Source organism: Ammospiza caudacuta, chromosome 25 (genome assembly GCF_027887145.1).
Source record: "Ammospiza caudacuta isolate bAmmCau1 chromosome 25, bAmmCau1.pri, whole genome shotgun sequence".
Taxonomy (NCBI): domain Eukaryota; kingdom Metazoa; phylum Chordata; class Aves; order Passeriformes; family Passerellidae; genus Ammospiza; species Ammospiza caudacuta.
In genome coordinates, this window is record NC_080617.1 from 3,307,285 (window position 1) to 3,445,343 (window position 138,059).

A 138,059-nucleotide genomic window follows, 5' to 3' on the forward strand; every position below is an offset into this window, starting at 1 on the left:
TAGTTTTAGGGCTCTGTTTCTTCATTTTTTTTTTAACCTTGTATTGCTGGGTTTGCATTTGCCTCAAAAGTTTGGAGTGAGGAGCCCCATCTGCTCCTCTTCCTCATGGTGCCATCTTGGGACCTCAGTTTCTGCACCACTGTCTCCTCAAGCCTCTAGAGAAAAGCATGAGTTTCCTTGATCAGGGGGAAGTTTTGCTCTGTTTCTCTGCAGCACACTTCTGGGGATGGTTTGTTCCTACTCGAAACAGCCAAAGAATACAGTTTGTTCTTGTGACATCTTGACTTTGCCCATGAATCCTCTGGACTTCCACAGGGGTGAGGAAGAAAGGGGATTTTACAATTTACCTCACCCTAAAACTCCAAAACACAGTTACTAAGAAATATTCAAATAGCTTTCACATTCTTGGCTACAGAACTGTCACAGATGTGGTTTTCTCCTCTAGAAAACGGGAGATGTTCCTCATCAAACACTGACAACTTATAAAAATAAAACTATGGCTGTGCCTGAGGTCATCCTGTGCAGTTCCCAAAACAAGTCACATCCTCAAATACAAGCTGGCTGCTGAGGATACCCATCCCACAAACACTGGCACCTGCAGCAGAGTCCAGGGAATGCTCTGCACATCAGCTCCAGTCCTTCTTACAGGTGAGTCCCTCCCTATGTCCCAGCACTGCTCCTGGGGTACATGGCAAGAGGGAGGTGGCAGCTCCCAAGGAAAGCATGATTCCACCACCTCCAACTCCATCCCACTCTGCTTTTGGACAGCACTGAGCCCCTTGATTCTTGCCTGTTAGCATGAGCTCCCTGACAACCACACTGCCAGGGAAAAGGAGCAATTTGGATTCAAGAAGCCAATGGCAAAGATGAGACAGAGTGCCACAATGAGGCAGAATACTTTCAGATGAGGGGACCAGGCATGGCATCCCATGTACCAGGTCCTTTGTTGATCACAGCAGAAACCAGAGGTAAGTCTGGCTGTGTCAATGCCAGAAACATCTGTGTTGTTCCCTCTTCCAGATCCTCAAGTCATGATTAGGATATCTCTGAGATCCTACATGTGATTTGTTACTGCTGGACTGCTTCTGCAACAATAACTGAGAATCCTACTCAGTGGAGTATTCCCACTTTGCTGAACCCAAGTCCCTAGTGCAGCAGGGATTCCCAGGAACCTCCACATGTCCCTGCATGAATAGGGATTAAGAAAAGCAGCTCTTTGCCAAATCCAAGTGATATTCCAGAGAAGAAGCACTAAGCCTGTAGTAAAAGCTGTGCAAGTGGCTGCTTTCGCAAGCATCTGATCCCAGCCCAATTCCCAGATCAGCTTTGCCCTGAAGAAGAGGGAAAACAGGGATCTGCACCTCAGATCTTTGATAACATGCTGCTGTTTAGAAAGCTGGTTACACTGTGGTCCAATTCAGCAGTGTTTGATGCTGAGGGGCTCTTCTGGGGCATGTCATTGCTCAGTACATTACAACACTCCCCATTTTCAGATGCTGGTTACAGGCTGCCGTTAGGTTGCTTCATAATTGCTACACCAAGGTATGGATCAAGTCCTGCTTTTCCTGTTTCAACTGCAAATACAAAATTCAGTTGGTTGCAAGGCACTGTAGTGAGCTGAGGAAAGTTTTGACAAGCCAGCCAAGTCCTGTGTCTGTTGTATGTGTGCAGCTCAGAGGCAGTGGGACCTTTCCATGTGCAGGGGCTGTGCTGCATCCTGCAGCCTCCGGATGGATTATTATTTCCTTTCCAGATTTGCCAAAAATATCCCTGAGTTCACATTTCCAGGGAATTTTGCAAGTTCAGCCTGCTACAAACATTCATGACCTGCTCATGACCACTGAAATACCAGGGGGGTGAAGAGACCTCAATGCACCAGTTTTCTGATCTCCCACGCTGCTGGCTCTGATCCATGGTCCATCCTTGCTGCTTCAGCTGCAAAAAGCAGATTTCCCCATTTCTCCCTGCATGGCTGAAGAATTGTGTCTGCCCCATACCTCTGCACAGGTCTGCCTTTCTTCAACAGCATAAAACAAACTCCAGAAGGGGACAGAGGGTTTTATTTAATTCTTTATTTCTCAGCCCCTGTGCCAGAGCCACAACCAAAAGCCATCACATCCCTACAGGTGGGACAACACAGGTAACACTGCAGAACTGTGAGCAGTGCCAAGAGCAAACCTGGTTTGTCAGGAGGGCACAGCTAGGTGAGGAAAGGAACAGTAATTTTAATAACTAAACAGAGGTGCAGCTTCCTCAGAATTTCTGGCAGGGTTCAAAAGAGAATCCCAGCGTCCCTGAAGGAAGAGGAGCACAGCACTGCCCACAGAGCCACTGGGGGAAAACACAAGGAGGGAGGGAGGGAGAGTGTTGCCCAGCATCCCAACACAAACTGGGTAAAATCCAAAGGAAGACAGCTCATGGAGATGAGATTTGAAGGTGCCTGTTTCTCTCCTTTCACAGGTGTTGGGGAGGAATGGGTTAAAAGAAGAAGGCTGGTGAGGAGGATTGTAAATGCTCACTTGACCTTGCAGCTGGGAATAACCCTTGATAAAGCAGTGTAAGCAGCAGACCCGTGTTCCTTCAGCATGGACCAAGTCTGTGCACCTCTGCCTGGGTGTTGCTTTGGGGATCCCTGGGACAGCCCAGTAATGGCAATAAATTTGCTCTTTGTGCTTGAGCCACGGGTTTGTGGCTGTCCTCACTGCCTGCCTTTGCTGACTCACACAACAGAGAAGCAAAGCTAGCCAAGGCTCCAAGGCTGTGTTTTAGAGCTCTTGAAGCAGCCAAATCCCACCTCTGGTGTGTGTGGATTCAGTGAACACTGCACTGTTCAGAATCTTGGAAAGATAGAGCTACAATTGCTCCTGATTTCTGTCCTTGCACCACAGGGATCTGCCCCTTTGGACAAGCCCAGCTGTGTCACACATTAAAGGTATGATGGCACAAATGACCAATTTCTCCTGCAAAGCCTCTGTAAGAATTCAGAGCTAAAAGGAATTTAGGGCTGAATTAGGTACTCACTGGAGTTTGACTTTTCCAAAGAGTTACTACAAGCTGTTGGTGCTGGAGCGTGCCTCCAGCAGATGGGCAGCAAGACCTGCTCTGTTCACTCCTGTCTGAAGGATCTCTGAGTGAGCTCAAGGCAGCAAAAGAAAAGCTGCAAGAGTCCCTGCCCCCCTGCAAGGGAAGGCTCTGCACCGCAGGCTGTTTATAAATAGCCGGTTTCAGGAAAAGGCCCTTTCCGCTCTGGTGTCAGTACGCTGTAAAGAATAAACAGCTCTCAGGGCTGAAAAAAGCCCTCCTTATCTTGCCATGCAAAACCTGCCTCCATGTGCTCAGCCAGCTCCAGCATTTAGGGCGCAGCTGGGGTCCCCTCAGCCATGGGGAGGCAGGCAGGAGACCCTGAGTCACATCCTCCACAGGAATGTTTGTGGCAGTTTTGACGTGCTCACCAGGCAGAAGGCAGGCTCGTTAGCACAGGATGTGCAATCAGGGCCCTGTTTCTGGACTGCTGACCTGGGTTGTGCTCCAGAGGGGTTGAGCACACTGGCATAGTGCCCAGGGTGTGAGTGCACAGCCTCTCATTAAAGATCATCACCACACTTCCACAAATCACCTGGGCTGGACTGCTGGGTAAATACATGGTATCCCAGAGGAAAAACAGGTGAAGGCTGTGGCAGTGTGAGACTGGCAACAAGAGAGCTGGGAGCCATGGGAGGGAGCCTGCAGCTTGTGCTCTGAGCACTGGGCAGATCAGCCCAGCAGAGCCCCATGGAACTTCCTTATGGACTTGTCTGACTCAAAGTAGCTCTCAGACCTCCCTAGGGAAGACACACTTTCAGGAATCTTGGCACTTTCTGGAAAGCACACCCTAACTTTTCCTTTTGTCTTCATCCCTGGGAACCCAGGACTACTCTGATGCCCAGTGCAAAGGAGTTGGAAGGGACAGGAGAAGATTGCCTTTGGTAGGGATGGAGGGAAAGAACAGCCCTTTATGTAGCTGGGTCCATTCCCACTGCAGCATCTTGAAGCAGCTCTTTGGAGTAGCCAGGATAAAGCAGAAATTAGTATGGACAGAGTGTGATCAGCCTGTCCTCCTCACGCCAGCGTGGCTGTCCCCAAATGAGGCAGAGTGATTGCTCGGGGGCCATGGGTGGTGACCTCGCGCTGGAACGGGCACCGCTGCTCAGCCGTGGTGCCGATAGAGCCAGCGTGGGCAGGAGGGGTGCCCGGCACCCGGGGCCACCAAGGGCCACCCAGGGCCACCAAGGGCCCCTCGGGGACACCCGGGAACTCCCGCGGGGCGCGGCTGCCCCCTCGCGGCACTGGGCGAGAACCGCCGACCTGCCCGGGCCCGGGCTGCGGGAGCGGAGTGCGGGGAACGGGGAACGGGGAGAGAAGTGCGGGGTGCCAGGTTCTAGGTACTGAACTGGGTACGGAGCGCTGGATGTGGGGTGCTGAATGCGGGGTGTCTAGTGCGGGATGCGGATTGTGGGGTTTGGGGTGCCAGGTGCTGAGTGCGAGGTGTCAAGTGTTGGATGTGGGTTGTGGGATGCAGGGTTTGGGGTGCTGGGTGTGAGTTGCTGAGTGCAGGGTGCGGAGTGCTAAGTGCGGGGTGTCAAGCGCAGGATGCAGATTGTGGGGTTTGGGGTGCCAGGTGCTGAGTATTGAGTGCTGGGTGTGGGGTGCTGAGTGTGGGGTGTCAAGTGCGGGATATGGGTTGTGGGGAGTGGGGTTTGGGGTGCTGCTGAGTGCGGGGTGTCAAGTGCAGGTTGTGGGGAGCAGGGATTGGGGTACCAGGCGCTGGGTACTGAGTTCTTGGTGTGGGGTGCTGAGTGTGGGGTGTCAAGTGTGGGATGCAGGTTGTGGCGAGCGGGTTTGGGGTGCTGGGTGCGGAGTCTGGGGATGGAGTGCCAAGACCTGGGTGATGAGTGCTGAGGGTCCTGGGGTTCACAACACTGGGGTTCCTTCTCAGAAGCAGGTGCTGGCCCCATCCTTCCCACAGCCACGCTCTTTGCTCCAGAGATGCAGGGATGTGTGGGCTATGTGTAATGGTGATGATATCTTCACACTGTGCACCCTCAGAATACAGAGTGAGGAGCCAGAGCCCTGGGAATCCTCCTTGCTGAAGCAGAACACACTGCAAGCACAGCAGCACCATGGGGATTCCCTCAACAGCTACTACAATCACTTTAACTCCTCCTGCAAAACTCCTTTCCTCCTCTATGAGCTCCCTGTCCCATCTTCCCACTTCCATTTATGTCACAGGTTGGTATGAGCGTGACTCCCAGAGTGGCATTGGGGTGGGCAGACAGAGAAGTTTCCTTTCCAGGACCTCACCACCCTCACAGGGAAGAATTTCTTCCTAATATCCCATCTATCCCTGCCCTCTGACAGTGGGAAACCATTCCCCTTTCTCTTGTCCCTCCATCCCAAAAATCCCGCTCTAAATTTCCTGGAGCCCCTTCAGGCCCTGGAAGGCCACAATAAGATCACCCTGGAGCCTTCTCTTACTGCATTACACAAATTTCATCCATGGCCCTGCTCCATATTTACCATCATTTTGACCTGGTCTGGATGCTTCTGAAATCAGAAAATTTTTTTTTGTACCAAGCATTTCTTAAAGAAATATTTACACTCTAACTTTATGCACATATACACTGACTTCTTAAGATCTTACAGGGCAGGAGGCTCAGGAGGGATCACATCACTCTCTACAAATCCCCAAGAACAGGTTGTAGTGAGGTGGGTACTGGTCTCTTCTCTTGTGCCTGCAGTGAGAGGACAGGAGGAAATGGCCTTGAGCAGAGACAGTGGAGATTCATGTGAGATATCGGTAAAACCCTTTTGGCATTGGGCTGCTCAGGGAAATGGTGGAGCCACCAATCCTGGAGGTGTTCAAGAGGCAGGATGTGGCACTGGGCGATGTTTTAGTGGTGGAGGGTGTGAAAAATGCCAATCACTTGTTTTTAAAATTTTACAAGTTTAATAGTAATAAAATGGTTATAAAAACAGTAATGCAATTAGAGTAATAATAATTTGGACAAATTGAATTAGGATAATATGAGACAATAGAGACAAAGAGTTATGGACGTCCGAGTACCTTTTTCTGGGCAGCAGGAGCCCGAAAAAGGACCCACATTAACAAAGGATTAACCCTTAAAAACAATAGTCCATTGCATATTCATACACTTCATACATGATGCATAAATTCCATTCAAATACAGGATTCTGTCTGGTCATCGACAGCTTCTTCCTTCTAATTCTAACAGTGCCTTCGAGGTGGGAAGAAGTTAGTTTCTTCTGATAAGAAGGCAATAAATTCTTTTTCTCTGAAAGATTTAAGGATTAGCAGTCCTGTGGCTGCTATCTGGTGCGAGTGCCTCATTCCTTTCTTAAAAAAAAACATCCCACTTACACAGCCCTTATTTTAACTACAAAAGTTACCTTTTAATTACAAGACTACAATTATCATATCATTAAAATGTTAATACAGCACTACTAATCAATACATCAAAATACATATGGTAAATATCTGCCTAGAGCCATATAATAGGCACTTTTCACAAGCTCCAGGTTGCTCGCCCCTCACGCCTCTCCCCTCTCCCCTCACGCCGCCCGCGCTCCCAGCACGCCCCCATTGCGCAGGCGCGGCGGCCGCGCAGGCGCGGGGCGGGCGGGCGCTGTCAGCCGGCGGGGCCCGCGCTCGCTCCGGCCCGGCCATGTCGTACGGGCCGCTGGACCCGCGCGGCCCCGGGGCGCCGCCGCCGCCGCCCCGGGACTTCGGCGGCATCATCCAAACATGCAGCGGCAACGTGCAGCGCATCGCGCAGTACAGTGAGTGCGCGGCCGGGGAGGGATAGGGCGGTCCGGCCCGGCCCGGCAGCGCCCCGGGGCCGGTAGCGTGAGGGCGCGGTGGGAGCCGGGGCGGGCAGGGCACACCCGGGCCGGGCACACACAGCGGGCACCGGGCGCGGTGGTGCCAGCCCGGCTGCAGGGAGGGGTGAGCACTGCGGGCGCTCTCTGTTGCTGTCACCGAGCCTCCCCTTCCCCAAGGCACCGGCTCCGGTGCTGGCATCGGGTGCGCTCCGTGAGGGGCTCCGGGGGCAGCAGGAGCCCCGGTGTCACCGGGTGTGGGAGCAGCTGCTGCCCCAGGGAGCTCGGAACGTGCGGTTCCCCCTCGCAGTGTCCTGCTGCCAGCAGGATGTCCCTAAGGACACGGTGTGGCACTTTGTTGCCATTAGAGAAAGTTACCGTATTGTATGATAATCATAGAAATCTCAGAACTGAGAGCTGAATTGCTGCTCCTTAAAGCCGTCACATCCAGGAGAGTCTTTGATGTAATCCTTCCTAAGGATACAGGCTTTGCTAAAAATGTCATTAATTGTCCAGGTGCCCATGCTAGATCAATTGAACGTGTTGGTTCCTCAGAAAGCTCGTGACTTCTCTGACGATACAAAGCTATTTATGTTACTGAAAATGCTTTGCTCAGTCATGTTCACTTCTCCTTGGTATAGACATTGCTGAATTGTTTCAAAGTTTGCCAAATAGCATGGCTTCTTGAGGTTTTTCCCTTTTTTCCCCCTTTTATTTTTTTCCTTTACACTCCTTCTCTCTTCCTTCCACGGGATTTCTTTGAGCCTCCTGTTCTGAGCAGCTCAGCTTCTCTCTCATGGGACAGGCTTCTGCTGTCTCATGACCTGCAGCCATCCTATCTGCATGCACTGCTATCTCAAGTTAAACAAATAGCCCTACAGTCTTACCGAGGTGGGTGGGAACACACAGAACATCTGACTTAGTGTTACAGTAGTTAACTTTATTACACACTATATAAAAGCTTTCCTTTCAAGCCAGGAGAAGAAGATATATTGAAGCCTTAAGGCTGTCCTCATTTCTTCTCCTATGAGGAAAAGAGCAGGCAAACAGTGTGTACAGCTATTATTCACTTCTTTTGGGAGTCTGTGGAGTGAGCATTTCACACAAAATATACAGAAAACTGGTGGCCTGAGCTGGCAATACTATTGTTTGCTCAGGTGATGTAGCAGACTTGCAGCTGGAGGAGAGATTGAAGTGTTTAAAGAAATCTTAGCTGATAGATAGTGAGTACGTTGAAGGCTCTACAGCCTGAAATAAGGCTTGGAGATGGAAAGCTGTTTTCTGAGGGGCTCTGTGTGTTGGTACATACACACTATCCAAAGAATAAAGATCTCCAGCCTCTTCCTTTCATTTCCTAGACACTTCATTCTCATTTTGTGTAGACTGTGTGTGTTGCTGTTGGCTGAGATAAACTCAGCCAAGCAAACTGCTGAAGCTGGCTCAGGGCAGGACAGGCATTGCCTGGCCTGGAAATGGGGCTGGGCAAGAATCTCCCCATGCAGAGAGAAAAAAGGCACAGAATGTCTGGGCATTATGGCACAAATGCTGTTTGCCAAGTCCTCACAGCCACACACAGAGTGCAGTCCTGGTGCTGTTTGTCACCAGCTTGGCTTTGAATTTTTCTGACCTTCCTGTGTCTGACAGAGCTGTGAAATATGTGCACATTTGCTTGCTGGAAGCCAAGCTCAGTATATGAGGAGTTGCCAACCAATTCCTCATTGTATAACCTAACAGAAATCTGAAATTCTAGGTGAGAATACACTTGGTGGATATAAAAGGTAATTATTGATTAACTCATATTGCAGTCTTGTTGTAATCCATTGGACATCCCTTTAAAATAAGTGGCCATTGCAGGGATCTGATGCTTCTCCAGCAAGACATTTAATGAACTGCAGAGATTCCAGGCTGAAAGCAGAATTTTCACAGGAGGGTGTCTCTGAATTGGAGGAAACTCTTGTTAAAATCATGGCATAATTCAGTTCAATTCAGTTGCCTGTGGAGCTGTTTTAAGGTGATCCTCCTTGGTCTTGCCTCTCACTGCATGATGAGCTAGCTGAGATTTCATGATTGATTTGGGACAATCAATCTTTGTGCTGCTGAGCCCAGCACTTCAGGAATGATAAAATCTGTGCTGCTGCACAATGTAGTGGATCAGCTTCTTGATCTGTCAGAAAAGAATTCCAAGGTAGAGGGATTAGGGAGAGAAAATGTGCTTGCTTTTCAGGCAGGTTAATGGTTTGATGTGAATCATTGTGTAGTTTCGTGATCATGAGTGCCTACACAAAGAAAATAGTGGGAAAACATCAGAGATAAGGGAGAAGGAGGTCTAAAATACCTCTCTGTGATTTCAAACTGTGAGGTGCACATTGCTGTCTGATCTTGAAAGATTGTTTGTGCCAGTATTGTGAAAGCTTTGGGCTGTCATGAGTAGAAAAATTCAGGTCTGGGGCAGGGAGTTTTGAAACTAATAGCAACACTTGGCATTTTCTTTGCATTTTTTTAACAGAGCAGTCATAATTGAAGTAACTTAAAAATAATGCAAAAATGGCTACACAGCATAATGAAATTTTTCTGCAGCAGTGGTAGCCTAAAATGCTGAAATAGCAAAGCTGGTAGAAAGAGCTCTGTTAGTTGGTTTAAAAAGATTGAGGAAAAGGAATGCACTCATCCTCTCAGCAAATGAATTTTTCATCATATTTAGATGGAATTACCTGTGTTTCAGTTGTGGCTGTTGTCCTGTGTCCTGTCTCTGGGCCCATCCTCTTGCCATCCACCCATAAGATACTTGTATATATTTAAAGCAAAGAATATAATTGTTGCCTTACTAGGTTAAGTCAGATACTGAAACAAATTTAGCTTTTAGCTTTCTTTTGGGGGAAGCTAAAAGAATACATTCAAGAAGGAATAAAATGTTTGAACTTGTCTTACTAACTCATCTTGTGATCTCTTTATCTTCAGCTGCTCAAATAAAGAATTTAATGAGCCAGCTGGGAACCAAGCAGGATTCCAGCAAGCTTCAGGAAAATTTGTGAGTATTAAATGAGCAAACATTGATATAGATGTTCTCTCATTTCTGTCTGTGTTCTTAGGCATAGTGGGTTACTTGCTTTGGGAAGATGCTTTATTAGATAAATTTAATACAGTCCTACAAACCCAGAATTACTAACTGCATTAAGTAGTTTACTGGACAAATTAAGGTGTTTTCTGCAGGACTCTGGAGAAGCCATTCAAAACTGCTGGGTAGGGACAGTTCTTCCTATATTGTTCTTCTATATAATTTTTCAATATTTTCTTTTAAAAATAGTAGTACCTCACCACGCATTAGCATTAGCTGCCCTCTGAGGAAGAGTCATAACAGTTTCACACATGATTCAGGAGAAATGAATGCCACACCAGTGTTTGGTGCTCACATGACACCAGTAAGGAAAAACAGGCAGGGAGCCCCATAACTGGAGACAAAGCAGCTGTAGTACAGATGGATTTAGTCAGTATATGGCAGACAAAATGTCACATTGTCATCTCAGAAGAATAATATGCCAGTGGGGGACAAAAAAGACATTTAAACAGCTGTAATTCAAACTGACCCCTGGAGAGACTGTACAGGCCTTCTCTGGGTCTGTGCATCTTTATAAACTCATGGAACATAAATAGCACTTTATGGAAATAATAATTTCTGAGGTCATAAATAAAACTTAAAAGTACATTCTTCCATGTGACAGCGCCTTGAATATCTGAATGCACAATTATCCTGGTTTTTATAATAGCAATTTTTCATAAGTTCATGATTGTAGTGAAAGATACACTGCATTTAAAGGGTGAGATCAGAGTCCAATTGGGAGAGAAAGGGATTTGTTTCCTTGAGCTGCTCAGTTGACTCAATCTCTGTTTAATCAGTAGATTAAAGAATTAATCACTGGTGACCAAACAAATGCCTTCCCACTGAACGTCACTGCATAATCTCTCCTCTTTGGGGTGACAGTGGCTGCACCCCACAAATTGCCAAACCAACTTGCCAAAATGCATGGATGGTGGTTTTAGTTTACATAGACAGCTTATACAATAATGTGGCCTGAATGCCCTGATTTGTGTGTCCTTTGGGCCAAGAAAGTGACTTTCACTTAAGCATCTTGTACCAGTTGAATGCAAAAGAAATTGCTTCTGGTTTTAGTGTTTTTTCTTCCTAGTTTACAGTATAGGATTTATATAATTATATTAGATTCTTCACAACAACAGCTTCATATTGCAATGTTGTTGGAAAACATAAAGGCTTAAGGGAAAGCCTTGCAATTCCTGAAGCTGAATTGTTCCTTCTGATTACTGTTTTTCACTAAAATGGAGAATTTAATATCAGAGTCCCTGTATTTTTATCAAATGTACAATTTAAACAATGGAATTGGTGGTTGTCAAGTGGAGAGTTAGTTACTAATTGGTACCATAAGGAATTCACCCTAAAAGTGGGATTATGTTCTCTGAATAAAGTTGCTTCTCTCTTATGCTATTGGAGAAAAAGATATTTTTTAAGTTACTGAATTAGCAGGGAGCAAAGAAATTATTTTAATCTTATTCTAAAAATGTAGTCCAGAGTCAAGTTGATGTTAAAAAAAAAAGTACATCTCTGATCCTTTAGGTTGAAAAAAACCTCCTGTAAAGCTGTGTGACCCCAGAACCCCTATTTAGTCATCATTCTGGATATTAAATGCTCAGTGGCTGCTTTTTAGGTAGATCTTGTAACTGCTTTTGAATTTCTCTTCCAGACAACAGCTGCAGCACTCTGCAAACCGCCTGGCCAAAGAGACCAATGAATACCTGAAGGAGTTGGGGTCTCTGCCCCTTCCCCTGTCTGCTTCTGAACAGGTGGGCAGGCAGAGCTTTGGACATATTTCTAGATCACTCATTTCATGAAACTGGGTAAATCACAAAGCCTGAACTGCACAGCTGAAGACACAGCAGCTTTTTGCAATGAAGGATGATGGTGAAGTAGAGAAGCTCATTAAGCTGGCTCCGTGTTTCCCAGGAGCAAATAGGTATAAAATTTCCCCACATGAGAATTAGAGGCCCTAAATGTTTGGGGAGAACACCATATGCAATTCTGGTTTTCTGAGTAAATTTCTGAAAAATAATCTTGTTTATAAAATGCCTGGTGTTGCAAGGTAGTGTTTTAGGATAAAAACTCAGAACAAAATGCCTTTCAGTATGAAATGTGAGCATGCCAGAAAGCTTTCCCTTTGCATGGGATTTATTAGTGATGGAGGGGGAGAAGCTGACTCACTGTGCTTATATTTGAGTAAAGCAAAACATGATGAGCAAAGATTATGATTTTCTCTTATCAAATAGTAGTTCCTGCTCTCTGTGGGAAAGGGAAGGGACAGTTCTCTGCTGCCAGTGTCAATTCACCACTGCCTGCTTTTGGGATGATCTGGACAACAACCAGCAGATGATGTCCTGGTCTAATTCTGTGTTGAAGGTTTATGTGCCAGTTGGAAGCATGGCTGTGCTTTGCTGGATTGTTCAGCAAATATTTTTCAGTTAATCTTCTGTGATGAACAAAATCCTGTCATGTGCATCTCACTGAATGCAGCCCAGGGAAAATTCAGTCAAAATCTGCAGAAGCTGGAATCAGCATGCTGAGGATCTGCTCTGCAAGAAGGGTTGTTGCTTCCAGAGGGTTCAGATGGAAGCCTCAGTATATTATGAGGCTGCTAAGCGGCTTGTTATAGAAAAAATATAATTGAAAATTGGGTTTTTTTTCCTTGAAATGATTGTTGAATTGGTACAAGCTCATTGCAGGATTGCAGTCCTGGAAATCCCACAATTTGAGCCAGCTGTTGCAAATCTCTCAATCAGAAAACATAAAAACTGACCTAATGTTGTCCTTGGGACAAGCTTTTCCACAACTTCTTATTTATCATTTGCTGGAATGTCACAGCACTCAAAGGAGAAGTCATGTGGAAGCTAAATAAATTGACATTGTAAAATGAGGATGAAAAGGATTATTGCAACTAATGTATTTGGAAAAAAGATAAAGTGAAATGGTTATCAGGACTAAGGATGTTATCTGATCTAAAAACAACTTAAAAATAATGTAAAATTGAAAATTTTGTACTGTGTGTGGCATGATTGGGAGAGACAGCTTAGGAGACTGGGACAGTGGGTGTTATAATTAGTTCTGGAAGTGTGGGGCTTCCTGTTTTTGTGATTTAGGTGGGAATTTGTGTGTATTCTGTTAAGTACTGTGAGGTTTGCTAAGTGAAGGAATGGAGGGAAAATGCATTGTAGGTAACTGAAAGATATGTAGTTAAATATGGTGAAGTATTGGAATGTAATTAGAATAAAAGTAATGATGTACTCAGATTTTAGAACTAGATTGAAATTGGAGAGCCTTGTTGCACAAAGCTGTCCTGCACTTGGCAAGGCATTGGTGTAAGGAATTAAAACATGGTTTTTGTTCTGACAACTGGCAAGGCAAGGCATGGAGCATTGGTGTAAGGAATTAAAACATGGTGGGTGTAAGGAATTAAAATATGGTGGGCTTTTTGTTCTGACCACAGGCACCAAAAAAATCACTGAATACCAGTTCATTGTTATTGTTGTTATGATGATTTTTTAAAGAGTCTGACAGTCACTTTATGATAACTGAAAGGTCTGTAGTGAAATGTGGTGAATTACTGGAATGTATTTAGAATAAAAGTAATGGTGTACTCAGACTTTGGAACTAGAGGGAAATTGGAGAGCCTTGTTGTGCAAAGCTGTCCTGCAGTTGGCAAAGCATTGGTGTAAGGAATTAAAACATGGTGGATGTAAGGAATTAAAACACGGGTTTTGTTCTGACCACTGACACCAAAAGGTCACTGAATGCAGTTCATTGTTGCTGTTGGTTTTTTAAGAGTCTGGCAGTCACTTTGTCTGAATGGGAATGTCTGAACTCTTGTTTGTGTTTTGACTCCTCAGCGCCAGCAGAGGCTTCAGAAGGAACGATTAATGAATGACTTCTCCACAGCCTTAAACAATTTCCAGGCAGTACAGAGGCGAGTGTCAGAGAAGGAAAAAGAGACTGTAGCAAGGGCAAGAGCTGGCTCCCGTATTTCTGTGAGTATTGATGGGAATTTTGCAGTGATAAACTGAACTGTGAGTCTTCTGAGAGATCTTGTACTTGCCTTCCAACCTCATACCTGTTTGCTGGCACCTTACTGAGTGAAGCTCAGGCCTTGGTGCAGTAGTTTTCCATTCCAGATGTTGGAAGTAATTTCTTGTTTCAGTGTGCTCCAGTGGCAATGTAGAGGAGGGAAGGAATCCTGGTAAGTTGCAAATGTTGCAGAAGATGAGATGAGGAGTCAAAGCAAAGTATTGCAGGCTGCTCTTCACTTCATATCAGCCCTATGCTATGAAATTTAAGACTTCAGAATGAAGCTTACCATACCTTAAATTATATCCCAAATCTCACACTGTGTTGCTTTATATTCTTATCATTTCTGTCCTGCTAATATCTCCAGTGTATGTTCACTGTTATGTTTTGACAAACCCCTGTGGCTCCTAAGAATTCATAATAAAATGGCCAATGAAAGCTTTTATCTCCTCTTGCCTCAGGGCTTTCTGCTAGGTATGCATTCTGAATTTCTGCAAGGGAACACATTTATCCATTGAATTAAATTATGCTCTTTAATTTTTGCTTCCTAATTTCTGCAAGGGAACACATTTATCCATTGAATTATGCTCTTAAATTTTGGTTCCTAACTTCTACAAGGGAACACATTTATCCATTGAATTATGCTCTTAAATTTTTGCTTCCTAATTTCTGCAAGGGAACACATTTATCCATTGAATTATGCTCTTTAATTTTTGCTTCCTAATTTCTGCAAGGGAACACATTTATCCATTGAATTATGCTCTTAAATTTTTGCTTCCTAATTTCTGCAAGGGAACACATTTATCCATTGAATTATGCTCTTAAATTTTTGCTTCATGTTGGGGAAGGAGGTTACAAACATTGACAGCTGATCCAAGAACATGGACTGGCTGCTTTTGATCATTCAGTTGCCTCTGATTTGCAATCTGAATCTAAAAATTAAATCTAAAGATGAAACTAAAATTAATCTTACATAACCTGAGTTAAATCTGAGGGCTGCAGTGACAGTGGCATTCTCCAAGAACTCTCTGGACAGGATGTGCCTTGGACTTGAAGATACTGCTGGTGATTTTGTGCATGGTCCTGGTGGTGTGACAGTGGTGACTCATTTGTCTCTTCCAGGCTGATGAGCGGTTCAGAGAAGAGCAGCTCGTTTCCTTTGATAGGTAATAACTTCTTGTACTCTCGAGGTTTTCACTGCACCTAACTAAAGTTTTTATGGTGTGATATATTATTGTAACTTGGGCCAGGCTCTGCTGGCTGAATGCAAAGCAAAAAGAATTGAAAAGCAACTCTTACAGCACATTTACCATGTAAAATCTGCATATGACAGTATTTTACCCTCCTGAAGTACAGATTGTGTGATTGCTACCCTGAGGGGAACAGTAGTGCCCTTGGGATGTGGCAGCTGGAGCTCCTGGAGTTCTGGCCTGTAAACACAAGATTACCAGACAGGATTTCACTCACTCTCTTTCCACAGAGAGCTGCATATTTATATCATGGGTTTGGATGTTCTCTAGCAGCCCAGTTGGAGCTACAGCAGAATAGCAGATGAGGCTGCCTAAAATTCAGAAGTCCTGGGCATTGTGCACTGGCAAACTAATCCTGGAATGTGCACAAGACAGCATTGCTGTCACCTGTCAGACAGCTGTACTGCTTCTGCAGTGACAGTGTGCCTGTGATGGCTTTGTAAATGTTACATCAGTTCTGCATGTGGTAAAGAGAGCCTGAGCCCCTCCAGAAGTATCTGTGATTAATCTCTCAACTGGGCTGAAATCTGTTGGCCCTGTCTGTGTAAATCCTTTCTTGCTTACCTGTCTCATCCTCCCTCTGCAAAGTGCCCTTCATCTGCTTGGTGTGTGTCCCTTCCTTAGCCCTGGGCTTTCCCTCTGAGCCAGGGCTGAAACCCCAGGTGTTCATTATGCAGGTGCTGGGGTGGCTTTGAAGGCCTTAAAAAGGCCCCCTAAGTGGGACCCAGAGATAAGAGATGATGGCACACAGCAGCTGTTCCACAGTAAAGCTGTTCTTGTGTGCCATGTGTCAGAAACTTCTGCTTTTGAGATCTGCAAACCCTATGGTCATCTCAGAGCTGAAGTACTGGAATGGCCAGCTGTGTCTGACCTATTCATGGAGTTTATTTTCATTTCTTTAGGCACTTTTAAGACTTTAAAACTTACTGTTTAGTGTTGTAGCAAACACTGGACTGATAGAATGTTTTCTGGCACACTTCTCTATTGAAAAGATGGAGATGTTGCCCTGGAAGAACATTCTAAGCTGAACATAGAGGTGGCTTTGTATTATAGATGCTGGCTCCACTCTAATTGATGTAACTTCTGCAGCAGTTGTGAAGAACCAGCTCATCAGGAGAGAGGTAGACTGGGATGCAGAGTTACTTGAGTTTTAATATCTCTTGTGGTGTGTAATTTAATTCAAAGTTCCTACTAGACTAATGAATTAAAATACTAAAACACTTTAGTCTTATCTCCAAATGCCAGATAGGCAAGAGTCCTTGAATCCAGATGCTTTTCAGGTGTTCTTCTGTTCTGTTAATGTGCTTGCAGGCTGCTCTCTATCAGAACTTTCACCCTGATTTCTCCCTTTTGGAGAGATGGTAAGAAGCAGGGAAGGTACAAGTATTTTTTTAAAAAAGCAGAACTTAAATAGGCAATTTCTTCTAAAATGCTGTAGGTAACTGTTATTTTCTAGAACAGAGTGTGCTATGCATGGAACTGCTTTCCAGTGCCTTCACACTGCCTGATCTGTCCCTTTTTTCAATTGCTCCAGTTTGTGACTGTTATCACAAATTAGTCCTGTCCTTGTACACAGTGACAGGGCCAAGAACCTGGGGCTGTTCTGTAGAAAACTCTTCAACTTGAACTCGTTTTGCCATAAAATGCAGCATGGAAGTACCTGTGCTCAGAGAGACACTGACTTTCCCTCTCTTTGCAGTGGTGAAGATTGGAATCAGATGCAGTCTCAGGAAGATGATGTGGCAATAACTGAACAGGACCTTGAACTCATTAAAGAACGAGAAACTGCAATCAGGCAATTAGAGGTGACCAGTCAGTCCTGCACAGTTAACAGCACTGGGAGATAAATTAAACGATAATTAATGGGATGGGCTGAGGAGAGCTGATGGTGGAGGAATAGAGTTCTTCCTAGAGAGGATTGATGCCAAGATAATCTGAAGGAGTTTTATTTTCCCTTAGTGTTGACTCCATCAGATATGGCAGGAGCAACTCATGTCACAGTGTTCATGCTGTGCTAATTGTTGGTGTGACAAAACAAATATTCAGTAGCTGGAGCATTGTAGGCTCCCATGTTAATCCCAACTTGCACAGGTGGTGACATCAAATCAGTGAATGCTGGTGCCTATTCTGACCCTTTGAGTGATGGTCAGAAGAGGTACTAAGAGTGAGGATTAGAAAATATTGTACCCAGTGTTCATTGTAACTTGTGAAACTGTTGTCTCCAGGCAGACATTTTGGATGTCAATCAGATATTTAAGGATTTAGCCATGATGATTCATGACCAAGGAGATATGATTGGTAAGTGCATTTGGATAATAAATTTTTTTCTTGATTCAGTTACATGGATTAAATTTTTCAGTATTTTGCAGTAAAAGTATTGTATTTCTGGCTGTAATTTTGAAACACTGAAGCTCTGAAATATTTTGCAATGAATTCCCCCTTTTTTTTCCATAGATAGCATAGAGGCAAATGTGGAAAGTGCAGAAGTCCATGTGGAAAGAGCCAGTGAGCAGTTACAGAGAGCTGCCTATTATCAGGTAAATTCTGTGTGCTTGCTTGATTGTCAGTGTATGGTTGAGCACTAATGAAACAGGCAGAGCAAGACACTGAGGACTGCAGCACACCAGACTAGTTATTAAAACCAGCTCATGCAAGCTGGCACTGATTCAAAATTGCCTGCAAGGAGTACATAAAGCACTTGAGCCAAAAACATGGTATTGAAATTGGTATTGAAATCCACATTCTACTTGAGAGTAAAAGAGTAGAAATAGAGTCTGGCCATTCCCACTCTGCAAGCCTAAGTGTTTACCTGTCTTTGTTGTTGTTAGGAGTTAGTAGAAAAACAAGAACAAATTCTGATATTGTATCTAACTTGTAAATATATTAGCCAGGACTCTGGCATACAAAAATCTATGCCCAGATTTGGGTAACTTCTGGTGACCAGAATTTGCAACACTCCTGTCCAGCTGCTGAGTTTCTGTCCCATAGTCTGTTCTCCCTGTCCCAATCCCAGATAAAATCTCTTGCAGTGGCTCTCATTGCTGAATGGTAGCCAGTGTTCTCTGTAGGTTCCTTTCTGTAGGTTCCAGTGTTTTCTGTAGGTTCCTTTCACCATCCTTATCCCTTTAGATCCACCTTCTGTGAAGAGGTAAGGGCTCTGCTTTAGTCAGTCCCATTACTGCTGAGACTTACAAGAAAATATTGGACTCTTCCAAGCTGTTAAGTGGGAGCTACTGGAGGGCAATAAAACTCCAATGCTGTTGAGTTCAAGGCTGGGAATGTTGGTTTTACCATCTGGCAGCATGTAGTAGAATTCTCTCTCTCCATGGCTCCCTTGCCAAAGTTCTGAGGTATTTATAAATCTAAGTTTGGGAGCTGTTGGACATGTTTTGCATGTGGGTTTTTTTCTGGATGGAGAAAGAAGTGGTTATATATAGCTACCCTCAAATCCTTAGATGCCAAGTTAAAAATATTTGGTGTAAATGGATGGACTATAGTTTCCTGTGATGAATAAAGTGAGGAAAGCTGTGAAATCCAAGTTTATTAACTACACATGAAATCATTTAAACTGTAGAAATGCAACAAGTGGCCAAGGGGAGATTGTATGTGAGAACTGCTTAGGAGTTTGATTAGGAAAAAATCTAAATAGTTAGAAAGATTTGGCCTTCTCTGAGGCTTGTATTTTCCTTAAGAGAAGCAAAACCTGTCACATTTTGACTTAACTGCATCTCTTAGACCACTGCACTCCTAAAATTAAAAACATTCACCTGTAGAATCGTGGAGTTTAAGGAACATGTAAAAGTATTCAGACTGCACTGGTTGCTGCTCTCAAATAACTGTGGGGGTACCAAGTGCTCCTGTTGACCCAAGTCAGTAACATGAATGGTAGCCTTGCTTTTTCCTCAAGTGTTCCTGGTGTCAGTGGCTTCTTTTCTCTTCTCTTATTAGAAGAAATCCCGTAAGAAGATCTGTATCCTGATTCTTGGCCTTGCTGTGGTCTGTATAATCATAGGACTCCTTATCTGGAAGACAACATGAAATCTTCCCATGGGACCCAGTGTCACAGCTGAGGTTTTTTCTGTCAGAGCAAACAGGCTGACTTAGTCTCGGAGATGAATTGACCACCCTGAGAGAGCACAAGTTGGAACTGCTTCTAATAATAGATATTAGCAACTAATGTGCAGATAACTAGTATATGGAATTAGTGAACCATGGAGACAGTATTTATCAGTTTATATACAGATTATATTGTTTTATGTAACTAAAATCTCGTGGTTTTGCTTTCTGTAATGTGTTCTTCCCTGTCCCAGCTGTATGCTGAAGTGTGATCAATAATTGGAGATGTCTTGTTTTTGACAAAGTCACACAAGTTCAACTTTTTGTGTGTGTAGGTAACTTTGTTGGACTGGAATGAGAATGGCATTCAAAGACAGCCCACCACCAAGTCACATTATGTAAATCCAGCAGTTTCTAAAGTCTCCAGTATCTGCCCCGTGGTTTTATTGTCTCCAAGTGGCTGTGGTTCTAGATTCTCTTGAAGAAAAGGATGTTGTCACAGATTTGAGAGGCAAGGAGGGTATGTGTGGATGATGATTTGAACCTCTACATGCTGGTCAGTTTAGCCTTGAGACTCTAACAGTGTAGTTTCATTTTTTGGGGTGTGGTTGGGGTTGTTTTTTTCACAAAATGCATCACTTGAGGACAGAATGTTCTTTGACTTAGAATCTAACAGTGCAATCTCCTTAGACAAACTAGCTGGTTGCTTGCTAGTGGACAAATAAATCTCTTCCAATGCTGACTCAAGCACTAAATATAAAAGGTTTAGCTGCTCACTCCCAACTTTTCAGAAGCTTCCAGGGGGAAAAACACTTAAAAATGAGGAAGTGGGCACCTAAGTTTACAAGCTAGTAAGATTAGTGAAGAGTTTTAGCAGAAATCTTGATTCTGAAGTGCTCTTGAAGCTCACTTGTGGTGTTCTAGTAAATATTATGTGTGGCTTGTGAACATTTGGTATTTTCAATTCTTTATGAAATAGAAAGTGCAGAAACTGGCTGAGTGAAGTGCTGGGATTTTCAGGCTGGGGATGTGTGTGCACATGACAAGGATTGCTGGTTCCAGCTCACAGGGTTGGGCAGAACAAGCAGGCACTCCCCACTCCAATGCAGCTCTGAACTGACATGCACTGAGGGAACAGTAATCTGTCCAAAGCCCAGTGGGGGTGGGAAATGCAGCATACTGACCCATTTTGTATTTAATCCTTCTTCCATGTCTCGTCTGTAATAAAGTAAACGTGAAAGCTGGGAAGGGAGTTCTCCCCATTGCACAGTGGTTTGCACTATTGCGCCGCCATTCCATCCAATAATCATCAATAAACACTTTTAAAAGCCTCTCTCTGAGCTCATTTCTCTTGCAAAGGTGTGTTTGCAGTTCCCTCTCTTGTAGCCATGATATTTTATGAAAAATGCTTTGCTAGGATTAGTCTCATGTGGTTGTTTTTAATTAATGGCCAATCACAGCCCAGCTGTCTTGGACTCTGGTCAGTCACAAAATTTTATCATTCCATTCCTTTCTTTCCTTGCTAGCCTTCTGATGAAATCCTTTCTTCTATTCTTTTAGTCTAGTTTTAATATATCATTTAATATAGTATATATCATAAAATAATAAATCAGCCTTCTGAAACATGGAGTCAAGATTCTCATCTCTTCCCATGTCAGGACTGCCTGCAAATTCCCACACCAAGTGGAGTAGAGGAGTTTATATCAGCAAATAGTGTTTCCTGCAGTTTTAGTTCTGTACTCCCTGATTTTTCAGAATGAAACTCCCTGAAAACACAAAATCCATTTCACAAGGACACACACAATAGTTCTGTGCAGAGTCCTGTACAATAGCTGATCCCAGAAAAATGAATCTCATACCACAGAGCAGCATTGGGGCAGCTCTCACTATTTGTCTTTTGCTAGAACTTAGAGCTGTTGGTGAGCCTGTATGATAAAATCTGACTTGAAAGCAAGGGAACTCTGTGTCCTGCTCCTTTTTTAAAGTTTTCCTAGGAAATGGCAGGAGCTATTGATTTGTGCATGCCTGCTGCCAGGTGTCACATTGCCATTTAAGAACAGAAGCGCTTAGTTTTGTTTGTTTGTTTAGGTCACCAGACCTAAACAGGGGCATTATTTGTAGGCTCCATCCTTCTTCTTGCCTGTTTTATTCCTCTAGAAACTGGAATTGAGGGTACAGGGAGCTGAGCTCAGGGTTTCTGTAACTTCTTGACTCCTTTCTCCTCTCTGCACATCATGGTTCATGGCAGTAGAACTGGTGGTTTTAACACTCTTGATTAATGAAACTCCCATGGCTGTTGCTGCAGTGTCCTGGTGTCACTATGAGACACTTCAACATTTATAGGTTTCTAAAAGTGACAGTGGATTGGAGGGTGACAGTGCCACCTCTCCAATGACACTGGGCAAACCAACAGCCCATCAGATTTCTCCTCCTCCAGAAAAGAATGCAAAACAACGAGTTATTCACAGAAAGTGTGGGAGAAAGTTCGTTACAAGAATGTCAACATCAAAAGGCTTAGAAAATCTTAAAAAATCAGGGTGACACATCCTGGCTCTCGGATGCGTGTCCAACCCCCTCCGGGAGTTTCTGGAAGCGTTCTGGGGAGCGAGCGTGCCGTGAGAGCCGGGAAGGGAGCGCTCTGTGCAGGCCGGGCACAGCCCTGGGCACAGCCCCGGGCAGCTGCGGCGGCCGGGCCGAGCCGGGAGCGCTCGTACCGGGCCGTGCCCGGGGCTCTGCTCGGACAGAGGCGCTGTCCCCGCGTTCCAGTGTCAGTACTGGCTCTGTCCCAGGGTCGGTACCGGGTCTGTCCCCGCGTTCCAGTGTCGGTACCGGCGCTGTCCCAGGGCGGTACCGGGTCTGTCCCCGCGTTCCAGTGTCGGTACCGGCGCTGTCCCAGGGTCGGTACCGGGTCTGTCCCCCGTTCCAGTGTCGGTACCGGCGCTGTCCCAGGTCGGTACCGGCGCTGTCCCAGGGTCGGTACCGGGTCTGTCCCCGCGTTCCAGTGTCGGTACCGGCACTGTCCCAGTGTCGGTACCGGCGCTGTCCCAGGTCGGTACCGGGTCTGTCCCCGCGTTCCAGTGTCGGTACCGGCACTGTCCCAGGGTCGGTACCGGCACTGTCCCAGTGTCGGTACCGGCGCTGTCCCAGGGTCGGTACCGGGTCTATCCGCAGCTCCCGCGCCGGGTCCGCTCGGGGGCGGGGCCAGCCATGTGTGGGCGGGGCATCACCAGGCCCCGCCCCTGCGTTGGCGCGCGGGGCAGGCCGGGACCGGCGCGCGCCGCTCCGCGCTCCCAGGGTGCCCCGCGGCGGCTGAATGGGGCAGAGCCAAGATGGCGGCGAGCGCGGCCCCGGCGGGCGGCGGGTCCCTGTTCGAGTGCCCGAGCTGGTGAGCGGCCGCGCGGGGCCCGGGGCGGGAGGGGCGCGGGGCTGCGCTCCCCGGGCCCGCACCGCGCTGCCCGGCCCGGCCCGGCGGGCTCCGGGCGCGGCCCTCGGGGCCGCCAGCGACAGCGCCGCGGGGGGCGCGGGGCCTCCCTGGGGTGCCGAGGCTTTTCCTCAGAGCTCAGGCAGAATCCGGGCTGTGGGAGGAATGAAATATCCTGCTCGGGGCGTGTGTGCGGTACGGGAAATCTGACAGCTTGAAATAGACCGGGGTTTTTGTTAGCTTGAGTTCAGGAGTCGGGCTGGGTGCTGCAGAAACGGCATCGCGACCGTCCCTGGGCTGGGTTAGAGGTGGAAGGGAGCCCTGGAAATGCCCTGGATCTCCTGCGGGAGCACAGCCTGGCAGCGGGGTGCCCTTGTTGGTTTGTTCTGTGCTTGGATCATCGCTGAAGAGATCCGGCCTCTCCTGCCTTCTTTGGGTGCTGGAGCGGTGGGATAGGTACAGGAGCACTGGGATAGGATGGGATGGGATGGGATGGGTATAGGAACACTAGGAAGGGTACCAGGATGGGTATAGGAACACTAGGAAGGGTACCAGGATGGGTATAGGAACACTAGGATGGGTACCAGGATGGGTATAGGAACACTAGGAAGGGTACCAGGATGGGTATAGGAACACTAGGATGGGTACCAGGATGGGTATAGGAACACTAGGATGGGTACCAGGATGGGTATAGGAACACTAGGATGGGTACCAGGATGGGTATAGGAACACTAGGATGGGTACCAGGATGGGTATAGGAACACTAGGATGGGTACCAGGATGGGTATAGGAACACTAGGAAGGGTACCAGGATGGGTATAGGAACACTAGGATGGGTACCAGGATGGGTATAGGAACACTAGGAAGGGTACCAGGATGGGTACAGCAGCGCTGAGATGGGTACAGGAGCCCTAGGATGGGTACAGAAACACTGGAACACTAGGAGGGGTACCAGGATGGGTACCAGAGCACTGGGATAGGTACAGGAGCACTGGCATGGGATGGGTACAGCAGCACTGGGAAGGGTACAGGAGCACTAGAATGGGTACAAGAGCACTGGGATGGGCACTGTGGTATTTTAAATCACACAAGCAGCCCACAGCACCCGAGAGCTGGAGCTGTGTGGCCCAGCCCTGCCTGTCCCTGCAGAGCCCAGGCTGTCCCTGCTCACCCAGCTGTGCTGTAGCTCTCAGAGCTTTGTGGCAGTGCTCATGTGTTTCATTTAGAGCTGGTTTTTAGGTGCCTGCATTAGTTGGTAAAGCCATTCCACCTTCTCATGGAGGAGAATTCCTCATATATTGTAGGGTCTTATTTGTGCTGAACATACACAGTAATAAACATAATAAACAATAAACATCTCCATGAGACAGGGTGGTGTTCCATGGGATGATGACACAATGAACCAGATAAAGCCAAAGATTGTTCTGGATATTCAGCTTGAAATTTGAAATATAATTTTTTTTTCCCCTAATGTTTTTATACTACAGTGATGACAATATCCATTATATTCCATGGTAAATTGGAATAACTTGTACCTTTGAAAGCTGTCGATGGAGGAGCTGGGGAAGCACAGCTTGTAAAATGCTCAGTCTCGGTGCCTTCCATGCTATTGCAGATGAGTTCCTAAAGGAATCCCATCTGGAGGAGAGAATGTAACACCTGGAACTGTGAGGGCTCTTCAGGTGCCTGGTTTGTGTCTGTGGCAGGGTCTGACAGAGTTTCCCTGTGTCCCTGCCCTGGTTTGGTTCTGAAGCACAGTCTGTTGTGCTGGGTGAGAAATGAGGTGGGATCTGGGAGATGATCCAGACCCAGGGGTCAGGGGGGCATGTTTGGGTGCCTGGTTCTGTTCTCTTCTCACATTTTAAAGATTTTTTGTCATTCACTTCTTGCAACCTGAATGTCCTTTTACAGTCATATTCCAAAATGGTTCTTGGGTACAGCAAAGTTCCTGTCTGGGCTCTTTCCTTGTACATTGTAAGGAAACTTTTTATTTTCTCTTGGACTCTGTTGTGTGTTTGCACATTGTAATGCTTTTAGGGACCATTTTTGTGTATTTATAGCTGTGAAGTAAAATTTGATTTTGTCCAATTGGCACATGCAGACCTGGCAGCTAACACCAGTGAAAGCTTTGTGGTTTTCTTTAATGCTGCTTTTGAAACCCAAAAGAGGAAAAATAAAGAAGTGAGCCAGCAGGAAGGCAGCCTGGAGAGCTCCCAGCCACAGTGTTTGTGTTCTGAGCACTGAACCCAAAATGGGAAGTGCTGGGTGATGCTGGTGGTGATAACCATGCTGGAGTGAGGAGCTCTGCCAGGTGCATTCATTTATTTATTTCTGGTTATTTTTCTGTAGATATATTTCATGCTAAAGCTCTGGATGCCTTCTGCTGACATCTGCTGGTCTTGCAGCTCATGGCTTTAAAGTATTTGTTCCTTTCAGAGCCAAGCAAAGAGTGCTCAGGTGTGATGTGGAACAAAGAGTGCTCAGGTGTGATGTGGAACAAAGAGGGCTCAGGTGTGATGTGGAACAAAGAGTGCTCAGGTGTGATGTGGAACAAAGAGGGCTCAGGTGTGATGTGGAACCAAAGAGTGCTCAGGTGTGATGTGGAACCAGTCTGAGCTTTCCCAGGTGGGATTCTCCAGGCTGGAGCTGCTTTGCAGGAGCAAGATTGGAGAAATACTGGTGTTATTCAAAGTTCTGATTTAAGAGGATGTACAAATACCCTGCAGGAAGCCTGGTCTGACACAAGCACCAGAAATTCTCCTGTGCAGGCAGCATTGCAGGGCTGCATTCCAAGAGTTCTGGGTGACCAAGAGCATGGAGTTGTAGAGTTTTCACAGTCAGAGCAGATTCTTCTGTAGTGAATTATCTTCAGTCTCCTCAACCTCTAAATCAAAAAATCAAAAATCACAGTCTTTACCTTTAAAATCAAAATCACAGTTTTTACCTGTCTATTTATGTTCCTGCTTCTAAGGAAAGCTGGCTGAGACCTGTGAGCACCAATCACATGAGAAATGCATCTTAGATATAATCCAAAGGAGTAGCATTTTTTCCTTCCCCATGCTTTTGATGTTTGCCTCTATCATTTTACTTCTTCCATAATTTGGCTAGTACCTGAATACCCCATTTCCAGAAAAGACTTCTGCTCTGAAATTCCCAGTTTTGATTTAATTGTGGCTCTGATTTAGTTTTTGTGCTGTTATAGGTTATTTCTTCATAATCCATACACTATTTATTCTCTCTTTCCTTGTGTTTCCAGCAGGTAAGCTTAAAACAGATTAAAACTTTGGCACCTTGCAGGTGCCAGAACATGTTTGTGCATGTGCTGGAACTCCTGTGTGCATTAGCCAACATTTGGGCTGTGCATTTCCAGTTGGCATAAAGAGGGTGCCAGTACTTCCTGTAGTTAAAATTTACCCATTCCATGAGATCAGAAAATGGCTTTAGATAACAATTAGATATCTTAGTTTGATTAAGAGCTTTGCAAACCCTCTGAGCTGGCTTTAGGTGGTAAAAGTGATTTCTCTGAGGTACAGATGTTATCTGGTGTGTGGTTTTGAAGGGATCAGATGTTTAGTGGGTACTGCCTGCCTGTCCTTTTGTCCTGGTGTCACTTGTGTTTGGAATTGTGACTCTCTTTGGAATTTGGAGTTCTTTACTCTCTTTGACACCTCAGTAGTGGGGATGTCAGATTTGTCCTGGAATGGACATACATTAGAAATAGTTTATTTGAAGACAGAAACTGTTTCTCTTTAGTTTCTTTGCCCAAGAACTGCTGTTCCTGGTGATGCTTTTACACAGATTTCTCTGCTCCAGAGTTCTGCAAATTCCACCCTGTCCTTGAAGTTGGACGTGAAGGTGTGTACATGAGTCACAGAGGCCAAGATTTTTAGGAAGTGGCTAAATTTAGGTTCTGAGTCACATTTAACCCAAATAATTGACCTAATTCTAAACTAACACAATAGAATTATGGCTGTGCTGTCTGTGTCCTTAATAGCAACAATTCCAAATTTCTTGTGGTGATTTACATCAGTCAGACTGCTGAGTTTCAGCTGGATTTGGACATTATAACTCTGCTGGCATGTCAGCATTGAATCTGCTCTGTGGAAGAGTTCCTGATTTGTAAAACCTCAGTTCTCTTACTTGGCACATTCCAAAGTGTAAATGGCCTTGTCCTTCTTTTCCAAAATGCTTTATCTTTGTACAGAGACATGGCCTGGCCTGTGGAGCATGAGGTGGACAAAGCAAAGAAACACAATTTTCTGTTTCTAGTAGAGAAGAAAGATTTCTTTGCTTGTAGATATTTAAATCTTTTAAAAACCTGTGCTGGTTTTGTTCAGTGCTATCCCTTGTAAATATTTAACTGCTGATCATTGTAAGACAGTTGATGTCTCCTGTACAAATCCATATGTGGGGAAATCCCAAGCTGGGAATGCTCCTGTTCTCCTTGCCAGTCAGCCTGTTAATTCTCTGTTAATTCTCTGTTAATTCTCCTGAATCCTGGAACTCTCTCCCAGGAATTTCAGGATTCAGGAGGCAGGCAGAGCATCCTGGGTCTCAATAAAACTCATTCACCTATTGCCCACCACATTCAGTGCATCTGCAGTTATCAAAAATCAGTTCTTTTCAGGTCACTTGCAGGATGCTGCCCAGGGGAGGCACTGGGGACTGATGCACCATCTGCAAGGTACAGAAGAAATTGCTTTTTTCTCATTTTCAAGCACAAGCTCTTGTGCTGGAGCCAAGCTGTGATAGGAGAGCACTGACCTTGGGCAGTGCTGAGGGCTCTCTGTGTTCTGTATTCAGGACAATCTGCTGACCTCAAGTAATTCTTCACCCTCCAGAACAGTGCAGGAAAATTAGTTTAGTGGATATTTTAGCACATAGTGGAATTAGTTTAGTGGAAAAAGACTTTTTAAAATTGGACATAAAATGGGGAAAAACTGGTTTGCTGTAACAACATAAGTCCAGCTTTCTAACAAACTTTCCTCGGGGAGATTTGTGCAAGAGATTTCCTTTCATGTTTTACTCCTTGATGGAGCAGAACATGTGAAAGGTGACTGATACTTCCAAATCCAGGCATTACTTCTGATCTTTGGTGGCTTTGGAACCAATTAGTTTTAATATAAAACTGAGCAATCTTTCTACTTTTTTTCATTAAATGATTTTTCAGGTATCTGACTTGGGCAGCCTGAACTGTGCCATTGACTTAAAATGTTCTAAAGGAGTTTTCTATCAGAAATTACTTCTGTGAATTTGTTTTCATGGTGTCATAATCAGTATTTACAACCTTCCTGTGTTTGCAGGAATAGGTAGATGAGGGAAATACTGCCTACAAAGGATTCTCTGCAGTCCAAAGAAGCCAGAGAATAGGTAGATTTTTCTAGCACTTTAATTCACAGCTGAAGGCGCTGCCTTGTGATACTGAGTTTGGTTTATCTGTTGAAAATAAGGTTGAAGGTAGAGGCAGAATAAAAATAAAAACAAGAATGAAACTGAAAATAGAGGGAGTAATGAAAAAGCAGAGCAAAACATGAGCATCAGACAGGATCCAGCTGTGCTGGAGCTCCTGGGGATTCTCTATGACCTGACAGGTACAGGGAGGAGGTGCTAAAATGTGTTAGGACAGGCTGAGTATCCAGGAACAGATCACTGAAAAGAAAAGCAGAGGCCAGACTGGGTAAGAAGGAGCTTGTAGAGTAAATTTGTTGAAAGGTTTATCTGTTTGGAAAGAAAAAAAAAATGGGGAAGTGGCTGATGTTTGATCAGAGTAAGGCTGGTGTGTGAAAATGACCAAAAGTTGGGTTGCAGAGTAAGCAGAACTTGGCAATTTCAGAGGAATGGGAGAAGAGAAGTTTTCCAGTGCTCAGAGGCAGAAAGAGGGAACACTGAGAAGTGGACAGGAATCCATGGAAGGAACCTGTGTTCCAGTGAGAGCTGAGCACTGGGATGTGCAGGGAGCACAGGAGCAGCTCAGGGGAGCCTGGCTGGAAGTTTCTTGAGCAGCACCTCAGAGGAGGAGCTTCCCTGGCTGTGCTGAGGGACTCCAGCTCATCACACAGGCTGTGTCCCACCTTTGGAGCATTTCTGCTCACTGCTCTGTCCCCCACATCACCAAAATCCCATTGCACTGCTCAAGTCACCACTTGTGCTGGAGTTCAGCATCCTCTGCTTTTGCTGCTGCTGTTTGTTCATCCAAAACAATAGGAGTCAGAATTAACCATATCCTTGTTAGGGTGGTAAATCCACAGTGTTTGAGAAGGGCCTGACAAGAAAACTTGTGAAAGTCCCAAGTGGTCAGTTCAGAATGGGCCAGAGAGATGTGGGCAGGCTGGTGTGATGGATGGGAAACAAGAAAGGAAAATGCCTGGCAAAGAAATGAAGTAGAAATAACAGGAGATTGTGTTCTTACATGGAATTATTGAGGGGAGCTGACCTTGCAACACAGAAAAACCAATAAATGTAAGGCACACCCCAGAAATGTGAACATCTGCATTTAACCCCTTCAGACAACTTCAGCTACCAGTGACCTTTCTTTCTTCTCCAGCCACGCTGAGAACATCTCTGCCATTGTCACTGTTCCCTGAGGAATGGGAACATGATCTCTGCACAGAACCAGATCCAGGTCACTGCTGCTGCCTGCAAAGCTGCTCCAGCAGCAGAGATGTTACCTGTGAGGAACTCCTAGAGATGCAGATCCTGAGATATGTGAGCAGAAAAGATCCTTTGGTGCCAAGAGCTGAGGGATCCTGTGTGCTGCTGTGGCACAGCAGCAGCCTGGCTTGGGGCACTGTAGGTGCCCAGTTTGTTCCTGCTGGCCCATGGGTTCAGCCCTTGCTGTGCTCTGCTGAGGGGTAGAGATGTGCTGTTTTGAGGGTGACATGGGATAACAGAGCTCCTTAACCTGCCCCCATCTCTGGTTGTTGGTCTCACACCATGTGCTCTCAGGATTTGCTCTGTTTATTGTGAAAATCAAATTATTTTTACCAGGAGAGGTAAAGCTTGAGATGTTTCATGTCCTGTTACCTTCACTCTTACCATAAAATATTCTTGGTTTATGTGTTGTCAGAAGGAATGTGCAATAAGGAAAAGAAAATTATGGGATTTTCGTCTTTTCCCCAAAATAATTCTGCTTACGTTTGTGTAGGTTTGGTCTGTAACTCAAGCAGCTCTAATGCTAATAAAATTTTTATTAAATGTTTTGATACTATATTTTTCCTTTATTTTCCAGGGCAGGGAAACCACCACCTGGCTTACATCTGGATGTAGTCAAAGGAGACAAACTCATTGAGGTATGGAATTAGGGTTTGATGGATTTGGTGTATCAGCAGCAGAACATTCCCCATCATTTTCCACACTTATTCATAAGTATTTCCTTTCCCTCATGTATTCATTATCTTCAAATCAGTATTTTTTTTTTCTCTGAAACAATAATGAAGTGATTTTCCCTTGCCTGTGCAAGGCAGCCTCATGCCATGCAGGGCTCCCATCAGTTAAACCTCTTCCCCTTGTACTGCTTGTTTGACAAACCTGTCTGCTCAGTTTATTTTTTAGTTTGCATTACAGTCAGATTAACCAGGCATTCTCTATTTTGCAAGAGTTCTGCTCTGTCCTACAGCATGAAATACAGTTTGATTTGATTTTTCCTCCCACATTCAGGATCTGTGAGCAGTGTTGTGATCAGCACAGATACAGCAAGTTATTTTTATTACAGCACCTCATTCTCTGTTTCATATTTTGTCTTACATCACACTGAAAGTAATAAATAAAGAAAAGTCTCTTTCCCATTGTTGACAGAGAGAAACCCAAACCAGTGAATGTATTTCAGTGTGGAGAGACTCCTAACTTGAAGCTGACTGGAACAGAAATATTTCTGGGTGTAGTGGTTTGATACAAATACCAGGCACCCACAAAAGTCATTCACTTATCCTGCTACAGTTGGACAGAGGAGAGGGGGAAAATTAAAGAGGGGCTCATTAGTTGAGATAAGGATTGGGAGAAAAAAAAACATTCTGAGGGCAAAGAGATTCAAATTTAAAGGTATAAAGTAAATGTATTGTTCACAGAGTAAGAGGAGGCTAACAAGAAATAAAATAAGCCTTTAAAACACCTTTTTTTCCCTCCAGCTGTGGGGGTTTTGGTCAGTTCATCACTTGAGATCTCTTTGCTCAGGGAGAGAATTCTTTTCTCTGCTGTGCCATGGGGTCCCTCCCAGGGGCAAAAACTCTTCCCAGAACTGCTGTGGTGAGGGTCACTCATCCATGGGGTGCAGTTTAAGGCTGGGCTGCTCTAGTTTGGAAGCAAAGGCCCTTTCTCCATTTGGGTCTCCAGTGGATCACAGCTGTCTCTGGCATCCACCTGCTCCAGTGTGAGCCCTTTTCCCACAGGCTGTGGGTGAATTTCTGCCTCCTCCATGGATCCCCACAGGCTGTGGGTGGATCTCTGCCTCCCCCATGGATTCACGGATTTCAGGGACTGTTTCACCCTGGTCTCACCACAGCCTGCAGAGGAATCTCAGCTCTGGCACCTGGAGCAGCTCCTCCCTGTCCCTCTCCCCTGCCCTTGGTGCCACCATGGTGTTTTCCCTCACTTGTTTTCCTCAGCTCCTCCTCTGTCTAAAAGGAAGAACTGCTGCTGGTAGGTACCATTGCCACTAATTTAAATATTATTGCAAGATCCTCTAGCACCGAGCCAACAGCACTTGGATGTGATCCTGTGTTTATTTCCCTGCTCAATACAGGTGGCAGAGAGTTTTTCACTTTTATCTTTCCTGGTAGGCAGCAGTAACCAAGGGGGAGCATTGTTAAATCCTGGGGGTTGTTGAGCACTTGATACTAACCGAGCCATCAGTGTCCCTGTGATTGCTGGGTCTGCAAAGTGCTACAGCAAAACAAGCCATGCAGTGTTTAAGCTCAGTGTGTGAAGAAAGACACTGGGTTATAGCTCAGAGGCACAGAACATTTTAGAAATGTTGTCTTGAATTAAAGGCAATAAAATTCTCTTATTTGTTGCAGTAACTTCCATGAATTTGTGTCTTTGCAAAATCTCTTGGAAGCATTCCCCAGGCAGGGCAGTATTGTTTGCAAATGAAAACTTACAGGATGCTTTTGGTTTCAGTTGTTGGCAAGAATGAGAAAGGGTTTGATCAGTTTTTATGGTAACTGAAATTGTGAGGTAACTGCTTGCAGAGCTGATCAGTGTTTGTGGAGCACACTTGAGTTTATTTTAGCAGTGCCAGACTAAACTGAAATATTGATGAGCTGTTGATGCTTTGTCTTGAATTTGCTCTATTTATTCACCTTCTTGAATTTTTTTCAGGAAGTTCCAAAAGATTCTAGGAGTCTAATATGCTTCTCTGTTTGATATTCTACCTCAGAAACTCATCATTGATGAGAAGAAATACTATCTCTTTGGGAGAAATCCTGATCTGTGTGACTTTACCATTGACCACCAGTCTTGCTCTCGAGTCCATGCTGCCTTGGTCTATCACAAACATCTCAAGAGGGTTTTCCTCATAGATCTGAACAGCAGTAAGTAGTGTGGCATTTAACCAGACAGAAGAGCTGTACTTCAGTGCTTAAACATTCTGAATCTCAGACATTTTTTCCCTTTCCATTGTTGTCTGCACTGTGGGCAAATGGATATTATTTGAATTTGCATCATAGGGAAAGACAAGGGTTAGGGCAAAGAAGTGTTTGCTGCAGTCAGCCTACAGCTGCCTCACTGAGTGTTTCAAACGTTTCTGACTTGTAAGAGGCCAAAGGAGATGAGGAAAGTGTCTTGACCTTCCCATCACAATTTTAGTGAAGCCTTGTCTTCTCAGGGTGATTTCCCAAGGTCTAAAACCTGTCAGGTGTTTTTTTACGCTGTCCAGACAGTACATTGGGACCTGCAGGAATACAGAAAGTAAAAGGTGTTTGTAGTTTATTTCCAGTGATTTTTGAGGACTTCTGGTGTGTGTTATCTCAGTTTGTGACATGGTGGATCTACACAGCTGATGCTTTCAGCAGTACCTCAGTGCCTTGTACCTTGGAACAAATGTTACCATATCTGAGATTCTCAGACTTGAACTGGAACAGCTCAAGCTCAGCAGCCTATTTTGCATTTTGCTGTCCCCAGCACATGGCACGTTCTTGGGCCACATCCGTTTGGAAGCTCACAAGCCCCAGCAGATCCCCATCGACTCCACGGTTTCCTTCGGCGCCTCCACGCGCGCCTACACCCTGAGAGAGAAGCCCCAGACTCTGCCCTCAGCAGTGAAGGGGGATGAGAAGATGGGGGGTGAGGATGAGGAGCTCAAGGGTTTGCTGGGGCTGCCAGAGGAGGAGACAGAACTGGATGTGAGTATTTGTCACCGTGGTATATTCTGAAAAATCCCATAAATGGGATTTCTTCTCCTGGGAAGCTTCAGCTTCTCCCTGTTTTGCTGCTTTGGAATGTGATTTGGAGATTGGTCATTAAATTAAAACAATTCACATGTTGGATAAACAATCATGGTCCAGCTGTGTTGAGGCTCTGAGAAGTCATGAGCTTTTATTATTCATTCTTATCAAGCCTTCTGATGTAATCTTTTTCTTTAGTATAGTTTCAGTATAGCATAATATAATGTAATATAATGTAATATAGTGTGATATGATATGATGTGACATATGATATATAATATAATATAATATAATATAATATAATATAATATAATATAATATAATATAATGCAATGCAATTGCAATATAATACAATACAATATAATATAATGCAATGCAATACAATACAATATAATACAATACAATGCAATATAATACAATATAATACAATATATATTCTCATCTCTCACCTCGTCCTGGGGACCCTCACAAACACCACAAGTATGATGGCACACTGCCTTGGTGGCATTTCCAGCAAGGACAGCATTCCCTGCTTGTTTGCTTAGCCATGGAATCATTTAGGTTGGAAAAGACCTTTAAGATCATCAGGTCCATAAATCTAACGCTGAAGTTGAAACTAAACAATGTCCTGTGGTCTTCTGGTGTGCACAGTCATGGGATTAAGTCAGACTTCATTTATTTCTATATTTGCTGCAGAATCTGACAGAGTTTAACACAGCCCACAACAAAAGGATCTCCACACTGACCATTGAGGAGGGGAACCTGGACATCCAGAGGCCAAAGCGAAAGCGGAAGAACTCCAGAGTGACATTCAGTGATGATGATGAGATCATCAATCCAGGTAAGGAGCTGGCTGTCCTCAGGTTTGAGGTGAAGTCCCTAAGGTCCTATGAGAGGTCTTTTACCTAATTGAGGAGGGAAACTTCAGGGCTTTTTTTTTTTAAGGAGACAAAAAATAATTTGGTCACTCCATCAACAGGGGGCACATTCCTACATTACCCCACAGAGGTTGTTTTTCCCATATACACACTGAAGATATCACAGGTTGTGCTCACTGAAGGCATCATCTCTGGTTGTGCTCACAGGTTGTGCTCACAGTCATCCCTGTTTTTCTTTGCAGAGGACGTGGACCCATCTGTGGGGCGGTTCAGGAACATGGTACAGACAGCAGTGGTCCCTGTTAAGGTATGGGGTGACTCCTGATTTTCTCATTAGCACATTACTTTGATGATCTCACTTTATGATTTATGAATTGCACATTAGAAACAGTGCTCCCACGTGGGAGGTGTTTCATTGCTAGGCAGAAGTGATGTCTGTGTTTCACAGTTGTCTTTTTTAGCAAATTTGAGCATTTCCCTTTGAACCCAGCTTTGGCTTTTTTCTTTAATAGCACATGGGATCAGTGGTGATTTTTTTTTCCTCCCAAAAAGAAAACTTTCTAGAAATCTAGTGCATTAGTTCCAGGTGTCAGATAAAACTGTGGGAAATGTGGAAAATAGAAGGGAAAAATGAGAGTCTGTTTATTTTAATACCGTTTTGATGTTTCCTACATTTTTGTACTAGAACAAGCAGGTTCAGGCTTTGCTCCAAGATGAGTGTTCTAATTAATTGGAATATGCAAGGAAAAAGAAAGATCTTCAGAGCTTCAGAGCAGCTAAGCACTGTGTAACAGCAATTTCACTTGTTGCTGGTATAGACTAAATAACATCATGTGGAGAAGGATTCCATAAACCCAGACTGCAGAAGATTCCAGTGATCAGGAGCAAAATTACCCAAGTGATTTAGAAGTTGCAGTTTCTTCCTGTAGGGGAGGGAAAGTTTGTGTTATAATGCTCTCAGGCACAGGGTGGGACTTGGGGTGTCATGTGCAGGGCCAGGAGTTGGACTCAGTGAGCTTTGTGGGTCTGTTCCAACCCAGAACATTCTGTGACCCACTCAGTCTTTGTTCAGAATGAGCTCCAGACTGGCAGGAGTGGAAAGGAGGTGAAGAGGTGCTCAGACTTCATCTGAGTTACACCTGAGTGTCAGCTTTTGTCTCCCTTCTGCACTGTGCACCTCAAAGAGTTTATTGTAGTGGTTTTCAAGGGAACCCAGAGCAAACCTTGTAGGACAAAGATTGGGATGTGGTCTGTTGGCACTTTGTATGTGGCATTTTTAGAGGAAAACTATTGGAATATTACTAATATAGCTGGACAAAACATGCCTGAGCTTGTCTGGCCCTTGGTGCTGAACCAAACAGCAGCACTGTGGTGTTTCACCCCACAGACACTTTGGGCTGGCTGGGTGTGTGGTGTTTCACCCCACAGACACTTTGGGCTGGCTGGGTGTGTGGTGTTTCACCCCACAGACACTTTGGGCTGGCTGGGTGCTGCAGCTGGGCACATGGAGACAAGTCCAGGCCTGCAGGAGCTCTGGTGGTGCTGGGATGGAGCTTCCCCCCATAACAGGGGCTGCTCCTCAGGTTTCCCTCTGGCAGAGAAGCTTTAAGGCGCTGGTGAAGGAAAGGAGTCAGTTCTGATGGACGGTTTGGATGCAGAGCTTTATTCTGGCCCACAGGCCTCTGAATGCAGCACCAGCTCCAGCAGAACTCCCTGAGCCCGTGGTTGCTGCTCCTTTGAACCCGGGGAGAGGGGCAGGGAAGGGGCAGGGAGCCACCAAGCAGGGACAGGAGGGGAGGGACAAAGGGACAAAGGACACCTGGATGGCCCAATGCCCCCAGGGGTAGAGGGCATCCTTTGAATCTGCCAATCACTCAATGCCTTCTGGAATGCCAGACTGACAGACAGTGCTGGGAGGGGAAAGGAGAGGGGACTGACACACCTGGAAGGGAATCATCAGGGGAGGGACCCGAGGTTCTGGGGTAAACCCTGAAATCACAGCACAACAGAAAACAGTCTTGGCCCCCAGTTCAGGCAGGTTGAGGGTTCCATGCACTGTGGGTGACTCTCCAACTGCTCTGCCTGCAGAAGAAGCGCCTGGAGAACGCGGGCTCGCTGCCCACGGACGAGTCGGCGTCGCGGCGCATGCAGAGCTTCCCCTACAGCGGGGGGCTCTACGGGGGGCTGCCCCCCACCCACAGCGAGGCCGGCTCGCAGCCCCACAGCGTGCACGGCACCGCGCTCATCGGGGGGCTGCCCATGCCCTACCCCAACCTCGCCCCCGATGTGGACTTGACTCCAGTTGTGCCCTCCACAGTGAACATGAACCCAGCTCCCAACCCCGCCGTCTTCAACCCCGAAGCTGTGAATGAACCCAAGAAGAAGAAATACGCCAAGGAGGCCTGGCCGGGCAAGAAGCCGACCCCGTCCCTGCTGATCTGAGCTGGGCTGAGGGAGGGCAGGAGTCACAACTCCAGAAACTTTTCATGTGCGGTATCGTCTTTTTAAACTTTCGGTGTCCTAACAGATGTAATACCAAGATTGGAGGAGTGAAATATCCTTTAAAGATCTGTCTTCAAATGTTTTTATATGTCTGTTATAAAAAAAAAAAAATACAGCTCCCGTTTCCTTTTGAACCAAAACCCCTACAGCCTTTTCTTAGCCACACTGTCCCAGAGGTGTTTGTGCTGAGTTTGGATCCACAAGTCAAAGGGGCAGTCACACAATTTCATTGTCACTTCTGGCATGACCCTGCAGGTCCGTGTATTTCAGTGCTGGGCTCGCTGTGCTGACACTGTTCCTGCTGGACATTCTCACAGCAGGGCAGCTCTGTCAAGAGGAAATGTTTGTGGGGCCAAGCCTCGCAGAATACCATTGGAAGGAGTTGTAAAACTTGCAGAATATAGGTCAGCTTTTATTTTTTATATTTTCAAAACCCCACCAATGTGGGGCATTGTCTTTTTTATTATTATTACTATTTTTAGTTTGGCTACAGCTTGTTTTGATTTCCACATAAAACACTAGATCACCCCATGAGCTGTGAGTTGAGATGGATAAGCAGGGAAGCAGCTGGGCTCCTCAGCTTTGTTCCAGTGCTGCAGGATGGGGTCTTTGGGATGGATACAGGGTGCAAACATCCAACAGGATCAGGCACTGTGCCACGGTGACTCCCCTGGATAGCTCAGGGTGAAGTTATCACAGTGGAGTTTCTTTTAGACTTGGTGGTCCCTGTAACTTAAATAGTTTCATTTTTTACTTGCAAATGGAACTTTTAAGTTTAGATATATGAGGTTCATCAAGACAGAAAGCTGGGGGGACTGGCATGTTCCACACACACTAATATTTTAGCTGCTGGGAGCTGCAGGTGAGAATTGAGTGCTGCTGAGAGCCAGAATAGGAATTCTCAGTGGACTTGGGTTGTTGCTCAAGCCCTTTAGTTCCTTGGGTTTATATCGAGTTTTATCTGAAAATTATTCACATACTCAGACATATTGTGGCTGTACTTTATGCAAGGTAAGGCCAGAGCTTTATTATTCTTATGTTTATTCTGGATTTTTGCACACACTCTAATGCAGTTCAACTCCAAGTCACATTCCTTTGCTGTTTGGGGGATCCAGGAAATATGCACTGAAATGAGAGCATGCACCTGGCTCAGTGTGTGCAGGACTGCAGCTACCTGGGGAGGTGGTGCCAGGTTGTTGGGGCAGGATGGTGCTGGATCAGTGCTGTGTTCCAGGGGGATGGGATGTTGGATCAGTGCTGTGTTCCAGGGAGATGGGATGGGGCTGGATCAGTGCTGTGTTCCAGGGGGATGGGATGTTGGATCAGTGCTGTGCTCCAGGGGGATGGGATGGGGCTGGATCAGTGCTGTGTTCCAGGGGGATGGGATGTTGGATCAGTGCTGTGCTCCAGGGGGATGGGATGGGGCTGGCTCAGTGCTGTGAGATGGGATGCTGGATGCACCAGACCCGTTTCAGGCAGATGCCCCACAATCTGAGTTCTGCTCTGCAGTGATTGCTTCTATCATGTCCCTGAGGTGCCAGCAGGCAGCTGCCCAGCTCACAGAGCCAGGCTTTAGAGTCTGCTCTGTTCCCTCCCCACTCCATCACATCCAGCTCAGACTGTTCCTTGTGTGGATTCACACCTGCTCCATGATCCAGCTGTGCTGCTCTGTGTTTAAGTTGCCATTGATGGTTCTGCTGTTGGGCATTTGTTCTGCTTCCCAGTGCTCCCACAATAACTCAGAATCTTCCTCTTTAGTCTGGTCTCTAAGATTTTCATTTCCCAGCCAGTTGCTTTCTGAAGGCAACTCTTTAGAGTAAGAGGACAAAAAAAAAAGTTGAGCAGGTTTCCTTCTTTTTCTTTTGGGTTTTTTTTTTTTTTGTTTTATTTCAGGGCAAGAGGGGTGGGTTGGGGGGGGGTTTAGGATTTTTTTTTGCAAGATTTTTCTTGACAAGGAAAACTTCACTGCTCGTTTTTTAAAGCTCTTCTCCTCTCAGACTCTGAACCAGCTCTTATTATTTCAGAGCTTAGGGGCCACAGCTGGCCACGAGGGGACAGGAACATCGAGGGGCTTTGTACAGACATTTGTACACTTGTGTAATATGTAATAGGCCTTTTCACACTTCTGTTGAGCTTTTTACCTGTAACCTTTACTATGTTGTAAATTAAATGCAGATTTTGCCAGGTTGGAGAGTGTAGTGTGTTCGTTGCAGTGTGTGCTGGTACAGCTGAGCCTGCCTGTGGTGCTGTGGCTCAGGGGAGGATCCTGCCCTGGCAAAGTGCCCTTTTCCCTGCAGGCCTTGGCCTTGGGCTGCCTCAGGCTGCAGCTCCTAAAGCTGCTCCAGCTGCTTTGCTTGTGAGCTGCTGTGCTGCCTCATGCTGCACTTGGGTACACAAGGACACTTGGCATTGGATTTTGAACAGTGGCTGCTTTTATTTGAGTCAAGTTTTATCTGGTTGTGGCATAATCCTCTTTGGAAGTTGTACTCAGAGCCCAGCTCTGCTGCTCCTCTGGCAGTGAGGCCTTGGGCAGCCTCAGGCACCATCCCCTGTCACTGATCTGCAGCCTGCCCTGGGCTGTCACCCCAGCCCAGCTCGCTTTGCTCAACAGCCACAGCCAGACTTCCTGAGTCACCAGCTGTGGCTTCCAGAAGTGTGTGCCACAATAAGGAATGCTGGCAGCAGCCTCTGGAACACGTGGCAGCTCCCTACCCTCACCCTTGCCAGTTCATGTCCACAGGGAGGCCTGGGCTTCATCTGATTTGTGAGGCTGCCCCAGCAGTCCCAGCAGAGGGGAGACACTCCTTGTTGCACAATAAGGCTCTCAAAAACATTGCTCTTCACACTTCTCTAGAAAATTTCAAATCAGCATCACAAGGCTTTTAGTAAACATTGACAATTTTGTCTTGCTTTCCAAGCAAGTTCTCAATGCCCAAACCACCAATTCCCATGCAGTGTAGTGTAATCTTGTGCCTTCCTTCTTTTCTCTTGCTCTTGCCATCACAGCACTTGCTGAGGATGGAGCAATCCTAAGAAAATGCAGAAAACCAAAAGCCAGACACTGCTGGCAGCAGAGGCAGAGCTGTTGGTTTTCACACACTCATCATACTTTGTAAAATCCATTTCCCTGATGGCACACAGGTGATCCACACGGCATTCCTGCTGGCACAGCTCCAGGTCATACCTGGCAGAGTTCAGCTCATAGTACAGCTGCAGGTACTGGGGGTCCCTGGAGATCTTCTCCAGCACTCTGTGCATGGAGCCTGCAGAGCCATCAGGGACCTGGAAGGCCTCTGTGAGCCTGTACTCCTCCTCCCACTGTGGGAACTCTGCTGAGCCCATCGTGTTGGCACGAGTCAGGTTCAAGTAGTAAGTCACCATATCCTGAGGGAGAGAAAAACAGAACTGGGGAGACACCAGGACAAGATTGGCCCTGGGTGAGACACTGGGTCAGGCTTGGCCCCCTCCCCAAGGGCCCAGCTGCCCTGGATGGGGCTTCCTACCCAGAGGGGCACCTGGGGACCCTCCAGAACCACCCCAAACAGAGCCTGTTCCCTAAGGGATAAAAGAAACAGGGTGGCTTTGCTCTGCTTGACTTTGACCTCCAAACACCAGAAGCTCTGAGCCTGGCCTGTTCAGACATCTGTCAGTTGCTATCAGCACTGCCCAGCAGCAGAAGCAAGAGATACCAGAGTGTTACTGAGCAGTGTTAGCTTCTCAACTGAACAAACAAGAATCAAGTTTTTCACAGCTGTTCTCAGCCTCTTGCCCTTTTTCCCTCTGCTTCACTGACTCCCCAGCCTTGCACAGCCTATGGTAGCATTCACTTCTATGCTATAAACACATAAACAGATCAACTATAGAGCTTCATCCAGTACAAAGGAGGGCACAAGCACCTGTCCTCCACCTCTGGGCAAACAAGAGATGGGAAACAGAAGCTGCCCCTACAATTCACCTCAATTCAGAGCGACACAAATAATTTTTCAGGTGGTTTAAATGTTTTGGAGGGGGTCTGACAAGTCTGTTATTACTCAAAGAGTACTTCTGTGATCCATATTATCTGAGGAGCAAAGCAAGTGTCAAATGAAACTCATTAAGGACATGAAGAACACCACAAAAACTGACCCTGCCCAGGGGAACTCATCCCAGCAGGACGCACTGGCTGCCAGGGCCAAGCTTTGACTCACTGATGCTCCAACTAAATCTTTGTGCCAGACATGAGGCTGAAATGTCCTGGGTCAGAGTCCTGTCCCACACACCACTCAGCCCCTGTGCCCTGAGAAGTCCTGAAAAGCCTGTTCTGACTACAGGGGGAATTAAAGTTGTGCCAGAGCTGCAGTGTGGTGCACACAGGGTCCCTTACCAAGACCTGCAGGGTGTCCTGATCATAGTGAACCACACGAATGGCAGGGTTGTTGGCTCCATTGCTCACTCCAGGCAATGTTGTTTTCCAGGGAGTCACTCCAGGGGCCAGGAACATGACATTGATTGGAGCACCTTCACAGAAATGCAAAGCAAGCTATGATGGAGACCATGGCTCATCCCACACCCTGTCCCCATCACAGATTGCACTGCTGACAGCACCTTTGTCCCCACTCCCTGTACCACCCCACACACACAGATTACAATGGAACAACACTGGGGACTGAGCACGGGGCTGCTGCAGCCAGCAATGGGCTCTCCAATGCAGTGAGGGTGGCCAGGGAACCACACTCAGCAAAGGTGTTCACCCACAGCACCCCACACACACACACAGATCAGCACTGCTCTCCAGCAATGCCCAAACCCCTCAGGAGAGAACAGGCAAGAAGCTGCCAGGCATTGAGGGGAAACAACAATATCTGAGGGTGAATAGGAGGGACAGGGGTAGAGATGAGAACCACTGCTGCCTTTTGTTGCCCAAAGCATGTCAGATGTTTTTCCTGGCTTCTTAGCTGCTTTCAGCCAACAGCCACTAAAAACTCTCATGGACAGTGACTCTGAGAGCTGTCAGAGCAGTCACACAAGCATTTGGGTGGCCAGAGCAGGTACCTGTGTGGCTGTAGAACATCCTAAAGCTGTCAGTGTGATGGTGCCCAAAGAACTGGGCAGCAATCACCCTGTGGTGCCTCTGCACAATGCCCAGGTAGCGCTGGTTGAAGTTCCTCCTGAACCAGGGCTTGCCCCGTGTCTTCTCAAAGAAGCCAGGAGGGACATGGCCCACAATGTAAACCTGCAGAAACAAAGCTGCCCTGAGCACAGAGCCCACACCAGCCACGGAGCACCAGCAGCCAGAGGAGCAGAGCAGGAGGAGCCTCCAGGCTGGGGAGAAGCCCAGGGTGTTGATTCAGTGTTTTTAATACCATTTCATCTGCTCTGGAGGCGTTGGTCAGAGTTTCTTCCAGCCACTGGAACTGCCCCCCAGGGTCCTCCTCAGCAGCTGTCTCATCGTTCTGGTCATAGTAGAGGTTGGTGTTGAGGACAACCACCCGTCCCCTCGTCCCTGGGCCGGGCAGCTTCTCACTGTAGAAAGCTCCTTAAAAATGCAACCAAAGGGGGAAGAGCTGGAGAACTGCTCACACTGGTGGCTGTGATCCCAGATCCCTTTATTTCCACCTCTCTCTGCTCTCCTCAGCAGCAGCCACAGCAGGGTCACTGCCTGGGACAGTGCCCTGAGCACTCCAGGATGGGGTTTGGAGTGACTCCTCCCTGTGTGTCTCTCCCAGTGAAGGGAGACCTGAATGGGCACAATGGGCAGCTCTGGAGAGCCCCAGCACCAGCTGCTGCCTTTAAAGATAATTTTCCTCCCTCTGCAGATCACCACTCTGTGTTCTTTCCAGTAACTTGACAATGGCAGAAGAGACTAAAGTAGAAAATAACTTCTCCTCTTGCAAGCAGAGCTCCAAGACAGAAACCAGCATTAAATTGGACCCTACCTCTGCAAATCCTCTATGAATGCTGCAGCTCTGAGCAGAGAAGCAAGGAAAATTGTTCATGGTATTCTCCTACCCCTCCTCATATCCCCAGCATGCTCTAAACACATGCCAGTGGTGCCAGACCTGTTCTGAAGAGAGGAAGGGAGGCATCACTCAGCCAGGGCTGCCACAGCTCTGCTGTTTGGTTGTAGATCCTGTGCTCCTTCCCAGGAAACTGATTCTTGGGGTGGAAGTCATGATTGCCCATGGCTGCATAGACCTTGGTACCTGTGGGCAGAGCCAAGGAGGCACAGGAGAGCTCAGGGCTGCAGGGGCACAGGGAGAGAGGTCCAAACAAGTCCCTTCTGTGCCCTTCCCTGTGCCAATCCTCTCATTTCTCCATCCCTGTTAATCCTTCCCATGAGTCTCTATGCCCCTCTCCCCTTCTCATCCCCTCAAATCCTACCTGGAAATGTCTCTCTTATCAGAGAAGTCAGATTTGCTATTATGTACAGAACCTTTTCTTCTCCCAGCTGCTCGTTGGGGACATGGGGAGTGTCATCTCTACAAAAAGAGAAGCAGCACAGTCACTGTCTGGGACTAACAGGGCCTGTGCTTGCAGCAATGAGCAAGGCAGAGAAACTTGCCAATTCCTCTCTGAGCCTCCTAGAAGAGAAAATTTAAGGTTTTGGGTGCAGAAGTCAGTGCTATGTTGCCTGGCCAAGATGCTGAGGGAGTTTCTAGAAATTGCTCACAGGGAAAATGAGCTCCACTCCAAACTTGAGTGTTCAGCAACACTCTCAGGGACTCACAGGGTGGGGTTGTTGGGTGTCTGTGCAGGGCCAGGATTGGAATCCATGATCCTTGTGGGTCCCTTCCAGCTGAGGATACTCTTTGATTCCAGGATTCACTTCACCTTAAAACCCTGTGCACCCTGCTTTGAGGTGTGGCACAGGCACTAAAGCTGCCTGCAAACACTGCAAGGGTCAGCACTTTGCAATCTGAGGGCATCTCATCTGCAATGGTGGAGCAGAGCTGTTTGCACACCATAAAACAAGGAAATGCCTCCAGTAAAGCAGCAGTCCAGGGCTGCTCCATGTCTGTGCTTGCATTAACATGCTTATGGCATTTGTGGATGATGCTGGGCTGTCCACTGGAGAGAAAGAACATTCAAAATCATGTCAGAGGACTGGGGAAAATTGCTTGAGGGAAAAAGAATACTCAAATTAAGTTCACAAGAACCAATAACTGTGTTTAAATAGGAACAGGCATCTGCAGGGACAGAAAATGAAAACATGGGACAGGCAACAGCCCTGCAAACTGGAACTGGAGATTACAGCAAGTTGAGGCTGCACTATCAGAAGAATCATATACACGATAACCATGCAGAATAAAGCTTTTACCATCTGTATGTGCTAGGGGCACAAAGGACAGGGGGATAGGACAGGGGACCCACCCCTGGAAACCACACCAGGAGAGAACATCCTCCACTGGGGAGGCTCCTCTGACTCCTAAAGCAGGACTGTCCCTTCCTGAGCCAGGTCTGCAGGTGCCTCATCGCAGCCAGAGAACTGCTGCAGGCTGGTTTACCGTGCTCTGTTCGCACTGCTCTGACCGGCAGGGCTGGATGCACGGACACACAGCCCCTTCCCCCGGGCACTCCGGGTGCTCGGACTCACCGTGGGATCACACAGAATGCACCAAGAATGGACAATGAGCTGGGATCCTTTTGTCACCTCGCTGCCACGAGTGTCTTGCCAGTGTCGAGCGCCCTCGCTGGGGCTGTGCTTTCTTCCAAACCCGTTTTGCATTACAAGGCATATTTGTGCCCTCTCCTTTCCAAAGCCCACGGAAAGAGCCCGGCCACCCACACCACGAGCCCGTACGGGCTGCACCGCCCTTGTCCCGCCCAGCCCCGGTGTCCCTCTCACCCGGTCCACAGCACGAAGTCGGGCGCGGGCAGGCGGGCGCGCATGGCCCGGGCGGCCGAGCGGAGCAGGCTCCAGGGCGCATCGCACACGTAGCTGCCCCACGGCCCGGCGGGCTCGGCCCGACCGCCGCCCGAGGGGCACGGCCGGCCCGCTGCCGCCGCCGCCTCGTACTCCGGGTCCCAGTGCAGGTCCGTGAGGTGCCAGAACCGCCCGGAGCCAGCACCCGTACCGGGCAGGGCCACGGCCAGCAGGCACAGCCAGAGCAGCACCAGGAGCTGGCCCGGGGGCGCCATGGCAGAGACCGCTGCCCTCACCTGGCCGCTGCCCTCACCTGTGCCCGGCCCTCCCCTGTGCCCGGCCCCGCCCCTGGGCCCGCCCCTCATGAATGCCAGGCCGGGCAGCGCCCGCTCTCAAAATGGCGGCGGCGGCTTCCCCGCGGCCTCTTCCTATTGGACAGAGCTGGAAGACGGAGAGACGCGATTGGCTGCCGGCCGGCAGAGCGGCCCGCGGGCTGCATGGCAGGCACCGCCGCCCTCACCTGGGCCCGACCCTCACCTGGGGTCGGCCCCGCCCCTGGGCCCCGCCAGCAGCTGCGACACGGTGCAGGGCACGATGTTCTGCGAGCGGCTCCGCTGCGAGGGCCGGAGGGGCCGTCAGAGCCGGCCCCTGGGCCCCGCCCCTTGGCTCCGCCCTTTCATCTATGCTAGGCTTGGCAGTGCCCGCTCTCAAAATGGCGGCGGCAGCTTCCGTGCGACCTCCTCCTATTGGACGGAGCCGGAAAGCGGAGGAACGCGATTGGCTGCGGGCCGGCAGAGCGGCGCTCCCGGATTGGGCGGCAGGCAGCAGCGCGCGGGCCGGCGCGCGGGTGGCGGCGGCAGTCCCGGAGCGGCGCCATGTGGAGCGGGCACGGTGCGCGGGGCCGGGGGCCGCGGGGCCGCTCCCCGTGATGGCGGCAGCGCTGGGGACGGGGGCTGTGTCCCCGCCACCGCGTCACGGTCCTTCTCTCTCCCCCCTTAGGGAACTTCGATGGCGGGTACGGCAGCATGGGCGGCGCGGGGCTCCCGGGCGGATACACGCAGTCCCCGGGCGGGTTCGGGTCGCCCGCCGGCGGCCAGGCGGAGAAGAAGCAGGTAGGGCGGGCGGGGGCCGCGGGTCGGGCCTGGGGCCGGGCCTGATCCGGCTCTGACGGCCCCTCCGGCCCTCGCAGCGGAGCCGCTCGCAGAACATCGTGCCCTGCACCGTGTCGCAGCTGCTGGCGGCCGAGCAGGTGGACGAGACCTTCCGAATCTGCGACGTGGAGATCTCGCAGGTGAGCACCGGAACGGCCCCGCGGGGCCCACCGGCACCGGCCCGAGTGTGACCCTTCCCCCTCCGCCGCAGGTCACCCTGGTGGGCATCGTGCGGCACGCCGAGAAGGCGCCCACCAACATCCTCTACAAGGTGGACGACATGACAGCAGCCCCCATGGACGTCAGGCAGTGGGTTGATACTGATGTAAGCGTTGGATTTGCTATCAGCAGGCTTCTTTAGCAGCTTTGGGGAGCAGTGGGGGGAGAAAAGCTTTTTCTTTTTCTCCCCACTTTGGGGAAAGTGGGTGGGGAATTATACAGTGTCTGGACTGGAAGGAACCTGTAAGGATCATTGATCAACTCAATTCTCAACTCCCTACTTCTCACGAAGCTTTTTGAGTATAGAAGGTGTGGCTTTTCTGGAAGGTATTTCAGGGATAACATGTCCCTGAAATCCAAAGGAGATGCTGCTGTAGCAGAGGTCCCTGGTGGTGTATATGACTGTCTGCCTGTTTAGTGTAGCTGAGTTCAGCTGAACAGTTTTGGGAGGGTAATCACTCAGGAAGTTCAGCTGATTTACTGCAAGTTTAGCGTGACGTAGGAATGCACATTGTTTGTCCTTGCTTGAGATGAGCCTGCTTTGCTAAGCTGCTTATTGTGACAATTGAGAAATGGAAACAGGAAACAGCAAACCTGTTGTTCCCTCTCTGTTAGGAGGCAGGAGGTGAGAATGTTGTGGTGCCTCCAGGAACTTATGTCAAAGTAGCTGGTCACCTTCGGTCCTTCCAGGTAAGGTAATGGTACCCGTGTGTGAGTCTTGCAGGACTCTTAGCACTTCCCGTAGCACATGTGGTGTAAATACTCAAATAATGGTGTATGTGCATTAAGGCAAGGTGCAGTTAATCCCCAGCTGGTTAGAGGAGTGATTCTGTCTCCATTGTCTTTCAGAATCACATCCCTCCCCATGGCTTGCTTGCTCCCAGTGGGATGGGGGGAATCAGGAGGGTCAAAGTGAGAAATGAGTTCAGATAAAAGCAGTTTAATAAGTAAAGCAAAACAAGGAATTCATTCCACACTTCCCATGGGCAAGCAGGTGTGCCTCTTCCTCCTTCTTTGATCAGTTTTGTAACTGAGCATGATGACACTGGCTGGTGTGGGTTCTCCTGTGGGGCATGGGAGTCCCAGCTGTTTCCCCTCACAGCTCCTTGTCCCTCCCAGTTTAATACTGGTGGAGCTGTGTGAGGAGCAGGAAAGCCCTTGGCCCTGTGCAAGGGTTGGTGAGCAATGACTAAAAACCAGCCCGTGCTACTGTACCCCAGCCAAAAGCGGCACAAGATGTAGCTCAGAAGGTTTAGGATGAGCTGCATGCACAGAAGTTCTCTCCCCACTGCTGTCCCACACTCCTGGAGGAAATGGCTGGGTTGCCTGTTAGGCATCTTCATGTTCTTGTGCTGTAAATTGCTTCCTTTGTTTTGTGTTTGTTTGTGGTTTTTTTTTTTCCTCTGAAAGAATAAGAAGAGCTTGGTAGCATTTAAGATCATGCCTCTGGAAAATATGAATGAGTTCACCACACACATACTGGAAATTGTCAATGCACACATGATCCTCAGAAAAAATCTCATGGTATGTACAAAGACCCTGATTCCATCATGGCCCTTCCTGGGTGAGTGGTGATCTCCCAAAGAGGGACCTTTCACTGGGAAAATTCCCTCATTGTGGGGCTGGAGAGTTTAAAGCTGGGCAACACTGAAGGTGTAACGGGAGTCCTGGCTTCCTTGGAGAGAGATTGTATTGCAATCTGCTTCCATAAGAAGCTATTTTTACTTACTGGCTTAGAAATAACAGTGAGTCTTTAACTCTGCAGGCTTGGGCAGCCTGGCTAACCACAGCACTTTTATTCTCCTAATTCCAGTCAGCATCAAGAGTGCCACAGTCGTTTTCCTCCGCTGGCATCAGTGACATGGGGGGCTATGGAGGAGGTGGCAGCCTGCCAGTGAACGGGCTCACAGCACACCAGAGCCAGGTGGGTGCCAGCAGCTCCTCTGGGAGCACAGCACTGCCACCAGAGCTCCTCTGATGTGAGCTGCTGTGCTTCTTGCTCATCCAGGTGCTGAACTTGATCAAAAGCTGCCATGTCCCAGAGGGGATGAGTCTGCAAGACTTGAAGCTCCAGCTCCACGGTTTGAGTATGTCAACCATCAAGTAAGTGTGTAGAAATGAAGGATGCTGTGGGAATCCAGGCAGTCCTTCCAGAGGCAGAGAGAACAGTGGACAAGCCCTGACACTCACCTGTGAGTCAGGGTGGGTAATTCAGGTGATCCCAGCAGCACAGGAGCCAGAGCTTTTGAAAGATTCACTGTCCTGAGTGAGCTGTTACCAGTTGCTTTGCTCCTTGTTTTCAAAACAAGCTGTTTATCAGTTCAATGGCAATGTATTGCAGTCCCTCAGTAGCATTTCTCCTGTTCAAAGTCTACCTTGCTCTTTGAACACTGATAAAAATCTAGGAACAGTTTGTTCTATTCTACTTCACTGTCTCTTATAACATCTTCTTGAGACTTCCAAAAGTTGTCATTACCTTCTATGACCTTTGTGTGTTCTGTCCCCTCTGGAGCAGGGGACAGAACAGTGCCCCTGTTCATTACCCTTCTGGTTGGTACTGCTTAGGAAGAGCAGAGTGGTGACTCAAGCAGAGTCTGAGCTTCAGGGGGAGCACATTGCCATAGCTTTGGAGAAACTTCTTGTGTCACTTACACTGCCCACAGGACAGAGACACCAAGAGCTTCCCTGGGCAGCTGCCAGGAGGGAACTGTGGGGATGGGGTCTGTAAATGGGAATTCTGGAAATCAGAAAGGTGGTGACTTACCTCCCTTTGCTAACTAATTGCAAATTAGTTACTAGGTGTGGGGTTTTTCTTCAAGGCAAGCTGTGGAGTTCCTCAGCAGCGAGGGACACATCTACTCCACGGTGGATGATGATCACTACAAGTCAACAGATGCTGAGTAAAGTTCCTTCCTCTGCCTTTAGTTCCAAGCAAATGTTTGTCCATATTTCAAGATCCCTTGCTGAGCTCTGTTACATGAAGGTGAGCTTTGCTCTTTGTGGCAAGTCCTGGTTATGGGTGAATGCCAGCTCCTTGGAATTCAAGGATGAGCAGGACGTCTGTGATTGTGGTAATTGGACCTGATTCTATGCTGTGACCATGTGACTGAAAGTATAAACAGACATGGGAAAACTGAACTCAAAGCTTCAGAGCTTTCACTTTGTTTTGGCTCCTTAGAGAGTGCCTGGTAGAAAGAAGAGCCTCTTTATTATTTGTCTTTTATTTCTAGAGCTGTTTCTCCTAACTCAGCTTCCATTCCATTTTCTTCACAAAGTGGGTAGCCAAGAGTAATCTTCCACTGATGTACAGCAATCATGAGAAGATATTTTTATTTTTTAGTTTGTGCATTTAAGTCTATATTTGTACTAGAGCTGATCTTGTTAACTAGAGCTTTTGAACTTTTCCAATAAAATGTTAACTTGGGGCACCTTGCATTGTTTGTGACTCTAGAGGCTTCTCTGCCTTGAAGAAGAAAACTGCTTGACAAAACCTGGGGATAAAAGCACAGCTCATATTTTCAGTTTAACAATTGTTATTTTTTCCTTAGCTTTTTACTTTTGAAGGTTCAAACTGAAGTGAATGTCTGGCCAGTGAGAAATTAAATAATTGTAGAAGACAACACGTATCAGTGTTTCAAAGAGGGCCAGAACCATTTCTGCCACCAGAAGAGCTGCTCTGCTCTGCAGTGCAGTGCTGACCTGTCCTTTTACTGCAGCTTGATAAATGCCCAGGGACATGGAGCCTGCTGGAACAGCAGTGTGTGCACATAGGGCACAGTTCAGAGGGCTCACAGTCTGGTGAGCTTTGGGTGTTCAGGAGCTCCAAGGATAGGGCAGAGTTTCTGTTGCCTAGGTCTCACAAAGGGACTGGCAAAGGCAGTTTCTTGAGGCCACATCCATGGGGCTGGCAGGGAGACCCAGGGGCTCTGCTCTATTCTGCCAGGAGTTCTTGCTGCTGCCAATCCCAATATCCTGCTTGGGTTCAGTGGCCCAGCTGCAGCCCGTGGTGCACCTCTGTGGCTGAATCATGCAGCAGGTGTGTAACAGGTGAACCTTTGGCTACGGCATTCAGCATACATAGAAGCCAAAAGTAGTGTAATTTCCTTTTTGTAGGAGGTGTGCTGGTTAGGAAGAAAATCCCTGAGGGATTTTGGAAGTGAAGATGAATGGAATTGCTTATCAGGAGAGCAGTTGTGCAATTGGATAAAGGGCTGGGGACAGGACTGCTACGGCGGCGGGAACGGAGCTGGGGCGGTCACACAACCCGGGGCGGACACACGGCCCGAGGTGGGGCTGCCCGGGGGGGACACGGCCCGGGGCTGCCGGTCCGGGGCGGATACACGGACCGGGAGGATCTGCCCGCCACGGTCACAGCCCAGAGTGGGGCTGCCGGTCCCACACCCCGAGGCCGTCCCACGGCCCGGGGCGGAGCTGCCCGGGGCGGTCCCACGGCCCGGGGCTGCCGATCTGGGGCGGTTCCACAGCCCGGGGCAGAGCTGCCGATCCGGGGCGGTCCCACAGCCTGAGGTGGAGCTGTCGGTCCCACAGCCCGGGACGGACACACAGCTCAGGGCGTTCACAGCCCGGGTGGAGCTGTCCGGGGCGGTCACACAGCCCGGGGTAGAGCTGCCGATCCGGGGCGGTCCCGCAGCCCAGGGCGGTCCCACAGCCCGGGGCGGGCCCCGTCCCGGGGTGAGTCCGGCCCGTGCCGGCGCCGCCACCGCCGGTTCCGGGCCGGGCTGCGGGACCCCGATGTCTCCCCGAACAGCCCCGCCGCGCTTCGGGCCGCTGCAGTTGGCGCTGGCGGCGGCGGGCACGGCGGCGGCCACCCTGGACGTGTTCATGGACGGCTGGGTGGCGGCGCAGTACGCGCGGCACGGCCACCCCGGCTGGGCCGCGCTGTCGCTGGCGCTGCTCGCCGCCGCCTCAGCCGCCGCCCAGGCCTGCAGCTGGCTCTGGCTGCGCTCCGACCCGCCCGCCCTGCGCCCCGCCGTGCCCGTGCTGCTGCTCGCCGCCCTGCACCTCCTACAGCTCGGCTTCTTCTTCAGGTACGGCAGCCCCGCACCGAGTTTCCCGCCCGCCGCCGGACTCCGCTCCGCCCCGGCCCCTCCCGGCAGCCGGGGATGGGGGTGAGCGGAGCCTCGGCTGTCGGCAGGGCCAGCAGGCTCCAGCACTGAGCCCGGGCCGGAGCCGGATGAGGAGTGTCGGTGGAGCGAGGGAAGTTTCCCTCGGGCTCTGCTCTGTGTCCCGGGGCTGGTACCGCTGCCCTCCGGACAAACGGAGCAGCGCCCCGAAACCTCGTCACGGCCTCGGCACTTGAGGGGAGCAGCGAGGCCGAGCCGGGATAGGGAATAATCCAAGGAGATCGATCATCTTTTTTTCACACTTGCATCGTGTGACTGCTGTGGTGTGTGATTTGGGCAGGGGGAAGGAGGGGTTTGGACACAAATCAGTGGGTTTGTGGCCCTGTCAGGGTTTTTTTGCCCTGTCAGGAGTTTGCTGAGCAAATTCAGGGCAGCGTGGGGACCAAGGTGTGCCCTGCGTGCCCCTCACCACAGACTGGTCCCCACAGGTGCCTCTATGCTCTGAAGGTGGGCTGGAGGGTGTGCTGGGCCAGGGCAGAGGAGGAGGATGAGCAGAGACACCTAGCCTTCATCTCGCACGACATCAGCATGCTGCGTCTCTTCGAGACCTTCCTGGAGAACACGCCGCAGCTCACCCTGCTCCTCTACATTGTCCTGCGGACCAACAAGGCTGAGATCTCCCAAGGTGAGGGACTGGGGCCAAGGGGGTACAGGCTTGGGTCTGGCGGATCAGAGAGGCTTGTCCAAGGGCTGGAGGACCCAGCAAAACAGCTGCAGAGTCATTCTGCTGCTGTGTCACTCCTTCCTTTGACGTGTCACACTATAGGGTAGACCCCTGTCCTACACTCACATGCCCCAATGAACCATGCTGGGCTTGGGGTGGGGGTTTTAAGCTGTGGGACCACTGTGGTCATTCTCTTATCTGCCCCAGGAGAGGCTGAGGGTCAGGTGAGGAATCAGGCACATTCTGGGGAGTAGGGAGGTGCTGATGTTGGTAGGGGTGAAGCACACACTGAGCAGGGGCTGTGGTGCCCTTCCCAGGGTGGGGAGCAGGTGTCACTGCAGGGAAATGGGGAGCCCAACGGGAGAGCCAGCACTCACCTGCCTGTGTGGGCTGAAGGCTTCCATGCCTGTCAGATGGGCTCTGAAGAGCTGTTCAATCCCAGCATTTCTTCCTCATCTTCTGAGCAAGGCCAGGCACCAGTGTCCTTGTCCTCAGGGAGAGCAGAATGCCAGGGGACAGATGCAGGTGCTGATGCTCTGACCTTGGCAGCAGCTGCTTTATGAGCTGGGGGAAAACTCATTTTAGCAGTGGTGGGCAGGGAGAAGAGGTTTGAGCCTCCTCCCTTGAGCTGGGCCACCCCTTGGTCCCCCCTCAGCATTTTCACTGTGGTGATGTTCACAGGGGTCCCAGGACGAGGGAGGGATGAGAATCTTGACTCCATGTTGCAGAAGGCTGATTTATTATTTTAGCATATATATTATATTAAAAGAAAAGGGTATACTAAAACTGTACTAAAAGAATGGAAGAAAGGATTTCATCAGAAGGTGGGAAGGGAAGGGAAGGGAAGGGAAGGGAAGGGAAGGGAAGGGAAGGGAAGGGAAGGGAAGGGAAGGGAAGGGAAGGGAAGGATCTTGTGACTGACCAGAGAGTCCAAGACAGCTGACTGTGATTGGCCATTAATTAAAAACAGCCACATGAGACCAATCAAAGATGCCCCTGTTGATTTCACAGCAGTACATAATTATTATTTACATTTAGTTTCTGAAGTCTCTCAGCTTCTCAGGAGAAAAAATCCTAGCAAAGGATTTTTCAGAAAATGTATCTGTGACATTTTCGCCTGTGTGTTCACAGGCCTGGGGATGGTCACGGCGTTCCTGTGTGTGTCCTGGTCTCTGCTGGATTACCACCAGTCCCTGCGCTCCTTCCTGCAGGACAAGTACGAGCTGAGCCGGAGCTCCTCCATCGTTTACTTCCTCTGGAACCTCTTCCTCATCTGCCCCCGCATCCTGGCGCTGGCGCTCTTCGCCCTGCTCTGGCCCTACGGCATGGCTGTGCACTTCTCCCTGCTGTGGCTGGCCATGTTCCTGTGGGTCAGCCTGCAGGGCACAGACTTCATGGAGTCACCGGGCTCTGAGCAGCTTTACCGGGCCATGGTGGCCGTGATCCTCTACTTCAGCTGGTTCAACGTGGCGCAGGGCAGGACGCTGCACCGCAGCATCATCTACCACGGCTTCATGCTGGTGGACAGCACCCTGCTGGGCCTGGCCTGGCTCTGGGGCCGGGCTCCTGAGGAGGAGGAGGAGCACTCATACCTCATCCCCGTGGTGTCTGCAGCCCTGCCCTGCTACCTGCTGGGGCTGGGGCTCAGGGTCACCTACTACAAGTGGCTGCACCCCAACGTGCGGGTGCGGCGGGAGGGCAGATACGATGAGGTGGATGCCAATGGAGGGGGTGATGGGGTGGAGTTTCGCTCGTTTTTGGAACCAGACCTGGTCAACAGGCGGATGCAGTGGCTGGCCCAGAGCCACTTCTCCTTGTCCCAGCCAGAACAGCAGCACTTCCTGAATGGAGATGCTGCTGTGGAGTCTACTGTGTGAGGGCAGCTCCTCTAAAGGGACATGAGGGGGGAGGTGGACATGTTGGTGTGCCCCTGGTTGTGCCCCCAGGCTGTTGTTTTGGACAGCTGGAGGGAGCTGGCAGAGACCAGGGGTGGTGTGCAAACACCCAGTGAGTCCCATGGCACTCAGCATGGCTCCCATGGCTGTACCCTCGGGGAAAGCCACAGTGTGGGGGTTCAGCACATTGTAGCATCTGGCTGCACTGCTCTGTCTAGTTTTCTTGTTATTTATTTGTAGCTTTTTCAAAAAAAAAAAGAAAAATGAAAACAAGAGCACTGGTTTATTTTCTCTGTGCCTCTCCTATGCCTGCTCCTGCCAGTGCTGTGCTGGGATATGGGTGGTGGGGCAGGGAGCATCTGTTTCTTCCATGGTTGTGGCTATCTGACCTTTCTGTTTCCAGCCAGGCTTTTCCTCCTTGTGTTATTTTAGGCTTTAAGGTCAAAGCTCACCTGTTATCAGTGTGCTCAGGGAGGGATGGGGAAGGAGGGCTGTGCTGGGAGGAGTGGCTGCAGGGTGGCTCAGAGCTTGGACACCTCATGCTGCCCTGGCTGCCGTTCCCACCACCACAGCCTGGGCAGGGCTCCCAAGGCCACAGCATTGCTCAGCCATTGGTGGCTGTTGGTGTGGTCAGTGTGCTCAGCAGTGGGCTCAGTGTGTGCCAGCTCCTGGGCACAGACACCCAGCACTCCCCAGCTGGGGCTGCCTCCACCCAGCTCAGTGCCCAAACCCAGAGCAGCCCCTGCCCTTTGCTGTTGCCCAGCTGGCAGCTGGGGCACATCCTGCCTGCCCACAGCACCTTTGGCTCCTTCCCCCATCTCCATCACATCCCTCCCAGGAGGAAACTCCATACCAGGGAAGGCATCTGGATGCAGCTGGAGGAGCAGCTGAAGGCATCTGCTCACAGCTGTTTCACAGCTGCTCCTGTGAGCAGCTCAGCCTGCCCAAGGCCAGCAGCACAGGGTGGGAGAGGGGCGTTGCCTTGTGCAAATGAAAATGGGAAGGGAATGTTTTGTGCAGGAAAACACCTCAGCAGGGCCCAGGAGCACGTCCTGCCCCACTGGCTCCCCAGCACTCCCCAGGATCATGGGGGCTCTGGTGGCTGCACTGTGGCCTGTGGCACCCTGAGTGCTCCTGGTGCTGCCAGACCTGGTTTGAGCTGTCACAGGGGCAGAGAACAGGCTGAAGCACTGACTATAGAAAATAAAGACTTTATTTATTTTTCCAGTTCACAGGACAGTTCCCATCACAGACCATGAACAGGCAAAGGCCCCACAGGCAGCAGCACCTGAGCTCACCCTCACAGCAGAGCAACAGAGGTGCTGTGGGCTCCAGGGTCCTACTGCTTCCCACCAGGGCCAGCACAGACATCTCCCCAAGGGCTCTTGGAGGCAACAAATATTAGTGGATGAGGTGGTTTTTAAAGCCTCTGTGGCTGTGTTGAAGCTGAAGGGGAAGCCAGCAGCACCCAGGTGAGCTCAGGTGCTCTGAGCCTGCAGGCTCACTGTCCTTCAGGTGTTCAGGTTTGCTCTCCCATTACCCCCGACCTGACTGTAGCTGAACTGGTGACAGAGACAGGAGAAAATCAATGCTTGGACAGAGATGCTGTTCTTGCCTCAAAAGAGACAGGAAAAGGATTAAATTCAGCCAGTAGAGGAAAAAATAAAATAGCCAGGTCACCCCTTTATTAACAAACACAGAAATGTACCATCAACCTCCTGTTATAAAAGTACTTTACATACATTCAAGGAAACATCATATAAATACCAGTATGAAATGTCAGTGGCTGCGAGTTCCACACTCAGCTAAAATTTTAGCAACATCTTAAAATTTCCTTAAAACATTTGAAGTAAACAAACACAAAGCACAGCCAGCTGCCAGGCAGCTCAGGCCTGCAGGTGCAGCACCTGCTGCCAGTGCCTGGGCAAACCCAGCCCCTCTCCAGCACAGCTCTGCTTCCCATGGCAGCAAAGCTCATGGGCTGCTCGGCTGTGCTGGTGGTGGGAGGTTAAGGCACAGGTTTTAATCCCAAATTCAGCCAGCTGGAGTATGAGATATGCTCCCAACAGGCTGCTGCACAGGCTGGGACAGCTCCCCAACCTGCTTACAGGAGACCTTTGGATGGGCTGAGGGATGTTCAGCATCAGCACAGACCCTTCTGTGACTGAGTCCTGATCCTCTGGTGACATTCCCAGCCCTGGCAGCAATGAAGCTGCTCCTCAGCACAGCTCTGGCACTTCACAGGGACCCCAGAGGAACTGGAGCTGCCTCAGCTGCCTTGAACAGGTGCAAACACACCTTGGCTCTCCACTTGGTGCAGACAGAGAACACCCCTGGGTGCTGCTCCCCTTCCCAAACTGCTGAGCACTCCCAGCACAGCCTGTTTGCCCCCTGGGCAGCCCAGCCCCCTCTGCTGAGCTGCCCAGTGACACCCAGAGCAGATCCCTCAGATTTTCCTCATGGATGAGCAGCTCCCACACAGACAGCATGTTCCTGCTGCAGAGCTCCTGGGGAAATACACACACCCTGTATCCACCTGGCAAGGAGCTGAACAGAAAACAGATCGCTCCTGACTCCAGTGACCACCCTGGAGAAAGAGAATCGCCTTTGATTCCAATTTAATTAATCTAAAAAACCCAAAAAACAAACCCAAAGGGAAAGTGGAGCTGGTTCCATGTGAAATAAACCTCCCAGGTCCAGTTCCTGAGCACGAGGTATCCAAACCCTGGCTCCAGGCACCTTCTGCCCCGTGGGCACTGGAGCTGGCCCAGGATGCCCCCAGGGCACAGCAGAGTCTGTGCAGAGCTGGCCCAGCAGCTCCCTCTGCACTGATGGAAATTAACCCTCGGTAATTAAAGCCATGAAAGGAATGCAGCAAACACACCCTGCCTGTGTGGGCACAGCAGATGGGTCAGTGTCCTCCTGCAGTGACAGACCTCCAGCCCAGTCTCCCAATGACTGATGACCACGATCTGGAGGGGTCAGGTCTGGCTCTGCAGGAGCAGCAGCAGCAGATTCTGGGGCACAGCACACTCCTGTCCTCAGGGCTGATCTGGTGCCATCAGAGTAGATGGGGGAGACCCCCAAACACAGCCTGAGCTGGCACAAAACCAGCCCAGCCCTTGCTGGCTGTTCCTGCCCAGGGCAGCTCCAGGTCACTGACTCCAGCCTCTGCTCTTGGACAGCTGCAGAAAAATCAGCATCACCATCACCATCCCTCCCAAGTGCTCCATGCTGCCAAGTCACAGTGTCTTAGAAAATTAAGTCCCTCTTAACAAGGCATTTTGTTTGTCACTATGTAGTTAGGCTAATGCAAAGAATATAAGAAAATTGAATCTGATTCTACTCAAAGGAACTTACAAATAGGGTCAGGAACACGGAGGTGAAGGTTATACCACAGCCAGAGCCTTCTCTGCAACATTCATGAGGATTTAGGAATTAGATTATTCCTAGTCCAGGTGAGGACTCTGTTCACATCTGAGCAGTCTGCACCAGTCTGCTGTACCTGATGTTCACAGGCAATTTCATTTTTCTTTGCAGGGAACATCTGTGGGATCTACAGTCCAAAGGCTGAAATCCAGTGATCTCCTGCTGGCTAAAATGGCTTCTGCACACACTGACTAGAAGCCACTGGGATCAATTCAGAACACCAACACTTGCCTCTACAAGGAACCACATATTCCAGAAGCATTCCCTTACCTTTATATTTTCCAGTAATCCCACACTGAGGAAATAACATAAGGACATTGTAATAAATTAACTGTTTTGAACACCCAGGGAAGGAGACAGGACACATTTTACAGCAATAGAGGTATTTTTGACATTTTCATTAATATTTCCTATGAAAAAAACCCACAGCTCTTCAGCTTTGCAAAACAAGGGAGGTTTAAGCTCTGCCATCAGAGTTTTCCTATAAAAATAAATTTTTGCGTTTACTTGGGTTCTACAACTAAGCTGAATAGAAAGAAGAAGGCTCTTACACATAAATCTGCTGTTTTATGGCCCCTCCCTCTGGAGGCCAGAGGCATTCAGCTGGCTCTGTAAGTCCCTTCTGCACACAAGCTCTAGCTCTGCTGAGTCTAGGGCTTCCTCACAGGACACCTTGCACTTGGCAGGGCCTGTGCTCCCAAGAACAACCTGCTGTCATATTCCACTGTACAGTTTGCATTAGGTATGTTTTCTTCATCAAGCTGAAAGGTGAGTCCCCAAACATGTGAGATTTCTGTCCCCCAGGAATGGAGAGGGCTGGCAGGAGCTGCAGTTGTGTCTTTGCTCCAGCTTCTTACAGGAAGTCCAACTCAAGGGCTTGGTGAAGGGACACGAGGTCAGCGTGGTTTGTGATCCTCCAGAATGGCATGTTGTGCTGTGAAGAGAGAGGACAGCCAGGTTCATGCAGGGATTCCCAGCTGAGGTGGAAGCATGCAGGGCTGTGCAGTGTGGTGGTTCTGAGCTCACCACTCTCAGGACACACCTCAGCCACGTGCACATCTGGATCTGGAGCCACAGCTGTGTGTGACAGGCACCAGCACTGACTGTCAGCTGCTCACCATGGAAACCTTGGCTGTGAGCTGCTGCTGCAGCCAGGAATGCCTGTGCAGGGCTGACAGCTCTGGCACAGGGCACAAGGTGTGAAGCCTGCAGAGTCAAGGTCCTGACAGTCATCTTTGCACTCACTACTAATTAACACAACTGAACAACCCATTCAGGCCTGTCCAAACCAATCAATCTCTTTGCTCCTTGTTTGTGATCAGCCTAATGGCAGGTGCTGTACTGATCTGCTGCTGTTCCTGAGCCCTGACTCCTCCACACTCCTGAGGAACTGCAACATCCTGACAGTCACAGGCTATGATCAGCATACAGAACCACAGAATCATCAAAGGTGGAAGGGACATCCAAAATTGTCACCATGATACTTTCTGAAAAATGCTTTTTGCCCAGGATTTTCTCCTGGGAAACTGAGAGGCCTCAGAAAAGAATGAAAACAATAATTATCTGATTGCTTGGGAATGTGATCTGGAGATCATTTACCAACAGGTGCACCTTTGATTGGTTCCATGTGAATTGTTTTTAATTAATGACCAATCACCAGCTGTGTCAGACTCTGAGGAGTCAGTCATGAGTTAAGCCTTCTGATGTATCCCTCCTCTTTCCTTGGTATAGGAATGGAATGGAATGGAATGGAATGGAATGGAATGGAATGGAATGGAATGGAATGGAATGGAATGGAATGGAATGGAATGGAATGGAATGGAATGGAATGGAATAGAATAGAATAGAATAGAATAGAATAGAATAGAATAGAATAGAATAGAATAGAATAGAATAGAATAGAATAGAATAGAATATCAGCCTTCTGAGAACATGCAGTCAAATTCTCATCTCTCACCTCGTCCTGGGGACCTCACAACACCACACAAGATCACTGAGTCCAACATGCTACATCTAACATGCTATACAAAGACACTGCTGACAGGAACAGTGTCATATGCAATCCTAAACAGTAAAAGAGAAACTTTAAACACTCAGGAGCCAGAAAACTGCCCATCATGACACAATGAAAGATCTCTTGCATCAAAGGCAAACTTTGCTCCTGGCTGCCCTGGCCTGAGGAGCTCAGCTTAGGAGGAGAGTCCTTGCAGGGAAGCCTGGCAGGAGTTCCCTTTGCACTGCCCCAGCTCTGCAGTCACACTGTCACACCCACCTGCTTGGCTGCCACCTCCTCGTCACGGCCGTCTCCGATCACCACGTACGTCACCTTCTTCCCAAACCGTGACACAATCCTCTCAAAGCAGCTCTCCTTACCTGCCAAAGACAATCCTCCTGTAGGGAACCTCAGGCACACAGAAACAGAGCCTCAACAGCTCCCTTCCTCCCAGTGCAGAAACACTTCTGGTCTTACTGGGCAGGGACAGCACCCAGTTCAGCTCCCGAGGCCACATGGGGCTCCTCAGCTGCAGAAATGGCATTTCCCCTTGTCCAGATCCCAGCTAACCCTCAGCAGATGGCACCATGCCAGACTTGGCACACTCCCTTACCTATTTTTGTAGCACTATAAATATTTTCAATGGGAAACACCTCGCCCAATCCGTACAGAAGAACTTTGGCAAGAGCTGGCATCAGCTGGGTGGTTGTGATCAGGATGTTCTCACAGTTTTTTCTGAAAAAAGAAAAACACACTTGTAACAGCACATCTACAGGCAGGGGTGCCAGGACTGCTCCAGGCAGTCTGATCAGCTCCCCAGGTGCCAGGTGCTTTGCTGTCCTGCTTTCAGGAGGCATTTTAGGACAAGGTTTTGCAATTTTTGCTTGTTTGCTCCTGGCTCCTGTCAGAAAAACCATTTGGTGAGCGTGGGGACCTTGCTAATTACAGGTGTTGCAGCAGAGACACAGGTGAACTTCTTGCCCTCAGACAGGGGCAGTGCCCAGCACAGTGCTGCACCTCAGGGCCAGAAAGGGCTGAGAAAGCCTCACATGCACTTGCAGGTTCCATACCTGGACTGGATGAGCAGCAGGGATTTTAATGCAGTTTCCAGCCAGGAATCTGTCAGCACTTCTATGTCAGTCCTCAGTCTCTGCAGAGCTTCCCTCTTCTGTGGGCTGAGCAGGCCTGCAAGGTGAGGAACACGTGTTTGCCTGGCAAGTGTGACACAGGCAGGGCTCTGCAATAAATAACACGACTGCCTGCAACAGATAACTGCCTGCTCTGCAATAAATAACACAACTGAAGCCTCTGGGAGCTGGACTGTCTCAAAGCAATGAAAGAAACCAGCTCCCAGTGACACGAATGAGCCCAGAACTGACTTATCTGCAATTATTTCAGAGCATTTTTCAGGACACAGACAAAGGCATTTCTCTTGTACAAAGCACTTGCAGCAGCAGGGGTCCAAGGCCACAGAGCAGGGGAAGGAAATCCTACAGTTTCCCTCTCTGACTTTCTGCTTTTCAAGGACCTTTTCCACTTTAAGCCCTTATATATATCTTTTATTTTTTAACTACCCCCCTTATTTTATTCCCATGCTTGTAATTGCTTTTAGATATAATTTTCTTCAAGCCTCCAGTTTTGAATTAAAAGCAGACAGAAGTGGAGACTATTTCTGGGAGCCTGCACATCTCTCCAATCTCCATCCCTGATGTTTGAGCCCCCCTCACTCCATCTTTCTGCTACACTGAGGCCACAGAGGGACCCACAGCAGGCTGCACTGACAGCTGCTTCATCATGCAGCTTCCCACAGGTCCTGAAAAGCTCTGTATCCATGTTTCCCACAAGCAAAATATGAAATCATGATCTGATCCCCACTACAAGAAATCAGGTAACTGCAGCACACCGAACTGCAGACCTGGCAGATTTTTAAGACTGAAAGCTGTAGCTGTGAACACCAGGTTTCTAGAAAATATGTCCAAAAAAAAATCATTTATCAAGGTTTTTGTGTAGGCAAAGGGTACCCAAGCCCACAACCAACCAGGCCAAGCCACCCTACCAGGTGAGCAACCTTCCTTTTCTGGGGATGGCAATGCCAAGATTCAGACTAAACAGAAAATTCATCTCCATTTGCTCACTGTGGTTTGCATGATTACGACTGCTTTGGAGTTGAAAGGGAAGTGAAACTAGAAGGCTTTAAGTGACTTTGTGGAGAGAGAGTAGAGAAGTGATATCAAACTGTGGGCCCGACAGCCCAGGGGTTACCACTGTATTTCCTCACAATGGCATGAGCAAAGGGAGACCTTGTGGAGACATGAATGAGAGCTCCTGAGCAGCAGGGTAAATTCAGGCCACAGCTGAGCAGAGTGCCAGGCAGCCTTTCACACCCAATTAGCAAAGGGACACTATCTGCACCAAACCTTTGCCTCAAGCACTGAATGCCCATCCTTATCTCCATGATAAATCACAGCCTGCACTGAAGAAATGTGGAGAGTATTATTAATAATTGGTTAGCTGAGAAAGGCCACGCTGAAATAATGCCACTGGTTAAGCTGAAGGAGAAAAGTCAGAAGTCAGCAAGCTGAAAGGAAAGGTCAGCAGTGACCTTGCTGCAACATGAGGAAAGGGAGTAGAGATATTCCTGAATATATCCTGAGAATATGTGAAAAGTATCAAAAGTAGAACCATAGGAATGCAGAAGTAGGCGTAGATGCTGATATGTATCTGACCAATCATGAGCTCAACTTTTGCAATATGTATGAAGCTCATTATGAACTGTATTTAACCCGCCGTACTGATCAATAAAATTGGGCCTGTGATGATCAAATTGATGTCTGGGTCTCCTTCCGTCGACACACTGCTCATGGGAATTTGATCCCAGTTAGCACCAGGAGAATGCTTTACTCCTCATGTCACACATGAAGAGTGGAGTCTGGCCCCACCTCACACCCTCAGTGCAGTGCCACTCACCTCCCACGTTGGTTTTGTATTTGTTGTAGATCTCGCGCACCCGGCGGTAGCGAAAGGCCAATTTCCTCATCCAGTCCACGCCCTGCACTCCCACCGAGGAGCTGTGGTTGGCAGTGCTGCCCGAGCCACTGAACCCATCCGTGGAGAAGTTGTAGTTGCTGTTGCAGGAAAGCAGATGTGTTAGCTGTGTCATTGATTATTTTCTGAAAAATACCTTTGCCAGGATTTTTCTCCTGAGAAGCCTCAGAAACAAAATGGAAACAATAATGATCTGATTGCTTGGAATGTGGTTTGCTTACCAACAGGTGCATCTTTGTGGATTGTTTACACTTGATGACCAATCATGGTCCAGCTGTGTCTTGTCATTTATTATTCATTCTTTTCTAGCTTTCTGATGTCTCCTTTCTTCTATTCTTTTAGTATAGTTTTAGTTTATAATTTTCTTTTAATATAATATATATAATAAAATAATAAATCAGCCTTCTGAAACATGGAGTCAAGATTCTCATCTCTTCCCTCATCCTTGGGACCCTCACACCCACACTGGGTGTGCCACAGCAGCAGAAGCACTGAGGCATTTCTGGTGAGGCTGCTGATGGCAGCAGCTGGAGAACAGCTCAGAGAGGAGCTGGGCACCTGGGGAGCAGAGCCTGGCTCCTGTGGGAATGCTCACACCCAGCTACATCTGCTGATACAACTGATACAACTCCTTTCACAGCCTTCACTACAAAACCTTCCTTTACTCTTTGGCTGCTCACTCCTCTGCCATAACAGAGCATCCTTCCCACTGACCCCTTCCCCATCCTGCAGCAATAACCCCAGCAGATCTTCCAAACACAGCATCCATGTCCTTCCATCACAGCTGCAGCTCCACAAGCAGATGAGCTTCACCAGTTTATAACTGCAGAAAGCAAGTCCTGCTTCACCACTTTTCCTGTATTTCTCTCTCCCTGACAGACCTTTCTCAGACTTTTTCATGAGCCACTTCAGCTCAGTAAAAAACCTTCCTCCCCCTGCTTGATAGTGAGCACCATAAGCTCTCAGAGGGATGCAAACCACAGGGGGACTTCCAAAGGTCAAGATCATGGAATCACAGGGTGGTTCAGGTTGGACTGGATCTTCAAGATCATCTCATTCTAAACCTCTGCCATAGGCAGGGACTTTTTCCACTAATCTAATTAGAGTAACCATTAGATTAGGTTACTAATCTAATGCTGTCATCATGAGATCTAAAGTGCTGATTCTCCATTCCTCACTTGTCACTGAGCACTGAGCAGCATTCAACAGTGGACAATGTAAGTCAATATCATTTCAAAACTCTTAATGCTTTGTAGGTCTTCAAAGAAATACCCCCCAGCAAACAAACACTGTGCCAGGTTTCATTCCTAGCACAATGCTGAGCTCCATCCCTGAACCCCATCTGCATTTGAAGTCTTCACAAAACCTGAGTACATCAGCAATAAATTTCCTGCATTCATCAGTACAACCTTAGATCCTGGCCATTGTCATCAGATGCCACATCTTCTATGTGTACCTGGTCACACTCCTGTCAAAGACAAAAAAACCCAAAAATAAAGTCATGTTGTGGTAATCCAGAAACACAATGACATTTACAGATCAAAGAAACTGGGATAGAAACCAATCCCTTCACACTTCCCAACAGCAACAAATCATGCCACAGTGCCAAGTGCTCACCCAGAAATGCAAATCCAGGATGGATCAGACCTCACTCTTTTTATTTGTACATGTTCAAGCAAAAACCCAGCAGAAACTGAGAGAGTTCCTGGCACTGGAAGGCTGCAGAATTCCTCTCAGCTAAGAGTGCCCCCCTGATTTGGCTGTGCTTACTTTTAGTATATAATTTTATATATAAGAGTATGTAAGAATACATATATAAAGTACATAAGAGGCTCTGAAGCACAGAGCTCTCACAGACTGAGGTGTAATTCTGACATGGTAATGTGGAGTTCTGCCTTTCAAACATTTGCCACGTACCTCCAAGTCATTGAAAAACAAGTGAGTATCAGCAACTTCAAAAATCATCTCCTCCATGGACAGACCTGAGCCAATCACTAGAGTTGGATCCTGGGAAAACACAAAAAGAAAATGTAAATGCACTGTGAATACAGGCAGGAGGGAATTGTCATAAATCTCTCATCAGTTAAATTGCACAGAGTTTCTACTGTATATCAAACCTGGCATAATTCCAGCTACCTTAATGGTGTTAACTGCAATTTCCCTAGTAGTTTAAACAACTCAATTAAAAAACAAAAAAAACCAAACACTTCAGTGCCCCACAGGAGAGACTGATAGATTTTCACAGTCAGCACATACAAAACATTCAAAAATCTACAATGTTTTTTGGCAGAGAAAAACCACTTCTTTCCCCTATGTGCAAGGACCTCAGTTTTTCCCAGTGAGGATGAAATCAGTTTGACAGACTTGCACTGTAAGAAGGGACATGTTGGTGATGTCCATGTCCTAGCTCTGTATAAAGCCAAATTTAGTTCCTTCCCTGCCCCAAACTGCCAACAACTTAAAAGTACCACCACAGAGAGTTTAAAAAAACCTAAACTATTTCTTCTCCAAAGACTAACATTTAATTCTGTATGACAGAAATATTTCTTCCATGGAAAATTCAGTATTACCTTGCCATATTTTTGAGCATAGGACCCTGTGAGAAGGGAATGGAAGATGATGATGGTCTCATCCAGGTCCCAGAGAAACACCCTCTGCAGAAAGAGCAACAGGAGGTTAGAGCTGAGAGATTCCAGGCACTGAACTGCAATAAAGGAACAAGTTTTAATTTTGTGCTTAGCTGCAGTATGCTCTAACAGGTATGAACAATTGTAAGCCTAGAGACTGAACACATTCAATTCTTCAGTTTACTGCAGGGCAGTTTATTTATAAGCACACATTCAGGCTATGGCTGTTTGGTCAAACTATTTCAAAAGCTTCTCTTGCTTTTATAGTTATGAAAGTAAAGCTTAGAGTGCTAATGAATTTTAGAGTCCTGCTGAGGTGAAGTGTATTTCCTGTGATCTGGAGAGCACCAGTGCATGCCCTTGGTGTTTGTCAGAGAAACCTCCGTTATAAATAAGGCACTGGGCTGCCATGAGGAATGGCAGAGCTTTGGTACAGAGGGACTTTGAGAGCTGGGACAACATGTGGGGTGGAAAACCCCCTCACACTGGTTCTGAAGGAGCTGGAGGGCAAATTGGACACCAGGACAAGCCAGCAGCACTCTCTCCATGTGGAGCAGGTGATTTTCCTGCTGGAGTGTGCCATGTGTGCCAGAAAGGAGGTGATGTCTCAACCTGTTTGGCACTGGGAAGGTCACTCCAGACTGCATCCCTGGTCCCAGGGATCTGTGAGGAAATGAGAGTTGCCAGCAAAATGTTATTGAGATGGTCAGCAGCCCACAGGAAATTGGGGGATGGCTTCTCTCAGCAAGAGGAGACTAAGGGACATCCAGCAGGAGACCACAACTGAAAGGGAACTGCAAAGGAGACAAATTCTTTTCAGTAGTGGCAAATGGAAAATTGCTGTGGAAGAAGAAGGGGAAATTTGCAGCATGGAAGATTCCAAGTGGAGACAGACAAGCTCCTTCCCTGGGTGGATGTGGCAGTGCTGGGACACATCACTAGGAACAGGATCTCACTCTCTAGGTACAGGATCTTCAGCCCTGGAGGCTCTCATGGCTCAGGCAGGCAAAGCCACAGCCCCAGTGCTGGGGACTATTTACCTCCAGTTCACTGTCCTGGGAGGAGGAGGTATCTGCTTTCCTCTTCCCTCTGTTCTTTCCAGGGATGTTTTTTCTTGCTTGCTCATCTAACTCTTTACTTGCTGTTGCTCTTGGTAGCAAAGGACTTGTGGATGCATCTCCTGGAAGAAAGAAATCACACAGCTCTCATCTCCTTGTGTCTCAAAACAAACACCAATGCAGCAAAAGCTAAGATGTAACTTTACTATGTGGATGCAGTAATAGTTGAACCTTGACTAGAACATAAACCATTGTCACTGACATTTTTTCATAAAAATCCTTTCTTTAGGATTTTCCCTCTTCTGGGAAGCTGAGGCCCCAAAAAGAAAATGTAAACAATTCTTATCTGCTGCTGTGGAATGTAACAGGTGCACCTGTGATTGGTCCATGTTGCTTGTGTACAATTAAGGGCCAATTAAAAGACAAGCCTTTCTGTGGGACAGATCAGAGAGAGCTCCTTTGTTATTGATTCTGATTTCTATTCTTAGCTTAGCAGCTTCTGAACTTTTCTCTCTACTCCTTTTAGTATAGTCTTAATGTATTATATATAATAAAATAATAAATCCAGCCTTCTGATCATGAAGCCAAGATTCTCGTCTATCTCTCTCACCCTGAGGAACCCTTGCAAAGCCCTGTAACAAACCATGATTTCTTCATCCCATCATTTCAAAACAGCTCTGTCTCCTCAATTCAGTCCCCTAGAACTGAGCTATTGCAACAGCTACTGCCTGCAGAGCAAAGCCAGAGCAGAGCAGTCATTTCACTACTCTATTACTGGAGTTCCACTACTGAAACTACTCTGTTACTCAACTATGTCTATTTTATTTAATAGAAAGTTGAATATAAAAGAGTAACAGTGATGTTGGCCCTGGAGACACAGCCTTGACCATGACCAAGCAGGATGGCCATAAGTGACAGGGAGATGGGATGGAGCCTGTTCTGATACTGCTAAGAACACAATTCCTAGGGACAGAGGACACAGAGGATATCACCTCCTGCATCTTTCTCTCTTGCAGCCAGGTGTTCAGAGTGCTCCCTCTCCCTGGGGCACACAGAGCAGTGCTAGGAGTCCTGCAATGGCAGCAGTAGAAGGTTTCTGATACCTCAGTTTGGCTGGCCCACCACAATACTTTCCACACCAGAAAGGTCTCAGAAAGATTCTGCCAAGGAAGGCAAGTGTCCCACTGGGCCCAGCATGGCAGGATGCTGCAGGTACCCTCTGGAGATGTTTCCCCACACCTGCCCCCTGCAGTGTTCAGCAGAGGGATTCCACAGCCCCAGCCTCACCAGAGGAAGGTCTCTGCACTGCCCCAGCTGGCACCAGGGCATTTGGTTTCTCCTCTGGGAACGTGGTGGTGGTGGCCAGGGCCAGGCTCTCTGTGCTGCTGTCTGCTGGTGGCACCACTCCAAAGCCTGAGCTTGGGTAGCAGGTCTGGTACTGGCTCTGGCCAAGGATGGTGTAGGTAGGATATTCCTGTTGGGGAAAAGAGTCAGTGATGGTAGGATACCTCATTCAGAAAAGACTCTGAACCTCTGACTTCTGTATTAGAAATTCCTGTCACAGACACATTTTATGAAAAATCCTTACCTTAGGATCTTTTCTCCTGAGGAGCTGAGAGGCCTCAGAAATTAAATGTAAACATTGGTTATCTGCTGCTGTGGAATGCAACAGGTGCATCTGTGATTGGTCTCATGTGGTTGTTTCTAATTAATGGCCAATCACAGCCCAGCTGGCTCGGTCAGTCACAAGATTTTATTATCATTCCATTCCTTTCCTTTCAAGCCTTCTGACGAAATCCTGTCTTCTATTCTTTTAGTACAGTTTTAATATAATTATATATATAGTCTTGCATTGAATAGATTTTAAATATATATTATATATTATTTTTATATAATATTTTATATAGTTTTAATATAATTATATAGATAATAAAATAATAAATCAGCCTTCTGAAACATGGAGTCAAGATTCTCATCTCTTCCCTCATCCTGGGACCCCTGTGAACTCCACCACAATATCCTGTCCAAGAAAAATCCCAGCAAGAGCACAGGCTGACTTTATGCTGTTTCATTCTGCATATGAAGACATTCCCAAAAAGGGCTGACAGCTCTGGCTGCCCAGTGGCTCCTGCAGAGGACACCAGTGATCACAGGGCCATTCCTCTGCTTCCAGTGGCTGCAAAAATTAATTCATAATGACTGAAGTGACAGTAACAGGGGAGTTGAGTGGATGCCAAGACATCAGTGCACTCTGTGCTCTGGAATGTGTGGTTTTGTCTTGCATTTGACAGTGACAGAAAGTGACCTTGGGCCTTGCTGAGGGCACAACTACAGGATAAATGGCCCTTACTCATGTGCTGACTTCATCAAGCAATAATTCTGCATGCTGGAAGGCATCCATTTATGAAAAGTACTTAATTCATTTATGAGACTGCTCAGCACCTGGGGCTGTGCTTGAGGATTTCACCTTCTGCTACTGACAGTAAAAAAAGCAAATGTGTCATCACAGTCCTCTCCTGATTCCCCTGAAGAGCAGCCTGGGTTTGTGAACCAGGTACCTTAATCTGAAATACTAAAAGAAAATATTTTTTTTCCCTTACAGTTCCAAACAAGTTAATGTTTAAAAAGCAACAGCATAAGCACAGAGGGATTTCTGTGCATCCATTGCATTTTCCACATTTCCTGTATTCTCTTTCTGAAAAGCTGGACACTGAAGGCTTCCTCTGTACAACCAAGTGCTCAGAATGCTGTTAACCACCCACAGAGGAAAAAGGCAGGGAGAAATGGTCTTTGTTAGCTTGCAGGGATTCTCACTTTGTTCTAGTCTACCATCAGAATGCACACCCTACTTTACTGGTTGGGCTTGTTTCGGTACAACTTCATTTCCTATTCTTGCTGAGAACAAAGGTGTCAAGAAAACACCCAACTCTAATCCTCCCTGCAGGTTTAAAACAGCTGAATTGGTTCTTCCCCTCCACCCCTCTTGTAGAGATCTCAGTTTTAGGACTCACCTCACAATCTGCAGATGAGACAACAGCTCTGAACAGATGGAGTGAGTTTGTTGCAAAGGCCAAAGGGAGAAGCATCATGGTCAAAGAGACAGCAGGAGTGATTTGGTGATTTGAGTTACACACTGAGCCCCACAGCTCCCGTACCACAAGTGACATTTCCATGATAATTTTGATAAACTTGTTAAACAAAGGTAAATGAGATGGTGCATATAAATTTACCAAGGAGGTTTTACCTGTGAGATGCTGGCTACTGCTGATGTGGAAATATTGACAACAGTTGAGGATGTAGAGACTGGACTGGCATTGGTAGTTGATGCTGTAAAATTGAGAATTATTGCATTAAATATTCTAGAAAAGCACAAGAAATGAGAAGTTGTGAAATAAATACTTACTAGGCAAATGTGCAAGCAGCACTCTGCTACCAACACCCAGAAAAGGACTGGGGTGTGTTTTGACACCAGACACATTTCAGTTGGGTTTACAGGAAAGAAGAGCAAGTACATCTTTAAAACCAGTCCTTTCCAATGGGTCTAAAACCTTTTCCCTCCATGGTTGCTAAGCAATTGATGTAGAATTAAAAAGGTTTTACATATTTGATAAGATAACAGTCCCATTCTGATGATCAATCAGTAGCAGATGAAAATGAACCAGACTAGATCAAGAAAAAGGACATGAATCTGTTTAAATCAGTTCTGTTTAAAGAAAAGCATCAAACTTATAATTTTTAGTCTAATTAGATTTAAAATTTAAGGAAACAGTAAGAAGTTTCATATAGTAGAAACAGAGTGTTTCCTGGTGGAGAAAGTGAGCATCTGTCCCAACCTCCCTGTGTCTAGAAATGCTTTTTGGAAGTGACTTTGTGAAATAATCTGTCAACAGCTCACAGGATGAGTTCTTAGGGATGTGTAATTGTTGGCACCAACTTGAAGATGTTTCCTAAGCTTTGTGTCACTGCATTCAGCTCTCTCAAAACACAGAAGAGGCTGCTAGAGCAGCACTTGGGAACACCAATGGTTTAGCAGTTTTTGGGGGATTACAGACACAGGGCCACTCCATTAAACATTCCCCAACATGGGATTTTGGACTCACAAGAATAACAACAAATAATAAAACCAGCAGGAACAAAACCAGAATGTACAAAACCAGATGCCACCAAGAACTATTTTCTAAACCACCTTCCTCTGCACACAAATAAAACCAAAAAATCACTTTTAGATGCTTATATAGACTTGCAGAAATTCACAGTATCCCTACCTTACCATGACTCTGAGAAAACCCCTTATTTTCTGCAAACACCACCACACAAAATTCACCCCAAGAACTCAAACTTCTGAAGGAGTCAATCTTGCTCCCCCAGGAAAACAGACCCACCATGAACTCTTAATGAGTGTATGTTGTGCTATGGCAAGCACCAATACTACCTGGTGCCTCCAGGAAAGAGGAATGCATCCAAAATACACCTCAAAAAAGTTAAGGAAACAAAAGAAACAGATCTGAAAAGATGTGTAGAAATACACAGGATTTACAAGAGATGAGAAATATGAAGGGTGATGTCACAGATACATTTTATGAAAAATCCTTTCCTTGGGATTTTTTCCTCCTGAGAAGCTGGGAGGCCTCAGGAACAAAATGTAAACATTGATTATCTGCTGCTGTGGGATGCAACAGGTGCATCTGTGATTGGTCTCATGTGGTTGTTTCTAATTAATGGCCAATCACAGTCAGCTGGCTCGGACTCTCTGTCCAAGACACAAACCTTTGTTATTCCTTTTTTTTCTATTCTTAGCCAGCCTTCTGATGAAATCCTTTCTTCTATCCTTTCAGTATAGTTTTAATATAATTTATATTATAAAATAATAAATCAGCCTTCTGAAACATGGAGTCAGATCCTCGTCTCTTCCCTCATCCTAACACCCCGGTGAACATTGTCACAGAGTGACATCTCTGTGGAAGCAGAAACAAAGGGAAGTAATCAGCCCCAGAAACATTTAGAAAAAGGCAAAATTGCTGCACTGAACAGCAATAATGGCAGTGAAGACACTCAAGGACCTGCAGCAGCTCCACAGGCATTGAAGCCCAGTTGTGTGAGCCCAGGAACCTGCCACAAACACTCATGAACAACTGCTCAAAATCAGGAGCAGTTTCCAAATAAAGCTCCTTCCAATTAATTACACATTATGGAAACTATCAAGGCTGTATCACCTTAAAAAAAGGCTCCTTCCTAGATCCCTGTGAAGCCCAGCTCTGTAGAAAAGACCTGGTGAACCAACCTGCAGCCAGAGCAGAGCAACTCTCTGGAAGACAAACTGTTACACCACTGCTCTCAAGACTGTTATGGAGAGGAAACAGAAAGTGATTCTTATCTGTAATGCTCTGCACAGGCTGCTTCTCCACTCAGATTGATTACAGAAGTGAAGAAATGAGAAAAAAGCTTTGGCATTCCCTCACATGGACTTCATTGTTTATTTTAACTCTGGTCTCCCTCCAACAGGTCTTTTTAATAATCCTGTATCTAAATATTGCTTCATATCAGATTTTTTTCAAACAGTTCCCACCACATGGATGAACCAATTCTTCCTGCACTGTGGGCCACTTCATTTTACCTGTGAATGGGTCAGAACTATGCAAAAATATTTGGCAAAGATTTGCTAAACATGACCTCAAGGGCTGAAGTTTAAAGACCAGCAAACACAAGTACTGCATTAAAGATGCCATGACTTTTTCCTTTCTTTATCCCTCACTTCAGACCTCATCCTCAGACATTACATCCCTGCCTCTACCTTACTAATCCCAATCTGCTTTGCTTCAATCATTTTCAAAGAGGCAAAGCCAGAACCATGCACTGAAATTCCCCTCCAGTGGGTCAGCACCATTGTACAGCTGTGTCTCACCCTGATTTGAGTGGAGAGAAAAGAGAGATATTCCAGGGATTATTATTGAGATATCCCAGGGATTACTATTGAAACAACTCTGTCCATCCTTTCAACACCTCCCTGGCACCAGCCCCTGTACTGGCCTGAACCCTTGGTGAGCTGCTTGAGAAGGAAATATAGCAAATTTGAAAAAGGAAAAGTTTCCTGCAAGTCTGCAACAAGTTTTTCCAAAAAGCAACAGCATTTGCACCATTGGAGTGACTTTTGCACACTTTGGGGTGACTTGTGCACACTTTCAGAGAGCAGCCTGCAGGGAAATTTCTCACATCACACATTCTCCCAGCAGCACAGATTCAAATCCTTCTCCTGTGTAAAACTCTGACAAAGCTGGGGTTGAGCAGTTTGCAGAAGAGAAAACTCCAGGAGACCTGAGAGCCCCTTCCAGCATCCAGAGGGGCTCAGAGAGAGCTGGAGAACTTTGGACAAGGGATGGAGTGACAGGAAAAGGGGGAATGGCTTCCCACTGCCAGAGGACAGGGTTAGATGGGACATTGAGAAGGAATTCTTGGCTGTGGGGACGCCCAGAGCAGCTGTGGCTGCCCCTGGATCCCTGGCAGTGCCCAAGGCCAGGCTGGACAGGGCTTGGAGCAGCCTGGGATAATGAAAGTGTCCCTGCCATGGCAGAGGGGTTGGAAGGGGATCATCTTTAAGGTCCCTTCCACCCAAACAAGTCAGTGATTTTATAATTCTACAGAGCGAGGCCTGGCATGGGTCTGTCCCCTCAGCACCCCCAGGGATCCACCAGCCCTTCATGGGACATCACTGGGAAATCTTGTGTAGCACCATCCCTGAGCCCTGGCAACTCCAGCTGGTCTGTGAGAATCAGTGAATCATTCTGTTGGGGGAAGGAGGGTTATGCTGGAAAAAAGGGAGTATTTCCAGTATTGCTTTCCTTTTATTTAACTCACTGAATTCCAGAGTGGTTTGCTCAAGATGCACAAAGTTGTTTTCCCTCAATCAATGAATAAAACTCTGGTCCTGCTGCTTCTGGAGCCCGTGTGCACTCAAAAAAATGATCAGTTAATTGCAGCAAACAATTCATGAATGCAGTTATGCATGAGAAAAATAAATTAAGGATAAATACTACACCTGGCCATTGACTGCCTCAATAATGCAAGCTGTGCAAGGACCATGACACACCCACAACTTTCCTCTGTGAGAGACATGCTAAAACCCATTCACTGCTGATTTTAACAATTATCCTCCTTTTCTTGGCTCTCATGAGACCACATCTGGTTGTGGCATTCAGTTTGGCCCTTCAAGCACAAGAAACATGTTGATAAAATTCAGTAGGTCTGCTAAAGAGACACCAAACCAGCCAGGGATCTGGAGAATGTGCCCTGCAAGGGGCATTTCAGGGGACAGGGACTGTCCAGCCAGGAGAGGAGGTGGCTTTGGGGACCTGATGCAGCCTGCTGGTACCTGCAGGGACATTAGTGAGAGGACAGACACAAGCTCTTTTTGCAGGTGTGCAGCAGCAGCAGCAGGAGAGAAATGGTCAGAACATGGAAAAGTGAAAGCTCTGAGTCAACAAAATAAAAAAAAAAAAATCATCATCATGAGTCAGATTCTGGAACTGGCAAAATTTCCAACATTGGAGGTTTTGGAGATGTAACTAGATAAAGCTCTGAGAAATCTGATTCTGAATTCTGTATCAACTACTCTTTGAGCAGGAAGCTGAACTAAAAACTTCCTCAAGTCCCTGAATTTTTTGTGAAAATATTCCACAAGGCATAGATTACAAATTCCTGAAATGCTTTATAAAATTTCCAGAGAAAGAGACAAATTTTCATCATTTGTCACCAAAACATAAATGGCAAATTCCAGCCTAAAGAAGAAGTATCAATTTGTAGATATGTGTCATAAGCAACAATATCCCATTATTCAGTTATCTGGCACATTCACTGCTGTGGAAGCTGATGAAATTCAGCACCTGCCTTCTTAGATGTGGCACTTGCAGCAATTATAACATTTTAATGGTAGTTCTATACATAAATGGCAAATTCCAGCCTAAAGAAGAGGTATCAATTTGTAGATGTGTGCCATAAGCAACAATATTCCATTATTCAGCTATCTGGCACATTCACTCCTAAAAACTGCTGTGGAAGCTGGTGAAATTCAGCACCTGCCTTCTTAGATGTGGCAATTCCAGCAATTATAATATTTGACTGGTAGTTCTGTACTGAGAAATTCACTTCCTAGCAGATCTACCAACCTGTGTCTGTGACATTCCAGAGCCATCTACCTCCAGAAGGAATTAAAAACAAATGTTTAAAAATCTCACTGCAGTCAGCACATTTCCTGCCATCAATCTAAAGACCACAAACAAAGAGAAATGCAAGAGCACTCCCAATAAAGCATGCAGGAACACAACATGGAGTCTCTTTCCCCTTCCCATCTGCTCTTCACCCTGTTCAGCCCAGCAGCATGGCACCAACGAGCCAGCCTGGTGCACACACAGGGGGGAGCAAACACAACCCCACAAACACACAGGTACAAAGAGAAAAGAGGCAAAGCATCCAGAAGCATGCACAAACCAAGGACAAGCGTGCAGGCCTCTCTAGTTTGGTATCTGGACTCAGTTAGGTGGAGAGAGATGCAGATAAAAACCATGCCAAGTTACCTTCAATGGAATAAGAATAATGTGCTGGGCTGGGCTGGCTTGTGGTTAACCCTGTAGTGCAGGTAAGAACACTGTGCTGACTTGTAGATGGAGTCTGAATTAAACCACTTTCAGGTTTCATACCTGGCCACAGTGCACCTGAATCAGATAAATTGGACCAGTTACAAACAAATATGCTGGGACCAAACAGCATGCTCCTACCTCAGATTAAGATTGTTGCTCATCACAAAAGCAAGTAACAAATGACACATGGAAAATGTTTAATTTTGGCAATAGTAAGCACTGACTGTCAGGCTGTGCAGGGATTAGAGCTGGTGACAAAATGGCTGAAAAAGAGAAAATTAAAAGCACCAAGGAGATTAATTTGCAAAGCTTTTAACTAAAATCTGTTTGTGTCACTGAGATTCAGTGCCCATGCAGATAAAGGACCTGCCACTGGCTGTGACTTTGTGCTGAGCTGCACAGCACTGCAAGGGACACCAGCTGTGACAGAGAGGCCAAAGCTGGGATCTGTGAAGGCCAAGCTCAACTCCACTACTTCACTGGGCTTTGGGATGAATATTTTAAACCAAGCCACAAGTCAGTAATTTTCCTAGACTGACAACAACAAATATAGAGCTAAAAAATTAATTTAAAATCTGAATGTTTCTTCCAGACTTCCTGTTGTTTGGGAATGCTTTTGTAAGAACCCTGGGCACAGCACAGAGAGCAGAGTGACTGCAATTATGTGCACAGGGCACACCAAGCATGTGGCTCAGCTTGGGTGCTGTGTAAGGTGAGGTCTCTGCACTGATGGGTGCCAACAGTGCCCAACTGAGGCTGCTCAGCTCAGACCTTGCTCTTCATGGTTCTTCAGGCTTTCATTTGAGTGTCTCCAAATCTACAGCCAAAGTCAAAGACAGTTCTCCCTGGCCCTGGTTAGGAAGCAGAAATATTTTGAGAGAATCTACTTACAAACAAGCAGGAGTGTGCAAAGCAGAGGGACAAAGGAGGTTTGGAGCTAGACAGAGGTCAGGGCCATCAGAAAGAGCACCCTCCTTTTTAAACAGCCTGAAAACAGTACCAAGGCTACAGAAGCCACCTGCAGCCCTTCACCCACTCCAGCAGGACTGAGCCATGGGCTGTGAGCTCCAGTTTCTTACCTACATGACATGGGAGAGACTCCATCAAGCTGGACATGAGCAGCAGCTCCAGGAGGTCACTCCATGCTGCAGCTTTGTCAGAATTAAATTCTGCAATGGCCCTTTGATTTATTTACATATCTGATCCCAAACTGACACCGATCAGTCAACTTCAATCACTCCCCTCTGCACAGTCACCACAGGGTTTGACTCTTTGACTCTCAAGTTGTGTCTTTGTTAAGGTTTCAAGCCTCCAGAACCTCAATAATTAGCAAACAAAAAGGAAAGGCTGATTTAAGAAAGACTGTGGAAACTCCAGAACAAAACATATGTGAAAAGGATCCTCCAAGGAGAGTGGGAGTAGCTGTGTTTGTTTAGCCTGGAAAGGCAGTGCCACCATCCCAAATGGCTGAGCAGTTCTCACAGGGGACAGGAACCAGAAGCTCCTTAGGGCACAAGACAGAGGGACAAGGAGCAGTCAGCAGCACAATGTGATGGTCACACAACATGCAGAAGTGCCAAAGAACTTGAGAGTGAAACACAAACCCACCCAGGGAGTGGCAGCAGGGCAGACACACACAGAGGTGCTGGCAGTGCTGGCTGGGGGATTCAGGAAATGGGCTGAGGCATCTTTAGCCCCTGCCTTCCCTGTCTTGCTGTTACAGACATGTCTTTTATATTTTCTACACCCAGGCACACTCCTGGGCTGGTGGCAAATGTCCTGCAGGACAGCATGATAAACTAGCAGAGCCTCAAGGATGATGGAGGAGAAGCTGTGAGAGGAGGAATGAGACTCTTCCATGTCCAGGGGCAGCACTGTGTGTCACAGAATGTCCCAGCACACATCTACAGACATGGAAAGGCCCCACACAAGACATCCCAGCACTTGTAGGTTTTTCTTGAGTTAATGTAAACCATCACATCCATGGTGCTTCTAATACCAGCTTGCAGCTGTGCAGCCTGGATGTCACCACTCTTATTTTAATGTTTCTTTAATAAAATCTCTCCAGGCCACAGGGGCATCCCATGCAGAACAATGCACTGAGCACCAAGAGAGGTGACAAATCAGCAAGAGCACAGGTCATCCCTTCTCTAAAAGAGAATCCTGACTTTAGCCACCTCCAGACTGTGCTGGTGTTTGCCAGCTTGCCTGAATTTCATGCTGGTTTGTCCCACTTAGAGAAGCCTTGGTGCCTTCTTTCTGGCATAGAAACAAATACAAGGTAGAAAGACACACCAAGCTCTGTAAAAGCCTCTGGTGCTGGTAAATCCAAGTTGTTGGCCCTCACTTGCTCACTGGAGATTTTGTGAGCAGAATTTCCAGAATTCCCTCTGCAGTATGCATGTTCAATACTCTACCTTCTACCTCTCCATCACACTGTGCAAGGTCCATCTTCTCAGCATGACCCAGCAGGTACCACTCCACTATGATTTCCATTACTGGAAATGACTTTTAACATCTTCCTAACACTAAAAATTCAGGTGTTTAACAACAGACCTAAAATCAACACCAGACATTTCAGTAACTGATGACATTTTGGATATTTTACAGATGAAAGCTCCTTTGAAATCAATAGAAAATGCAGATCTCCTTCCAGGTGTTCAGAAGAATTTCTAGTGTTACATTTAGAGTAGGATATTAAAGCAGCTGAGTACCCCTGCACTCCAGAGCATTTGGATTTTAAAAAATGAACACTCCCCCCAAATACAGCCACCACTACTGCAACCAGCAAAACATCACACACAATACTCTAACAAAACCCCTACACCTTCCCTCCCTCCTTTCAGAATTCTAGAAGTCTAAACCACTGTTTTAAACAACTTCACTGGAGCACTCCACATATTTACAAATATTTGTCTTTAAAAACACCAACATGTGACACATTAAAACACACAACAGCACACAAGGCAGCCTCAGTGCACCATGCACAACACACAATCAAAAAACACCAAATAAATGAAGCCAAGGAAACCATCAGGCACTCAAAAAACAGCAAAAACCAGTGCAACAAGGCACTGAAACCAAAGTGCAGGCACCCAGTGAGGAGGAGTATGTTCCAGCAACCATCAGTAATTACAGTATTAGCAATTTAACTTGTGTTTAACAAAGCCAAGTCTGGATTTATTATCTTTCCTACACCATCTTTCAAATCTATAATGACAAATCAATTGTTTTGTAACCTTTACAAAAGCCCGTGTTTTGTCAGCAGCTAACAAAAGCCAGAAATGCTGTTTTTATTCAAAGACATCTAATTCTTTAACTAAAGAAAAATTCATGTTTACACACATCAAGGTACCAAGATTTTAGCATTACAGATAAATCTGCAAGAGGCTCAGTGCATATTGTGCAGTACAACCACAAGCCTCTGAGACATATTTAGAATCACAGACCGGTAAAAATTGGAAAAGACCTTTAGGATCATCAAGTCCAGCCATAAATCCAACACCACCATGTCCTCTGCAAGGGGTGGTGACCCCAGCACTGCCACAGGGGGCTCCCCCAGTTCCCTGCATGGTGCTGTGATGCTCCCCCCTCTCACCAGTGTTCCCTGCTAAGGGATAAAACAGCCTCTGCTCCCTTCCATTCTTTGGGAGCTGCATTTGCAGAGACTGGAATAGTTACTAAAAGGGCTCAGTTATTAGAGCAAATTAAGGAAATTATTTGCCTAGTAAACTTGGAGACATTTTAGCATGAGCTCTCATTTGGTGAAAGATGAAATTAAAATGTCTTAATTGTGGATAACAACAAAGGAAGGAGAAGGAAGGAGAAGGAAGGAGAAGGAAGGAGAAGGAGAAGAAAGGAGAAGGAAGGAGAAGAAAGGAGAAGGAAGGAGAAGAAAGGAGAAGAAAGGAGAAGAAAGGAGAAGGAAGGAGAAGGAAGGAGAAGGAAGGAGAAGGAAGGAGAAGGAAGGAGAAGGAAGGAGAAGGAAGGAGAAGGAAGGAGAAGGAAGGAGAAGGAAGGAGAAGGAAGGAGAAGGAAGGAGAAGGAAGGAGAAGGAAGGAGAAGAAAGGAGAAGAAAGGAGAAGAAAGGAGAAGAAAGGAGAAGAAAGGAGAAGGAAGGAGAAGGAAGGAGAAGGAAGGAGAAGGAAGGAGAAGGAAGGAGAAGGAAGGAGAAAGAAGGAGAAGGAAGGAGAAGGAAGGAGAAGGAAGGAGAAGAAAAAGGAGTTGTAGTATGGGGTGTTGTGTCATTTCACTAAGAAGGAAACTGCACAAACACAGCTATACCACAACTAGAGACAATTATTATCCCAAACCAAGAATCATATGGCAAACTTCAGGGGGAGATCCAAAGTAACAGCTTTGTAAAAAATCTTATTTTTGAAGTTGAAGCCCCATCAAGAGATCAGTACCCACCTACAATTTAAGCTATGTGCTCTCCTACAAACTCTTCTCTTCAACACACCTGGTTAAGCTTAACATTGGCTTTTTACTGAGACATAAAACAGCAATTGCAGGCACAGAGAAATCTTTGAGAAGTGACTTTTTACCGAAAGGAGGTAGTCCATAGGTCTGGGTGGTCTGGGGGTAGATGGTGTAGGGCTGGGACTGCTGTAGTGCTTGGTACTGAGGCTGAGCAGGGTAAGGGCTCATTGTTTCTGACACTGGTACAGAGAGGATATGTGCATATGGCCTTGGGGAAAAGAGAGAACAAAAGTCAGAAAGAACTGGTTACATTATGTAGCTTTCAGCCTTCAAACCAGAAGACACATTCAATAATTGCTCCAGAAAGGAGAAATCACTCAGACTGACACGTCAGTGCAACAAGCTCCTTGAGCTTCCCAAGGCAGGCTCCCGAGTTTGCAGATGCTGCCTGCAGTGACAGCAGGGAAAATCCCTCTTCCACAGTGCCAGAGATCCAGGACTGGGAGGGCAGGGTGGGCTGGGAGGGACACATCCCCATTCCAACAGACATGAGTGGTCAGTCCCACTAATCATGCCACCCTGAAGCTGCTGTAATCCAGCAGCACCTGCAAGAACCAGGGGGACACACACAGAAACTACACAAAAACAAGCAGCAGGGGTTAAAGCCCATCCTGCTCCAACAGGAAGAACTACAAAGATCCCTAAACACAGTGAATGATGAGAAAATTTCATATTCCCCTTATATTTATTTATTTTCAATTTGTTTATTTGACAAATATCATGTGCATTATTCACCAAGATTATAATGTTGATTACTTGAAGGGCTTAATTTATCTTTGTGGGGCTTCCATTTATTGTTTTTAAAACAGTCACTAAAGCTAAAGGGTGAATTCTGTAAATTCAGTGTCTTCAGCAATGAGTATCTGCTGCCAGTTGTGGGATTTACTGCACTAGAGAAATGCATAAAGATACAAAAAAATACTTCAGAGAGAAGAATTACAGAACTCAGTAACAATTTCTTGACTTACTTTGCAGAATACATTTGTGAGGTATAATCACTTGATGACCTTGGGATATAATCAGTGCATGTCATAACTGAAAAACAAATAGTTTGTGTAATTACAGAGGTGCTTTCAAAACCCAACAAATAAAGACAAATATCAATACTCATGGTACATTTTAGTCAACACACTGTATTTACAAAGAGTTTCAGTGCCTTGAATATCTGTTTCAAAGCAAATTCTCAAAAAAACACTGTTAAGCTGGCACAAAAATGTTTTGCCAGCTCACAGCAGGTAGATCAGTCAGTCACACTATTCCTCCCTCTTTCTCTTTATCAGCTCATACCATAATTTTTTGCAACTGTCATAAAAAAACCTTTGATTTCAGTCCTCCCCAAAATCCTGCATATTTGTCAAAGGGGCTTCATCTGCACCAAGTGTAACATTTCTGTGTCCTGGAGCAGAGACCAAACATCTGTTTTGTCCAGCTTTCCTCTTCCCCTAGGTATGCTGGAGCCATGCATGGACAGAGAAGAGTCTTTCCTGCAAAAAGGAACAGCTCCAGCTCAATGAACTTAATCACAAATATCCAGGGAAGCACAGCTGCAGTGCACAAGGCTCAGAGATGCCTCTAAAATAAGCTGGCACTTACATTTAACCAGATTTTTCTGCTTCAATAAATCCACAGCAATTGCACTCTGAAGCTGGTAAGACAGTGGCTCAGCTGGCAACCCAGAGAGGAAATATTTCAGATGTTCTCAGTCAGCACAGCTCTGGTTCACCTTGTGTGAGATTACTCTGTTTTACAGCACTCCAGGCTGGGCTGGAGATGGGGGCTTGGGCTCCTATGGCTTCATCCAAGAGCCAGTAAACACCCTTGGATCACATCAGCTGATTAAATACTCAGCTGTCCATCAGAAAGCAATGATGGGCAGGAGCCCAGCACAGAATTTGTCCCTGTGCAGCATCTCAGGCAGGAGCCCAGCACAGAATTTGTCCCTGTGCAGCATCTCTGGTAGGAGCCCAGCACAGAATTTGGCCCCAGTAGCCTCTGTGGTAGGAGCCCAGCACAGAATTTGGCCCCTGCAGCATCTCAGGCAGGAGCCCAGCACAGAATTTGGCCCCTGTAGGCTCTCAGGCAGGAGCCCAGCACAGAATTTGGCCCCTGTAGGCTCTCAGGCAGGAGCCCAGCACAGAATTTGGCCCCTGTAGCCTCTGTGGTAGGAGCCCAGCACAGATTTTGGCCCCTGTAGGCTCTCTGGCAGGAGCCCAGCACAGAATTTGGCCCCTGCAGCCTCTCTGGCACCATCCCAGTGCAGCAAGTGCTGTGGCTGCATCTGCAAGCACATGGGTTTATCAGCTCAGATCTACAAGCACCCTACCCAAACCCTCAGCAAACACAGCTGCACTGCTGTGGATCCAGCTGATTCCCCTCTGAAAGCAAAGCACCCAGGCTTGCCCAGGAGCTAATCCAGGCTAACTGTGTAACCCCAGGTGCCCTGCTCCTCCATACCTACCACAAGAGAGCACATTTTCCCTCTGGAGTGACTCAATAACAGCCTCCAAAACAGGGTCATGGACAACAGCATCTTCTGCCCCAATAATGTGCTCAAAAAAGTTGGGATTTCCATATTGGACCTGCATTATTGCTCCTGTATGACCACCTAGTAAACTCTCCTGAGTTACACTGAGGAAAGCAAGACACTGCCACAAGCAGCTCTAACCCCAATGTGCATTCTGCCACCTCAAAAACCTTCTCTTTGTGTGATCTGAACACAAGCAGCTGAGAAGTACAAACCACCAACCACATGTGCTGAACCTCCCAAATGATCCATGAATCACCTTCCTCTGCTCCTCAGTGTTTGCATTTGCTCACAGTGTGAGCCCATGTAGCTCAAGGATACAACAGGAAACACAAACTGGGAACTTTTGGACCTCAAGGCTTTCCTCTAACACTTGTCAGTTCCCACATGTTGAGGATTTGTAGGGTTTTTTTTTAAGAAAGTCAATATCCATCTGAATAGTTATGTAGTAATGATATTTCTAGAATTTGTATTTATTAAACTGCATACAAAGAATTAGGCAATGGTGTAAAAAACCAAAAAATCCCACTATAAATTGCGTGCAATTTCTAGGATTTGTAAATGGCTTATCCAGTTAAGCAGCAGGTTTTGCAGGATGAAATTTCTCGTAACTCCTGCAACACCACAGGATTGATTAAAATAGCAATGATTAAATCAATTACAGTGGGAAGTTACACCTTACACACTTTCAGCTAAGATGAGCTGGCTTAGACTTCAAAATATGTATTGGCAGTCAAAGGTATTCCACAGAGGAATCTGACTTTCCTAATAACTTCCAACCCTCTTTTTCCAAGACTCCACTTTTCACTTAGTATGCAACCTTTGTATTCCCTGCCTGTTTCCTCTCTGCTTATCTCCTAAGAGCTTTCTGCAGACATTCAATACAATTCAGAGTCTAAGATGAGGTGTGTGGCATATTGCTACAAAGGGCCCAACCAGCTGTGTAGAGATAATGATTTATAAAACATGTTTACAACAGGCATTACAACTGATATGGACTCAACCCTCAAGAAGAATCATGTCTAAGGCAGATAAGACACAGCAGTGCTCAAAAGCACCCAACAGCCAGCTGAGGGGCAGGGACAGAAAAATATTTGTTAGAAACAGATATTTCCTTACCATCAGGCATTAACACTTCGTAAACACCACAGCAAATGTTCACTTTACAACTGATAGTGAGAGCAGGCTAAGGATTACAAGGAGGAGACAAAGCTTGTGGTGGATGGAGCATGGTACCAGGGAAAGACATGAGGAAAGACAATGGGAGAACTCCAGATACTCACTCTCACTAGACATGGGAAGGTTTGAACCAAGGTTTGAAGATTCAGTTTTCTGCTCACTGACTTCTGTGCTGCTCACATGACTGCCAGGACAACAAAGGTTCAGTGTTAGCATTATGAATCTAAAATTAACATCCTTGGCCATCATAACCCCTGGGTTCAACCCTTCTGACCAAGGCAAACTAACTCTTCACAAAACCCAGCCCTGTGCTCTTTGCTATTTCAGGCAGAGATTCTGAGAGAGAGAGATCTGCAACTGGAATCAGACCTCAAACTATGGGGTTTGAGTGGAGGGGTTTGTTAGAGGGGGGACTGCAGGGTGGTTTCTGTGAGAAACACCTCTTGGCATCTCTATTCCATGTCCCCAGGCTGCAGCAGCCAAGGAGGAGCTGCCAGCAGCGCTGTGTGACCCTGCTGTCACAGCTCCCTGCCATGGCCATTGCCCCACTGCTGCATTTGTCCCTGAGGAGCAGTGCTGAAACATCCTTCAACTGGGGGTCACTTCTGCACTTAAATATTTGCAGGTTGCTGGATTACTCTGGATTTGTCTCACATTGTTTCAGTTCCATGTTGATGTTGCTTTGTTCACGTACAGAGTAGGAAGTACAGATAATTTCTGAATGAAACTGTTTCTTCCTTGATTATTGCCTTCCAGGCTTTAGTTTTATTATTGCTAGCTCTGCAACACGGATTTTTATGAGGTTTTGAGCCATCTGTGTGCTGTTGTGATATTTTGAAATTGCAGTTTCTCAAGGTGAAGGAGCCAAAGGAAATGCACCTTGTAGCTCAGGTGTGCACCAAGCAAGGTGCTCTCTGCCTCCCTCCATCACCTGACTCCATTCAGCATCCCAACAAAAAAACAACTGCACAATTTTGTGTTGGATGAGCAAATTAAATTCTCAGGAAGAGCCTAAAGTGTGTGAGCTGGGCTACATAGGGATCAGGAGGCTGTATGAGAAATAAATCCAAATCTTGCAACACCTTTCTCCACCCATACCTGCTTTCTGGGCTCAACTAAACTGATTTTTTCTCCCTCCTTCCCCTCCTGCAGTGCAGAGAAAAGGGAGAAACAGGTTCAATAAGTTCTTTTAAACTAATCCATTGGTCAAACTTAAAATCATGTATAGCTTTATAAAAATATGGACAGATTATTTAAACAGAATATGTAATCAAGTTAGAAATGCAACTTTATCCCAGACCCCTCTTCTGTTTTTAATTACTGGATGTCCACAATTTTAAAATCCAAGGATGTTTACACTCAAATCTTGAGCTCCCTGTGCCCATAGGGAAGGTGTGGGTGTGCTGAAGCAGGGTGACACAGAGGGAGAAGGGAGATCCCCCCAACATGCTCAGACCTCTGGTTTCCCAAGAGAGGGAAAACCCTCCCTAGGATCTGATTTCTCTGACTTGGATGGGCCAGAAAGGGAGCTGGTGTGATGAGATCAAAATTCTGATTTTGAGAATACAGAACATGACCACTCCTGCAGAAATGATGTTTCTTCCTGGCTCTTACTGGAATGGTAGAGACTCCAAAATGAAATCTTTGCTCACTGAATTTGCTGCTACTCAGAGAAGCAGAATCAATCCTAATATAACTATTCTAAGTAGTAATAATAATAATAGTTAATTCCTAAATACAATACCCATCAAAAAGCATCTACTGAGGCTAAAAGTACTATCACACAAGAGCTTTAAATAGGAGAGGCTACAGTTCAAGAGTTTCATTTCTCAAAGCAGTTATCCACAGAGTTTCACTAAGAATAGTAGTACAGATATTACTAAAATATCCTGAGTCTCATCAAATTAAATGCATGTTATTTCAGTCTCATTCTGTGAAAGACAGATGTGATGATGCCATTCTCTTTGTGACCACATTTATAAAACCTTTATACCACAAGGCTAGTTAATTATTTTTTATTGGGAACTTAATCAAAATTATACCAAATCCAAATACAACTTTATTTTCCATACCTCTGTAAAAAAATCAAGAGGCAAATTTCTAAAATGAAAGTTTTATAATTGTGAAAGACCATAAAGAACTGTTCCACACTAAAATCAAATTTAAAACCCCATACCTCAGGCTCTGGTCTCTGGATTCCTGCATCTTGGCTTTTTTCACCTGCAAAGACAAAAATGTTCAGAGCTACAACTAACACAGGCTGGAGGCTTCACAGTGGTGGTTAAATGTCCTGCACCCCAGAACTTACCAGTGTAACCATGGGCTCTTCATCTCAAAACAAGCTTTTTCCTAATTAGAAAACAAGGGCTAACACTGGATTTGTATAGCAGAGTTACTGAATAACTACTCATGTTAGTTACAGGTGCTGAGATATAAAGCCACAAAAATGGCTGGTAAGGGAAATTTTGTGGAAATTGAATAAAACAAGTCATAAATTTTAAGAAAATCTTATTCTGCACAGGTTCAGCACAAACTTTGCTCTTTCCCCCCTATATTTTAATATTGCATAGAGATAGGAACATGAATTCTTTTTCTGTAACAAATTAGGAGTTTTGACTCCTGACTAAAAGCAATACAGCACTTTTTCTCATTTTGGAGGTGCCAGCTGGATCCTGTTCCTGTACAGGCTATTACACCACTGACAGCACTGGCCTGAACACAAATTTGGTTTCTGCAGGCTACAAGCATTACTGTGAAGCTCTCAGAAGGATGCCAGGGTGAGTTTCTCCTGCAAGAACATGCCATGACTGCCTCACTCATTCATTAGGATCCATTTAGTCTCATAATCTGTCACAGAATGACTGACTGGTATCACTGGTATTCTAAAAAGAAATTACCAAGAAAATCTTTAGCTGAATATTACAGCAGAATCTGTTTAAAGGACACACCACCGAAAATTAGCTGCACCCTCTCTCTCATGCCCTAAAGGATAAAGACAGTTTTCATTATATTAGGATGTATTTAGAGAGATTTCCTTTTATAATACAGGCAATTCATCTTTAAATAGCTGGAGTATAAACTATATGGTTTTGCTGCTTAGTTTCACATTTTGTGGATATTACTGAAGCCCATCATCTGCAGCTTGTGGCAAGCCAGGTTCTGAATAATTTTACATTTCTAATTCATTTGATATTGTTCCTATGTCATAAAATTGCATAAATTACATTACAATGTATTTTCTAACTAGTTTAACTGAAGAATATTAAACTCTCACATTAAAAAGGCATCAAAATCTTTTCAATTAAAACACACCCAAGTGCCCTCAAGCACATTATTCTGTTTCTGTGTGCATTTGACAAGGTATCCAAGATTACAAGCATCACTCCCATTACAACTTGGCAATTTCTTGTTGAGTTTGTGCCAGGTTTATTTTGGGAACAGAACGTTAATACAAACATTTCTGCTTAATTCCTATGCTACTACGCTTTAGATACACAGTTTAATTAATCTCATACTGTATTAAAAAATCTCCACCAACACTTCCATGCTGTGTTAATATCAGTTATTGATAATGCAAAGACTGTTGGAAATATTTCACATACATGTAGCAACTTTAACCTTCAGACATGCTCCCCAACCTACTGCTACATCAGTCATTTAAAAATGCCTTCCACTTGTGGAAACAATGAATCACAGGATCTTTTCAAGATCTCAAGCATAAAAAGAATTAAACACTATACAGTCTAATACCCAGCATGCTGAATTTGTCCCTAAAATAGTGAATTTTATTTTCTCTACAACAGGCTTAAGGTAAGTCTGGTTTTCTGAGTAATCTTTTTGCATAGTAACATCATAAAGTTCAAGAACTTATAACTACTCCTTTCTTACTACTGCCTGTATAATTATAGTAAATTAAATGTACAGCACATTTTACGAATGACAAAATGCCTTTTGTCCTCTGGATAAATACACTAAGTCTAAGCCTTCTTTTCCAATATTAGTTAAAATACCTGTATACCAAAATTGTGAGATCAGTAATTTGTTTTAGATTTTCATTTTCAGCCTTTTTAAAATATACTTACTGGTTGCTCGGGTAAGTCTTGTGGCTCTTCCATGGGTGTTACTATTATTTTAATGCTCAAATGATTCAAATTGTTTGTTCCTCAGCAGTCTTCAAGCCCTGTTGAGAAAAGGTGTTCATGGCTTTATGTACTTTTTGGGGGCTTATCATGTAGGCTATCAGAGAATATTAATTGTTATGTACTCCTCCCCTAAAACTCATGGGGCCATCTCCCAAATAAAATACAAAATTCATATATGGAAAGATTTCATAAACAAGGGATTTAGCTTTAAGCTTTTTAGATAGAGATTTTTCATGCACATGGTACATTTCTACATCATTTGCTCAGACCACGTTGACTGCAGAAGCTCACACACTAATCAGACACGTGCACCATGATTTTAAAGACAGTTTAAATGATCAAGTCTGGTCTACTAGGTCAGTAAACAGCACGATTCAATCTAACCTGTTTTTATTTAGAACATTTATATAACAATCAAAAAAAAAATCAGGACAAGACTGTACACCTAAATGCATTTACACACAGTGCTGTTCCCCACCACATTCACAAAGCAAGTTCATTATTTCAGCTGCACCTTTCAAAAAGAGAAGTTTGATGAAATTTTAGAAAAGAATTTTTATTTTGGAAGCACTTAGCAGAGAGATGTTATATACATCAAAAAGCTGCTGCTTTCCAGGGGCTTAAAATCATGAAAAAGAAATTTTGCATAATATTCTCACAACCTGATAAATTTTTGCAATTTGCTGGGCAAAAGAGAAAGGCCTGTGTCCTCCTGGCTTCACCTGATGTGTACAAGCAGTATGAGCTGTGTTTTTGCTCTTTCTGCAGCTCATTTTGGAGCCTCTTTATTAAACCAACCCCAACCTCTTCAGAGCAGCTTTCCCTGAGCTGCCTCCTCTGCCACACACTCACAGAGCACAACTGCAGGGGACTGCAGAAATTAGACAAAACGCTGCAAAACTCTTAGTGGGTTGGAGGAGTTAAATCCAGAGACTTTCTGTGCTGAGGTACAACCTATTCCTGCCTCTGCAGAAATGTGAAAGTGCTTTTTTACACACCACTCCTTCCTCCAGGACCTTCTACTCACCCACCCTGCCCGGAGTATTCGGGCACCTCCTGCCCAGAGTATTCAGGCACCTCCAAACCAGGGGATTACCCCCACACAGAGGGACTGAACTGGTTTACAAAAACAACTTTGTGGTGCCCTGAAAACCAGGGCTGTGTCCCCTCCCTGGTTCCTGCCAGACCTACTGACCTGGCAGCACGTGCAGCCTGCCCACAGCGCGGCCCCACGTGCCAGCCCCGGGGATGTGTGCAGCCTGCAATAATTCATTAACCACGAAAACACAAAAGGTTTCTCCCTCATTTCAGGGCAGGTCTTACGTGCCACGGTGTGTTTTATGTGGCAGGATTACATTTCATTGAGGGTTTGAGGATTTTGCAAGGCTGCCACCCCTAATCAAAGCTACTTACCCTTATTGCCTGGACTCGAATTCAATTAGTCTTTTCCATAATTCAGGTTCTTTGGAAATGACCCTATTCACAACACAAAGCACTACTGTCACACTTCCAGTTTTTCCTCCACTAGTTTCAATCTGTTTTATTTTAAATATAAATCTTATTTATTTTTTGTAGAAATAAAAGAAAAATTAGGACTGAAGAGAAACTCTGCCACTTAGAGGTTATACAAGGGAGTACAAAATACAGTGGCCAAGAGCAAGAAGATTTGAAATTTATTCCTGTCCCTCATCCTTTACTTCTGTTATTTAAGACTTTTTTGCTGTGTAATTTCATAGAAGAATCCCAAACTAAACTCTTCAGTATGGAAAAACATTTTGCATTCCACTGATCCATACAGCAGTAACTTCCCATGCCATGCTTTGCTTAAAAGCTGTGAGCAGTTCTGTAATTTTGGTTTTCAGAAGGATTTAAATAATTACAAAGACAAAAAGATTCTCAGAGTCCCACTGGAATATCTTACATGTGTGAGGAAAGCACTCTTTCCAAATAAGCTGGGCATCTTGTAGCACCTGGAAGCAGATGATTGAACCAAAGCAAGTGCTCAGAAGGCAGAACTTGAAGTGAGAAGTGAGAACAGAAGTGAGAATTCCAAGTGAAACTTGGCCTAGGGTGTCTTTGTGCCTTCCCTGTACCTGCAGAAACGGCAGCAGGGGCAGAGGGTGACACCTCACACTCCAGGTGTGCTGTGGTTGCACAGAGCAAGCACAGGGAAATGGAGGCACTGAGCTGAGAACAAGAGGTGAGGGCATCCTTCCCCCTGCCAGGGCCAGCTGCAGCAGCTTTCCCACACCCCAACAGTGCTAAATAACAGGGAGGAAAAAAAGGGAGAGCTCCTGCTTCTCCTGAGCTCCTGCTTCACCTGACCTTCTGCCTCTCCCAGCCTCCTGCACCCCACTCCTGCCTGCCTCCCACTCCCTCCTTCCTGGCCTCCACAGGCTGGTGAGGTTGGACAGCAGTCTGGATGTAGGATCTGCCAAGGGAAGAGAAAGAAAAGAAAAACCAGAGAGACCCAAGCAGAGTCTTTCTGCTGAGCTGATGACAGAAAGATCAGCTCTGGCCCTGCCCAGCCCTGATCCAGGGGAGCCAGCAGGGTGAGGGTCAGGAAAAACACACAAACACAGCACAGGATGTCCCTTTTCAGCCACAGCAAATGAAACCATAATTTTAGCATCTACTTTGATGAAGCAGAGACATGGCAGTGATAAATATCCAACAGCCTTTTCACCTGCAGCACCCACCCAGTCACCAGGGTCTCACACAGAGCAGGCACACATCTCCCTGCGGCTGGGCACACAAAATCCTTGGGGCATGGCAGGGCAGGACCCTCTCCCTGCCTCCCTCCTCCTGCACTGAGGCTGAGTGAAGCTGCTGGCAGCTCCAAGGCTGAAACCACCAGCAGGATCCTGCTCCTGCCCCATTCATGTCCCTAAAAGCCCCCTCCAGCACAGCTCATCCCCAGCCCTTGGTGGGTACATGGCCCAGGGCCCCAAACCCCTCCAGGTGCTCTTGGACACCTCCTCAGCCAGTGCGAGAGCCCTGAACCACCCAGAGCTCGGATTTCCCAAAAATCAAACCCAGCACCTTGAACCTGCTCAGCCTGAGCTGCCTCAGAGGAGCACACTGAGCCAGCAGCTCACCAGCAACAAAGATGATTTTTAAAAACTGAAAACACACAAGGCTGATTTTTGTTGGGGTTTTTTGGGGGATGTTCTTGGCTGTTTTGGCTTCTTTTGCAAATCAAATCTCAAAATTAGATTTTTAACTCATATAAAACTCAAGCTAACTGCACTTCAGGTAAGCTTTATTCTTTTTTTACACATTACTACAGAACATTTTTAAACCCTAAGTGAACACAACAGCAGAGGTATCAAAGGTTCAGGAGGTGAGAATGCTTCTGTGGGCCACTGGGTTTGTGAATGAGAAAAACAGCACAAAATGGAAGCAAGTGTGCAAGAAGCCATTAAGAGCTCCTGCAATGAAAGAAACATTCAGAAAAATGAGTCCATTGTTCTGCTTCTGGAAACCAGCAAAGTACCACACTTTTTTTGCTTTATGGGATGATTTTTGTTAATTACCTGATGAAAACTATTCTGTAATATGTGAATTAAACACCAGGTTTTATTTGATCTAGACTTGCTTGGAATAACCACCCTGTTTAATGCCAACTTGCATGGAATACCAACAATGCAAAATAATAAGAATTGGGTTTGTGTGTCATTTCATTTTGTTTGCTCAATTTAAGGAGCCACATTATCCAAACTTCAAACCAGAAGGCCTCAGAGCAGAGGTATGGGCTGCAGAATCCTTCTCTGCTCTGCACATCTTCATGCCAAAAACTTTCAGCTTATGATTTTCAAGCCCATCTGCCTTGGCTTTGAATATAAAGTTTCATGCAGGCAACAGTTCTCCCAAGCTGCAAATAATTAAAGTCAGGATGCTGTGATAAAACCAACATGCAGTAATTATACTGATTAGAAAAAAAGCTAATAACTATGGTTTTATATTACTTGAAAAAAGTCACTATTTCCCTAGGAACAAAGTTTTGATTGGAGTAATGAAATTACATCTATTAAACAGTGCTGGAATAAAATCATAGGATCATTTATTTTGGAAAAGACCTCCAAGATCATTAGGTCCAACCAATGCCCAGCACTGCCAAGGCCACCACTAACCCATGTCCCCAAGTGCCTTGTCTTTAAACCCCTCAAGGGATGGTGACTCCAGCTCTGCCCTGGGCAGCTGTGACAGGGCTGGACATTCCTTTCAGGGAAGAAATTTTCCCAAATATCCAATGTAAACCTTCCCTGGCACAGCTTGAGGCCATTTTCTCTTGTCCTGTCCCTTGGCCCCTGGGGGCAGAGCCTGACCCCACCTGGCTCCATCCTTGGTCAGGGAGTTGTGGGGAGCAAGAAGATCCTCCCAAGCCTCCTCTTCTCCAGCTGCCACACCAGCTGCTCCTCATCACATCTGTGCTTCAGCCTCTTCCCCAGCTCTGCTCCCTTCTCTGAACATGCTGCAGCCCTTCAATATCTCTATTGTAGTGAGGGGCCCAAAACTGAACCCAAAAGAGAGGGAAATCACTTCCCTATTCCTTGACACACCTTTTTTCACACAGGATGCCCTTGGCATTTCTGGCCACCTACCCACATGCTGGTTCATGTTCAGCAGCTGCCAACCAGCACCCTCAGGTCCCTTCCCACCACTTTCCTCCCAGCCTGGAGTGTTCCATGGGATTGTTGTGCTTAGGATGCACTCCATTCCCTTGCCCAGAACATTCAGAAAGATATTAAGCAGGACTGGTCCCAATCCTGAACCCTGGAGAACTCCAGCAGTGGCCAGCCCCACAGGGATGTAGCTCCATTCCCCTTCACCCTCTGGGCCCAGCCATATCAAAGTTTTAAACCCAGCAAAGAGTTTAAACCCAACCTGCCCAAGCCCTCAGCAGCCACTTTCTCCAGGAGAAATGGAGTTAAAGGGTTTGCTAAGGTTCAGGTAGAGACATCAACCTTGTAGAAGGAGATCAGGTTGGTCAGGCAGGATCTGCCTCTCCTAAACACTGGGACTGACCCCTGGAAGAGCCACATGATGCCATGGGAGATGGTTTGCTCTACAGTCTTCCTCCCCACTGAGGCTGCAGTCCCCAGATCCATTTTCTGACCCTCCTTCTAGATGGGCACTGCACTTGTAAGCATCCAGTCAAGTGGGATTTTCCTGGTTAGCCAGGGAGGCTGGGAAATGATGAAAGGTGGCTCAGTGAGCATTTTCCAGCTCCTTCAGTGCCCTTGACTGGATCCTACATGGCCCCAGAGACTTGTCTAAGTGGTGTAGTCTGTATTTATAGAAACATTTTTATTGTTTTTTACAGCAATGGCTGTAATGTTTTGTGCAAGTTTTCTGTACAAGTCACCTTTGCAGTTATTTGCACTCCTTAGTTGTTCAATGAACAGCAGCACAAATACATGGATTAGGCAGCAGAACACTGTAGTGTTGCCATATTTTCTGGTGGGGTATCTCATGACAATGTGCATTACACACACAGAACCAGAGCATGCAGCCAAAACAACCCAAAACATCACCCAAATGGAGCAGAGCTGTTCCTCACAATGTTTTTTTTTTTACTCTGTGCCACTCACCACACAACAGCTCCTGACAGAGGAGCAGAGCTTGGCACAGTGCAGCATGGCAGATCTACCCCCTTTTCTTTTTTTAGGTTTAATTAGAATACCCAAATAAAAACAAAAGCAGAACAGACACATATTGACATCACCACAATGCAGCAGAGCTCACAGCAAACACTGATACTCCACTCTTGGCTCTTCTCATCCTCCACACACACCCACGTGCCCCTGGGTACAACACACACAGGTATCAGCAAAATACTGTGACAACCAGACAAATAAACCCTTGTGATGAGTGCTGCTGGGTGAGTCCCTGCTCCTTCCCTTCTTTATCAGCCAGGAAATTTCAGAATTAAACACTGTAAAAAAAGGAAGGCATTTTGCATGCCCTATTTCTGAAGGTATGGATGGTCATGACAAGCCTCCAAATGCTGTCATAATGTAGGAGTAAAAAATCATTATTTGATTAAAATTTCATGACTTAAAATAGAAAAAAAAAAAACCACAACGAGAAAATAACTGAAATCAAACATGGAAATACAAATCTAGTTTTCTCCTAAGCAATGCCTGTTCACTGACAGAAGGTTCCCCATGATTTTTAGATCCTTGAAGGGTTATCAGTGCTCTGAGAGTGCAGCTCACTCTGCCTGACCCATGACACATGCTTGTTATCCCAGTTCTTATGCAATGCTTTTTCAATTCGATTTTGAAACACAGCAGGGAAAATTTTAATGAGGAAAAGAACTGTTTTCACAAAAGGAAGATTTGGAAAGAACAACTTCATCCTCAAGGAAAACAACTCCCACTGAGCCCAGAAATCATGTGGCAACTCCTGCTGGACAGAGCCAACACACACCACTCACAGGGCAGGAGAACAGGACTGCTGCTACCTTTCAGTGACAGAACCAAAGCACAGAGATTTACAGAAACATCAGCCAAACAAAACAATTGATTTCCTCCTCTCTTCCTCAGAATACAACCTGCAGTGAGACCAAACAGATTTTCCCCTGAAGACCACACAGAGTGTGAAATCTCACAGCCCATATACATTTTTGTGTTTCTGGAAATAATTAAACAGGTCACAAACTTCTAGAGCTGCAGTCCTAGACAGTAAAAAAAAAAATAAAAAATGCTGTTTGACTTTCATGGTTTTAAAAACAAACATCCCAGCAGCAGGACACACTGCCCTTAATTCCTAAAAGCCACTTCAGACATATCCTAATAGATCAAGACACTTCCTGAACAAAAGACTGAACTTTTTAAACTTCTCTCAGTCAGACAGCAAATCTGCATCACATTAACCACAAAAATGAATTATTGACATTATGCAGCTCCAAATTCCATTTTCAATAAAAGATTTGACTCATACATCTCAAAAAGTCACACAGCTAGCACCAGAGGCTACCATGAAAATGCACCTACACTTGTGTTAGAGGAACTTTTCAGAACTCAACTGTACTCAGAGGTCCCAGAAGAAGTGAAGATGACCAGTAACAAAATAAACAGCCAGCTCACAGTTTGTCCAGAAGGCTGATCTGATCTGTGCAGTGCTGTGGGGACCCTGAAGAGGCAATGTTTGATCATCAAGGACAGATTCCCCAAGCACAAGAGCCCAGTCCAGCCCAAGAGGCAAGAGAATGAGCAAATGCAGGGCAAGGACAGTTTGGCTGGACAAATTCTGACTAAGCTCAAAAAGAAAGAATCTGAGAGGTCAAGCAAACTAGTATGAGACTGACTTGAAAAATCCCAGAAATGGAATTACACATAACAGTGCATTCTGTACAGAAATAGGAACCATCACCCAAGGTTTAAAGCTGCCACCTGCTTCATGTGAAGTTCCAGCTGGTGACTCTAAGGGAAACAGCACTGTCAGTATTCAAACACAACCAAGAAACATTTCAAGACACAGCAGGAAGCTCCTGGGATGCAAGAATAGTGCTCTGGTCAAGGCTTAACTCGAGAGACTCATCTGCTGCAGAACTGAACCTCTGAAATTAGGCTAGACATACCCTTAACCCCAAATAAAAATCCATTTAAGAGATGGAAAGAGTCCCCATGACAATACTGTATTATTTTTTCTAAATACAAGGCTTGTTTTGTGGTTAGCTTGTTGAGTTAAGGCCTGATGGGTGACACCTGGAACAGACAGGGCAGTGACTGCTGTGAACCACAGGGACACCATACCCTGAAGAGGCTGCTGTGCCCTGCTGTGCCACAGCACTCTCCTAAACATCATGTGGGGTATCAGGAGCAGATCCCAGCCCTTGCAACATCACCTTCACTGAGGCTCTGCAGGCAGCTGCAAGGAGAAAGAAAGGATTTGAAGTTACTCCCTCAGGTACTGGAGTGCCTCCAGTCATGGCATCTGCACAAACTATCCCAGAACCACTGCTAGAGAGGAGACACCAGAGAATACTGCTGGAGAGATGCTGGCTTGCAGCCCTTTAAACAAGTAGAGGAAAAAAAAAAAAATCTAGACAAATCAGGATGAAATAAAGGAAGTAAATTAAGGGTATGAAAAAGACCTTCCTCAATGTATAATGCTGGTCATGGTACAGGGGTAAAAACCACCCCCAAGTTCCTGTAAGAAGATGCTGTCTGGAGATGGGTGGTCTGTAGAAACTGCTTGGTGCAACAACATACATAAAATACCAGCTGTTAAGTCCTGACACAATTCCATTTCAGGCTCAAAAGTTTCCACACCTCTCCATCCTGGCAGCTCCTTCTCCAATCACAGAGTTTTGCAGACCCAGTGAAAGTTTTATCAAGTATCTGTTTTCTAAGAGAAGATTTCAGGGGAAAAGAGCAGAGACTTGTCAAGAGGGGGAAAAAATAACCCTAATTCTGCTCACTGAGAGTACAGGCATGGAGCTACTCACATCCCAAAATTCTCTGCTTTATGCCTCGAGTACCTTGTGTGTAGCATGGCTTGCACACAGGCCCACACTACTTACCTGACTTTAATTTCAATTAAAGTATTTCAGTATATTTTATCTATTTATTATAGCCATCTATAACCACCTTTTGGTACAAAGAAGTTAGGAAATGGTACATTAATGTACTGTAGAGGGCTCTAACTCATTCATACAGCACATGGAAACCCATGGAAAATGTCAGAGGACATTTATAGTGTCCTCTGACATATTCAACTCAAAATTCATTCAACATCTGGAGATTTCAGGGCAAACCTTTGAGAAGTTGCAAATACTTCCAAAGTCACCAATTACTTGGGAATTCCTACAGCTATTGCCTACATCCATGAGTGTTTTTCAAACAAATTATATAAAAAGCAACAATTTTTCAATCAGATGTGCTGCACAACCCAACAATACACAGTTCCCCAGGTAACATAACTGCTGCTGAGGGAAGAGCTGAGGGGGAGACAAAAGCTGCAGGCAAACACTGCAGGAATTGCAGCTTGGAAACTGCAAGACCTCGAGCTCAGGATGTTTCAAAGAGAGCAGGGAGAATGCACCAGCAGATCAGTGCTTGTGTGGCAAAAGCTGGATGGAGAACCCTAGAGTAAGAGGGATCGCACCATGAGGTGACAAGGAAAATCCCTCAAAACACAGTAGGTTCAGCCCAACCAGCCTGTAGGTTTGCAGGCTGAGAAAACCACTAAGTTCATGTATTTTTAAAAGTAACTTATTATGAAACCACTGACTTCAGGCACATGAATTGTGATTCTTAATCAAACATACCTTAATCAGCTTCCAGAGTTTAAGGTAATGCACAACGGACAAAACTGAAGGAAACCAAACAAGTGGCAGATAAGATTTTTATGATTATCATTATCCTCATCAGTATGTTGCCTGTTAATTACCAGTTGGAGGTTACTGCACTACAGATTAGGTGCATCACAGAAACAGAGCCAGCTCCATTCTGAAAGCAAACTCCACCGCGACTCTTTGTTTGATGCTCTATCAGAAGGGCTACAGTGATGTTCCATCAAGGACTAGCTCTAGTCTGGAATCCATTCAGCCACACCAGGCAGCACAGCAACCAATCTAACAAGGCATTCTGTGCTGGACTTGGCTGTACATAAAGCTCCAACAACTCTGCACAGCATTCCCAGAACCAGGAACATCCAGCAGAGCCCACCTGGATCCAACCTCGCTTGTGAAGCCTAAGCCCAGCCCAAACATCCTATTAGAGTGTACATGCTCCAGCATAAGCATTAAACCCAGCCAGGAGCGATGCAGGTGTGCTGAACCGTGCCTGGGGAAGCCGGCACAGCCCGTGCCCGGTACCGGGAGCTGCGGTCCCTCCTGTGGCCATCTCCCGAGCCCCGGGCAGCGCTGGGGCCGGCTCTGGGTCCCTCTGGGCGCTCCTCAGTGCCTGGGTGAGCCCAGGGAGCCGGGCAGTGCCCCGGGGCCGGCTCTGGGTCCCCTGTCCGCTCCTCAGTGCCTGGGTGAGCCCAGGGAGCCGGGCAGTGCCCCGGGGCCGGCTCTGGGTCCCTCTGGGCGCTCCTCAGTGCCTGGCGAGCCCAGAGAGCCCGGCAGTGCCCCGGGGCCGGCTCTGGGTCCCCTGTCCGCTCCTCAGTGCCTGGGTGAGCCCAGGGAGCCGGGCAGTGCCCCCTGCCCCTCCTGCCTTTCTCCCGGCCCTTCCGCGCACCAGCAGCGGCGAAAGAGCCGGGACAGCCGGGCTCGGGGGCGGCCAGGCAAGGTCCAGCCCCGGAGCAGGTCCAGCCCCGGAGCAGTTCCAGCCCTGGAGCAGGTCCAGCCCTGGAGCAGGTCCAGCCCCGCGCCGCCGGTGCTGCCGCGGCCGCTCGGGCCCGTGCTCCGGCGGAGCAGGGGCAGGAACGCACGCTGAGCACACGCGTCGGCCTCGCCGCCCGCGGCCCCGCAGACGCCGGTTCGCCGGTGCCAGCCCGAGCCCGCGAACAGCACCGGGGGCTCCGTGCGGAGGGCCCGAGCAGGTTCTTACCAAGAGACGGCTCCGGAGCCGGGCCCGGGGCCCGCAGCGGACATGGCAGCGGCGCCCGCGCTCCCCGCCCGCCGCCGGAACAGAGCGCGGCGCCGGCAGTGGCGTCACTGCCCGCCCGCCGGGGCGGGGCCGCCGCCGTGAGGGAGCCGAGCCCGTGTGGGTCTGGGCGCTGTGGCGGCCTCACTCTTGGAGAAAACGGAAAATATTTTTTGTGAAGTCGCTCTCATTCACTGTCCCAAGTGTATTTAAATAGAGGGGAGCCAGGCTGGGTGTCACCAAAGCTGCTCAATCACCGCCCTCAGCCGGGCAGGGCAGAGCAAACACAACGAAAGGCTCTGGGGGCGAGAGCAGGGTAGGAGGGATCTCTCACCCAGCACCGCTACGGCGGACATGGCCCGGCTGAGGCAATCCGTTTAATTTATTGCGAGATAAATCAGAGTAGAGTAACGAGAAATAAACCCACATCTTAACCCCCCCAGCCCTCCGGGCAGGAGATCTCTCACCCAGCACTAGTACGGCAGACATGGCCCGGCTGAGGGAATCAGTTTAATTTATTGCGAGATAAATCAGAGCAGAGTAACCAGAAATAAACCCATATCTTAATCCCCCAGCCCTCCGGGCTCCCGGACTCGGTATTCCCGATTCTCTCCCTCCTCCCCACAGCGTTACAGAAAGATGAGAAAGTGGGAAAAGTTAAAGGGCAAAAAACCACTCTTTTTTTGGGAACGCACTTTATTTAAAAGATCTTTTGAGGATCCATTTCATTGCAAGGTAAAGCAGAGTAATGCAACATTGCAGTAAGAACAAGAAAGTATTTCCAGGAACAGAAGTAGCAGCTTAGCCTGTATTTTAGAAATGCATTTTTACAGAATAATTAGCATAACATCTCCTGAAGTGGCCCTGGGGCTTTTCTCTCTGCTTATCCTTTTCCTCAGATGCAAGTTTATGTTTGTTCCCTGAGCCCACAGTGCTTGCTGTGGAATAAAGCCTGTTACGTACCCGTGGTAAAGAGCTGAACTGTAAACTCCCACAAGCTTTCCAAGAACCAGTGGAAGATCATGCCAGCTTTCCATGTAAAAATATTTTCCATTTCCTCCGAGAGTTGCCAAGCTCCATCCATCAGGGCTTTAAGGTCTGTGAAATGAGAGCTCCACTATTGCTGAGAGCCAAGGGGGAAGGCAGGTCCTCCCCTCTGCCAGCTGTGAGAGCTCCTCATCCAAAATGTGCTCGCAGAACAGTACAGAAACAGAGGCAGATTCTCATTTTCAAATTACAGCAATTGCTCCCTTGCTGTGTGCTGTGGCTCTGCAGATTCAGAGTGCATCTTTGAAGGTGTCTGAGGAGCATGAGGTACTGGCAAATGTTTATTTTGGGTGGCTATTACTGGAGCAGAGCCCAGGACTAGGAGGGAGATGCACTCTTATTGTGATCAGACTCTGGCACTGGGCCTGGAGTGCAGGGCTGGCCCTGGCAATGGCCTTAGAAAAATAAACATTTTAATTCTTTTCCTTACTGGAACAAAGAGGGACAAAAGCTGCCTGAGGAGCTCCAGAGGATACATCTGAAGGACCTGTATCTCCACTGGCAAAGCAGTACAAATATTGGTCCTGTCTTTGGAAGGGCTTGAGTTTATCTCTCCTGTTCTTAGGCAGGAATGGGAGGGCTGCTGTCCTGCACATGAACAATTGGTGTCACAGGTCAGATACACTGCTCCTGTCATCAACAGACCAGGACATTTAGGGAACCAACAACTGTTGTGAAAACAAGTAAGTTCCCTTCCCTGCACAATTTCCTGTGCCAGATTGAGCAATTTGGGTTAGAAAAGGAACCCCAAGTGTCTCATGACTGGTAACAGAACTCAGCACCCATGGAAAACCACTTTGCCCTGGGCGTGGAGTGTGTGAATTATTTCTCTGTCAAGTGTCCTGACCTAACACTTCACTTGCTGTAGATCAAGAACTAGTCAGCTTCAACAGGATGGAGGAAAAAATAATGTAATGGCTCTAATCCTAAATTAAATAAATAAGTAGAAAGATACAGAAGCATTTTAAGCTTTTTTTTCTCCTTATCGTAATGCCCATGCTGACAGTAGCCCTCTGTTATCTGGAGCCTCCTGAGCAAGACTGGGTGTCTGCAGTCAGTCAGAAATTACTGAACTGAGTGCACAGGCCACTGGCTGGCCAGTTCTGCTTTCACACAGGAAGCCAGGGCAGACCATAGTGTCCTTTGGCAATAATGCTGATCTGGTGGAGGGAGGGGGGAGGTAAGCTAGGGACTGCCAATTTCTCTTCCTTTCCTTCCCTTCCCTACTTTACTGACCCAAGATTTGCAAGTAAAGATTCATAATAGCTGCTCCCAGACATCTGTTTGGGTCCCAGCAGACCGTGTGAGCTGCTAAGAAGGAATGAAGGGATCAGAGGTGCAGATCTCTTTGACAGCAGCTGAGGAATTCCATGGACTATGTCCCTTACAGCCACTCAAGAGCTTCATTAGCTCAGACTCTCTTCACCAGACCATGTAAGCTGCTTAGAAGAGCCCCCTGATGGCACTCAGAGCTCCATCTGTTCTTCCAAGTATTTCAGAAGTCCCTCACAGCTCTGATACTGGATCCACTGTGAGAGCTGGGCAGGTGGAGGAGCAGGTTGGTGCTGTCTGGACTGACACAGTGGGTAATTTTGGTACACTCAGCTTCTAGCTGCTCACTGCAGAGGCTCAGTGACACATTTTTTTTCATGTTAAAGCAGTCATCTGAGCTGTTCTCAGTGCCCATGAGAGAGAACACCAGCCTGGACACAAGGAGCTTTGCTGCCAAATTACTGCAGGTTCCAGTTCTGCCCTTTGCATGTGACAGAAGAACTGAGCATCCATTCTTCTGTCTAATGGGAAAAAGAAAATGTAAAATCCTGATCCTCTGTTGTGTCCCTTGGTACCTCTTCTTGAGAAAAGATGAGTGAATAATTCCCACCTCTCCATGTGCAATCAGAAAACACCAAGTGGCCCTAACAGATCCTGATGCCATCCTCTTGGTGAACAGTGCCCTCAATGATTGTATCAGTCGTTTGCCTGGAGCATTTGCGGCTCCCTCTCATGCTTTTCAGGTTTTCTGAAACGTGCTTCTGGAACTTCTTGGTGAGGAAGCAGTAGATGATCGGGTCCAGCACACAGTTGGTGCTCAAGAGGCACAAAGTCACCTGGTGAGCATCGTTGAGCTGCTGGCGCAGCTGACAGTTCTCCTTCTGCCACTGCTCCAGGACAGTCAGGGTCCAGGGCAGGTGCACGATGTGGTGGGGCACAAAGCTGATGATGAACACGGCCAGCACCATGCACACCATCCACAGGGCCCTCTGCTTGACGTGAGCGCTCTTCCGTGGGCGCACTGACTTGGAGAACAGGGTCCTGATGATGACAACGTTCCAACCTAGTATTAAAAGGAAAATGATGTAGAAGAGGATGCAGATGATGACATGAATGGCAAGAACAGCTGAAACACCGCCCGTGGTGTCGTAGCGCTCAAAGCACCGCGTGAAATTCTTGGAGTCCACCTCCTCTGGAATAGTATTATTCTCAAAAAGATAATACAAAGAGCTGCCCACTATTATGATCCAGATAGCTGCTGATAAGTAGATCCCTCTTCTCTGAGTGGTCAGCTGAGCAGCTTTAATAGGATTAGTCACAGCTTGGTAACGGTTGTATGTGATGACCATCAGAAAGGCAACAGAAGTGTAGGTATTAACAAAAAAAAACCAGCCAGCCACGTTACAGAGGAACTCAGGCATGATCCAGTCTCCATGGTTGTGGTAGTAAACAATCCACATTGGCATTGTAATTAAGAAGAGCAAGTCAGCTACTGTCAGGTTCACCATGAAAATCTTGATTTCATTGAGTTTCTTGGTGGGGTAAATACGGCTGAAAATCCAGAGAACGTAGCAGTTGGCAACAAAGCCTAGAATGAAAATAATGCTGTAGAAAACAGTGAAGAGGCTGTAGCGGAACTCAGAGTCTATGTGGCATGCAATGTAGAAATCAGCACTGCCTTCTGCACCTCCTTTGCCTTTTCCAGACATCATGGTGCTGAGTGGCCACGTCTGCAGCTCAGTTTCCTGACACAGTTTTCTTCTTACCTAAAAATAGACATCAGAAATCAAGATGATTGTTTTGGCACCATTGCTAAACCAAACCCCACCTTTCTTTATCAGTTGTCTATGACCATAGGAGTTCTGCTGATGCCTTGGTTCCAGCCAGACACCTGCCTTGTCTTCTCTTCAATCCCATTTCCACAGCATACAAACCTCTGTGTCTTCATCCAGCATTGTTTGCTGCAGTGAGATCTCAGATTACTCATCTCTAATCTTAAAATACTTTTCTGCATGGAAGTTCTTAGATAAAAGTAATCTGTTACACTTCCCTGTCTCAAACTTAATCTTTTACTAGAATCAGGCGTGTTTTCTATGACTAATCCTCTCCCTGCATGTGGTTCTTCTTTCTTCCTCTGCCACCTCCCCCATGCCCCTACTTCTCACCACAGTTCCTGATACTTTTTATCTTCTTTATGCTTGTTTTTAAAGGATTCCGGATGTGAAACAGTACGTGATAAAAACCTCTCCCAGAACCCCAGAAGAGTTGGGGTTGGAAGAGGCCTTGGGAGATCACCTGACCGGCCCCTGCTGACGCACATTTACCCGGAGCAGATCGTGGAGGAGGGCATCCAGGCAGGATCTGAATAACTGCAGGGAAGGAGAACCCACAGCTTCTGTGGGCAGCCTGTTCCAGGGCTTTGTTACCCTCGCAGATAAGAAGTTTTTCTCATATTCAGTTGGGACTTTCAGTTTATGCCTGGAATGGGCACCACCGTGTCCTGCTGCTGGGCACCACTGAAGAGTCTGGCCCTGTCCCCCTGACCCTCCCTGCAGACACAGACAGACAGACAGGGATGAGGGCCCCTCTCAGACATCTCTTCTCAAGGCTGAGCAGCCCCAGCACCCTCAGCCTTTCCTCACCAGAGAGATGCTCCAGTCCCTTCATCATCTCTGCAGCCTCCACTGGACCCGCTCCAGGAGCTCCATGGCTTCCTTGGGGGCTTTAATTATGCACTGAGGAGCCCAGAAGTGGCCACTGCACTCCAGATGTGCTGAGTAGAGGGGCAGGATCACTTTCCTCACCTGCTGCTCCTGAGAGTGCCCTCCTGCCTCACAACGTTCTGGATCCTCCCCAGCAGCAGGCAGTGCCAGGAACCCCCATCCCATCCTCTGTGGGCTGGGTCCCCCCCGGGTGTCCTTGGGCTGTTGTTCCTCATTTGCACATTCACACGTTTGCAATTTTCCTCTGCAAATGAGGAAGTCAGCTGGAGCTGGAGTTTGCTCTCCCTTTTTCTGCAGAATTGCAACCTCAGTGCTGCTCTCCAGCCCTTAGGAGAGGAAGGCAACACTCATCTTCCTGAGGGTGCTGTCCTTCCTCACCCCTGCCAGGTCCCCTAAGGACACAACAATTTCAAGATTTGGACCTTCCCAGGCAGCTGCATTGTGGGCACTGCTGAGCTCCAGGTGTCCCTAAGCTCAGTCTGAGCAGAATGGACACAGAGCTGGCGGAGCTGGGAGCTGACCCCAGGTGACACATGCATTTCTCCTCATTCACCTTGATCTCTGCCACCCTTCCAAGAGCCCCCTGACCTCTAAAGAGCAGTAGATTATTCAGGTGGGCTTTGTCACAGGGAGTGTAATGTTTGATACACTAGTCTGACATTGGAATAAGGAATAAAAACCTGAGAAGTCCTAATTACCTAAGATCATTAGAGAACTCTTTTTTTTCTTTTTTTTTTTTTTTCAAATATGTGCCATAAACTCACACTGCTGTGACTATCTGCAACACCAGCAAATAGTTCTGATGCTTAGGACTGGAATCTTTGCCATTAAAGGTGATCTATTTCTGTGGCACTAGACCTGAGTATACCAAGAGTGGAGGGAAAAAAAACAGGTAATGCATCTCTCTAGCAGGATTCATGAGAAGTGCTTACATCAATACATTGGCACAGCTGCTGTTCACAAAATCCCTTCAGACAGTTCCCCAGGGCACTGTCCACCCACACCTCCATTTCTGGCTCTGCACAATGACATGGTGGCCACCAAACTTTGCCCAGGAGCTCTGGTGAACTTTACTGTGTGCAGACTGCACAGCAGCTGCCAGATTTAGCAGATGGGGTGGAAGGGAGAGTGAACATGCATGTCCCTTCACAGCAGGGTTGTGCACAGAAGCTTGAGCCACAGGGAGGGCTGTGCTCTGAAATGAAGGGGTGAATGTGAGAACCAGCTCTGTGACTGCTTCCAGTCTCTGCAATCTCTGGCAAAGGTGGTCTGTGGGAGATGGCAGTGCCTTCTCCTGGCCCCAGCACCACCAGAGCTCAGCTATCTTTGCATTAGAGGCTGTGCTGTGCCAGGGTCCTGCAGGGAATCCCAGGAGAGGTGTCCTGTCCTTCTCAAGAGCCAAGTGAGATCTTGTACAGAGCACAGCCAGGAGGGAGCACAGCACCATTCCCCAGGAATTTACCTCCTCAGCCTGAGGAAGCCAGGCTGATGTCTCTGGACATTTGTGGCTGCCCTGAGCCCTGGAGTGCTCTGTGGGGGCTCTCAGCCTGTCCTGCTGGGGCAGTTCCCCTTTCTCTGGAGCCTGTTTGAGCCTGTGCCAGCAGAGAGGCGAGCAGGGCAGGCTCTGGGGGCTGTGGGTGCTGCTCCCTGCTGCAGCAGCAGCCTGTGCTGCCTGGCCAAACCCCCTGAGACCTCCAGCCCGAGGCAGTGCCTTGTCCTCAGTCCCCCAGCCAGTAATTCCAGCTGGTTTGCACCATCAGCTGCACTGGATGCAGGGCTGAGGGTGGAATTAAGCAGCAGGGTCAGGGCACGTGCTGATCCTGCTCCTGGTCTGCAGACCCTGCCATGGGCTGTGCCCTCCCAGTCAGGATTTACTGGCTTATAGATGCAAGCAAGCTTTGCCATCAGCAATAATAGATTCCAAGAGGAATAATACTAATAAATTATTAATAAGTATGAATAATACTAATAAAGTATCTTCTGCTTACCAGAGTTGAAAAAAATTCAGCACAATAGGTCCATCTTCAGCCTTAGCAGCAGAGAGGGTTTCACTGAGGATGCTTGGATGTCTCCCAGATGTTATTTTCCCTGCCCTGGGGCTGGACAGTCTCTGCACTGGCAGCTCTTTAGAGCAGGGCACCAGAATGGGAGCAACTGTAGCATGACTGCAGAGTCACTAGAGGAGAGGAAATGTTGACATCACCAAGGAAATGAGAAATAAAATAGGCTGTAGAGGAAAGGCAATTAGGCGCAGCAAAAGTCTGGAGAGTCCTTAAGGCTTTTTCCTCAGAGTATCTCTGCTTCTGATGATCCTGAAAGAGGGCAAAATTGGGATTTTCCTCTAAATACAGAATAAGAATCCACTCTGTGTCCCCAGTTAGATTTGGGAATAGACAACTTTTTGAGCCTCTTTCTCCCAAACAGATGACTGGCAGAAGAGCTTCCACTTAATAATTTCCAAGAAAGGGACAGGAAACTCCTGGACAGGTTCATTTGGACATATGTTCATATGTTCATATATGGACATATGGACAGGTTCATATATGGACCTATGAACAGTTCATATATGGACTTATGGAAAGGTTCATTTCCTAGCCCTCTCCTTCACACTTGTGTTGGAACTAATTCAGGAGTTCCACCATCCCAAGTCTCCCTTTACTTCAGGGATATTCAGCAGACAGAGACACCAGAGCAGGGCAGATTGTTACCTGTCCCATCCACCATCACATGATGGCCACTGTTACCTGAGGCAGCCTGAAGCTCACTCAGCATAGTAATTCAGAGACACCAGTGGTGAGCACAGCTCTGAAGGTGTGCACAGCTCTGAAGGTGTGCACCCAGGTGCCAGGCAGGGCCCAGGATCCCCAGGGAGCTCCAGCCAGGCTGGAGATGTGCAAGGGCTCTGCAAACTGCAGGACAATCCATGTCCTGCTGCTCTGAACCCCTCTCAGGGGGAGCTCCAAGCCAACCAGAAGTCCATGGACACCACAACTGGCACCACAGCACAGGGTGGCCAAGGTATTTGGAAGCTCCCTGGGCAGAGAGGAACCCCTGCAATGTGAGGGAGCCCCAGAGCACCTGCAGCACACGGGATGGAAGCCTTGGCAGGGTGGGCTGCACGGGGGGCTGGCATGTGGAGCAAGGGACAGCCAAGCTCTGTCTGTCAGCCACATGAGGGTGAGCTGAGGCTCCTGCAGTGATGCCCCAGAGCTGTGCTGGGATGGAAGCTGCAGCCATCTCCTTCCCTCTGCCACCAGACCTCCTCCCTCCTTTCCCCTTCCATCAGCTGCTGTAAAGATGAAGGAATCTGACCCTTGAGGGATGAGACAGAGCCCCAGCTCTGCCCTTTAAGCTGCTCCTGGGGTTTTAAACTTAAATCCAAACAAGATCCAACCACAGAGGTTGGCTGACAGCCAGTCCAAGTCTCTGGGGAGAGCAGCCAGCAATGTCAGGGCCAAGGGGAATGTTTGCAGGGGATGTAGCAACACTTGACAAGTCTTGGTTCACTGTCCTGCCACAACCCAGCCCTTAGAGGAAATGAAAGCCCGGGGGGTTTTGAGCTGGGGAGGAACCTTCAAAAGTCTCCATCCTTCCTCTGCTCAGCCATGGCCATTCTAAATCAGCAGATCCCTTTGCCCCCATACAGTGCCCAGAGCCAGCTCCTCCCTTTGACTCCCTTCCCACCTGGGAACCTCTTTCCCTGCTCTCCTGGCCCTGCTGCCAATTGCTGAGCACTCCAATATTGAGATGCATTTTGCCAGGGGGGCTGGGCTCGTTCAGCACTCCTGGCACTCTGGCTGCCCTGTGCTTGATAATATTTCCTGTTCTTCCTGTCTAGGGAATGCACACACCAGCTGACAGCTCTGACAGCTATGCAAGTGTAGAGAAAAAAACCCATCTTGAAAATGCCTTTACTTTCATCAAGCCAACTTGCAACCTAATAAAAAACAAATAAACTTCTCTTCCTCTGATTCCCATAGATGCTGCTAAGGAGCAGTGATCGTCCTTCAGGTTGTTGTACGTGCTGGATCCCAGAGCAGCTGTTCCAAATTCCACTCTCTGGGGAAAACCCCACACAGGCTGAGCAGAGAGCAGTGGCTGTTCCCCCTGGCTCTGGCACCCAGCCATGGCAGATGCCCAGTGCCTCCTGTAAGCCCCACCTGCCTCTGGGACATACCCTTGAGGTCATTTCCTTCTTAGATGCAGCCTGGTAGCAATAACTCACTTTGGATAACCACATGTACATTTCACAGGGATCAGAAACTCTTGGTTTTATAAGCAAATATCCAGAGATTTCTTCCCAAGAGCAAGCTACACTGCGTAGGCAGAGCAGAGCTTTCCAAGGAGTGCAAATGGAGGAGCAGCACTTCAGCTGATGGGTCTGTGACAGCAGCAAACAAGGACAAGATGAAACTCCAACATGCAGCTCGTGACAGCACCAGCCCCTAGCACACAGGTGAGCTCGATCCCTGCTGGTTCCAGTCCCCAGGACACATTCTTGAGTACCAGGATGGGTCTTTGAAAAAGCATGAAATTCTTTTGGAGCTGCAGCACACACTCAGCTGGTGCTGTGTTACTGTCTGTGAGTTCCCATGAGTTCCCACTACTCACTGAACACTCTGCAGAATTTTCTTTTGCTTGTTGCAGGCTGAGCACAGCCTGTCCCCACCTCCTTACCAACCCTGCAGGAATGTGCCCCGGAGCTGGGCTTGCTCAGCAGGAAAGGAAAACACACCAACCCATGGGCCAGAGACACTCCTGGGCAGGGGCACTCCCTGGGTCCCCTCTGACAGCTAAGGCTGTGCCACAGGGATTGCCCAGACTGGCAGAGAAATGTCCCTGCTGGTAGCTGGGCAGGTCCCCAGCAGTGGGTGAGGCAGGGAGCAGGGCAGAGGGGTGAGCTCATGGGCCACCGTGTCAGGATGTGTGAGCTACAGCCCCAGGCTGTCACAGCTCTGCTGGGGACAAAAGCCACGTCCTGCCTGAGCTGCCACAGCTGGGACAGTGATCCTGCTGCTCCCAGCTGCAGTGACACCTCCTGTCACAGCTGGGACAGTGATCCTGCTGCTGCTCCCAGCTGCACAGACACCTCCTGCCCCATCTGCTGCCTTCTGTTCCATCTGCCTGCCCAGGCTGGGCAGGGGCTGTGCACAAGTGGGATGAGGGACCTGCCCTCCCTGAGAGGCTCCAAGCACTGCCTCCTCTTCCTCACAGGAGTAAGGTCCAGGCAGGGCTCCTCACCAAGCAAAGGCAGGGTCATTGTCACTCAGGGGTGGAATGGGACCTGGGTGAGAGCAGCCCCCTCCCACCCCACAGCCCCAAAGGCAGCAGCAGCAGATCCCTGACTCACTGTCACAGTGCTCCTCCTCACCCCAGCCCTGCTTGCTGGGCACACAGAACAAGGAGTGTCTCCCCACACCCTGCTGGGGGGATGAAGGTGTCTCAGAAGCCCTTTGAGGTGCCACAGCTCAGAGATCCACGGGGGATGCTGAGCCAGCCCATGTCCTGAGTTACCCAGACACAGAAGGAGCTTGTGGAGTTTAGGGAGGGAGGCCTGGGAGAGCAAGAAGGGAAAGGAGAGTCTTACCTTGGGGACACAGAGCACCTGCTCCAGCTCAGTCACAGACCCCAGCCCACCAGGACTGTGCTGCAAGGGGAGAGACCAGCAGGGCTGAGCCGTGTGTGTGTGTGTGTGTGTGTGTGTGCTCCTGTCTGGGAAGAGGCTCTGACAGGAAAGAGGGCGTGGGGCTGGCTCCCAGGTGAGTGACTCACTTCCCTCTTGGCACTTGTGACCTGCTTAGCCGTGCCCTGGCTGCACCCTGGGGCTTGACACCAGTTCCTGTGGTCCTTCCTTGGGCAGGCAGCAGACGTGACACACTTGATGGTGAGGGGCTGTCACACTGCTGTGGCACCTTGTGCACACAGGCCAGAGATGGGGTAACCCAGCCCTGAGCAGCTCCAGGTCAGGGGCACTCCCTGGGGTGCAGAAGTGGTCCCAGCACCCTCAGCAGATCTGTCCTCTGGGCTCCTCATTTCCTTCCAGGTCCCAGGGTCAGGAGGCAGCACAGAGAGTACTTGTTCCAGGGCTTCCCTCATGGGTGGAGATCCATCAGGCAAAGTACCAGGAAGGGCAGTGCTCTGCTCTGGGAATCCCCAAATCAGAAAACATCAGCCAGAAAATACTTCAGGCAGGGGCAGCTCATTCCTGTTCCCCTTCTGCAGTGCTATAAACCCCCCTTGGTCCTTGTGCTCCTTCAGCCTGGGAGGAAAGGGTGGTCAGGGACATGGGGGACCCACTCCTTCCTGCTCTGCCCAGATTCCACATGGGGGCTCCCCCAACATATGCTGTGGCACTGCCATTGCTCAGGTCATGGGCACAACTTCCACCTGAGTCCCTTAGAACAAGAAATCACATGTTTTTCTGTCTGCTCCCTTTACACCCCACGGGTTGTTTAACAAAGAAATGTTGTTGGTAACAACTGGCTCTTATTTTGGCAGGAAAGGAAACGTGAGGCTTTTAAGACAGTCCTGAAGGACCAGAGAGTCACAACCCATCAGTGCACAAGGCACTGGCTGCCTGCAAGCCCTGGAGCTCCCCAGGCACCCAACTGCAGAGCTGCAGCAAACACCCCAACTTCCCAGCCCAACAGCCAAGCTGAACTATGGCCTGTCCCAGCCAGGCTGGGATTAAGGCAGCCAGGCTCTGCCAGAACACAGCCAGAGAATGAGGACAGTTCATGTCCCCTCTGCCTCCAGGCTGGTGACACTGCACTTGGAACAGCTTGGGCAGCTTAAAAGGGATGTGGAGAACTAGAAAAGCAGAGAGCTGGCAGTCTGAGCCTGGAGAACAGGTTCATGCTGAAGAGCAGCAGCATCTCAGCACTGACAGCACTCCACTCACACTCTTGTTATTGCATTTTTTAGTAATTCCAAGGAAAAAAAACGGTAATTAGGGTAAAAATTTATTTTACATACAGACCATTGCAGCTTAACTATTAATCAAGAGAAGTTATTTTCCTTTATAGGAAGTGACCAGCTGGTCTGAGATTAACAGAAGTCTAAGCCTGAGAGCTGGAATTTTAGTCTGGAAATCAGATTTTGGGAGCAGGTTCCTTCCAAGCACCACTCAATGCAGTGAGGAGCTGCAGGACTGAACTGCAGGCCAGCTGCACTGCACAGTGCTGGAAGGATTTTCCCAGAGTCCCTCCAGATCCTTCCCAAGCTGAACCTGCTGAGAAAGATGGTGCCTGGAAGGGTTTGGATGCATCTCCAATATCTTGTTCAGCTCTCAAACTAGGAACAGAAGTGGTGAAACAGCACAGTCTGTGTGAAGTACAAAACACTGAGTTACAGGGCAGCAGACACACGGGACAGCAGGAATGGCAGGGACTCTCCTAAGCCAAGAGTTCTACGTGGAGCAGGGCCCTGGCTGGGCTCATTCTCTGGCCCTATTCAAACAGACAGAGTACAAAAAATACTTGGACTGATAATTAATTGTACTGGAAACAAACAGTCTACTAAAAAGCAAATCTTACTCTAGGTGCCAATGAGTCCTTAAAAGCAGAGAAGGGACTGAGGAGCTGCACTTAGGCAGTGCTTCCAGGATCATTCACGCTGCTCCATTTTTACTTTGGGAGGTCTCAGGAAGGTCCTGTTCTTCTTTTCTTTCTTCCCCTTTGTATTTGCCTGGAAATTTCTCCAGCTGTCCACACGGCCATCCCGACTTTCCTGGGAACAACAGGGAGGAACAAGTGAGTTAACAAGTGCAATAACCAAAGCACAGGCAGGACAGAGTTCAGGAGATCAGTGGCACTTTCCCCTTATCCAGCACACAGCCCCTGGCAGGCAGGACACAAAGACACTGGGAAGAGCCAGAGCAGCAACAAGTGAGCTGACACACACCAGTATAAGCACTGTGCTGGATTCTTGTTTCACAAACCACCAGACTGGGTTGGTCCTTACTCTCTACAGAATCCTCAAAGGAAACAAGAAATGTCTCAAATGGATGTTCCTAATCTGTCAGCCCAGAATGTGCCATGTCCTTTCTGTGCCTTAACTCCTCCCTCTCCTGGTGCTACAGGACAAACAGAGAAGGGAAATGTACTGCTGCCTTCTCTCATGCTTCTTGCTCAAAGTCTCATCACATTGACACAATGAGGAACAAATGCCTCTGGTGCACTTCTCTCCTCTCCCTGCCCTACCTGCTGAGCAGCAGAAACCTTTCCCAAGGAGGAGAAAAAAACCAAAACAGAAACCAAATCAAAAAACAAAACACATAAAAGAAGTCCTAAACCCTCAAATCTCCCCACGAAGCCAACCTATGACCTCTACAGGCTGAAGATTTCACAGCAGGACACAACAGTCCAGGAATTATCTACTTTACAGCATGTGATCCATCCACTCCAGGCCCATCTCTGCAGTACCAGGGCTGCAGATGAGCAGCTCTCTGCTTCCCTGTCCCCTTTTCCCTGGCAGGATGGGAGAGGCCCAGCACTAGCAGGGATCTGGATGCTGGGGCAACCAGACTGGAAAGTACCACAACAGTCCACACAAACACTTTCCAGATTAGGGTTTAATGGTCACCAGTGACCTGGGCTAAGCAGCAATTCTATTTTACAGCTAAAAATAAGAATGAACTGCTGACAGAGATGAAAAAATAGAATAGCTCAATTTACCAGATCTGTTTCTGCATAAGTGATACCAAAGCCCTACTGATGGGCTCTTCTCCATACACATGAACAAACCCCAGGCTGGTGCAGATCTGTTAAATTATCTTACAGACTTGCATACAAAATGTCTCTCATCTCTCTAGAGGCATTCCCTGCAACAAGGACAGGAATTGCTGGGGCCTATTCTGTAAATTCAAGTGCTGAATACCTCAAAGTTCTTCTGCCATTCTCGTTCTCGTTTGGCTTTCTCTTGTGCTTCAATTTCCTCTTCCCTCTGCCTCTTCCTGGAAGGGAAAGCACAAAAGTTATGAACCCACAACCATCCACTTTAGAAAGCAAGGTAATATTTTCAAATAATCTTGGAAAGCTCCTCTAATTTTTTGGCAGATTACAGAAGAGATAAATATGCACACCCAAGATAGCACAGCAAATACAGTTTCAAATTTGGTTTCAAATTTGGAAGAGCAGTGAGCAGAGGAGATGGTTTGGTCCCACTGATAGCAAGCTGATAACTGACAACTGATAATTAAGGGGTTGGCTTCTCTTGTTCAGCAAAACAAGCTGGACTTCTTAATCCAAGAAACTGGACACCACTCTAGTGGTAAGTCTCTAAAACTGTTGAGGGTACATGTTCTGAGAAGTTAATAAGCACTTCAGCATGCAAAGTACAAATTAAATTTTTAACTCCCTACTTTTCCTCTGTAATCAAAAGCAACATCCTGCAGCCATCTCCCACCTCAGTGACCAGCACAGAACCCTGCTGCAGGAAGTGTGCTCACAGTGAGCACGTGATCAAATCACCTGAAATAGTTCAGCATCCCACATGCCACAGGGTACTTCTGGCATTTAAATAAAATTAAAAATCAATCCTCTGCAAGCTAACAGCATGCAGAATTGTGTCACCACTTCACTGCTGTGGCTGGCCTCCATGTGTACACAAAAGAGAATACAATTATATAAAATATATTGACATCTTCAGCATAGGAGGGCAAATTTCCTGTGTGCTTTTCTCAAGCACAGGGCTCTACAAACCCACAGGCTATCAGAGATGTGGCAGAATCCATTATTGGCAATCAGCTTGACAGGACCCTTGTTAATCTAATCCAAGGCCATGCTGTTAGCAGGTCAGACCAGATGATCTCCAGAGGTTCATTCCAATTTAGACTATTCTAAAACTCTCTGATGCCATATCTTCTCTGAGGAAGCATGAGGTGGAAGAAGAGCCTGAACTGCACAAGTGGAATGTCATTCATACCTTTCATGCATTTCTTTTGCTTCTCTTTCTTTCCTCTTAATTTCCAGTTCAGCAAAGAGCTTCATTGTCTGTTTGTACACAGCTTGTTTGAACTGTAAAACACAAATCCAGTCTTAAAATAATGCTGTGAACACAGCTAAAGTCTGGTTTACATACAAGTGTATGATGCTAAAAGAAAGCAAACCACAGGTGTGCCCACATAACCCCTGTCCTGCCCTGACAACAGCAGCAGCACACAGAAATGTATAAACCACTGCTGATTAAATTCTGGTCCTGCCACCAGGAAACAACTACATATTAACCTCATTTTAGTCTCATTTTAATTTGTATTCATGAAGCTGTGCCCAAACAGAACTGTTCACTTCAAATTCTCTTATTTTTCGGTTAAGTCTTGCATTGTTACATTTGACAAAAAAAAAAAAAAAAAGGGCAAAATGGTCACTGTTTTAGAGAGTAATTTTCCAGCAGATCTTCTTGATGTGTTGTAAAAATCTAGCATTGGCTTCCCAGTAGGAAATCAGTATGCTTAAACCAATCTTCATTACTAAAGAAGAGCAACAGACTTCTGAAAAATGAAAAATAGGATGGTTTTAGGGTTACTGTGGTGATATCAACAGGAAGAAATCCCTTTCCAGGAAAAAAAAAGGGTGATGAGACTACTGAAGTCAATGTTTGGTGATCACCTATCATTGTTACAGCCTCTCATGGCTGGGCTTCTCCAGACTAAAATCCAGGTGAGAAGAACAAAGTTATGCCACGTTATTTTTAATACAAGGGGTTTCACATCTGTCCCTCAGTGCTACATGAATGAAACACATGAAAGTGCTCTCATTAAAAAGTCACAAGCTCATTTTAGCCACTCTGCAGTGAGTGCTTCATGTGCCTCTGCCAGCAGCAGGAATGCCATGGTCCCAGCATCAGTAGACAACAAGAAATTCAATTTAAAAAAAGTCCATGATGCACAAGCAATGAAGACTTGCTTTGGGAAAAGACCAGGATATTTTGATCTATATAATCTCACAATATATTTACTCTTTACACTACAGTGAAGTTATTTTCCACAGTACACAGGTAACACCTGACACATGATACCCTACAGTGCCTAAGCAGAATTTGTTCTTCTGTAAATGTAAGGGTTTACAGCATTAACAAGTCTAATAAATATTTCTGTACTGACTTTCATTCTTAATTCCTCAAAACACATTTTGTACTCTCCAGTTTCTCTGAACACAGCATGACTTACAACTTCAGGATCATCCTCCTCTACATTGGGAGGTTTTCCATCCTTCTTCAGCTGCTTCTTTTTTTCTTTCACCTAATGATTAAGAATAAAAATAAGAGCCTTAAAGATTTTATAGGGCTTACATAATTTTATCCAAGTGGTTCTGGATTTCTATTCCAATGTACAGAAAGTATTCTGTTATTGATTGATGTTTGGTTTTACACCAAACCCTCCCAGGCCCAAACAAGATTACTACAAGATTACATACAAGATTACAAACAAGATTACTATCACATGAACTGCAGAAATTAAAATTACTGTGTTGGATAATATTCCTCCAACATAATCCCTTTTGGTTTCTTGATATTGAATATATCTTGAATATATTCTTATTCAATATACACCATCCAAACCAGCAGGAAGTTTATTTTGCTTCATGATATTCAAGTGACTAACAACAAACAGAACATCAAGTGTTCCTTGTGTTAAGAGTATCTGAGCTCTCCCATATCATTTGCTTCCTCAAGCTTTCTGTGTTTTAATCCACCCACATCACTCTAATTTCTTGGCCAAAGCAATGCAATCTCCTTTTCTTATCTTATAGGTCAATATCCCCCAAAGTTCCCAGTCTCTTGCTGTCACCACCTATTCTCTTCCACCCACACATATCTGAACTGCATCATTCATTCACAGACTTGGAAAAAAATATTTAGGTCAGATCACGTGGTCTGACCTGATTATTTCAAGTACTGAATTTCACTGAATTATCTTGCACTGAGCTCAACAGCAGTCCTGGCCACAGCTGTGAAGAGCTTGGAGCCCACCTGCACAGTGCCATTATGAGGTTTGCTCAGCTTAGTCACCTAAACATGAAGCAAGTGTAGCAAAAAGCAAAATATGAATGATTGAATATGAATGATTGATTACCTCTCACCCCCAACTCTGGATGTTCCCACAGAATACTCACAGTGTGTTCCACATATTCCTTTCCAGCCTGTATCACATCCAAGGCTCTCTTCTTTTGCTCCTGATCTAGCAGCAGCTTGTAAGCTTTATCTACAGCTAACAAAAAACATCAATATTAATAGCACCAGCAGTCATGTTCACAAGGCATCACAAGGCTGCCACTTGTTGGCATTTCTAATTTTGCTTCTAGAATTTGTGGAGGTCATTTGTTTGGCAGTCTGTTTTAGTTGGTTTTTAATTTTTTTTTATTCATAATTTTTATACATCTAGGAAAGTGATAACATGATTAGTTGAATGAGTTTTGGGGTACAGTAATGGCAGGAAATGTCTGGTACCTTCTGGAGGGAGCAGGTGAAAGCATCATTCCTCCCAGCTGTATTTATGGGCATGAACACCTCACTGTGATTTCCTGCCTGCACAGCACACACCTAAAACCATCCCTCTACTTCTGTCCTATGGTCTTTGAATAAAATCTAAAGCAATATTAAACATTTTTTCTTGAACAATCCCACACCCCCCTGAAGATGTCTGTCCCTGTGGTGACATGACAATGGCATTGTTGCCACCTAGTGCCACCTGCTGAAATGCCACCACCTCCCACAGCTGCTGCTGCCACAGCTGCTTTTACCCCAGTTAAGGCACCTCTGCAGCCCTTCTGTCCCCTCCACCCAAGGCACCTCTGCAGCCCTTCTGTCCCCTCCACACTAATGAATTTTTAGCACCACAAAAGCTGACACTGCTAACCCAGAGCAGAGTATTACCTTCAAATGCCTTCTGGGCTCTATCTGCATCATCTTGGTTTTTGTCTGGGTGCACCAATATTGACAGCTGCAAGAAAAAGGATTCTGCTATCAAGAGCATGGTAAAACATGAAGAGTACTTCAGATATTTTTGAGAAAGGGAAATAGAAAGAATCTAAAGAGATCACATTCATTTGTACATGGACAAACCAGCTGACAACATGCAGAAGTGTGTGCCAGTACAAGCTGAAAGAACAAACAATCCTTGTAACAAACAGGCTGTCCAAGAAAAGCTGCAGCTTGTGATCAGAGGAACAATTTAACACTCCTCAGCTGATATGAACCTTTTGGTCATCAAAGATTTTATCCTTGGTCTTGACAAGAAAAAAACCTAAAAAGATTATCCTCAACCAAAGTCTCTCAAGAAGTTCTCCAGCATGCCCAAGGCTGTCCAAATACCAAACTATTTAAGAGTTGTCATTTTTCCTTAGGTTGCTTTACTGAAAATTAAGAAAACTTCTACCTGGCAGAGACAGGAGATAGATCACTACAATCCTGAGGGGAACTCCAACTGGGCTAGAAAACACATCCTCCACATTCCCCTTTCAGAAAGTTATTTAAAACTTTCCATATGGCCTCTTTTAAATTTTTTATAGACCTTTTATTTTTGCCATTGCTGTACAGAGCAGCAACTGAACTGCTTTAGTGTTAAAGAATACAAAATAACCACTTTTGGAACTGTACAGCTGCCAGTTTGTGAAAAGGTTTGCCTTTAGTCCTGAACAGTTTAGCCAGTGCCTTTTTTCCCTTTTGTTGACTGTTCCACATTCTGCACTTGGGTGTTTGATTTCTGCACTTGGGTGTTTGATTTCTTCAATGCACAATTCCATGCACATTTTTCATTTCATACCCTGAACTCAAAACACCTCTCTGTACTGTTCTACCAGCCCAAAGCTGAGAATGTCATACTTTATTTATTGTTTTGTAGGAGTGAGAAGCCAACAAAAGACCCAAAAGTTATCCCTCTCACTTCCCACACACAGGAGGAGCCCATATCCTGTTCCTCTGCCCCCACAGCATTTTCCTGTCTAAAGACACTCACACCATGAATTCAGGTGGAGGCTGCAGCCTGCAAACACTGTTTCTTTGCTGTAGGCACTGATTAAACTAAAAACTTTTCCTGCAGCTCTGTCAGAGGCAGGCTGGGGTGATGTCTCCTGTAAGCAGGGCAGCCTCTTTCCCAGGTAACCAAGCCACTGAAAATTACCATGGAAATTCTTAAACCTCAGAGAAAATCTGGATCCAAGTCCATATATCTGAGAAAAATACCTTTTGATGTTCCTTTTGAACTGAAGCTCAAGAGGCTGATCATACATGGCACAGGCAAAGCAGCCCAGCATGCTTGGAGCATGGACACTGCTGCAGCTCTCCCCTTGTTGATACAAGCATTGCTCTATGAATTTCTGCCAAAAATAGACACCCTCTACCCAGAGACAGCTTTACTACCATTTTTCTTGTGCACAATCTCTACAGCATTTCTACTTCCCCTCCATGAACTCTGAGTGCAAAAGCTGAGTGAATACCTGTCGGAATCTTTTCTTTATCTCCTCATCTGTGGCTTCAGGATCCATCTGCAGCACCTAAAAGAGACCATGAAAGCAGAGCAAGTTTGATGCTGCTCTCCATGTTTCAGGTGAAGAGCACCTAAAAGAAACCATGAAAGCAGAGCAAGTTTGATGCTGCTCTCCATGTTTCAGGTTCCTGTCAGCAAGCTCTAACACTCTCATGAGGAGCAGCTGAAGTCACTTGGTTTGTTCAGCCTGAGGAAGAGGAGGCTGAGGGGAGAACTCATTACCCCCAACCATCCTTCCAAGGGCAGCTCAGGGGCTGGCACTGAGCTCTTCACTCTCATGGCCAGGGACAGGACAGGAGGAAACTGCATCAAACTGAGCCAGGAGAGGTTTAAGTTGGAGATTAGGGAAATATTCCTCCCCCAGAGGGTGCTGGCACTGCCCAGGCTGCCCAGGCAATGGGCACGGCCCCGAGGCTGCCAGAGCTCCAGGGATGCCCAGGCTGGGCTTGCTGGGGGCTCTGGGCAGGGTTTGGCTTTGGGATTGATCATCCCTGTGGGTCCCTTCCAGCTCAGCACATTCCATGATTGTGTGAGAGTGAGGGAGGGGGGAGATGAAGGATGGGGGAGAAATTTGGGCAGCGCTGCAGGGATGGCCAGGGTGGGGTTGGTGGGGGGGTCTGGGCAGGGTTTGGGGTGGGACTGGGTGATTCTGTGGGTCCCTTCCAGCCCAGGGTGGGGATGTTGGGGTGTCTGTGCAGGGCCAGGGCTTGGACCCAATGATCCTTTCAAGCCAGCCCATTCTGTGATTCTGTGCCACTTGGTTCACTGGCACACAGACACACACCAGAAAGCTCACCTCACAATGACATGAATTTTCACCCAGTAAAACAGAAACATTTCACAGTCTTTCTGACATTTGTGACACTACTTTTAGCAGTGCTAGATTCCTCTGGCTATGCCAAGGTCTTGTGTAGACATGCATGATCCATAAACTGGTATGAGCCTTCAACCAGTCCTGCAGCAATGCTCAGTCTGACAGAAACAAAAGCGTGTGGTGGTTTGGGGACAATGCCAGGCCACTCAGAATGCTGGATAGGAAACACACTTTTTAATAAAAATGTATTAATTTTATCATTTTGAAAGAAGACACTAGAGTTTTACTGTTTGGTTTCCATGAGTGACACCACTTGTTTATTGATCTTTACAGGTGTGGCAGAGTTTAGGAACTCTTCTGTGAATGAATTTACTGAACGTAAGATTTAAGCAACAAGTGAGCAGATGCTGGTCTGACTCAAAGAATCTGTAAATAAAAACCATTCTCCCACAGGAAAGCTACAGTCTACTCTGAAACAGCTTTCTTAATTTACTTTTAAAGTACTAAGACCTGTACAAAACTGAACATTGTCAAAGTGAATCTGCTGACTCATCTGGAATCAAACCCTATAAAATCCATTATCCAATGGTTCCTCACTGGTGTGACCACTGAGACCTTTTCTAACTCTATCCACTATCCAAGTCCAGTGGGATGAACACCCAAAATAAAACACACAACTACAAACACTGAATTAAGAGAGCTATGACCAGAACCTGCCAAAATGCCACCTCCAGCTGCTCCCTTCCTGTTCAGAAAGTACCCAGCCAGATTTTCCAGTGCTGCTGTATGAGGGAAATGTGACAACAGAGTTTGTCCTGCCATCAAACACTGAGAAAGACAAAAGCACCATCCTGCTGTCCTCTGCAAACCTTCTGCACACTAATCTGTACCCAGGGAAATGTCTTCTTTCCTTATGTTGTCTTTTACTGGAATAAATACTCAGGAAAAAAAGCTCACCCATCAATTCAGAATGTTCAAACTAACCTCAAAAGGGTTCAAGTTGAAATATGAAGATCCAGGTCGGGTCAGGCGGTCAATTTGGTTTTTTGATGTTAAAACAGAATCTCGTTTTTCAATTTGCTTTACCTGAAGAACAGAGAGACCTGTATCAGCTGACCATCACAAAGTCCATACCTGTTTATTCATGCTGTTTGTATACAGTCATCCTTATCCTGTACTACAATTAATAATGCCCCTTGCTTACCCCAACCTGTAGTTATTTTTTCAGGCACTAGCACCACACATTAGCACAAGCAGCACATATTAGCACTAGCAGCACATATTTTTTAGCCTTTCCTACAGCCCAACAGTATTTTCAACATCAGATTTTATCTATAAAACATGCTGCAGAACAGTTCTGTTTGTTCCTTCTATGGCCTTCTCCGCTGCTTCCCTCCTCCCCATGCACCTCCAGCAGTTCTGTGATTCCTTGGAAACCGCGGCGTTCTTACTTTTAACCCGTTGTTGGCAGTGCAGCCCTTCAAACACGTTAAGTGCCACTGATGCAAACACACAAACCCGCTTTTAACAACCACACGTTATTTCGTTCAGTTTTTACCCTTCACCGTACCGCACCGACCAAACCATGTGTTTATATTTAACGTTCACCTTTATTTAAATAAACGTGCATATTTTTTAGCATTTCCTACAGCCCAACAGTGTTGTTAACATCACGTTTTATCTATAAAAGATACTGCAGAGCAGTTCTGTTTGTTCATTCTCCACAGCCGTGCGTTCCCTCTCCCCGTGCCCCTCAGGATGTTCAGGCCGTGCCCGGAGCAGCGGGCCCGGTAGAGGGAGGGGACCCAGGCCCTGCCCGGTGACAGCTCGCCCACAGCGAGGCCGAGCGGGACCGCGAGCGCACCGAGGGCCCCGGGGCTGAGGGAGGGCCGGACCGAGCGCCAACCCACCGCCACCCGCCCCCAGAGCGGCTGGGCCCGTCCCGCCCGCCGGCGGCCCCCGAGCCCGGCGCGGCCCGGCCGCTCCCGGGCGCAGCTCCCGGGGCACGGGCCGCAGCGCACCTCGTTGTAGAAGGTCAGGAACGCGTCCTCGGCCGCGCCCGCGCCGGGCCCCGCCGCCGCCATCGCCGCCCACACGTGACCGCGCCGTCACCACACGTGACCGCGGCGCGCGCCGCAGCGACAGGCCCCGCCCCCAAGCGGCGCGCGCGCGAGCACGGGGCTCCGCCTTGTGACGTCACAGAGGCCGCCCCGCCGCGGGGCCCTGAGGGCGGGAGGAGGGGCGGGGCCGCGGCTGCGCAGGCGCGGTGGGGCGGGCCCGCCCGGCCGCCCGTCCGGCGCTCCAAGGGCAGCCGGCGATGGCGGCCGTGGCGGTGGCGGCGGCGCGGGGCGGCCTGCGAGGGGCTCTGCTGGCGCAGCAGCAGCGCTGGAGCTCGGGATCGGGCGCCGACCAGGTGCGTGTTCCGACAGTGCCCCTTCTGTCCTCCGGCTGTCCCTCCCTTTGTCCGTTCTCCCCTCTGTCCCTTTGCCCCTCCGTCATTCTGTCGCTCTGTCCTCCCGCAGCTGGGCGAGCTGGGGAAAGGCGCCGGCAAGGGCGGCGGTGGCGGCGGCTCCATCCGCGAGGCCGGCGGTGCCTTCGGGAAGAAGCAGGCGGCCGAGGAGGAGCGGTACTTCAGGTGAGGGGCCCGGCCCGCGGAGCCGCTCCCCGCGGGCCCGGGCACGGCACGGCCGCCTCTCCCGAGCCGCTCGGCTGTGGGGCTGCACGTCCTGCCCTCCTCTCTTGCAGGGAAAAGGAGCGGGAGCAGCTCTCTGCCTTAAGGAAACACCACGAGGAGGAGATTCACCATCACCAGAAAGAGATTGAGCGTCTGCAGAAAGAAATCGAGCGCCATAAGCATAAGATCAAGCAGCTTAAAGATGACTAAGCTGGTGCTGTTGTTGAATGTGCATGGCCAATACTGATCATGGTGTAAATCAGCGTGAAGACTGTATTTTTTGGTCAACATAATCCAAATCCATACAATTATGGTCTGCAACAACATCAAATAAACTACTCAGTCTCACTTTCTTGCTCAGTAACTGTTCAATGAAAACAAAACATATCAACCTCACTATCTGGTTTTAAGCTTCATTTTCTTCCAAAGTAAAGCTACACTCTTGAGTAGGCAGGCCTGTACAGAATTAAGCTAATTTTTTTTTTAGATTTGTATGAAAGAAATGACCATTTGTGAAATAAACAAGGGCCAGGAGACTTCTTCTCCTGTTTAATGCCTTTATTAAAAGTGATCAGCTCAGGATTGGGCAGCTCGGCGGGTCTGCAGCATCCCGTCGTCTCCCAGGGCGACTCAAAGGAGGAGAATATGCACAGCTCTGTCCACCAGGGGCAGAGCTGGGGATCAGATCCTCCTGGGAGCCTTTAGGGCCTGCTGATCCCCTCAGATGGTTCCCTTCCCATTCCGTCAGCTTGGTCTCACCGCCGGGGTCAATTCCCCTGGTCAGGGCGAGAGGCTCCGAAGGTGTTCCGCGTCTCTGCAGGCTCAGCACTCGGCTCCTCACATCCAGACATCACTCCAGTCTCTCAACTCTTAGGTGGCTCGTTGTTTTTGGGGTTTCTCCGTGGGTTTGGAGTCGGGGGTTCCACAAAGCATTCTGGTCTTGGGAGTCACTTTGCATAACCCCCCCCACCCTCTCAGGTGTCTTCACTATTCTGGGAAAGGTAAAACTTAGCCTTGGGAAGGTCCCCACCCGTTACAGTCTCGGGAGAAGGGCCATTAACTCGCCCCAGCCAGGGCTTTTACTAATACAAAAACAACCATCAACGACAACGACCCGTGATTACAATAACAAAACACGCAGAACTTTGGCAGCGACAGTGATCTGGCTGCCTTTTTGTAACCTTTTCTCACAAAAAAATATTAACCGAATTTTTGTTCATAACAATTTGTACCTAGTGGGATAACTTTAAAAGAGTTGGGGGGAAATAGTTCATGTGTAGCAATCCATTCACAGAGAAGTAACTTTGTTTCCAGTAAACTTTGTGTCCTAGAGGGGTGTTATCTCCACTGAACTAGTAGAAGATTAAAACAAAAGGTTCACTTGTTGCGCTTAGTGTTTAGTGCCATAAACTGAGTGAGGAAAACAGTATTCATAAACTGAGAGAGAAAAAAGTGTTCGAGTTATCTTGTGGAGGTCCTAGTTCCTGGAGCAAGACAGCAGAGATCCTGACTTCATGTGAATGTTCTTTTCCACAACTGCCCAGTAGATTTGGGGTTCTTTTTTCCTGTCTCAACTTCTCTGTTCCTTAGCTAAGTCTCTTTCCAAAGAAGGATGGATTAAAACTAATCTTATGCAGTTTCAATCAATTTTGACATTTTAATGTAGGAAACTCATGATAAAATACACAGTAAGTATAGTGAGAGTCCTATGTAACAAGAGTATGGGACTCTAGAAATATGAAATACAATAAGATAGCAACAAAAATTGGTGACCCCGATGTGATGGAGGTATGCAGCCTGAAGAGCTGTGGAAAACAGGACAGCCTGAGAGCTGTAGCAGCCTGAAGAGCTGTGGAAGATTGTGTGTATTGTACTTGTGTGGTGTATGAGGCCTTTGAGTCTTGGGATAAAAAATGTATTGTAAAGGAAATTAATATATTGTACTTGAATATCTATATTGTATTTGAATACATCTGTTAGTAATAGAAAAAAGGGGGAAATGTAGTGAGAGTCCTATGTAACAAGAGTATGGGACTCTAGAAATATGAAATCCAATAAGTAAGTGACCTGAAACACTGACAAGAAGGGGACTTTCTGTATCAACAGGCAGGTAGGGACAGAGTCGTTCTGTGACCCCTGTCATGTGTAAATCTGCCCAAACAGGCTCCCAGTGCCGCCCTGCTGAGAGCTGCCTGTGTGACAGTCAGTGAAGGGTGGCAGTGACACTGAACTGGGTGTGTCCGTGCCTGGAACTGCCCTGTCTCAAAGTGCAGGAGGCAAATGGTGCCTTTGACGTTGAAAGTGGTTTAAAGGGTGTGGCTGAAGGTGCCCCAGTTTCTCCTGTGTTCCCTGATACATCCCCAGCCAGCTGCTCCTTTGGGCTGCCCTCCCTTGGTGAACATTGCAGGTAGTGGCACATCTTGTCTGCAAAGTGACACCACTGTCACTGCATGCCCTTAAACACTGTTCTTCAATGGAGATGTCACCCACGGGATCAGCCCTGGCTGTGCTCAGATGTGAGAGATGGTGTGGTAAGTTCTGCCAAGGCTGGGCAGAGCTTCCCTGGGGGCTTTGTTCCTTTTACTTGGGGCTAATTAACAAATTATGGGCACCTTCCCCACCTCTGTGAAGCTGGTGAGATGAACTGAGTCATGAAAATATATATTTTTTGAATATGAATATTTATATATGTAATAAATATATACTATATATCATAAAATATATTATAAATATTTTTGTTATTATAAATAATTATATATTTATGTATAATATATAATTATATAAATAATATAAATAAAATATATTTGTTATTATAAATAATTATATAATTATATATTATAATTATCACATATAAATATTATTATAAATATATTATTTATAAATAATAAAATATGAATATTTTATATATAGTAATATATATTACTGTATATACATAAATATATAAATATATACTATATATAAATATATAAATATATATAAATATATAAAAATATATAAATTATATTTATATATAAATATATATTATATAAAAATATATATGTACTATATATAAAATATATATAAATTATACAAATATATATACTATATATATAAATATATATACTATATATTTTTATATATTATATACACTATATTTTTATATATATGCACTATAAATTTTTTAAAATATATACTATATACACTATTTAAAAATCCAATTTTTTACCTTTTTCAGAATGTTTTTCCTATTGTATCTGTTAGCTGGGGTTGGCTTCCCCACAAGCTGCAGAGTCATTGGTGAGAAGTTTGGCACAACAGCTTCAGTGGACTGTGGAGACCTGACAAATATTAGGACAATTCTGTATTCAGAAGGGAACAGAGGAGGGTTTAAATTCACATCTCTGGGTTTTATTCTGCATTTTGGTGCACTAACTGTGCCATGTAAGCTCAGGCACAGAGCCTCTGGCCAGGCACCTGTAAGGGAGGGGATTTGGAGCTTTGTGATCTCCTGTGCCACAGACAGAGGTGTCACAAACTCTCTGAAGTCCCTCAGGGCTGCAGTGTACAAGTCAGTGCCCTGCTCCAGCACAGAGATTTTTGGCCACCAGCAAATGACACAAACATTTGAATGCCTTGCAGCAAGCAGTCTGGGTTCACTCACCACTCCAGGGCTGTGGAGGGAGAGGTGCCAGCTCCAGAATCCTGCTGCAGGATTCCAGAGCAGGAATGCTGGGGAGTAAAACAAGATTGCACCTCACACTTGGTGATTGCTGGGGAGTTAAAAAGGAACAGGATGTCTGTACACCTTCCAGGATAACCCCTCAGTCCATGAACCTGGAATACAGGGCTCAGTTGTCTTTTGGAAAGCTGCAAACTTCTGCCATCTGCTTCCAGCAATTCTGGTTGAGAGCAACCAAAGCCAAAGCTGATGTTTGAAATTGGTGAGGCTGCAAGGATATTGCTGAACTCAGACCACAGGTCACAAAGGGACTGATTGTTCTGGGTTTCCTCAATCACTCTGGGATGGCTGATGGCATGGCTTGTCCCTGCTGTGTCCCACAGGCACAGGGGGACACAAATGAAGGGATTCTTCTCTCTTCTCTGCCAGAACTGCTGCATCTTGGTTATTTGCTTCAGTTCTTCAGGGTTGGACTGGCCCTATTCAAAACACCCTGACTTCCCACAGCCACATACAGCACAGAAGTTTCACTTGTTGGAGCAGCCTTTATGTCTCAATGAGATGCTTTTATCCTTCCTTAACACCAGATCCTCTGTCTGTACCGTGCTCCTAAAGATCACAGCCCAACCCTGCATGGCCACTGCAGGAGTAGGAAAAGTGCAGTTTGTTTTCAGCTAAAACTCAGCTGGTGATTTTTGCTGCAGCAAACAGAAGCTATTTCCCAAGGTTTGTGCTGGATCCTACACAAATGTGATGGAAATTGCCAAGAATCTTTAGCTCAGGGATGGGGGGAAAATGAAAAGAAAGTGAGATCTAAGATCTTCAGCAAGCTGGTTTTAGTGCAAGGCACCCAGGTGGCCCAGCCTGGTCTCTTTGGGCCTTTTTGTCACACCCAACCTCCCCAGTCCAGAGCAGATAAAGGGAAAGAGACAAGACAAAGACACGTGTGTGTGTTTTCCTAAAAATCAAGTAAACTGTCTGTGTGAGGCAAAATAAACCTGTGTGCACAGGGTAATAACAGTAGCATGGCCTCTGCAGGCAGAAATTTTCCTGAGCATTTCCCTGTTGTAGAGGTGGTGGAACACACTGGGGGTGCTCAGAAAGGTCCTTGCTGATGAATAAAGCTTGAAGATTTTTAAGACAGACCTTCCTTGAAAGCCTGGGATTTAGCAAACACATCAGAGCTCCACAGAACAAGATATTTACTGGAGGTGGCACATCTGTACCATATTATCCATAATATGCTGAACTAATGATTGGTCAGGATAAGAAGTCTGGAGCATCAGGAAATATCAAATTCCTTATACAAGTTAACAGCTCACCTACAAATTACAGCAGATTCAACTCTGCCATCTTGCTGCTGATGTGAACACACAGGAATTTCAGCCCAATGTGGAAGAGAAGTGACAGGCTGATGGAACACACTGAGCCTCAGCAACCCCTGGCCACTGAACACAGGAAAATGTCAACAAGTTGAAGAGTAGATGTACAGAGCTCTGGAAAAGCTGGATCCCTTCACCTCCTCTGCTCTGTTCCCTCCCAGGGGCTGAAGGAGCAGAGCAGGGCACCCTCCTTGCCAGAGGAGCCATCTGCCCTCCCAGCTCCCAGCAGCTGAGATGAACCCTCTCCTTAGTTCCAAGATGATTTTTGTTTTGTCTTGGCCCAGGACTAAATCAGATCTCACATGTACCTGTTCAGCTCCAATCACAGAGAGCTGTATCTAGTCTCATTCTGGGATTTTCTAGCGAAAATTAAAATTGAGAAATCTAGCAAAAATTTAAATTTCATCTAGGGTGTCCTCTCAGGCACTGTTCTGGCACTAACCCAATATCTGCAGGCTATAGCTTGTTCCTGGCTAGAGGTGTCAGATCATTTTGAGGCTGAAGTGTGTAACAAGAGACCAAAGAACAAAGCACTGCAAAGCACACACAACCTAGGGTGGGAGTTGCTAGAGATGTTCTGGAAATTATTCTCAATATACATTTTGCTCATTAGTCTTATCATGTTCAGTTGCCAGCTGAGTGGACATATGTCATTATACTTCATAATTCATTCCTAGATACTATATTATAAAAAAAATTTAAAATCTTTGCAGGACATTTATTAAACACCACTAAAGATGCTCAGCTCCCTCAATACCTTTCAATATTGCAAGAACTCCTTTAACCCATCATTCTTAACTCACAGAAAAACCACTGCAGTGAACTGGGATGGACAAGGCAATGAATGATTACCCCTCCTTCCATCTCTACACCACAGCAGACCCAACAGCCAGCACTGAAGAGCAGGCTGTAATGCCAAATCTCAAGAGGGAAATTGTCACAGACATATTTTATGAAAAATCCTTCCATTCGGATTTTTTCTCCTGAGAAGCTGAGAGACCTCAGAAACAAAATGTAAACATTGATTATCTGCTGCTGTGGAATCCAACAGGTGCAGCTGTGATTGGTCTCATATGGTTGTTTTTAATTAATGGCCAATCACAGTCTGGCTGTCTAGGACCCTGGTCAGTCACAAGAATTTATTATTATTCCTTTCCTTGCTAGCCTTCTGATGAAATCCTTTCTTCTATTCTTTTAGCGTAGTTTTAATATATCACTTTCTTTTAATATATCATAAAATAACAAATCAGCCTTCTGAAACATGGAGTCAAGATTCTCATCTCTTCCCTCATCCTGGGACCCCTGTGGACACCACCACAGGAAGCCACTGAGGCAGTGCCAATTCTACAAGAGAAGTGTGCACTGCCAGACTGGTTCAGCAAGACAGACAGAACACCTCCAGTATCTGCACAACCTTCTCCAGCTTCAGGCTTGGAAACCTTGGGCATCACATCCCACTTTTCCCACAAGTCCCACATTAGCAGTGGTGGGATATCACACAGGATTCACCACACAGGTACATGCCATCTTCAGGAGTGAATTCCGGGGTGAAGGTCCTGGAAGAACCCTCTCTGAGTGTACACAAGCTGCTGCTTTTGTTCACCAGACTCCAGGTGCACAGCTGGTATGACAGTAGGAACACAAACACACAGGTTCTCTGGGTTTAGTTTGACACAGCACTCTGGGACTCAGCCTGAGCCAAGCCAGCACACATTGACTTCCACGTTACGCAACAGCATGACAAGCACGTGAAGCCAGCCCAACACCATCGCTGCCAAGAGGCCGATTTCTCCCTGACTTATCTATTTATTGTGTCCAGCCTGCACCCATCGAGAGCCTCATCAAGAAAATCTGGTGAGCAGGCAAGTAAGGCTTAATCACCCATTAATTACAGATTAGCAGCTGCAGAGCCGCGCACGCCACTGCCCTGAGATGAGCCTGACCCGCGTGGCTTCTCCTCCTTGCCTCGGGCCTGGAGGGCAACGCGGCCAGATCCGGACCGGGGGCTCACACCAGCCACGGCTCGGAGAGCGCGGGAGGGCCCACGGGGAGGCCGGGCCGTGCTGGGGTCCAGGGGGCAGCTCCGGCCCGGGGTACGAGCGCGCTGTGGGGAGCGGAGCCGGGAGCAGCTCTGGCCCGAGGTTTCGGGAGCACCGTGGGAAGCAGGCCTGGGAATAGCTCCGGCCCGGGGTCCCGGGCGCGCCGTGGGGAGCAAGCCCGGGGGCAGCTCCAGCCCAGGGTCCCGGGGCAGCAGCTCCGGCCCCGGTGTCGCCCCCTCAGCCCAAGCCCCGCCCCGGAGCAGGGGGCGGAGCCGAGCGCAGCGGCCCCGCGCGCTCCCTTTGTTCGGGCCGCGGGAGGCGCTGCCCCTTTAAATGCCCCCAGTCCGGCCCTACCGGCGCGCCGGGTGGAAGGCGCCTCGCGATTGGTTACGGCGCCTCCCTCTCATTGGCCGCCGGGAGGAATGGCGCGTCCCGCCTCTCGCATCTCATTGGCCCCGCCGGCTGCCCGTCCGCAGCGCGGGTTTCTGAGTGGGCGAAGCAGCGGTCCCTGGAAACAGTTCCGGGAAACCCCGCGTGCTGCCGGGGTCGCGCCGCCGTCCATGAGGAGAAGGAGGAGCGCGCGCCATTTGCCGTCGCTGCTTGGGCCCGAGCTGCGCCGCGCCGGCCCCGCTCCGGTGAGTGCCGGGGCCGCCCCGCGGGGCAGGGGCGCTCCGCGGCCGCGCCGAACCCTCCTGCGTGGGCCCCGCGAGGGGACGGGCAGCGCGGGCTGCGGGCAGGCCCGGCGCGGGCGGGGACGGGCCCGTGGCGCTGGCGCGGCGGAGCGGAGGGGGGCGGGGGCCATGGCGGGGCCGCTCCGCGGGCAGAGCGGGCGGGCGCGGGCGCGGGAGCGGCGCCGGGGAGGGGCCGGGGGCGGGCCCGGCGGGTGGGGGTTGGGGGGCGGCCGGCCCGCTCCGCCCAGCCGTGCGGATCGGGGTTGCATGTGACGGGCGGCCGGGACGCGCCTCTCCCGGGGCTGCGGGTCGGCTCGGGTCCCTGCTCCGTCCCTCCCGTCGCGGTTGTGGCCGCTCCGCTGTGCCCGCGGGCTCGGAACGCTCTGAGCGGTGAATGCGGCGCTGTCGCAGCGCCCTCAGAGCCGAGGCAGCGCACGGTGGAGCCGGCAGGGACAGCTGCACCCACCCGCAGCGCCCGGGGCTGCGCTTCCTGCCTGCAGCCTGGGATAACGCCGGGCCGCTGCTTAAAGGGGAAACTGTCCAAAGTTTTGTTGTTTAGGAGTTGTTTTTCTTAAATTAACTTTTGTTAAATCTTGAAAAGTTTTGCTTCAATGCATCGTTGTTGGAAATACTTTAAAACAAGACTTTATTACTCGGTCTGAGCAGCCTTGTTGCCTGTCAGTATTTATTTGAACATGCTACTTAAGTACATTATCTATGCTGGACTACTCTTTTTGAAACAGTGTGTTGGCTTCCCTTTCCCGTGTTTATGGCCCTAAAGGATCCCGGCGCTTCGTGCTGCAAAGGACATTAAAGCTCATGAAGCTGCTGCTTTATTTTTTTTGATTGGTTGTTTTGTTTTTTTTTTTTCCTTTGAGACTACACTGTAGCAGAGTTTTTTGGTTTTGTTTTTTCACTTGTAAAAGTAATTAACAAATTTTGCATCTCTCAGTGTAAGGTTTTTGTAACTTATGCAAAGTGTAGTACTTGCAAACGAGCAGCGTCTGCTTGAAAATTTTGCATCCTTGAAATTGTATTTCCCACAAGCATTATCCTTATCTCCCAGTTTTTCTGTCTAGGTGAACACTGTTAAAATAATACTCGAGTCTCCTCGACTTCCTAGTTCAGTTAAAAATCCCAATACTCCCTGCTTTGTTAGACAGACATCTGCAAAATTCTTTGAGGTTAAATTCTTTAGAACAAAGCTCATTTCTGTTGAAGTGTTGCTTGGAACTGGAGTACCAGGAGTGTTTAGTACAACCCAGACAACCAGACGAGCAATGAGCAGCCAACTGCAGTGAGAAATGAGCATGGACAGACTTTATGGTTCAGGTTAGGAGTTATTGGTGCACTCAGTGTTTTAGTGGCACCGATGGGCACGTTTCTAACCTGCTGTGCTGAAGTCATCTCCCAGTCATTGTGTGAGTACTGAAGCAGAGTTTGTTTCTCTCTGGGCTGTGCTGATCTCTTGCTTGGCATCACACTGGAAGCTCTCAGATTTTTCCGAGGGATTGTGGAGTAGCAGGGCTGAGCTGGAGAAGTGAGGGTGCTGCTGCATTTTGGCTTACAGCTAGTGAGAAGTCCTGGCTACTGTGGTCTTGAGGCTGTGATTACTTCAAAATAAAGTTTCATGTAATTCATGCTAACAAACACCTAGCATATCATAATTAAGGTATTAAAGTGTGTTTTCTGTGATTGAATAAGCGAAGGTATAAAAGAAATGGCTATAATGCCTTCAGTAAGCTAAGGTATAAAAGAAATGGCTGCAATGCCTTCAATAAGGTATAAAAGAAATGGCTGCAATGCCTTCAATAAGGTATAAAAGAAATGGCTATAATGCCTTCATGTACAGAATAAAGGTACAGAAGTGTTTCTGAACAAGTGAGGTTTTAATAAAACCCCAGTTCAGACTTTAAATGTGAATTCTTATTTTTCCCCCACTTGTATGTTTATCTTCCTTGCTTGATAAGAACCTTCTTGAAGTGTGAGGCATAACTATAGGGACTGCATTTGTTTTCTTGTGGTCAATTAAAACAACAAAACCAAACAAATGTCCCCCAAACTTCCTTCAGTGTTATTTTTAACATGATTTAACTTAACTGCTTGACAAGATACTGGTTAGGAGTAGCAACATAAGCAAGCTGAATGACTTGGTGCAGAGTTTTTATCTATCATCACTTGGCTTCTGTGCACCTGAGCTGAACAAGTTCCATTCCTGCATGAAACTTAAATTTCCAGCAGCAAAACCAGCATTGCTGTATAACCACTGAAGTTCCTTATGGTTGTTTTAGATATTGTTCTTTTGCCAGAAATTTTCTGTTCCTTCTCAATTCAGCTGTTCCTAAGCATGTTTTGAGTTAACTAGACTGAATTTATAATTAATTGGATGGAGTTATACTTAGATAGTCTGTAGGTGGCAACCTCTGTTAGAGGCATGGTATGAGATGAAGGAATAGTAACATCATGGCTGTTTATCCAGTGATTGTCAGATTAAGGCTGGGATCAGGTATCTCTTCTCAAGATGCCATACACTGTGAGGACCACACCTCTGTTAATTTTTTTTATTTTCCAGAAAAATGACTAATTGAACCATTTAAGTTATGAAACACTGCAAGCACCTGTAGTTTTAACTTCTACTTGTCATACCAGAGCTTAAAAAAGGCGCTAGGGACTTTGTAAATTACTCTGGAGATGCAGGAATTTGGGGTGAAAGATAAAGAATTGCTCATGAGCTGAAAACATGCTTTTTTCATCAAGTATTTACAGTCTTCAGCAAGGCATTGTTTGCAACAGTGTGAAACTTGAACCAAGACCCCTCTGGTGTGCAGTTAGGAGGCTGAGGGTAGGCAACATCTTGGGCACCAGTGAGAATTCTCCTTGCTGTGTAAAATTGTCCCCGATGTTATTTATTACTGCTGCTCATTGGTAAGCATGGTTTTGTGTCCACTGTTCTAAATCCATCCATTTCTGCATGTTTTAAAAACAAACACATATCCCACATGTACTTATATACATAATTCTTTACTTCTAATCCACCTTGAAGTCTTTGCAGTTGAAGCAGTGTCCCTCTTTTGTCGATATTTTAATATTTAATGCAGATGAGAACCTGAGTGCTGGTCTGTCATGGGCTGAGTCACATGGACACACTGAGCTAGCATTCCTCTTTACCGTGCTTTTTATAGCTTTTAGAGCAGAATAAAAATGTTCAAGTGATCATTGTGTGTTTTACTCACTAGATAAAATCCAGTTTAAATTTAATTCTTGTTAACTACAACTAACTGATGTTACCTAGAGGGAGAGCTAAAGAGTCTTTTTCAGCCATGACTTTCACCCACGTATCTCTGCTGAGCTCAGAGGGAAGATTCAGTGTTATAAGAGATGCAGTTTTGCTTGTTGGTGATTGTTGTGGGAGAAAAATCAATTTAATCTCAGATTTCAGGCCAAGCTTGCCAAGCCATTAAGGGATCTATTGCTATATCTGTGGAAAGAAATACATACTGAATATTCTGGAAGCTGTGTCACTTCAGAATTTTCTACAGTCTTATTTCTTTAGGAAAAGTTTTTAAATAAAGTTTGTGTCACTGGAAATAGCTAAAATCTGAATCCAAACTGAACATTGCATTGACTTTAGTTCTTTATGAACTAAATCATAAGCAAAAATAAACAATACAGCTAGTAAATGACAAAGCTGACTATTAATTTCCATTGCCTAAAAGCCTTTGAGCTGTGGTGCTGTGCAGTAATCTGATTCTTAGGGGTTGGATATTGCTGCACTGCTGCATGCTTGTGGTGAAGGCTGATCTCCTTTTGTGCTGCAAATCTTGCCTGGCAGAAGTTTGAATCCCTGCACCAGAGGAGATGTTTCTACCTGGGCACAGCATAGCCTGTCAACCTTTTGTTCATTTATAGGCAGCACTGAAAAAAGTGTTAAACTTTTGGGTATGTGACACTTGGAAGCTACTCTGGGTTATCAAAAAATTGTCATTGATTGTCACCACAAGCCCTTGGAGTTCAGAAAGTCATAGAAATGTTTCAAGTAAATTTCTGTGTTTGTGTTGCTGTAGCCTCTCAGTTCATTGTGCTTTGGTTTGGGGCTTTTTTCTGTGTAAAGAGAAGACAGTATATGTGTAATTAAATGATTTTATAAGGCAGTAGGAAGGTGAACACAACAATGCCCTCCTCTTTATATCTTTATTGTGTGTCTCAGCTTGTGAGTTTTTGAGAAGAGGGGTTGAGAATGGTTCTGTACCCAAAGATTTCAGTGTAATCAAACCCCCTCTGCCCTGTGCTGTTTCAAATATGAGATCTTCCCAAGGCTGCCTAGCAAGCAGACACGTGGCTGATAGTTTTGCCTTCTGTGATGTTCATAACCTACAGAAAATCAATGTTCATTGCTGTTTTGATAGTTAATACCTGTAAAGCTAGGTAAGCATTGTTGTAGCTTTAGGTAGCTTTTTTTTTCTTCTGTAATTAGGCTGTAGTTGCTTTTAAGTAAACTGAATTGGTTAGAAAGCAATTTCTCTTTTCAAGTAGCAGAATGTGTGTGTGTGTATATATATATGCCATGTAGCTATGGAAAACTTCCTTTCTTTTCCACTCTAATGGCTTCAAGAAGTGGCATCTGACAGGAACAGTGTGAGGCTGCTTTACATGTCTCTAAAATTGCCCTTCAGGATAAGACAGCTTTAGTAAAATCACTACTGTCTGGAGAAAAATGATTTGGTTTTTTTCTTCCCCTGCAAATCTTCATAGGATATCTCCCAAGCAGTTGCTGAGCTGTAGTCTGGAAGGGTTGGGTGTTCAGGGGGCTGGTAGAGGTGTGCTTGTGCTTGGAGACTTGTTTTGCAGCTTAGGAAATAGCTTGAGGCCTCAGCATTTTTTATAAAAACTGTTCTTGAATCATCTTCATACCTGTGTTCCAGTAGTTAACTGCATTGCTCCAGCCATGCTGCATTGTCTGCCTGGTTATCATTTCCTGCTGCTCCTCAACTCCTTCCCTCTCATTGAAAGCCTGAGGCTTGTTCATTTCTGACCTAACAGCTGATCATCCTCGTGTTCTCCGCCGGGTACTTGAATTGTCTCTCTCAGCCTTTTATTGGAAAGCACTGAATATCAGCTGGCTGGCTAATTGGGAAATTGAAACAGTCTTTAATGAATTGGGCAAAGCCCACCGGGATTGTCTGAGAAGATAGTTGTGCATTTTTCAGTGCACGGATTTGGAATCAGTTTGTTCATTCTGAAAGCGAGTACTTTTATTAATATACAGAAATGGAGATGCTGCAGTCATGCCTTCCTTTTAAACCAATAAGGTGTAAATTATTGAAATAGTAGCTGTGATTTGTGCAGCTCCTATTTGAGGGAAACTGAAAGCATGGAAACTTTGCATTGCAGCTTCAAATGACAAAAATGACAATGTCCATCAAAGTGCAATTTCTCTCTTTCTGTCCCTGAGATCTGCCAGCGTCGTGAGAGAGCGTGTGGCTAGTCTTGTGCAGCATGTTGGGTTTGAAGGAAGACATGGCAACAAGCCAAGCAAGTGGAAAAAAGTACTGAAAAGAAACAAGTATTAACATTTTTATACCTTAAGCTACCCTGCAGGGTTCTGTGTTCAGCACATTTTAAAGGATTGTTTTAAAAGTAGCGGAATGGGAAATGGAACTAGCACTAGATCTTCTGAGTCTTTGCTGAAGGATGTTACTGCCGTGTCCCCATACATTCTAGCTGCTATGGTAACCACTTAATGACAATCAGTAGATGGAGTTTAGACTTTGTTATGTACATGAAGTACATTTTTAAAAAGTTATGTCAATTCTTCCATGTACATTTTCCACAGCATTAAGGGTTGTACTTTCTTTTGAAACGTAGACCAGCTGCATCCAAAAAGTATTCAATAAAACTTGATACAGGTGATTTCGCAGCATGTATACAAATTAGTTTAGATAAATCATGCATTGTCCTACAAACTAGTTATTTCTGGCTTATTGTAATATAGCTCCTGAATTTTTTCCAGCAGCATAATAAAATGGCTAATCAGGTGAATGGTAATGCGGTACAGTTAAAAGAAGAGGAAGAACCAATGGATACTTCCAGTGTAACTCACACAGAACACTACAAGACACTGATAGAGGCAGGCCTCCCACAGAAGGTGGCAGAGAGACTTGATGAAATATTTCAGACAGGTATAATATGCATTTCTTGTTTCTGATTGGTTATGAAAGTGAGGGCATACCATTTTCAAATTTTTATAGATTAAGATTTAAAAATTCATTGTTTTTGATCTGTGTAGCTCTGAATGTTTTGCTACTTTGATTTCCCTAAAGGCAAATTGGGTTTGACATTGACTAATTACTTGACACATCCTTGGAGTTGTATGTGATATCTTAGTTGTTTTAGGGCACAGAGCACTAGTTTCTTAGCCCACAAATGAAGATGTATGTTTCCACATACTAAACTGTGCATTTTTATTTTTCTTCAGTCCAAATCATCATTTTGCTTTTATGTTTCTACTGTCACTGTCACAGTGATTCTAAAACACTCAAAGGCTGGCTAGGTGACTTAGTGAGGGAAGCAACTAGCTTGACTTGCCTGGGACTACATTTGAATTGAGTCTGCCTGTGGATTTTTGTTCTCTCTAGTTCTGAGTGGACAGTTTAACCCATGTTGGTTATTGCACTGAAATGTTCAGCCTGACACTAACAAAGTTGAGGACTGAGCTATCTAGCAACTCCAGTAATACCTTGCTGGTAGCAAGTGGTCTCTGCAACTTCTAAAGAGGTTTCTTCATATACAGAGGTTTTCCTATTTTGTTTTTATAACCACCCTATTTTATCTTATAGACAGAGGCTTTCTTTTCCTTTTTAGAGTGTGTTCTGTGAACAGATTTACAAGAAGCAGTAGAACTGCTCTATGTGCTTCTCTTGAATGCCTGGCTGGCAAAATGACAGTTTTTGTTGAAAAGAGTTAAAATTACCCTGATCAAGTGAAGGCAGTTCAAAACCAATACCTATCAATCCTCAGTGTGAAACTGGCTCATGTGGGTGATGTCTTTTGGAAGTCATTCACAGGGAGCTTTCTTCAAGCCTTGGCCAGCTTTTAGTGGCCATAGAGATGCACTTTCCACCTGTGGGTCATGATGATGTGCACTTGATGTCTGAGAGAAGGTGTAAATAAACACCTGGGCAGAGGAACTCGTGGGGTTCTAACATGTGTTGCAGTCAGGTTGTGCTGTGAGGAGTTCTTAAGGAGTTTAAAAAGCTTTTTAGCCCAGAACATGACTACCAAGTATAATTCCACTGCATGAGTAACCTGAAAACATTTATTTACACTTCATTAATGCCACTGAAGGTGTTTGCATTGTGGAGGGGTTTGTCAGTGAAGCAAACTACTTTAGACACTTGAGCCAAATTTGGGGTTGAATTTAGTGAATTTTAATCTGCTGAAGCCTTCTATGAAAGATACAGGTGCCTTCCAATATGCAGGATCACTTCTGAAATGTAGTCCTTGGGCTTGGCACTACTGTGCATCTTCCAAATCAAGTAGCAGTGAAATAATCTGTGTATTTTGGAGAGCAAGCTGTTGCAAAGTGTGTGGAGTTTTAGTATTTATCCTGAATTTGGATGTATGATTTTAAAAGTGTAAATCTCAATCTATATTTCTGACTCCACAACTGATGCAAGTGCATTACAAAAGGAAAAAAAAAAAACACCCTGTAAAGATCCTTAAAAAGAAATGCTTCAGAACTGGTCCAGTGTTTCTTGGGGGAGTCTGTACCTGTAAAATTAACATGAGCTTTTCTGGGTACATAGCAGGGCTCAAAATAATACCTTTTTAAATTCTGGCTCTTGGAACTGCATAGAGCAACAAAATAAGTTTAAAAAGCCCCAAACACTGTTTAAGATTCACATAACTCCACTGACTCCTGCTTTTTTGAAGCTGGAGGAAAGAGTGAACAAATCATTTTTGCTTCCTAATATTTTGTGGGGTAGAGCTTCCTTTGGGTAGTTCCTTTTTCCCATCCAACAGGATACTTGCAATGATCACCTGTCAGTTTACTCTAAAACAGCTCAACTCAAGAGAAGGAAGTGTGGAACTTAAAATGAGGGATAAACAAACAAAATTCCAATCATTAAAAGCGAGCCAGAGTTCATTGTTTCAGCCCCTGGTGTGTAATCCTGCTTTTATGCAGCAGATTGCATTCCTGAATGCTAGAAAACTTACACATGGGATATAATCCTGCACCTCAGTTAGTGCTTAGGTATATACATTTTAATTTAACTTTTTCATTGTACTCACATTCTTTCATATACTTGTGTAGGAATATATAATTAAATGTCTAATTCTGTTGCTATGGAATGTAACTTTTTGGCTTTAAAAGCAAATTGCATGAAATTCAATAGAAATCTGTAACTTCTTTATCTTTAACTTTTAGGCTTGGTAGCTTATGTCGATCTTGATGAAAGAGCAATTGATGCTCTTAGGGAATTTAATGAAGAAGGAGCCCTCTCTGTATTACAGCAATTTAAAGAAAGTGACCTGTCGCATGTACAGGTAAGGTGAGAGCCCCAGCAGTGGGAGCACATAAGTACAAATAGTTCTGGCACCCCTGACAGGAGAGTTGTAACTTAAAAATTCTCTGATGTTGTTGTATTATATTTCAAACCCAAATAACAACTCTGTTAAAAATTGCCAAGCAAAACCTCCCAGATAATAAAAATATATGTGCAATTGAGAAAATAGGTTAAAATGCTGTTTGGAATCTGATGGCTTTTTCAATCTGACAAGTTTGTTCAATTCATTATTGTATTTTCCTGAAGGATTCTTTTGACATTTATTTCATTGGCTTGAAGTAGTGACTTCATGGTATGGAGTGTAAGATTCAGTGGATTCCCAGGGCTTGTCATACACACAATTGAATCATTTTGTAAATTGTATCTACAGAACAAAAGTGCATTTTTATGTGGAGTTATGAAGACCTACAGGCAAAGAGAGAAACAAGGCAGCAAAGTACAGGAATCAACGAAGGGACCAGATGAAGCAAAGATTAAGGTAACACTTAGAGATACTGGTTATTCTGTACTAGCTGAAATAGTGCTTTTACATACACTGAATATGAACTCAAAAAGCATCAATATAAGATTCACACTAGGTTTTTAAGAACTGCATGCATGATAGAAATTCTATAGAGAAGGGTGTTTGGAAATGCAGCTCTTTCTGCTCACACAGTTGCCAAAATTTAAGCTCTATAGAAACATTGATACCTGTTTGAGAATTCTCAGTTGTCCAGTGCTCTGCAGTTCTTGGGGTGCTACATATAAAATGGAAAATAAGGGAACAGGCAAACAAATTCTTTGCAGTAACCTTGTAATACAAAACAAATGCTGCTGTTTGTGATAGCTTTTTAAACCCACAAAACGACACGGTTTTTTATAACTTTTTTCTCTTCATATCTACCTTACCAAGTGTGGCAAGGAGCAGATAAAGAATTGCTTATCTTGGAATGTTTTTTTGTTCTGTATATTTTAACCCACTGCCCTCTCTGACTTTTTTCTTTTTCAGGCTTTGCTAGAGCGGACTGGTTACACTTTGGATGTAACTACAGGACAGAGGAAATATGGGGGTCCTCCTCCAGATACTGTGTATTCTGGTGTCCAGCCTGGCATTGGAACAGAGGTTGGTATTTACAGACTAATCTGGTAATTGCTTTGTGTACTTATGCAAACTCATGAATAGGAAATGCTTGAAGATAAACCATATTGCAAGGTGAATGTATTGTAGAGGAAAATAATCTTCTATGTGTGTTTTAATCAATCCTTCTCACTCCTCAGTATTCTGCAAAAGAAAGGAAGACAGGTTAAAGTGGAGAAAAAAAAAGGTGGAATATACTAAAAAACTGTTATTTTAAAGTTATAAGATAGTTGGAAGAGTTCCAAAGACTTTAAAATTAGTTTTTTTCTTCCAAAGGACAAAGTCTAGTCTGTAAGCAGTTATTTGGAAATTTAGGGTTGTGGCTGAACCTGTGCATCTTCCTAGCAAGCTGTGAGCAAACTTAGTTTGGTATGAAAATGCTTGAACTGTGTATTTCTTCACTTAGCTTTTCTACAATGTTTAGTCCCCTAGCAGGTTGTTTTGTAATACATCCTCAACACTTTAAATACCTGTCACACTGCTGAGTGTCTGATACAGGAGTTCTTCCAGAGATTTTTCTATAAACTGCTAGACTAGATATGAGAAAACAATCAGTTTC

At 46.7% G+C, this 138,059-nt stretch overlaps 11 protein-coding genes and 1 non-coding gene across 17 annotated transcripts in view; 7 read left to right on the forward strand and 5 right to left on the reverse strand.

The window, feature by feature from the left end:
* Window positions 1–6,679: 6,679 nt before the first annotated feature.
* STX12 (syntaxin 12) lies at window positions 6,680–20,650 on the forward strand. The gene is made up of 9 exons (XM_058819691.1): window positions 6,680–6,837; window positions 9,835–9,904; window positions 11,631–11,730; window positions 13,825–13,962; window positions 15,122–15,165; window positions 16,949–17,054; window positions 17,475–17,547; window positions 17,704–17,786; window positions 19,198–20,650. The coding sequence occupies exons 1-9, from the start codon at window positions 6,723–6,725 to the stop codon at window positions 19,285–19,287; spliced, it is 819 nt and encodes a 272-aa protein (XP_058675674.1). The 5' UTR covers window positions 6,680–6,722; the 3' UTR covers window positions 19,288–20,650.
* Window positions 20,651–22,610: 1,960 nt separating this feature from the next.
* PPP1R8 (protein phosphatase 1 regulatory subunit 8) lies at window positions 22,611–36,655 on the forward strand. Of its 2 annotated transcripts, none has more exons than XM_058819689.1 (7): window positions 22,611–22,690; window positions 29,955–30,015; window positions 32,100–32,253; window positions 32,843–33,063; window positions 33,802–33,946; window positions 34,226–34,290; window positions 36,072–36,655. In XM_058819689.1, exons 1-7 carry the CDS (start codon window positions 22,635–22,637, stop codon window positions 36,423–36,425), a joined length of 1,056 nt encoding a protein of 351 aa, XP_058675672.1. In that variant the 5' UTR covers window positions 22,611–22,634; the 3' UTR covers window positions 36,426–36,655. The 2 variants fall into 2 exon arrangements, with proteins under 2 accessions (XP_058675672.1, XP_058675673.1); XM_058819690.1 differs by lacking the exon at window positions 22,611–22,690 and adding an exon at window positions 22,877–22,921.
* Window positions 31,546–31,681, forward strand: LOC131568124 (small Cajal body-specific RNA 1). The gene has a single exon (XR_009275704.1). It is a non-coding gene; the product is annotated as a small Cajal body-specific RNA 1 (non-coding RNA).
* A 2,398-nt stretch (window positions 36,656–39,053) lies between the features above and the next one.
* Window positions 39,054–43,017, reverse strand: LOC131568018 (acid sphingomyelinase-like phosphodiesterase 3b). The gene is made up of 6 exons (XM_058819857.1): window positions 42,846–43,017; window positions 42,524–42,667; window positions 41,828–42,000; window positions 41,517–41,697; window positions 40,849–40,982; window positions 39,054–39,869 (listed from the first exon to the last, which is right to left on the reverse strand). The coding sequence occupies exons 2-6, from the start codon at window positions 42,645–42,647 to the stop codon at window positions 39,486–39,488; spliced, it is 996 nt and encodes a 331-aa protein (XP_058675840.1). The 5' UTR covers window positions 42,648–42,667; window positions 42,846–43,017; the 3' UTR covers window positions 39,054–39,485.
* On the reverse strand, window positions 42,644–44,603 carry LOC131567857 (acid sphingomyelinase-like phosphodiesterase 3b). The gene is made up of 2 exons (XM_058819619.1): window positions 44,311–44,603; window positions 42,644–42,943 (listed from the first exon to the last, which is right to left on the reverse strand). Exons 1-2 carry the CDS (start codon window positions 44,601–44,603, stop codon window positions 42,835–42,837), a joined length of 402 nt encoding a protein of 133 aa, XP_058675602.1. The 3' UTR covers window positions 42,644–42,834.
* Window positions 44,604–45,186: 583 nt separating this feature from the next.
* RPA2 (replication protein A2) lies at window positions 45,187–49,131 on the forward strand. Of its 2 annotated transcripts, none has more exons than XM_058819798.1 (9): window positions 45,187–45,219; window positions 45,328–45,440; window positions 45,518–45,619; window positions 45,691–45,804; window positions 46,314–46,388; window positions 47,109–47,222; window positions 47,512–47,622; window positions 47,707–47,801; window positions 48,518–49,131. In XM_058819798.1, the coding sequence occupies exons 1-9, from the start codon at window positions 45,204–45,206 to the stop codon at window positions 48,600–48,602; spliced, it is 825 nt and encodes a 274-aa protein (XP_058675781.1). In that variant the 5' UTR covers window positions 45,187–45,203; the 3' UTR covers window positions 48,603–49,131. The 2 variants fall into 2 exon arrangements, with proteins under 2 accessions (XP_058675781.1, XP_058675782.1); XM_058819799.1 differs by having other exon boundaries at window positions 45,203–45,219; window positions 45,727–45,804.
* A 1,319-nt stretch (window positions 49,132–50,450) lies between these two features.
* Window positions 50,451–53,632, forward strand: XKR8 (XK related 8). Its single transcript, XM_058819863.1, has 3 exons — window positions 50,451–50,746; window positions 51,271–51,467; window positions 52,638–53,632. Exons 1-3 carry the CDS (start codon window positions 50,451–50,453, stop codon window positions 53,381–53,383), a joined length of 1,239 nt encoding a protein of 412 aa, XP_058675846.1. The 3' UTR covers window positions 53,384–53,632.
* Window positions 53,633–54,596: 964 nt separating this feature from the next.
* EYA3 (EYA transcriptional coactivator and phosphatase 3) lies at window positions 54,597–97,090 on the reverse strand. Of its 2 annotated transcripts, XM_058819616.1 has the most exons (18): window positions 97,016–97,090; window positions 86,451–86,548; window positions 84,545–84,588; window positions 82,473–82,552; window positions 79,634–79,700; window positions 78,731–78,873; window positions 74,121–74,258; window positions 68,798–68,880; window positions 66,841–67,027; window positions 65,536–65,675; window positions 64,439–64,522; window positions 63,786–63,875; window positions 63,278–63,336; window positions 61,791–61,948; window positions 59,894–60,008; window positions 59,437–59,558; window positions 59,103–59,203; window positions 54,597–57,764 (listed from the first exon to the last, which is right to left on the reverse strand). In XM_058819616.1, the coding sequence occupies exons 2-18, from the start codon at window positions 86,481–86,483 to the stop codon at window positions 57,684–57,686; spliced, it is 1,725 nt and encodes a 574-aa protein (XP_058675599.1). In that variant the 5' UTR covers window positions 86,484–86,548; window positions 97,016–97,090; the 3' UTR covers window positions 54,597–57,683. The 2 variants fall into 2 exon arrangements, with proteins under 2 accessions (XP_058675599.1, XP_058675600.1); XM_058819617.1 differs by lacking the exon at window positions 74,121–74,258.
* Window positions 97,091–97,789: 699 nt separating this feature from the next.
* Window positions 97,790–104,566, reverse strand: PTAFR (platelet activating factor receptor). The gene is made up of 2 exons (XM_058819789.1): window positions 104,082–104,566; window positions 97,790–101,136 (listed from the first exon to the last, which is right to left on the reverse strand). Exon 2 carries the CDS (start codon window positions 101,080–101,082, stop codon window positions 100,015–100,017), a length of 1,068 nt encoding a protein of 355 aa, XP_058675772.1. The 5' UTR covers window positions 101,083–101,136; window positions 104,082–104,566; the 3' UTR covers window positions 97,790–100,014.
* A 4,487-nt stretch (window positions 104,567–109,053) lies between these two features.
* On the reverse strand, window positions 109,054–119,515 carry DNAJC8 (DnaJ heat shock protein family (Hsp40) member C8). The gene is made up of 9 exons (XM_058819747.1): window positions 119,414–119,515; window positions 118,377–118,478; window positions 116,529–116,585; window positions 114,967–115,033; window positions 114,207–114,301; window positions 113,261–113,332; window positions 112,018–112,109; window positions 110,971–111,046; window positions 109,054–109,821 (listed from the first exon to the last, which is right to left on the reverse strand). The coding sequence occupies exons 1-9, from the start codon at window positions 119,474–119,476 to the stop codon at window positions 109,699–109,701; spliced, it is 747 nt and encodes a 248-aa protein (XP_058675730.1). The 5' UTR covers window positions 119,477–119,515; the 3' UTR covers window positions 109,054–109,698.
* Window positions 119,516–119,658: 143 nt separating this feature from the next.
* ATP5IF1 (ATP synthase inhibitory factor subunit 1) lies at window positions 119,659–120,418 on the forward strand. Its single transcript, XM_058819849.1, has 3 exons — window positions 119,659–119,805; window positions 119,915–120,027; window positions 120,138–120,418. Exons 1-3 carry the CDS (start codon window positions 119,710–119,712, stop codon window positions 120,274–120,276), a joined length of 348 nt encoding a protein of 115 aa, XP_058675832.1. The 5' UTR covers window positions 119,659–119,709; the 3' UTR covers window positions 120,277–120,418.
* Window positions 120,419–127,563: 7,145 nt separating this feature from the next.
* The window catches only part of HNRNPR (heterogeneous nuclear ribonucleoprotein R), a 21,903-nt gene continuing 11,407 nt past the window's right edge, over window positions 127,564–138,059 (forward strand). The window contains exons 1-5 of one of the 3 annotated variants that reach the window (XM_058820018.1): window positions 127,564–127,780; window positions 133,830–133,995; window positions 136,245–136,363; window positions 136,754–136,861; window positions 137,372–137,485. In XM_058820018.1, the coding sequence (XP_058676001.1) occupies window positions 127,568–127,780; window positions 133,830–133,995; window positions 136,245–136,363; window positions 136,754–136,861; window positions 137,372–137,485 (720 nt within the window). In that variant the 5' untranslated portion in view covers window positions 127,564–127,567. Of the gene's footprint in view, window positions 127,781–133,826; window positions 133,996–136,244; window positions 136,364–136,753; window positions 136,862–137,371; window positions 137,486–138,059 lie in introns of all 3 variants that reach the window. The other 2 variants (XM_058820019.1, XM_058820020.1) reach the window with 2 other exon arrangements.

Coding starts and splice junctions, on each gene's coding strand:
- STX12 (XM_058819691.1), top strand. CDS start 6,723: ATGTCGTACGGGCCGCTGGACCCGCGCGGCCCCGGGGCGCCGCCGCCG. Junction 9,905..11,630: donor AGCAAGCTTCAGGAAAATTT/GTGAGTATTAAA, acceptor TTTCTCTTCCAG/ACAACAGCTGCAGCACTCTG. Junction 17,055..17,474: donor CTGCAATCAGGCAATTAGAG/GTGACCAGTCAG, acceptor TGTTGTCTCCAG/GCAGACATTTTGGATGTCAA.
- PPP1R8 (XM_058819689.1), top strand. CDS start 22,635: ATGGCGGCGAGCGCGGCCCCGGCGGGCGGCGGGTCCCTGTTCGAGTGC. Junction 33,064..33,801: donor AGGAGGAGACAGAACTGGAT/GTGAGTATTTGT, acceptor TATTTGCTGCAG/AATCTGACAGAGTTTAACAC. Junction 34,291..36,071: donor CAGCAGTGGTCCCTGTTAAG/GTATGGGGTGAC, acceptor CTCTGCCTGCAG/AAGAAGCGCCTGGAGAACGC.
- LOC131568018 (XM_058819857.1), bottom strand. CDS start 42,647: ATGGGCAATCATGACTTCCACCCCAAGAATCAGTTTCCTGGGAAGGAG. Junction 41,698..41,827: donor CCTCCAGAGCAGATGAAATG/GTATTAAAAACA, acceptor TTGTTTCTGCAG/GTTTACATTGTGGGCCATGT. Junction 39,870..40,848: donor AGGACACCCTGCAGGTCTTG/GTAAGGGACCCT, acceptor TCTCTCCCTCAG/GATATGGTGACTTACTACTT.
- LOC131567857 (XM_058819619.1), bottom strand. CDS start 44,603: ATGGCGCCCCCGGGCCAGCTCCTGGTGCTGCTCTGGCTGTGCCTGCTG. Junction 42,944..44,310: donor GACTTCGTGCTGTGGACCGG/GTGAGAGGGACA, acceptor CTCTTTTTGTAG/AGATGACACTCCCCATGTCC.
- RPA2 (XM_058819798.1), top strand. Junction 45,441..45,517: donor GCCAGGCGGAGAAGAAGCAG/GTAGGGCGGGCG, acceptor CGGCCCTCGCAG/CGGAGCCGCTCGCAGAACAT. Junction 45,620..45,690: donor GCGACGTGGAGATCTCGCAG/GTGAGCACCGGA, acceptor CCTCCGCCGCAG/GTCACCCTGGTGGGCATCGT.
- XKR8 (XM_058819863.1), top strand. CDS start 50,451: ATGTCTCCCCGAACAGCCCCGCCGCGCTTCGGGCCGCTGCAGTTGGCG. Junction 50,747..51,270: donor CAGCTCGGCTTCTTCTTCAG/GTACGGCAGCCC, acceptor TGGTCCCCACAG/GTGCCTCTATGCTCTGAAGG. Junction 51,468..52,637: donor CAAGGCTGAGATCTCCCAAG/GTGAGGGACTGG, acceptor GTGTGTTCACAG/GCCTGGGGATGGTCACGGCG.
- EYA3 (XM_058819616.1), bottom strand. CDS start 86,483: ATGGAAGAGCCACAAGACTTACCCGAGCAACCA. Junction 68,881..74,120: donor TTATTCTTATTCCATTGAAG/GTAACTTGGCAT, acceptor TCAATTTTACAG/CATCAACTACCAATGCCAGT. Junction 64,523..65,535: donor CCCAGGACAGTGAACTGGAG/GTAAATAGTCCC, acceptor CTCTTTCTGCAG/AGGGTGTTTCTCTGGGACCT.
- PTAFR (XM_058819789.1), bottom strand. CDS start 101,082: ATGATGTCTGGAAAAGGCAAAGGAGGTGCAGAAGGCAGTGCTGATTTC.
- DNAJC8 (XM_058819747.1), bottom strand. CDS start 119,476: ATGGCGGCGGCGGGGCCCGGCGCGGGCGCGGCCGAGGACGCGTTCCTG. Junction 116,586..118,376: donor TCAACTTGAACCCTTTTGAG/GTTAGTTTGAAC, acceptor GGTCTCTTTTAG/GTGCTGCAGATGGATCCTGA. Junction 109,822..110,970: donor AATGGCAGAAGAACTTTGAG/GTATTCAGCACT, acceptor TGTTGTTCCCAG/GAAAGTCGGGATGGCCGTGT.
- ATP5IF1 (XM_058819849.1), top strand. CDS start 119,710: ATGGCGGCCGTGGCGGTGGCGGCGGCGCGGGGCGGCCTGCGAGGGGCT. Junction 119,806..119,914: donor CGGGATCGGGCGCCGACCAG/GTGCGTGTTCCG, acceptor GTCCTCCCGCAG/CTGGGCGAGCTGGGGAAAGG. Junction 120,028..120,137: donor GAGGAGGAGCGGTACTTCAG/GTGAGGGGCCCG, acceptor CCTCTCTTGCAG/GGAAAAGGAGCGGGAGCAGC.